A 136,454-nucleotide genomic window follows, 5' to 3' on the forward strand; every position below is an offset into this window, starting at 1 on the left:
CTGTAGCATTGCGTCTTGCGTTGAGAGGTTCCTCCTGAACCCTATCATTGTGGGTGGAAGCGCATCCCGGTCCTCTAGATAGGTAGTTATCCTCTCCAGAATCACGTGCTCCATGAGTTTCCCCACGCAAGATGTGAGAGATATGGGTCTCAAGTCGGCAATCTGCACTCGCTTGCCTGGCTTGGGTATTAACACGATTTTTGCCGTCTTCCATTGTTGCGGAATCTGTCCATCTTTCCATGATTTGTTAATGAATTCAGTTAACTTAGTTATGGACTCGTCATCCAAATTGCGTAGCGTTTGGTTAGTTATGCCATCTGGTCCAGGTGCTGATCTAGTATTGAGTTTTTGCAAGACGGCCCTCACTTCTGCCTCACCGATCTCGTTGTCTAAATCATCATTTGCTAGCCCTGTGTAATCAGGGTGTGTAACGGGAAGCGCTTGAGAGATGTATGTTTTCTTGATTTCATTCAGGAAATCCTGCTCTGTACCTTGATATCTTTGTATTAACCGATTAATATTGTGCCTTTCTGCCAACTTGTTTCCGTCTGGGTTTAACAAATGTGTAAGGATGGTCCACGTTTTCGCCATTCCTATCTGGTTGTCCATGTCATTGCACTTTTCCTCCCACTGTTGTCTGCACAGCTGCTGGGCGTATTGCTCTATATCTCTGTTCAATTTAGCTATCTTTCTACGAAGTGTCCGGTTGTGCCTTTGGTTTTTCCACCTCCGTTGTAAACCTTCCTTAGCTTCCCACATGTGGAGAAGCTTATTGTCTACATACTCTAGCTGCGCCTCCGGTGGCACCGTTTGCGGAGCGGCCTCCACGTCTCGTTTTAACTTTTCGGTCCATTCCTCAATACTCCGTATCATTTCGTCGGGCTCCTCTCTGATGTTTCGGAACTTGTCCCAATCGACAAGTTTAGGTTTTCTGCCTTTTGCCTTCCGCGGCCCTGCGCTCACCGTTATTTCAAGTATAAAATGATCGCTTCCCAAGTCATGTTGCGTATTGGTCCATTGCGTGTCCAGTATATTTTTGGTGAACGTCAAATCTGGCGTGGTATCCGCGCAAACGCTAGTACCTGTTCTTGTAGGAATAGATGGATCGGTCACGAGCGTCAGGCCCTCCTCCTGTGCGTCCAACCACAAGTTCCTGCCTTTCTGGGTTTCGATCCTGTATCCCCATGCACCGTGTGGGGCGTTGAAATCTCCTCCAATCACTAGCGCCCGGGTGCCCGTTATAGCGAGGGTTTTTCGAAACAGCGTGCGGAATTTGTGCTTTCTGCATTTAGGACTGCTGTAAATATTCAATACGAAAAGACTGTCCTCTGTTTTTCGCGTGGGTATGAGCTCTAGGAGAATGTGATTTATTGCCTTGATTTCCGTGTCATGTTGCACCACCGCGTGATTTCCCTTAACCAACGTTGCTAATACCTTTGTCTCCCCATCAGCACTGCCGAATGACTTATATCCCGACAGTTTGACCAGCCCGTGCGTTTCTTGCACCATTATAACATCCGGGGTGCTGGTGTCTTTAAGATGTTGTTGCAAAATGTATCGTTTTCGATTATATCCTCGACAATTTCATTGCCAAATCGTGTAGCTATTTTGTCTGTCCATGGCGGCGTTACAGGCTCTCTAATCTCTCGGTGGGCACCGAGGTCCTAGCGTACGGTTTAAAAGACGTCTTAACTGGGCCCCCACCACTTGACTGCGATCCCCATATTGCTAGCTTGGCGTCGAAATCAGCCACCAATTGCTGCACTTTCTGCAATATCGTCTTGCCTAGCTCCTCAATTTTGGCCTCTATGTTTGCCTCAAATCTAACTTCTTGTTGTTCGAGCTTAGTTTGCAATTTTTTTCAATTTGTTCTATTTTGGCTTCCGTGGTGTTTGCGAATTCCTCCTGTCTTTCTTGTGGCGTCGCCACTGCTTTTGGTTTCTTTACCACGCTTTTAATCGGAGCGTTCTCTGGTTTACGTTTAACAGGGGTGAGGGCTGCTACCTCTTCCTCCATTGCTGCGCCTTTTTCCTTCATTATAACATGTGAGGTTTCCTCGTTGCGTGTAACCCCTCCGTTTTTCAGAAAATCATTTTCTTCCCTGAGTTTTCTAATCTCATTCATAAATGCAACATTGTTCTGCCTGATCTGCGCCAATTCATTCTCTAGCGCCTTAATTCTACATTGAAAAGCAGCCTCTGCCTCCGCGCGCGCCCCGGAAGCTACATCAGCCCAGCTCACCTGGAAGGGTCCCGCGGTGCCACGGACGCCGCTCGGTCCTTTTGAGCTTTGGGATCCTCCTCCCTCCTTTGATCGGGGAGACCCTGTGTTGCCGGTCTTGGGTCTAGACCTCGATCTAGACCTCGATCTGGACCTCGATCTGGACCTCGATCTGGACCTCGATCTGGACCTCGATCTGGATCTAGACATAGATGTGGTGGTAGTAAACGTAGAGCGGTTTTTGTTTTGTGTTTGAAGCTTGGTGAAGGCTTCTGGTCCGGATGCGTCCCGCGTCCGATGTTCCGATCTTTGACCTGAGTTCCGATCTTTGACGACATATGTAAATAACATATCAAAACTTGATAATCACGACATGCATGTAATGTAACAATATTACTGCATGCCAGACTCATGATGCGCTCACGGCTGTTTCGCTAGCTTCGCATATGCCAAATTCGGCATTACGTGACGCCAATGAATGACGAATGTGTGTGTGACTGATGTAAACATGATAAGCATGAGATGCGTGTCATGTGAGAACATGACTACATGCCAGAATCAAGGCGCCAATACATTTCGACGTGACGCGGTGCGCGTTCTCGCCGGCGTTCATTTTGTCGCTTCACGCCAGCGTTGCGACGCCAGGCGCCGGTCTTACCACATACTCGCAGGCGCGCGCCGCGGTGCGTCCGGCGTCCCTTCGTCGCGAAAAGAGGGAGACGCAGTGTTGTCTGTGTAACGCCTTGGCGCGAAATGCAGCATGACGCATTTCGTGCCAATTGCCGTTGGGCCGCGCCGACGGACGCTGGTCGCGTCTGTCGTCAGACTATAGAGTGCTCGCGTTTTGCTAACGTAGCGTCTCTGTTCCCAGCTTGCGCATGCGTCAACGCTACATTGGAGTATACTGGGTTTTTCATGATGCGCTCACGGCCGTTTTGCTAGCTTCACATACACCAAACTTGGTGATACGGGACGTCAATTGATGACAAAATATATGACTGGTGCAAACACAATAATCTTGACACGCACGTTATGAAAGAACATTACAACGTACGATGTTCACAGCGTGCTCGTAGCCGTTTCGATAGCTCGACATATACTAAATTTGGTATCACGTAACGTGAATAGATGACGAAGGTAAACGACACGTTCAAACATGACAACCATAACACGGAAGTCATGTACAGCATCATTTAACTCCACTTCGTAACGTTGTGCTGATTTTAAAAGGACATATACACATTTATCATTCGTGCTACGCATTCATCAATTCCCACTGTACGTGGGATCTGCCACTTTTTAAATTCATCTAACTTTCTACGTGTTTTATGGCTACCGAGGTGCTTTATGGCAGGAACATACACGTGACAGGTGTTTGTTGGTATTTTATCTCAGGGATTACTTAAGTGTTTTGGCACGAACGTTTTACGATACGAGGCTGTACGTAATGGTTCATGTTTTCTCACGTGACTAGACGTTACTCAATGAGATGTGATTTCAATCACTTAACGAGTTGCTAATTTATCTTACGTCATTTCAGGGACAGGACTAGTTGTTACATGATTTTATTCTCGTGACTGTGTTTCATGTCGTTGCAGACTGAAAGATGTGTCGCGGCTAGTTATAAATTTTTGTTACGCGATATTTGCCCTGTCAGCAGTTATTACTTGGTTTATACCGGTGACATGAGACGTTATAAGCTGTTAGTTGATTGTTACGTTGGTGGCAGAGATGCCACCGGAGACATGAAATAGTCGGTGTCACCTGGCAGAAGACAGCGTTTATGGACCGATTGGAACCTAAAATATAAGAGAGGGGAAAGGGGCGGAGAGAGAACAAAGAGAGAGAGAAAGAGAGAGAGAATACGCATGCACGTGCTGTTCTGCGTCCACTTCGGCAATCGCTGGCGTTGCAACACTTCTTCCAACTTAGAGAGGCGCTCACGAGTGAGGAGGCGCCCACATTGAGCTCCTTCGTTTTGGGTGTCATTGTGTGAATTCTTCTGGTGCAACAACCAGAAATGTGCTTATCGTCTTCTTAAGGTGAAGGGGAACTCAACGACATCAATATTTCGGGCGTGGACGTCTGCACTTCTGAAAATTCACCGAAAGTAAACCGGCTGCAAGTGAGCACAACGTTTACCCACGGCCAAACTCGACGCTCCTTCCGCACGCTCCTTACGGCCTTCTCAATACCGGCGCCGCGCATATATTTTTTTCTGACGCGTAAAGGGCAGCACCACCTCACTGTAAGCTCCGCCGGCTCCCCGCGTCGCCGACTGCGACTTTTCTTGACTGCGTTCGATGACCTCGGGTAAACAATGCCTCAGACACGCTCAGGCATGCTAACTGCACTAGCGTAGCCATGGTTTATTGTTGCGTGCCGCTGTGTAAGTCACAGCAAGGGAAGACACCGGGTGTGTCGTACCACCAATTTCCTAGCGATGAGGAACTGTGTTCGAAGTGGAGGAAAAATGTTTCACGTGAAACCTCGTCATCAGTGACAAGTCCGCATCGACTGTAGGGCACAGCAAACACTTCACGGAAAATCACTGTTCCCGGATATCGTATCCGGAAACTGCGTCCAGGAGCCGTGCCCACGGTCTTCGATCAGTATTCTTCGTATATGGTCCCGGCTACGAAGAGGCCGCGTAAAGAACCTGCAGCGCGTGGCCCCTCGGCCACCTCGGCTCCTTCACAGCCGACGAAACGGAAAGCGGAGTCATCGCCGTCTACCTACGAGTTCTAGTCCACCTTACGACAAAATAAATATTGCTTTTTCTCTCTGAATTTTGTGCGCTGTAATGGATTACTGTTGCTTGTGACAACACGCGAGTGCGAAAATCTGGGAAAGCTGCCGGAATGGTTGCGACTGGGTAAGCGGTGCTCTCAGAGGTCGAATTTACCATTTTAACCTCATCACATGCAACGAACGAGCTGTATTGTGTGGATAAAACATTCATCTTCAAGAATTCAGGCGCCGCAGTTGGTTCTGTTCCTCGTACTCAGCGCTGTTATGATGGCCATAGCGCTGTGGCGCGCACACTGCGCCCGTGAACGCGCTTGGAGGCAACGGAGCAACAGTGGTCTAGCAGCGCCACCCCGAACTTGCGGCGGCAGGCAGCAAAACGCCCCAATGCGAAGGCCGTAAGGGGAGCGCCGGAGAAGGAGCGTCGAGTCCGGCCGTGACTTACCCTAGCATCGACGCCGGCGGCGTTGCGTTGACGAGGTGGATGAGCGGCAGCTCGCAACGACGCTGAAGGACGCCCTGAACCCTGTGACGACTAATTATGAACCAAAACTGACTTCGGAAACCACAAGTGCCAGTGGTGAGCATTTTTGAATCATTTACGTTCGCCCGCGAGCAGCCGTCAGGGAGCGCAAAGTGGCAGACGCCACGTTTGGAAGATTATGCAGTACGCTGTCGAAGGCATTGAACTAGATCTAGCAGAGCTCGAAGACGGCACCTGGGTCACATTAAAAACGACGCAGGGTGGCTTAGACCCCCTAGATCTACAGCACAAGTACAGAACGGCTGCGCCCAAGCCCTCAAAGGCAATGCCTGAACACGCCAGTACCCCGGCACTCGTCATGCAAACAGCGCCCCCACCGCAGCTGCCACGCCGGATGCCATTGCCGAGGCTGCCAAGCGAACATTGCAAAATTGTAATTCCACCCAGACACCCAATCAACCTGTCGAACATTGGCCTCGCTACGCTGACGAAAGCCATCCAAAACACTGCCAAAGTCGGCCCGGCCCGAACAGAAGAAGAAGACCAAATGAGAATTCACCCCATTAAAATACTCTTACAGTCAGTACACCCGACAGAATCAGGGCAGAAGCCTACCACTCACTGGAAGTGCCCAGAAGTCAGAGGTACAATATGAACTTGCTAGTGGTGATCTACGTACCAGCGCCAGACGACTCCATCCGTGGAGTAGTTTACAAGGCCTACACGGACGAAACAGACCACAATTTTCAAGCACCACTCATGAAGAAAAACCTTAACATCCCCATGGCAAATGCCAGGAGACTGGGCTCATCAAAACACCTGGTCATCGCCTTCGCCGGACACAAGCTTCCTGCCACGATCCGCTTCAGGTGTTTCACCTTAGAAGTGCACCCTTCAGGGACAGACCTGAGGCCTGCTTCAACTGCAGGAAGCTTGGGCACCGCACAGATGTGTGCCCGCAGCCCGGCCCTGGAATACGAAAATGCCGAAGATGCGGTGGAGAACATCCCCCACCGCCACTGAGAGAACATCCAAAATGTACACCACAGTGTGTAGTCTGTCTCGGCAAACATTTCACTTGCAGGAGGAGCTGCAAGCTACGCTTCACACCTGTCAAACCTAATAACAGCAAGAAGACATCGATGTCCTCCAGAAGCACCAATAAAGAAGGAAGATCAAAATCAGCAGGCCGTTGATCAAGGTTAAAGTCGCGAAAAAGAAGCAAGAGCAGGAACAGAAATTCTTCCATCTCTGCACAGAAGAGCTATAGTCCCAGTCAGGAGACATCCGCCTCTATGCCTGCAATACACAACAACAAGAACGCCTGGAGCAACGGCCCACCAACGAGCGTAAGTTGGAGTACTGACGATCCAGGGCAAACCACCAAAACGGAAACTACTCAGCCAGCATCCAACACCAAACAAGGGGGCAAGACCAGGAACCAGTCAACATCCCAAACTCGAGGCGGCCATTCCAGCTCCACTTCGAGATCAAGGACGCAGCCATCGGCCAGATCTCAAGACAATCAGGTGAGGGAACTGACAGAGCTGGTAAACTCTTTACAGCAACAGTTGGCTTCGGCCAACGAACAGATCAGGCAACTGAAAAACAATTCCAATTCGACCTTTAACCCACCCGCGGCTGAGGAACAAATGGCATGCGCACACAGTGAGGTAACTAACATGGAAACTGACAGAATTAGAGGAGAAGAGCGCAGAGCTTTTAACCCAGTGCGAGAACTTGCCACAGACGAAAAACTAGAAAAAGCAAAAAACTCGACACTCAGAATAGTCAAGCTAGAAACTGCAATAAACGCGCGCTTCAATGAGCTAGAAGCCAAACAGGATGAGTTTCAGGCATTTACTGAGGCTCGCCTCACCATAATCGAAGCTGCGATCGAAAACATGCTGACAGGTCTTAATCAGCTTAAAGTAGCTAACACAGGCGTACTGACACAGCAGCAGCAAGAGCACCAAAGCCCTGTTGCACAATTACCACTCCTAGTTAGAGGTGAGGGACCTAACAACAATACTAGCTTAGATCAACGACCCCCAGCGGGAGGCCCAATCAGAATACACAGACCACGTGCAGAATGTCCTAAGCATTCATGATGGTCAGCGACCAAATCTTGGTTTGGCAATGATATTGCAGAGGTTTCCGAGCTAAAAGACGTGATCTTGAATATAGGATACATCATTTTACCTTCAACGCTACAGTGGCGGAAGGCTTTAATCCCTCCACGGCACTCATGATACATAGAAACCTCACCGCTAACGCGATAGATCTCGCAATCGAGGATATAGCCTTCAACTTTGTAGAAATCTTCCCTAAGAAAAAACTTACCCCATAATGTAGATCCTAAACAAATATCATCCACCAAAGATTAGAGGCATCGTCGCTTCTAAGCTTATTGTAAAGGCGCAGAAACATGCCAGAAGCTCACCACTATTCATATTATGTGACTTCAATGCTCACCATCTGGCATAGGGCTATAAGTCTTGTGACGAAAAGGGGACCAGCCTATGGACAACCTCACTAGAGCTGGGCTTAACCCTCCTCACAGACCCCGAGCACCCCACCCGAGTAGGTAACAGCATCTGTCGAAACGCATCACCTGATCTAACGTTCATCAAAAACATTAAATTCGCCAAATGGGAAAACACAGAAACTAACGCAGGCAGCGATTATTACATCATAGCCACCACATTCCCACTCAGTAAAATGAAAAAAGGAAAATTCAGAGTCAAACATACTGATTGGGACACTTTCAGAGACATTAGAAATGAGAGAGAACCCACAGAACTCACAAACTGGAAGAATGAACATCCACTCTACTCCAGGACGCGAACAGGGCCACCACTGAAGCCGAGATCGAGGAGGATCACCCGGCCCCTGACTCACGGCTTATACACCTGTGGGAGGCTAGGGAATGTATTCAGAAGAGATGGATGTCACAAAAACACAACAGAACTTTACAACAGAAGATAGCTCAAATTGACAAAAAAGTAGAGAATAATACACAAGCGTTGAGTCGAGAACACTGGCACCAAATGTGTGACCAGCTCGATAGCCAATTAGCTAAGAAAAACTTCTGGTTTCTACTCAGACATCTGATAGATACCGAAAAAACAAAATCTAACGCAAGTAAGAACCTGCAGAAACTAATCCATTCCTATTCTGGGGAGGAGAATGACCTAATACGGGAACTGCAAAGCAAATACTTCAACACCAACACGGACATGCCCTCTCCGGCTAAATACGAAGGAGAAATCAATCCAGCTTTAGATAAGAATATAGACGAAGCTGAAGTTAGAGCAGTCCTCAACCAGATCAAAACCACTGCCGCAGTGGGAAAGACAAAATAACAAATAAAATGCTCCGAAATTTAGATGACCACTTGATCAGCCAGATCACTAAACTATTCAACACTTACTGGGCTGATGGAAAAGCTCCGCCTAGCTGGATACATGCTACTGTCATTTTATTCCGAAACCGGGCAAGAAGTTCGAACTGGGAAACCTTCGACCGATTTCTCTCACCTCCTGCTTAGGCAAGGTCATGGAGCATATCATATTAATCCGACTCAACAATTACATTGAATAAGAGCATCTGCTACCTCACACCCTAATCGGCCTCAGAAAGTGCCTATCAACACAAGATATTATGCTTCAACTGCAACAAGACATCGTTAACCTAGGCCCAGTACGAGCCACTCGGACCATACTGGGCCTGAACGTCAGTAAAGCTTTTGACAATGTCGCGCATCAGGCCATCTTTAATGGCTTATCACAATTGAACGTGACCGAAAGAGCGTTTGCCTGCATTTCCAACTTTCTCAGAGAAAGAACGGCCAACTTCCAACTAAGTGAAGTGCGCAGTCAAAAGTTTACGCTAGGCACAAGAGAAACCCTGCAAGGTGCCGTCCTCTCGCCCCTGCTCTTCAATATCACCATGATGAACTTACCACAACAGCTAAACAGGATACCACATATCAAACATGCCATATACGTGGACGATGGTACAATCTGGACGAACAGTGGCTCGGACGGTGCGATAAATGACGCGTTACAGGAGGCAGCCAACGTTGTGCAAGACTATGTTAGACACAACGGGTTAACATGCTCCCCCTCGAAATCCGAACTCCTAATCATTAAAAGTAAAGCCAAAAAGACGCCAGGCACGGACGCCCAACAACAAGCACCGATAAAAAGTAGGTTGGAAAGTGTCCCGGTTCCTCCGGTTCTGACCATTAGAGTGCTGGGTATGCTCATTTAACATAACACGCAAAATACCATGGCCCTCACAATAGTGTAGAACACCGCCAAACAAATTGGTGGACTGCTCAGGAGAGTGGCCAACAGACATAGAGGCATAAAGGAGATGGACTTGTGTAGACTCATTCAGGCCTTCCTAATCAGCCGCATAGTCTACTCTTTCACCTATTATCATTTCAGGAAATCAGACAAAGATAAAATTGAAGCTATAATTCTACAGGCGTATAAATGGGCCATAGGTTTGCCTGTTTATACCAGCACCGAGAAGGTCCTCCAACTTAGAATGCATAACACCCTAGAGGAGCTGATCGAAGCACACAAAACAGCACAAATAACACGGCTTTCAGACACGATGATGGGACTACATATCCTGCATAAACTGAATTTTCAGCCCATATACACCACAAGAGGCAGAGCAACACTACCTCCTGCGATCATTTATTACCTACAGATCAAACGAATACCCAAAAACAACCTGGCAGGCAGACACGATGCTAGGAGAAAAGCCAAAGCAGATAGGCTAAGTGAAAAGCACAAGGATGATCAAACCGTGGTTTTCGTAGATGCCGCCAACCAGGGACACAACACATACACCCTGAGTGCCGTGGACGGAGAACTTAAAATCGTAAATGTGGCTTCCACTAGAGCCGCATCAATCAAACAGGCTGAAGAAATGGCCATAGCGTTGGCCATCAGGCATCCAACCACTCACAATGTCCTCAGCGACTCCAAGAGCGCTATTCTCAGCTTTGTAAGGGGAACTGTGGCACAAAATACAGCCAAGGTCCTGAGAAACTTTAATCAGAGTGATAGAATCAAAATCAATCTCGTCTGGGTCCCCGCTCACTCGGGAAACCCTGGTAACGAGAAAGCGCATAAAGTGGCCCGATGTTTAGCAAACTGGGTCGCGCTTTCATTGGAAACGGGCTCCCCGATAGGAGAGGCAGTGACCTCCTATAACGAACATACAAATATATGTATAAAGATGACAGGAGATTATATCCCATACCGCACAGCAACCTCACGAGAGCGCAGGCCACTTTTCTTCGCCGAATTCGAACGAACAGCCAAACCACTCCTCACCACTTAACGATATTTACAGGTGGAGAGGTTGACTCAACATGCCAAAATTGCGACAAAAATGCCATAGCAAAGCAGAGTCACATCCTCTGGGAATGCGAGGGCCTTCCCCCACCCAGAGAGCTTCTGCCAGTTCCCTCCAAAACGACATGGGAGACCTTAATACGGTCCCCCGACGAACAACTGCAGAAAGCCGTCATTGCATGAGCACAAGACGTCACCGCAGACAAGCGGCCATCTCGAAACCCATGAAATCTCTTTAATTAAAGTTTTATCCTCCTCCACTTTAGTAACCATAATGATCTACCGGTTTTTAGGGGTGAAGCTTCTTATAGCGGCACCCGTTCGTCTTTCCTCTTTCGTACTCGTAGTGTGTAACAATTGTTTTATTTTAACCTTCAAGGTGGTGCCGAAGAGAGATTTCTTCTGTGCGTTGTTGAACAATAAAAAATAGTGCTCATTGTATATGCCAATGGCTGCTACTGGGGAATGAGATACACGAGCATTCGGCTTTTAGTTAACGCTCACACTGCGATCCCCATTAGCAGCCATTGGCATGTACATTGGCATGACAGGAGATTATATCCCATACCGCACAGTAACCTATCTGTCAAGAAAGGGCTGCTACGTTATACTCGCTGGGTGTAACCTCCTTAGTTTTAGAAAGGTTTAGAGAGCGTTGAGCCGCAGTGCCATGAGTAGAATGAACTAGTATATACCATGATCTCGAGGTGGTTAAAGGTGGGAAGTAGATACGAAGCGCAAGCCGTAAAAAGTGAAACCCAAATTCTACTGTCTCTCGCTTCCCATTAGCAGCCATTGGCATGTGCGTTGAGCACTATCTGACAGGAAAAGCTTGCTACGTTATACTCACTGGGTGTAACCTCCTTGGTTTTATAAAGGTTTAGCGAGCGTTGGGCCGCAGTGCCATAAATACAGTGAACTAGTATATACCATGAACTCAAGGTGGTTAAAGGTGGTAAGTAGACTCGAAGCACAAGCCGAAAGAAAGTGTGCGTGTTCCACCTCTCGTTTAGTCCTTGGAATGTCCGCTGGATGGCGGTGCTTCTATATGGGGATTATATGATGAAACGATGCGACATATTGGCACTTGCAGCGTTGAATAGCTGGACGAACGGACACACAGACAGATGCATGGATGGACGCATGAACGGACGCAGGGTCGGATGCATGTACGAACGCAGGGACGGACGCACGAACAGACACATGCACGGCGGGTGGATGGACGCATGGACGGTCACACAGACGGACGCATGGACGGACGGAAGCAAGAACTAATGGACGGACGAATGCTTCGCCCCACTCTCCAGGATTCACTCCGTGGATATGCTGCCAATATTTTTCTTGTCGTAACCCGTTGTATTGGTTGTGATACTGCAGATGCGTTCTTGGCGTCTTCGGCCGTCACTTCGTTGTCGGGTATCATCAATTCCCAAGTTAAATTGATCTCCAAAAGCAATTCCTTATGGCACTTTCGTACTTGGTCCGTATGGCGACGGGCGATCCCTGCCTGGGTCTCCGCTTCCAAAAGTCTAGCAACGGTCATGGCCTTGACCCTTTCCGGCGTCCATTTGTCACCCGTTCCGTAATTTCGCACATGGACGAATTGCCCTGGTGCGGAATTTCAATGAGTGTCTTCCATCGGCTTGGCCGAGACGCTGCGATGGTTCTTTGCCGGAAAAGATAAGTCCAGCCCTGTGCGCAGCCGGTAGCCCGAACGTCGGTACAGTGGAGCCAGTAGAGTCTACAAGTTCGGTAAGAATTTGTTGTAAAAAGTTAGCATCGTCAAAAATTATCGCAGCTCTGTAACATTCCGAGGGGCGGGAGCATGTCTAACGGCCTCCGCGTTTTTGTCTGTTGGGTTCAACCCGGCGGCGTCAATTTAGTGACCTAGATAAACCACCGAAGCCTCGTTAATCTGGCACTTGTCGGCGCGAAGTTTATTGGCGTTTTTCTGAATTGTTCGAAAATCTGTCGAAGCTTTATGCAGGGCTTTTCTGCAGTCTCCGCAATCAAAACATTGTCCAAGTACGCTTGCAATCCAGATATTTCTTGTAGTGTGGACTCGACTGTTCTCTGGAATATTGCCGGCGCTGAAGCGATTCCGAAGGGCAACCGGTTGTAGCAAAACAACCCTTTATGTGTGTTTATGACAGCCAGCTTTTGCGAGTTCTCGTCCAATGCAATCTGGTTGTAAGCGTCTCGCAGATCCAAGATACTGAATTTTTTTCGCCTCACAAATTCTCGAAGATGTCATCAATGACTCGCACAGGGTATCACTCTGTTTCACACACAGGGTGTATTGTTACCTTAAAATCGCCACAAATGCGCACAGCGTCGTTGCTCTTCACTACTGGTACTATTGGTGTCGCCCATTCTGTAAATGGTACCGGAGATATGCGAAATTCTACTAGTCTATCTATCTCAGCAGATACCTCATCTAGCAGCGCAAAAGGAACTTTTCTAGCCTCGCAAAATTTTGGGACTGCAGTGTCCTTTATGTAGAGTTTAGCTGGTGGGCCCTTGACTAACCCAATACCTTCCGTGAATATGTCTGCATATTCGGCAATTATGGCACCAGTTCCTGCTGCCTTCTGTTGGCTTGCCACGCTGGGTGGTGTAGAGACGTGCAGAACTGGCGTTCCTTTTGCTGCAAGCTTCTCCAAACAGTCTCGTCCACACAGGCTTGGACCTTCAAAATCTAACCCGGCAAGGTTACACTCAACCTCCGCCGACATATTATTTGCCTTCATTGCCAATGTGCCTAACACAGGTACTTTGCCCAGGTAACAAGAAAGCTTTAAATGGGTATTTTGAAGCTGGGGCCAATGAGTGCAATGTCTCCCATACGTTCATTTAGCAACTATGCAGACAGGAGAACCCGTGTCCACGTCCATTTTTGTGGTAACACTATTCCATGTGATAAACCGCCTTATGGGCGTAACCAGCTGCTCAGTACCAGTTACGGACCAGATTTACAATGCGCTAGAGTCACTGTCCTCCCTTTGGTCTGTATTTCCTGCAGTTAAAGCTAGCGTTCTCCCGGTGCCGTCTGTACTTGTACACATGCGATCCAGGTGCCCTTGCCTACCACAACTGTAGCATTGACAGTTCTTTTGAAAACATTTAACAGCTTTGTGACTGTACTTGCCGAAGCATTTGCATTTCCGCGGAGCGTTTCTTTGCTCCTTCGTTATGGTATCAGACGCGTGCCGTTGGCTAGCGTTCAACACCACCGAAACACCCATGTGCTTATCTATCTGCTGCAAACCATATTCTGCACATTCCGCAGCCAAAGAAAAGGCTTCTGCATCTTCATGAGTCAGTTCACGTTTCGCTAGCAACTGTTTCTGCGAAATTTTCGAGCGAACACCACATACGATTCCGTCTCTCAGCATTCGGTCTAACATGAACGAAAAATTGCTGTTGTGGGCAATCTTTCTAATTTCAAAAATGAACGCTTTCACAGAGTCTCCTACCTCTTGCTTATGGTGAAAAAACTTGAAGCTCTCGAATACCTCATTAGGCGTTGGGGCATAAAAGTCATTCAGCGTTGCTGCCACTACCCTGTAGCTGAGAGCGTTTGGCAGACGGGGCGCCACTCTTCCGCATTAGACTTATATCGTCTTTGACCCCAACGCAGCGACCAGCAATGCTCTCTTCTTAGCTTCGTCAGTAACTTCAGTCTTTAAAATACGCTTACAAGATAAGCGTTCGACTTATATGTTTCCTGATCAAACTCGAGGAGCCTGTGTGCGATGTTCGTCACTGGGTTCAGCGCAGAGAGAGAATAAACTTTATTACGCAGAGTCGGCGCTGCAGAGCTCCTGTCGTACAGTCAGCGCTGAAGGGCCAGCGACGCTGTGCTAGCGCCGGCATAAGCGTTTTCGGTAGGTCGCATAAACTCGTTGCACTACTGCGTTGGCGGCAGAGACGCCGCCGGAGACAAGAACTAGTCGGTGTCACCAGGCAGAAGACAGCGTTAATTGACCGCTGGGAACTTATATCATGAAAGAGGGGAAAGAGGCAGAGAGAGAACAAAGAGAGAGAGAGAGAAGATGAATGCACCTGCTGTTCTGCGTGCACTTCGGCAACCACTGGCTAATTTATCTTACGTCGATTCAGGGACGGGACTAGATGTTACATGATTTAAAGAGCAAACCTCATAAGCGCGAAAATACACCCGACAGCGACGAGCGATGCTATGAGGGACGAAACATGACGTTCGCGCGACGTGTCACGAGCTCGTTTTCGGGCGATCGCTCGGTTCTCCAGATTTGGAAACCGTCGCTCATCGCCCGGAAGTGCTGGGCTCAATCAGCCAATAGCAAAAAACTGGTGAACGTGACCCTGCCCGAGTCACGTATGCGCAACAAGAAATAACGCAATGTTTGTGCATGTGCATATAAAAAAAGTGCTGCAAGGCACTCATAAACACTTTCCGTTCCATTACACAACAATATATCTTATTTTTAAATTGTATATCGCTCGCACGCGGTTTTCTTTGTGTGAGTAGAAGGCCTCATGCCAGCAACAGTGGGATTCGCTCGCCAAAGCCGTCACGTGAATGAGGTTCGCCTGCGCTAGCGACTGATCGCGCGAAGACGATCTACGTCGCGTCGCTCGTCACTGTCGCGTGCATTTTCGCGTTTATGAGGTTTGGCCCTTATTTTCGTGACCGTGTTTCATGTCGTTGCAGACTGGAAGATGTGTCGTGGCTAGTTATAAGTTTTTTGTTATGCGATATTTGTCCTGTCAGCAGTTAGTACCTGGTTTATGGTGGTGACATGAGACGTTATGAGCTGTTGGGTGATGTTGCGTGATTTTAAAAACGTGCCTTATTGTTACGTGGTTTCGCATGGTTTAGTGACGTGAGAATTTGTTACGCAATATTACTCAGATATTGCCTAATTCACTGTCTTATGATGTGTAATTTTAGTCAGGTGAATAGTTTGGTGTGCTGCGACTTTTCGCTCAGACGATGCTACGTGATTTTAGTCATGTGACTAGTTGTGACGCTATGTTGCATGATTTAATTCACGTGACCAGTCTGTACATGATGCCACTTGATATTTGTCATAGTTCCAGATTTAATCAATCTTGTATTGCTTTCAGTCGGGTGACTATGTGGTTTCAGATAGGGCTTCTTGCCAAGCTAGGTCGTTCATTGCTTGAGAAAAAACTGGTATTGGCTGATGAGTACAATGAGAAAGCGAACAAGCTAATTAGAACATAAGGGCACCATTACACGAGTTCCCGTGTATGGCACGTATTGACCCTCTCCTCTTCCTTTTTGTGCCGTAGCAGTTTTTGGCGTAGTAGTTACGGCATATCACTTGACTTTTACTCAGGCAACAGACTCATTCATCGTAATTTTTCTATTGTATGGAGGACTTGTCAGCTCCCGTGTTGCGTAATAGAAGCATAAGATCAAAATACGAAGCTATCCCATCCAGTTCGTGATGAAGGTAAATTTTGCTGTTATTACCCAGTGCAATAAAAATCTTACGCAGATGAGCTCATGAAACGTTAGCTAGGATTACAGTTAGAAGCTATATAGCACTTGAAAAAAAATGACGCCTTAAGCTTGCTGTCGAACTAAGTGTTGTGCTGAACATGTTTAATGGCACCTTGAACCAACCAGCTGAGTCTACACTCTAAAAAAAGGAGCGAGTAAAAAGGGTGTCTTTTTTTCCCACAACAATAGTCATCATCTATACTGTGTTCCATCCTTGCGCTATTGTCCCGCGCCCGGTACATTCCGGTCACGATCAAGATGCCCATTATCAGGGTTACATTGCATTCTCGATAGGAAAGTGGCCAGCGCCGAGTTTTCAAGAGAGGAAGCGCACGCAAGCCTGATGATTATTGTTAAGGGACAAAAAAACACCCTTTTTACTCGATATTTTTCAGAGTGAACTCGAGACCACTACAGTGCTAAGTGCAAAAGGATAGAGAAACATTGGTGCATTCTTCACAACAAGCCTAATAGACATAATTTTTTGTGCTAATAAACATCTTGACAAACAAGTGAGGCGCCACGGTGCCAGCACTTGAGGAAGGATATTTTGTCGCTTCGATCTACTACCTGAGCTCACTTTGAGATCTCAGCTATCAATGTTTTCGAGTGCTTGACACCAAACAAGACTTCTAATTTTTACCCTCTCTCTTGCTTCTTCTCATCATTCTCACCCTCACTTTCTTTATTTCCTTCTTTCTTTTGAATACATGACTACGCTTTACATGGTTTTGCCTGTCAAACACCATATAATATAGTATGGTGTGTCATCTCTTTAGGCTATGTTATCAGCTATTTTGCTCGCGGGACGCTAATCGGGAACAACAAAAAAAGACAGCAAGTTCTATAATGCCTCGTCTCTCCCTCCTGTCCTCATTATTTTTTTTCCTCATGCTGACGTCGGTATTCAATAGCATCAACTCTCTCTGTCGGGCCTTCGCTATGCGTGGCAGTGCTAAACATGGCTATGCTATACGTGATGCTAGCGCTGCGTCGGCATGCCAGCTTTGCACGCGGCAGGGCCACCTTGACTGCTTGTTCGTGCGTATGCTTGGCTCGTACCCACTGCGGCGGATTTGTCAATAAACCGGCGGTTATTCTATTGAGAATAAAAATAGTTTCAAATTTGATACAAAAGAACGAATTAAACAGATATCTACAGCAATTTAAATTTAACAATCCTAGAGTCACGTACAATCGAAACAGATAACAAATTTTATTGAATTAATTAACTGAATTTAAAACAACAATAGACTTCCATTAAGGATAACCTAACCAAAATGTTCTCGTGTCTCTAAGGAATGCGCAGACTGCTGTGCAGACGGTCTTGTTGCTGTGTCCCAGATAAGAATCCCAAAAGGAAAGAATGTTTTCGCAATTATTTGATTGATATGCGGGGTTTAACGTCCCAAAGGCACCATATGATTATGAGAGACGCCGTAGTGGAGGACTCCGGAAATTTTGACTACCTGGGATTCTTTAACGTGCACCGAAATCTGAGCTCACGGACCTACAAGATTTTCGCCTCCATCGGAAAGGCAGTCGCCGCAGCCGGGATAAGAACCCGCGACCTGCGGGTCAGCAGCCGAGTACCTCAGCCACTAGACCACCGCGGCGGGGCTGTTTTCAGAATTAGCAGTGTTATTTATTTTCTGAGTAAACTTTCTGAATGTTACTCCTATCTCTCGTGAAACGTTGGCATGTAGGTAAAAATGATCAATGTTTTCAGTTTGCGGACAGTAAAAGCAGAGCGAAGATGGCACCTAACTAGTCCTATGTATATAAAACTTAAGAGGCGGACTTTGGCAAAGATATTTTGTGAAGCACGCTTCCAAATCGCGAGTGGGGACCCATTTATTATTTCAAAGAAAAGTAAAGTGACCGTACTCTTGAACTCGTAACCTGATTTTCATAGAATCCTGAAGCAAAGAACATCTACAAAATTGGCATTTAATAAAAAAAACGGTGTAATGCACAATTGACATTGCGGTGTCATCCCGGGACCACCGCGCCAGAGCTTCCGCCATCTCGTTTACATAGTAAGTCTTGGTGTTGTGGCACCCATACCAACCGCACGCTATTAGGTGTTAAGAGATGAAAGAGACAAACGCATTCCAAGCGGAAGACTGGAAACAAGAAGCTGAAGTTGTGGACCTGTATGAAGAGAGTGAATCAGTAACTATAACAATTGTCGAATCATTGGCTGAAAGTCTTCGAAGGGCTAAAAGATTTTTTAAAAACTCTTCTTCAAATAAGGGAGCCTAATACCTACTGAGATGACCAGAACAAATTTTTTGAGGACATGCCTACACCCACTTTCTCTTCACGCATAGGTACATAAATGGAAATGACATTACCATTTCACATTTGGAGTAGATAGTCTTCTAAAAAATTTGTTATATATAAATATTAGGGAGCAGTTTGGCATTAAACGAAAATATATCATCAAACTCAATTTTTATGTTGATCAATAACTAATTAGAAACAATGCTCCACCTTTAAACGTTTGAATGTTCTAACTGATCTTGAACAAAAAACTTGAGGCCTAGGTAGCCTACACCACGGCTCATTAAAAATGGTCTCGGTTCAGATGTGAATGCAAACTGTAATCGTCTAAGTGAGGAAGCGTAAATTTTTATGTATGCTTTGACAGTAAGCATGCGAAATCTACAACCTAGGCTGGCAGTTCGGGCTTCTTGATATAATACACTGTTGGCAGTATCTTTTGGAACCCCAAAACAACTTCACTCCAGGTCTACTCGTGCATTTGCAGACTTCACTGTTGTCACTGAGTCGGACAGTCTAGATTACGACACTGGTTTGCGAGTGTTCTACCAAGCTATACAAGACAACGACGGCATATGACACTATACGACAGAGCGAGCCCTTTAAGTACTCCACAATTCAATAGGATAGATTTTGAAACCCTAAATATTTGGGCAGCCCCACAGTGTTGGCACCAAAGTTGAGTCAGCACTGGCGCTGGGAGGCCTTTCTATGCCTATCTGCTAAAACTAGATTGGAGCTGGGCGCTTAAGCATAGGTATGGCCCTGCTAGGAGGGGGAAGGTCAGTTAAATTTTGCGATTCCAAGTTCAGCCTTCCTTTCTATTCATTTTCTCTGTGTTCATTTTTATGTCTTTTTGACTGTCAGTTTATTTTCTATTTTCATTCCTTCTCGCTCTATTTTGTCGTATACCTGTTTGTATGACTCTTTCTTTTCTTTTTGCTCCAAAACTCACTCATAATAGCATCACAATGTGGTTCCCGTGAATACTTGTTCCGTTATCTTGTGTCTATGACCAAGTAACTTCGACAGTCGCCTTTTCACTCTGTCTAATCAGAGTGAAAAGGTGACTTTAGATACAATTTTATTTCTAGTTTAGCACTTATCTCCCTCGTCGTTACTTTGAACTTTTTTCCTCCTTTTTGAACCCATTCACCGATTTGAGTGGGCTCAGCCATCCCTGCATTACAAAGAGTTATTTCATTCCACCCAAGGCATTCATGAACTTCCCACTACTCTAGGTCCTCCTCCTTCACTTTGATCTATCATCTTTACGACACTTGCCTTTCCTCGCCCCTGCTGAATGAGGTAGTTGGTATTCCTGTGGAACATCCGCGTCCGAGTTCTTGTTGAGATTACCCGTCGAAGTTCTTCCAAAGCAACTTCAGCGGTGTCAGTTAGCCTGCATTATGACTTTTTATTCAATATTTTAAGGACTAAGTCTGCTAGCCTCCACTGCAACCAATGCAACTGTCGAGCAAAGGCTGGCTGATACCCAGCGACTAGGTAGGTGGTCTGTGGAAGCAAAGAATAACAGGCACAACTGGTGTTATCCATAAATCAGGGTGACGTCATCGCTTCGCTGTAAAAAAAAAGATAACGCCCAGCCTGTGCAACGCACAGCACTGTCACATCGAGAGCTCAAAAAGCGGCCTTTCAGAGTTATTTCTTATCAATCTTTGAGTAACTTCTTCAACCACAGTTTCTGTGTACCCACTATGTATGCCATATCCAATATTTTGTGTTGTAGGCTGGTATTCACTGTGCTATCCCTAAACATTTTTGTGAGAAGCTTGATATCCGCAACGTACGTGCTGGGATTATTGTGCAATAATTTCATGCAGTGGCTGGGCACGGTGAAGATTTATGCCCAATGCACATATGCGCCACAGGTAATAGGTGAACAAATATCAACATTTGTAATTGTTTGGATCATTGGACGGCCCACTTTTTACGCAATTCGCAATGTGTGACGCCTGGTTGTTCTGTTGTAAACACTTTTTTTTACTTATAATAGCGCGATTCTTTTCCCGACATCAAGCCTAAGGTGAATTTTAAATTGAGTTTCAAGCGCTAGCGTGGCTTAGTTTTGAAATACTCGGCTGCAAGTACTAGGCCCAGGTTCAGATTTCATTGTGTCTTTAGTGTTTTTTTCATTTATTTAGGGTATTTTCCATTACTCAGGATACTCTGCATTTCCGACGGAGCTGTATATGTTGTAGGCCCGTGTGCTCAGAATCGGGTGCACGCTATAGAACCCCAGGTGGTGAAGTAATTTCTGAAGCCTTCCACTATGTCGTCTGTCATAATCATCGGTAGTTTTGGGGCGTTAAACACCACATATCAATCAATTACTCGGCAAACCAGTAACGAACGCCGGCGGTGGTGGTAGCGGTGGTACACACCTAGGGCACAGCACGTGACCCGTGTTTTGATCTCACAACACCTTTGGCTGTAAAACGAGGTGAGGGGCATGGAACCTTGTTGACTGCTAAAGGTACTCGTACTTGGTTGACGAAAAACGTCAGTAAGAATGCCGGCACTGCAAGAAGTTTTTCTCGTTTTATGAACTAGTTTGCGCACTGACTTTAGGGACGTCAGTGGCGGCTCACATACGCACACCACTGTTATTGTGATCTGATAACGGCTTCCACTGCAACATTTCGAAAAACACCTTCAAGTGAGCTATAACAAAATTTCATTAAAAGGTGGCGGTAACAAAAAAAACACTCTATTTGCCGAAATAAACCACTCGAGGTAGCAATATTCAAGCGAAAGGAAATGAAAAAACTGAACACGTGAGCGTATCGCGTCACTATTTCATCAGCTTACAGTCGGTTTGAATAAAACAAAAAAAAAAAACTTGAAATACACCCATGGATGAGCGTCGTTTTCATCTCAATTGTTTTTCAATTTCGGCCATGCTGACACCGGCCCGGGTCCGGCACGCGTGCCCCGACGTATTCGTGGTCGCAAAATGCAGTGTGTGCGAAAGTGAACTACCTATTCTTCGCCCCATCATGTGGGGAGGGTGTAACAGTGCTATGCACAGTGGGAACGGGAAGTGCCAGGATGCCACGTATCCCGAAGAGGTTAGAGCATGGATACGCTCCAAAGACCTGAAGATGCAACGAAGGGCTATCCAGCGGCTTGAGAAGGCATTGACGGAGCAACGGAGAAAAGGAGCTGACGACCCGCCTAACGGGCGCGGAGGCACCCGAGTAACTGTCGCCTAGTCGGAGAACAACATTCTCGAGGTCTAGGCTCTGAGATTATCAGACTCTAATGGCCGTAATCTTAAGATAGGGCCCTGCGAGGCCGGGGACTTCCTACACCGGATGTATAAATAAATGTTATTTTCTCGCAAACCACTTTCTCCAATGTCAAGGCAGACCTGCACAGCCTTTGAAGTTTTGGTAAGCATTCGATTTTAATCCAAAATTCTGATGATTGTGTACTATATCCTATTACCATTGCCACTATTGTAATTGGCGATTGGCGAGGCAGAATGCTTTTGTCTGAGTTTAGTCTCTTGATTTAAAGGTACAGTTAGACACAACGGAAGCAAGAAACATCCTGCCTACGAACAGCTATCGGTCCAACAGATGATATGCACAAATTATCCAGGCAATAGAAATTACCTAATTTCATGACCTCATTCACTATTTTTGTCTTACTTATCTATAAATAGGCATGCATTCGGCTCACTTGTACTACCAAAAAGAGCACTTTTCATCCGGGTTCATCAGTGTCCCTGCAGCACAACTAAATGCACGGGAAAATTCAGGCATGTTCTTCAGGGGTACCATACACCGTGCCCAGTATGGTAATTGCTGTTTCGTCGTACTGGCGTGCCAGGCGCACCATCCGACGCAATAGTTGATAAAGAATAGTTGATCAGGTGACGCGCTAAAGCCGGCAAGTTTAACTCTCTTATGTTCTTCGGGCAAGGAGACGTAGGCCGCATATGCAAGCTTGGCTCCCTCCAAATCAGCGAGGTTCTCCGCGTCTGACAGGTGCACAAACAGCTGCAAAAGCAATCACAATGTGGATTAGGTTACTTAGAAAAGCACTGCTCGGGATACGACTAAAACGACACACTATACATGATCAAAGTTATTTGCAGAAATGAATTCACCTTTATCCTGGGTTCATACTTGTAATCAGGAGAAGATGAAAAATTGATCGGGTATTTAATAAGTATTTAGCCGCAGCCACACGTGCATATTCGTGCCTGAGACGGATGTTGAAGCGCCATTTACACCTTTTCTGTATGATTGTGCTAACGAAATGTCCGCAACGTATCGTCACCACAAAAATAAAGAAACTTCGATACTCATTGTGATGTACAAATAACGTACCCCATAATCTTATCAGCTCCTTATCTAGAAAAATCATCTCACTTCTTGAAAACATTCCCACGTTCGAATATGCATTTCATGTTGTGGACAGACCTTCAAAGCATTCCAAAAGCCAGACACAAGATACTCTAGAGACGGCCCTGAAACGCAACGAATGCATCCAGATGGAGCAGTCGTGGCGTGTGTCTGCGTACCAGAGTCCGATTACCTTTCATTCAGATGAGCTGCGACAAAATGGGGGCCCAATCATTCAAGATTTTAAGGTAGTTTTGTAGAGATGTACACAGGGTTACGCATACCGCATACCTTCTGACTCAGGTGACAACAGAAATTACACACATGCCTCACCATATCGCCAATTATAAAAAAACTATCTGTCAGAAGGATCTCTTTCATTCAGTGGAAACTATCAGTAGTCAGCTCACCTTACACTTTTCTAATAATACTTTCTCTTGCTCAAACCAAAAATATTAAATCCTACTACGCATGCAGCTTAAGCTTGTTATCACCGTGCTTCCGCATGCATTAGCACAACAGCTTCGTCTACATGGGGTCCACAACGCCGTAAGTGTACTGCTCCAGGCCAAGAAAAAGTCAGCAGACCCATCAGGGCTGGGCTAATCTTTCTCGTCTTGACTAGTCCACTCCTAGAAAACCTACTAAGGCATCACGACATCAAGTTGTCCCTGCTCTTCAAGCTCTAATACTAGTGGCTGTGGTTGCCCACAAAATTAATCCCCAAAGCCAGGCTGGTCATCGACGTACCGAGTTCAGTTCATGACAAGCGTCTTGTTGATGGCACCATATGAGTGCAAGTCCTCTACGCGGAATTTCACGCTAACCATGAAAGCTAGTGACTTGCGTACAGGTGATAAATGGCACAGACATCTTTGTGACGTCTGCCATCATTCGCACGAAGGACAGAGATATCGAAAGAAGAGGTAGCTCTCGCTCTAGACATTGCTAACTCGAAAACATTGTCATATTACGCTCCTGTAACACTAATAATAGACTCGTGTGAGATAGGAGAGAACAAACTTTATTTTAATCTTATAGAGCATGGTTCAATCACGGGTGGTGCCTCTTGCATACACCCGCTGGCCGCGGTTTCCTGCTGGGCAAGGTCTAGGGTCACCAGTGTGCTCCCCAACGCCAGGTCGGAAAGCCATGCCCTCCTAACAGGCTGTGAGTGTTTCTGGTGAATACGCCAACCTACATACTGCATGAGCTGATCGCTCTGTACATTGGTAAATGATGTGTTAAAGTGTGGCTGTGTGGTCGCTACACCGGAGGCATATGCTTGAGTTGTATAACCGAGAAAAATCTGCTCGTAGTCTTGATATGTCTATAGGTATGAGTGTGTTCGTTTGGAGGCGGCGCTAATCCCTCGTTTCTGGCTGCTTATGTTTTGGTGCAGAGGGGCGTTCTTCCGTTTACTAGGCGTTGTTTTTCTCCATTCTTCTGGCATTTAAATGCGAAGCATTTCTTGGCTCACTTTCACGCCTTTGAGCGTGTCGATCTATCTATCTATCTATCTATCTATCTATCTATCTATCTATCTATCTATCTATCTATCTATCTATCTATCTATCGGTCTATCTGTCTATCCATCCATCCATCCATCCATCCATCCATCCATCAATCAGTCAATCAATCAATCCATCCATCCATCCATCCATCCATCAATCAATCAATCAATCAATCAATGAATCAATCAATCCATACATCCATCCATCCATCTATCTATCTATCTATCTATCTATCTATCTATCTATCTATCTATCTATCTATCCTCTATATTGCCGCCTGTGACATTTAGCTCTCCTAGCCATTTAGATTATGGTTGACACCAAACTTGGTATAGCATAACATGACTGTTATGACTGTCGTTCAAATGGCATGTTCCAAAACTAGTATGATATGGCATGATTCCACGGTGAAGACAAGCGACGACCCTAACATGAAAATCATGACATGCGTGTCATGTAACATGACTACATGGCATGCTTATGATGCGCTCGCGCCCATTTCGCTAGCGTCACATATACCAAATTTGGTTAAACGTCATGTGAATGGATGACGAAGGTATGTGACTGTTGTAATCATGATAATCGTGAGATGCGTGTCAAGGAACAACATGACTACAAGGCATGTTCATGATGCGCTGGCGGCCATTTTTCTTGCTTTGGTTATACCAAATATTTATTACGGGACGAGAACGAATGACGAAGGTATGAGACTAGTGCAAACATGATGAACATGAGACGCGTGTCATGCAACAACATGACTACACGTTACGCTCATGATGTGCTCGCAGCAGTTTTGATATGTTCACATGTACCATACTCAGTATTACGTGACGTGAACGGACGACAAAGTTAAACACCATACAAAAGAGATAATCACGACACGCGTGTCATGAACCAACATGACTACACGCCACACTCATGATGAGCTCGCGGTCGTTTCGCCAGCTTCACACATGCCAACCTTGGTATTACGTGACATCAATAAATGACGAAGGTACGTGACTGGTGCAAACATAATAATCAAGAGATGTGTGTAATGTGAGAACATGACTACATGCCACATTCAAGGTGCCAATATATTTCGACGTGACGCAGTGAGGGTGCTTGCTGGAGTTCATTTCGACGCGTCGCGCTGGCGTTCCGACGCAAGGCGCTGGTCCTGCCATATACTCGCAGGCACGTGCCACGCTGCGTTGCTTTGACGCATGCGCGTTTTAGTGTCCGGCGTCCCTCCATCACGAAAAGGGGAAGACGCAGTGTCGTCTGGGTAACGTATCGGCGCGACAGGCAGCATGTCGCATTTTGCACCGGTTGACGTTGGGCCGCGCCGACGGACGCTGGTCGCTCCTTGCGCAAGACTAGACAGTGCTCACGTTTTGCTAACGTAGCATCGTTGTGCTCAGCGTGCACGCACGTCAACTCAACATTGTATTATATTGGGCCCTTCATGATGTGCTCACGGCCGTTTCGCTATCTCCACATATACCAAATTCGGCCTTACGTGACGTCAATGAATAACGAAATATATGACTTGAGCAAACACGATAATCCTACACGTTGGTCATGTAAGAACATGACAGCATACCACGCTCATCTTGTACACGTGGCTGTTTCGCTAGCTCCACATACACTAATTTTGGCGTTACAGTAGGTGATCACATGACAAAGGTAAACGACACATCCAAACATGATAATCATGACACGGAAGTAATGTATGACATCATTTACCTCCACCTCGTAACGTTGTGCTGATTTTAAAATGACACACCAATCTTTCTCATTCGTGCTTCGCATATCATCGATTGCCACTGTATGTAGGATGTGCCAATTTTTTTTTGTATGTGGGTTGTGATAAACTTCACGGTGTGTTTAGCAATCTCTATTGCGGTCTTTACGGTGCTTTTTGTACATGTAGGCCCAGTATTTATGTTACTGACGTCCTGTTGATTACCTGTCTGACTATTGTCAGATACATAGCCGGAGCATGGTTGGAGTGGGTCCGTGGTGGTCTTAATTGAAAGTATTTTGTTTTTTCTTGACCGTATCCCGGTGCAACATCTCATGCATGCTGCAACGAGATAGCTTTGAATCGCGTCAATAGCGTTCTGCATCGTAGCTTGTCGTTCACCATAAAAGATCCTTTGTTGCCTATGGCGTAATCTCGCCTGCGTAAAAGCCGCACCCCAGGTTCGGCATAGTCTTCAGTTTTAGGACTATTTTTCGTTGGCTGATATTGAATCAAATAAAAGACAGGATCAAGCACTGAGGCATGTGTTTTCGTGGAGGTCATAGGGTGGTGAGTCGGCACCGGTAATTCCAATATGTGCCTTGTGATTTTCAAGAAAATCAGAGGCATATTAAACTAAGTGTGCTCCACATCATATGTGTGTAGTACCTTCTGTTATGGTAATGTGCTCAATATTTTCAAGTGCTTTTTTTCGATGGCGAGTGAAATGATAGAGATGTTGAAAATATGTGGAGCTCAATGAAATGCTTCCTTTTGATCAATAGAAAAATTCCGGAATAAGCAGCGCGTGCCTTAATTCGTACATGAATGAGGTAGCAGCTTCCATTATTCTGTGTATTGGTCAAGATTAATTATTATACCTTTTTCGAAGAGCTTCGCAATGCAGGAAGTTAGAGAAATCGGTTGTACTTTGCAAAGGATTCACCATTGTTGCGGTTTAGGTATGAGTAAAATTTGTGCTATAGTCAATCTTGCAGGTATCATTCCACGTTTGATCTGGACTTACAAATTAGAGTGGTCTATGGTGGCTTATAGTGTTTCGCTGCTGAGGTTCCCTATGATAGCTTTTGAAATGCAGTCCAATCTTGGCGCTGTCTTTTTTACCACTTTGGGCGGCTTCGTAAACTTGCGCATAGATTACGGCTGCGTCCAGCTCATGGTTTTCATCTCCAATGTATTCTTGACTACTACTACCCCGGCCGCGGGACCAGTCGGCAGTCGGTAAGTGAGCTCCTGTTTACTTGACAATTTTTATGTGAATTCGTGCCGATAACTAGACATAAATGGTGTCAGAAGATACGTGAAGTGTTCGCGATCAAGAATATTCTTAGTTTCGGCGGTTATTTTGTGGTTTTGTGTTAAAAATTGCGTTTTTCTAACGTAAACAAACCGAATATTCTATACAGGGGTTTTGGAAGTTCAAATTTTTTAAAATATTTCCTCAAAGATTTGAGCATTGCGCTTTCGCATTCCTCTCGTATTTTGTTGAGAGGAACACGCTCCGAAAATTTGCAAAATTCTAGGATCAATAGAAGTCGAGTTATTGTGGTTTTGGTCTCCTCATGTATTCCTTCCTTAGGAAGCACATGGCACGGTAGATAATCTTATCTACCATAATCAAAGAAATCTAAGTGCCATCGACGAAAACCGAGTTGATTACTAGATTCTACATCCTTGAATCTATAGAATAGTAGAAACTCAAAGTGTATTTTGCCGTAGTAACGCGGGAACAAGCGTTTGAAAATTCTACATAAACAGCGTCAAGGGGACAGCCATTTTGAATGGGAACGGCATCACAATTAAATCTGCGTTCATCGAGCTTGAAATGACGTAGTGAACAAAAATTTTCTAATAGCTTGGAAGAACGTGAAGGGCTTAGCAACTATCCAGCAGTATTTTCCGAATTACATTGTTAATTGAAGAGAAACTGGATCTTATTTCCCCCTTTAAACACATACTGCACGGAACTAAGCAGTCGAGTATTCACACTGCACGCAACTAGTGCAGAATTTGCTAAAAAGCACTTCTCGGTTAATTCAACAAGGTAGGAAACGTTAGATAGTCACGGGTTGGGGTTCAGGGAGTCCCCAACAATGACTGGAGAGACAAAAACAAAGAAAAGTTTCACAAAGGAACGGAGTAAGGGTGAGAAAATGAAAGAAAAGAACGAACCTCCTTCCAGCACCTCAATGCAGAGTGCGCTAGTCAGTGAGAAAACAAAAGTTGGTGATGACAAATACAAGGAAAGTCCAGAAGGGATTCATTTAAGAGCAAAGAGGCCAGCTAGCCCCGACTATTGGGACGACAGTACAGATCTGAGTCAACCATTCTCGGAGATTCGGCCATGTATGGCCAATCAGCCGAAGCAGCAGTTCCGTACAGAGACAGAGAAAGATGATATCAGTAGAGATAATGGGGGAGGTAAGATAGAGTCACCCAGTGAGGAGTGTGAGGGCCAAGGCCTACGAGACCTGAGAACGAGTGCAATCCTCCACTGCGATAAGGAGTTCATTGATCTGCTCATGGTTACTCAACATGAGGTCCCCCAAGCAAGTCAGCACCTGAGAGGCCTATTGGACGAGTTCCAGAAAGTTAAAGAGATTGCGCTGCAGGTGGTGGAGAAGAATGCCTACCTAGAGGGACGCGTGAGAGGACTAGCAAGGATTAAACCGGCTGAAACTAGGACCTTTGCGGAGGTAACGAGAACAAACCTGGCTAACAAAGGACGGGACGGTGAAAATAGAAGTACACCCAGTTAGAGGAAAGCAGCCTTCCTAGTGAGGGCTCCTGAAGACGAGGAAGAAACAAGCTGTAGAGAGGTGCGAGAAAAACGGGCCATAACGCTTGGCCTCAAGGACGTTGGCCTCAGGCCAATCAGAGGTGGCGTAGCAGTAACCACCACCTCCGCAACAGCAATCAAGAATTTGAAGGACAGAATTATGGAACATGAGCACACAAAAAAGTTCGAGACCAAAATAGTAGATGCAGCTGAACCGGAGATTAGGCTCATCTCGGTGGACAGACATGTAGACTCCAAAGACATCTCAAGGATACTTTTGGAGCAAAATGAGATAGAGGGAGCAGAGGAAGACATTAAGGTAGTCTGGAGGACAGACAGGAAATTCGGCTCTCATGTCACATTGCGCATTTCTAATATATGACTGGCCAAGGAAATAGTGCAGAAGCAAAGCGTCAATATTGGCTGCTCTAGGTGTAGAGTTATGGAAAACGTATACCTCCCCAAGTGCACGTACTGCACGAGACTGGGGCACAGAGAGGGAAACTGCTATGCCAAGAAGGCACGCTGTACGGAATTTGGAGGAAACCATTACTATAAAGATTGGAGGGAGGAAAGGAAAAGTTGTCCTCTCTGCGTAGATGCAGGGAAGCAAGCAGTGGACCACTCGATGTGGGATGGGCCTTGCCCCACATTCGAGGACGGATACCAAAGGAGGAGGCGAGAGCTTGGTTTCGCATAAAAACTTTCCCACCTAGGTATCAGTAGTTTATCTCTATAGGCAGTTGAATTAGGTAATTAACACTGCCTAGCCACAGTAGGAAAAATACAAGAAAAAAAATCGGAAGGAATGAACACACTGGTGTGTTTATAAATAAATTTAGGTCGCTCCTTTCGAGCGACAAGTAATTTGGACAACCTTCACTTAGAACAGAACCAGGATGTTTCATTCATACAAGAACCGTATCACTTAAAAAATAAGGTTATCGGGTTCCCCATTAGAACTAGAATTATACAAGCAGACGACAATCCAAAAACGGCAACAATGGTACATAACAAGAGGATTGGAATCTTTCCCTTAAAAATTAAACAAACATTAATAGTAGCGAGATTGACTTGGAACAACATCGAATTACTGACAATAAAATGTTATTTTTCACCACAATCAGATACATTACCTATATTACTGGAAATAGAAGAGATCCTCAACAAGTCCCAACCTACGGACAATATATTAATTATCGGGGACTTCAACGCGAAAAACATAATATGGGGAGGAGAAACAACAAATCAAAGAGGCATAGAAGTTTTAGAATTTTTTAATAGAGTTATTAGAAATAACCTAACTGTTATAAATGACCCACAGTCATTACCAACTTTTCAATCCTCGAATGGCAGAAGCTGGATAGACCTCTCTATAGGCTCGATTCTTTTGGGTGAAAACAATCATAATTGGGAGGTATTAGAGGAGGACAGCCTTAGCGACCATCGTTTCATTAAAATGGAACTTTTCAATGTCAAAACCAAGAAAGAAAAAAGATTAACGAAAATGGGGGAAAAGAAAATTATAGAGGAGCTACAAGAAGACAGATGGCTTTGACTCACGGCCCAGAGGACAATAGAAAATAGGAATCAGCTGGAAACCATAGTAAACCAATTCTACAGAAAGATTGAAGAGCTTGAAAAGAAACATTGAAAACTTGTTAGAAATGATGACAAGAAGCAGAAACCGTGGTGGAATGCAGAATTAAAACTAAAAAGAAAAAAAAGTAAGAGCATTACGGAGAAGGTAACAAAGGTGTACAAACGAGCTCAGAGGAGATTTCAAGAAAGCATACCAAGAAGGTCAAAAGAATTATCAGAATGACATAGATGAAGCCAAAACCAAATCGTGGAAAACATACTGTAGTAAGCAAGAAAAGAATCCATTTTCTCTACCGTATGAACTTGCGGCCAATAAAATAAAAAGGAAAGGTGTATTTCAAGGTTTAATCAAGGAGAATGGAGAGACAACCACTACCGAAGAAGAGACGATAAGATATATACCTAATAAGCTCTATGCAACGAATGAGGACATTGGAGAGATATATAGAGGAGATAGCGAACACAAAGAAAAAGATGATGAAGAGTATGAACACATATATTTAACGGAAACCGAAGTGGATTATGTTGTGAACAACATAAGAAAAAATATCAGCCCTGGGCCCGACAAAATAAAGACTGATTTTATACAGAGAGTGTACCACATGCATAAAAAGCTTTTCATTAATATCTTTATAGCAGCATTAAAACTTCGTCATTTCACATCAGCTTGGAAGATCTCAAAAGTAATTCTGATCCCAAAAAACAGGGATCAAGGACAGCAAAATGTGAACAATTAGAGGCCAATTGCCATTAACTTCATGCTCGAGAAAATGTTTGAAAAATTTATATATTATCGACTCTACCATTACTTTGACACTCGTGAACTATTTCCAGAAAATCAATTTGGATTTACGTATGGCAAGTCAGCGACTGGAGCATTATATAAGTTAAAACAGGACATGGTAGAAGCACTTCAAGACAATGAAAACCTAATAGTAATATCCCTAGATATAACCAATGCTTTGGGAAACATTAAATTTGAACGCGTTAGACAAAGATTCATCGAACTCAACATCCCAAAAGAAATGAGAGACCTAATTTTCCATATACTAAAAAACAGAACAATCATCTATGACTTGGAGATTCCCAATTTAGAACTTAAGTTATCCAAGGGAGTACCACAGGGTTCTCCACTTAGTCCGTTCCTATGGAACGTTATTGCTTCGGAGCTCCTAGCAATGGAGATGCCTGAGAACGTCAGTCTGCAAGCATTTGCTGAAGATTTGACAGTTTTAGTAAGAGGGAGAAGCAGAATGATCCTAGAACAGGGAGCAGCAAAAGCAATGGACATCATACATAATTGGAGCATTCAAAACGAGCTAACTTTCAACCATAACAAATGTGAGTTTATCAAATTGGGTAACGCATATAGGAACAGACCACCTGTCATTAGAATAAACGGTAACCCAATTAGAAGAGCACAACAAACCAAAATCTTTGGTTTAATATTCGATTGATTGATTGATATGTGGGGTTTAACGTCCCAAAACCATGGTGTAATATTCGATAATAAATTTTCATTCATTCCACATCTTAAAGCAGTAAAACAAAAGGTTCAGAAAATCACTACAGCATTAGGAAAATTCACGGGGACGGATTGGGGTATGACTCCCAAGCACTTAACGCAAATTTACTTTGGGAGCATAGAAAGAATGATAGTTTACAGAGCACAAATATATTTCCCCCCAACATGTAAACGTAACAAGAAGAATACGGAAAAGGTGAAGCAACTCAAAGCGATTCAGAGGATCCGTCTTTCAAAAATAGCTAAGGCATTCCACACTGTTTCCAATGCATCATTAAATATTATCTGCAACATTCCCCCTATACATCTCACGATAGAAAGAGAAAATAGATTATTTAATACCCTAAACGCAGATGGACAATTTGTCTTTGGGAATAAGGAATTCGGGAAGGAGGAAATAGCCACCAAAATTCGGAGTTGAAGAATACACCCAGCAAAGAAAAGAAAATATGACTACGTTAAGACAATTGGAGAAGCGCACTACAGCTTTTATACGGATGGGTCGCAACAGGAAAACAAAAGCGGAGCAGCAAGCGTTATTATTGACAGCGGTGGTAACGCCATAAAGTATAAGCAGATGAAACTGCCAGAATATTCCAACAACATTGAAGCTGAAACAGTCGCCATATTAGAGGCATTAAAAGAATTAAGTAGAATGGAACAACAAAATAAATATCAAATAGTAACGGATAGCTTATCAACATTGCAAGCGTTAAAGAACCTAAACAACACCAACCCATTTATCCACAAAATTAGATTACAAATAAATCGATTGGCAGAATTCAAAATAACATTGGTATATATGAATGCACACAAAGGAATCTCAAGAAACGAATTGGCGGATCAATTGGCCAAAGAAGCCACTAAAGAGGGTAGCGACTATGAGATCCCTATGTCAAAATGTTTCATTAAACAGGAATTACGCAGACAATGCTCAGAGCAATGGAACCAATATCGGAACCTGGAAGGGAAGCATTCATAAACATATCAGTGGATCGAAAACACCAAACTTATCCCCAAAACCTTCCCACTTGATTATTGGCTAACACAGGCTGTCACCGGACGTGGTAGGTTTCCTTTCTACTCCAAGAGGTTCAGAATAACCGGAAGCGACAGACGTATATGCGGAGAAGAGGCTCAAACAATTGACCATTACTTGGACTCATGTAAAACAGTTAAACAAGAGATGAACTCACTGAAGAAGAAATACACTAATCCAAACAAAGCCAAACCGGAGATCATTGGGGACTTAGAGGGCATAGAAATCATAAAGGACATAGTTAAAACTATCAACGAAAAAGTTCTACAGGCATAATTATAACAAGGGTACTCAATGAGATCAAAAGATAAACTACATCGGGAAACTTTAACACAATCAAATCCGTCATTCAATTTCGTCGCCGGGAGAGGTTAACGGTGCACCCGAACCACTGGACCAAGTCCACCTCACAGGTCCATCAGTCTAAAAGGATCAGACGAGTGCCGAGTCCACTTTCAGATATATTGGGCTGATAGTGGATCTGGACAAATCGTCCAACTATGATCCTAGACCTGAACCACCTTTTCTACAAAGCGAAGGTCGATGGTAGATCGAGGACCTTAGGTTCACCCTTTGATCCCAGACCTACGCAAACATCGAAGAAGTCACACAAAACCCAGGAACAATCAAAGGACATTCATTCTGAAATTTGGACATAAGGCACAGCCTCAGGCTACCGAATGCGAGGACCCCATAAAGCATGGCTAAGTTCCACGCAATGAGGGCTTCCCGATTCTTAATCCTAGACCTGAAACAATAACCACCCAGGAACAATGTAGTGGAGGATGCAGAGTCACCCCCGGCCGGCATGTTTGCGTGACGGATGAACACGACCAAAAATCAAAACAACACAATTGGCCAGGAAGATGCATTCGGACATCCCATACCCATTGAGTACCATCATCAAAACTAAAATAAGATTTAAGAAAGCATAATAAAAAACAATAACTAGAGTTATAGAATAAAGATGAGTCTAAGGAAGTGAAGCAGTAAGAAAGTAACTTTTCCAAATAGAATCCGAAATTAACATTGCTTTGGGTCCACCAAGATCCCCGGGTAAGCAAATATTATTACACAAGAGACGAGGGGAAAAGAATAAAAATAAAAAGGGAATGGGACAAGGGAAACATTGATAACATAAATACAGAAAGCAACGACGGAAAAGGTCTAGCTCAAAACCGCATGACAGTGACAGCTATCAGATAACAGGACAACGTATATAAAAAGCAAGTAAATTCCTCATTCACTACCCAACCAGACTCCAAAAGTTCCAAATAAATATCGAGGTTCACAGAAAACAAACAATGAAGAAGGCTTTAAACAGATAAATCAAGAAACCATACGACGAACAAACATGGTATCTCCAAAGAGTGAACAACATGTGACTAATAGTCTTTTCTCAAGCAGCAGGAATAATTGAGAACAAAGGTCAACCCGTGGAGCCGGTGAGAAGAAGGAGAAGGAAGATCCACACACAAGACCCGAGAAACCTAAGAAGAAGAAATGTTAGTCAAGATACGAGGCACAAGAACAAAATTATTGTAAAACCACATATCGTAATGAAAAATGAAAATAAATCCCGCAGATTGAGTCGGCCTGTTCCCGTGTCCGGGGTGGCGCTGGATAGTATTTTACTTTTTCCTTTTTTTTTCTTCATCCCCTTTTCCCCCTTCCCTTCCTCCCCTCTTATCTCCTTTCTATTCTCCAAATCAACCCTTTGGCGCAAGCCCTATTCATTTTATTTCCATTGAACTAAGCCTGTTATACCTCGGTGGTGCAGGCTGAGGCATTTAATTTATGTTGTTTTTTAAGCCCCAATATACGTTCTGTCCCTATCTGTATTCTCGACTAATTAGGGGGTTTACAGTTCGCTTGATTTATCCTGTATATCATCGTTTCAGCAGTTCTAGTATTTGATCCTGATCTTTACGAAATTGTCCAGCAACCCATCAGCATTTGATTCTATTCTCGTCGCTGTGGTGTCAAAGAGACTCCGTAAAACGTTCCAGGTCTTTATGTAATAATTGTGCCTTTTAAGAAATCGCAGAAGGTGCACCAGTTGTTATATAGCTCTTTCGCATTTGCTTTCTCCGTCATTTTCATTATTCATTCACAGCTTTCTGTTTAGATTCTGTTGGCGCCACCATTTCGTCAGGCCTCGGCGAGCTTCCCAAATGTGTGCCAAATGGTTGACAACGGCAGGTGCATCGTTAGTAGTTTGATATGATTTATTTGATGTGTCTTTAGCTCTTGTGCCTGGTTCCAGCCCGCTTACTTCCTGTTGTTGCTCTTATACTTGGTCCAGTTCGACAGTTGGGCTTGCCCCACTGGGCGTCCAAGTCGAGCAGTTTTGTACGTTATTTGAGCCATATTGTGATCACTGTCCAGAATGTCATGCGGTGCAATCAAGTGCACTACTGTGGCGCTTTTGGTTATGATGAAGTAGGATGTGGTGGGACAGTTGGCGCTGTTTCATATATGAGTCAGAGTTACCGGTGTCAAAAGGAGTGTACATTTATACCGCTGTATTGGCTCTAAAATCCTACAAACTTTAGGTGTATCTGCGCAATTATACTTGTGGTGCGCCAAGCTTTGAAGTCTCCAGTGACAATTAAGCGATCACGTGCCTGAAGTATAAAGTTCAGATAGACAAATATAATGCTGAAGTCGGCTTTTATGTCTTATGGGGGCTATATATTGCCACAAGGCAGTAGTGGGGTTTGGGAATAAAGTGGTAGAGAGTCTCTGCCTGAAAGAAAAGACTACGAAGTAAATAGAGACTGGTCCACAGCCCGCCAGTGTGCCAGCAATTGTCGTCGTGTGTAAACATCGTGAATATCCGCAAGTATACGTTTCCTTGTAGAATTATTGGTGGAGGTGCTGGGACGCCCACCTAGCTCTCCCGGCAAACCAACACGGAACTTTGGAGTAATCGCCACTTTCATTTTCCTGCAATGACTAAACTGGCCGACCCACAAGAGCAACAGCAGCTGCCGCAGCAGCAGCAGCTACCTCCTCTGATTCTCTTCCTCCAAGAGACCCCGGAACCTTCTCGGGCACAGACAAGGACAAGATGAATATCGAATATTGGGTTGCATTGTACGAGCGCGTGAGCAAGTACTATAGGTGGTACCCCATGTTGATTCTGGCCAACGTTGTATATTACTTGCGGGATACGGCACTCACCTGGTATGAGACGCATGAGTCGGAGTTGACCAGCTGCGGCATTTGCAAACTGAAGCTTGTCGAGTTGTTCAACAGGCCATTTGCGTGACAGCAGGCCGCGTGAAAAGAACTGGAATGTCGCGTGCAGACATCGACAGAATCATTTTTGTCTTACATTCAGAACATATTGGGCCTCTGTCAAAAGGTGGACGAGAACATGAACGAAACTGACAAAATCTCCCACATATTAAAGTGAATTGCCGACGACGCCTTTAATGTGTTGATGGTTAAAAATTGATCCACCTTCGAAGCAGTTGTGAAGAAATGTCAGCGCTTCCAGCATGCCAAGAAGCGTCGCATAACCCGCTAGTATGCGCGTATGCCTAATACTGCAGTCACTTCGATCTGCGAAGACTGCCCTAAGTTCCCGCAAGCTACTTCATCCAAAAATGTCACCCGAATTGTTCGCTGTGAACTCGAAGCAATGGCTCCTGCACCCATCGCTTGCGACAACGCTCTATATAACGCATCTACCGTCACCCTCGTCAAAGCGGTCGTTCGCCAAGAAATAGCAAATCTTGACATCGCACCTGTTTGCGGTGTTCGCACTACCGAGCATTCGGCTTCAGTTAACCAGATCCTGGTTTACCCTTCACGCTACCCGTTTGCTACCAGAATCCTGCTGAATGGAGGACGTCGTATGATCGACCGATCTGCTTTCACTGCTCTGGCGCCAGACACATTGCGTGCTACTGTCGCAATCGCTGGACGTCCAATTCATCCTGGAACACTGGCAAATGGCGTCGCTTTGAAGGCAACTCTCGCCGGTTTTCTACTCTGTACGATCCCCAGCCTGCTGTTACTAACGTGCAGGGGCGAAGGTTCAGCCAGTCACCATCACGCCAAGGCTACTGATCTCCCTAGCCGACGATTCCTCGATCTAGGTCCTCTCCATGACCTGGGCCCTGAACCTCGGAAAACTGGACCATGCAACTTCCGGAGGTGACACTGCATTAAGGACGCGGTCTGCAAATCCTTTGTTCACGATACCTACACGCTGCAATATTTTGGACCTTTTGGTGGATGAAGTAATCGTTACAGCCCTCATACACACTGGCGCACAAATTTTAGTCATGAGCGCTGCTCTCTGTATTAAACTGCGAAAAGTAATGACCCCTCCTCTTAAGTGTGGGATAATGCTTGACGACGGGAGCACATCTACCGTTCTTGGCATGTGCACCTCTCACGCGTGTGTTGCTGGACGTCAGACTGTCGTATTGTTCACCGTGCTTGAGCAGTGCCCACATGACGTGATTCTCGGTCTCGACTTTCTCTCAGCGACTCCGCCCTTTTCGACTGCTCGACGGGCATTCTTCAGCTGGAACTGCTTTTTGACGCCGCTGTTGCCCGAGATGCTTAAAGTCGCCTTTGTGCCACCGAGTTCCTGCATCTACCACTGGAAGCAGCGACTTACGTGCTGCTAATGTGTGATCCGCCTGTGCGCGATGGTGAATATGTCGTTTCACCCATTACCGACGTTGTGCTAAAGCATTCCATTGCTGTCCCGCACACCGTCGTGAGAGTATGCCACAACCAGACCTATTTGCCTCCTTTGAACTTTGGTTTCTCTGCACACGTGTTGTGTGCTGGTATTAAACTAGACGTCCTGTCGTCGTTGAAAGAGTGTGACATCTCTGAACTGTCAGCTGAGCAACCTACTCCGCACGTCAACTTGCTCACTGCACCCAACCTTTCAAGCACTGACCTTGCCAAAATGATAGCGCCAGACCTTTCGCCCTCCGATGCACAAGACCTCCGCCGTCTCTTGACATCATATGCGGATATATTTCATCTTGACAACTGCCCTTTAGGCCAGACATCAGTTGTGACCCATCACATCACCACCGGCACCGGCGATGCCAACCCAATACATCACCGCCCTTACCATGTTTCCGCTGCCGAACACTCCGTTATATAGCATTAGGTCGAGAAAATGCTTCCGAAAGGCGGCGTCGAACACTCATCCAGACTATGGGCATTTGCGGTCGTGCTTTTCAAGAAGTAGGACAACAGATTGCAGTTTTGCGTCGACTTTAGACATCTCCACAAGGTCACTAAGAAGGACGTTTACCCTTACCAAGTATATATGACGCCCTTGACTGCCTTCGTGACGCAAAGTTTTTCTTGTTCATTGACCTTCAATCTGGTTACTGACAGATCGCTGCAGACCCATGGGACCGAGAAACACAGCATTTGTAACCCCCGATGAGTTATATCATTTTAAAGAAAATTTGTTTAGGTTTTTTATTGCGCCAGTCACCTTGGAGCTCATGATGGATTCCCTTATGCGCGGCTTCGAATGGTCTACTTCCTTGTGCTACTTAGATGATATCTAATGTAAATGCAAGGTCAACAGTGGTATCAGCGTCTGTACAAAAGCAGCAAGAGCTGGCCGGGTCTACGGGCAGCGTCGCAGCAACAACCACGCAGTCTTAGCTCGTGTCTCGCGCCAACGTGTCGATGTCGCTTTAGTAGTGGGCATTCCTCTTCACTACACTTGGCCCCCCTCGGAAAAGGAGCCATCCTGGCGACTCACGGTGAATAGAGTACGAGCGGATCGTAATAAGGTTTCAACCGCTGTACGTGAACAGTTTCACGACCACGAAAGCGCTGGTCTGTGGATGGCGTAACGGGTTCGGCAATGTAGTTAACAGGCGAAGTCTGCGAGACAATGCGGTAGGGTCCCTGGTACTTTGAAACAAGCTTCGAGAAAAGGCCTGTAGGCAGAGCGGGAACACAAAGCCACACAAGAGTGCCCGGAACAAAGTTAGGGTATGGCTGGTTATCGTCACGTCGAGATTTTTGTCTCCATTGGTCGACAGTTGTAAATGACTGGGTGAGCTTACGGCAGCCTCGGCACGGCGGGCAGCTTCAGAGATAGGCGTATACTCGGAGGAATCTGGGTGGTAGAGTAGAATGGTATCTAGCATGATGGAAGGGTCTCGGCCATATAACAGGAAAAATGGCGAAAAGCCTGTAGTTGCTTGTGGAGCAGTGTTATATGCGTACGTCACAAACGGGAGAATGAAGTCCCAATCGGAGTGGTCTGAGGCAACATACTTTGATATCATGTCTCCTAGGGTACGGTTGAATCTTTCCGTCAAGCCATTCGTCTGCGGATGGTAGGCGGTGGTAGTCCGGTGAATGATACGGCATTCAACAAGGAGTGCGTTGATGACTTCAGGGAAGAATACACGTCCTCTATCACTGAAAAGTTCACGCGGTGCGCCGTAACGGAGAATGAAGTTCCGCAGGAGAAAAGAGGATACGTCACGTGCTGTGGCAGCAGGCAAAGCGGCTGTTTCTGCGTATCGCGTCAAATCGTCGACAGCGACAACAATCCAATGGTTTCCGGAAGCCGTGAATGGAAGAGGCCCGTAGAGATCGATCCCAATGCGGTCAAAAAGCCTGGCTGGGCAAGGGGTTGGCTGCATCGGACCAGAGGTATGATGAGACAGAGCTTTCCGTCGTTGGCACTGTGGGCATGACTGAATGTACTTGCGCAAAATGTGTACATGCCTCGCCAATAAAACCGGGAGGAAAGCCGAGCGTATGTTTTGAAGATGCCCGCATGTGCGCACTGAGGGTCAGCGTGAAAAGCTGAACGTATTGCAGCACGAAGATGGCGTGGAATGACGAGTAACCACTTTCGGCCGTCGGACTTGTAGTTCCTGCGATAAAGGAGGCCATCGCGGACCGCAAAGTGAGCCACTTGACGGCGCAACGTTCTAGAAGACGGAGAAGTTGACGGGTCCGAAAGTAATCGCAGAAGAGTGCTGATCCAGTCATCTTTACGTTGCTCAGACGCCATGTCGCAGTTTTCTCGGAACGCAATCATTTCGTCCACGGCAGATAGACATGCAGCGCTTTCGGAGGACACAGGTGAACGTGGTAGGGCGTCGGCATCAGTGTGACGTCGACCAGACCTGTAGACAACACGCATGTCGAACTCTTGTAACCGCAAAGCCCAGCGAGCTAAACGGCCGGAGGGGTCTTTCAATGTGGATAACCAGCAAAGCGCACGGCGATTGATGACTACGTTGAAGGTGTGACCATATAGGTATGGTCTAAATTTACCTAGAGCCCATATAGATGCCAGACACTCCGTTTTTGGCACAGAATAGTTCTTTTCCGCTTTGGTGAGGGTACGGCTTGCGTATGCGATTACGTACTCCTCGAATCCCGATTTGCGCTGCGCGAGCACTGCGCCGAACCCAACACCGCTGGCATCGGTGTGTACCTCAGTCGGAGCAGTCGCGTCAAAGTGACGCAAGATTGGCGGCGAGGTTAACAGGCGGCGCAACTTTTCGAAAGCATCGTCACAAGCGGGTGACCAAGCATAACTTTTCGAGTCACTGCGCAGAAGTTCAGTCAAGGGGGCGTTCATCATCGCAAAATTCCGAATAAAGCGGCGGAAATAGGAGCAGAGGCCAAGAAAGCTGCGCAGATCCTTCAGAGACGCAGGTTTAGGAAACTCTGCAACTGCCCGAAGCTTGGTGGTGTCAGGAAGAATACCGTCTTTAGAGATAACATGGCCGAGGATGGTGAACTGATTTGCGCCGAAGGGGCATTTCTTCAGGTTGAGCTGAAGGCCGGTGTCAGTTAGGCACTGCAGTACTTCATCTAGCCTGCGGAGATGCGTTGGAAAATCTGCGGAAAATATAACTACGTCATCCAAATAGCACAAGCATGTTTTCCACTTCAGGCCACGCAAAAGATTATCCATCATCCGCTCAAATGTTGCGGGCGCGTTGCAAAGACCAAAGGCATGACACAGAATTCTTAAAGGTCATCAGGGGTGATAAAGACCGTCTTAGGCTGATATTCAGGTGCCAGAGGAACTTGCCAGTAGTCACTTGGCAGGTCAATAGAAGAGAAGTACTCCGCACCTTGGAGGCAGTCAAGGGCATCATCGATTCTCGATAAGGGATAAACGTCTTTTTGAGTTATTTTGTTGAGACGATGGTAGTCAACACAGAAGCGAATTGACCCGTCCTTCTTCTTAACAAGAACGACTGGAGATGCCCAAGGGCTATTCGAAGGCTGGATGACGCCACGCTTGAGCATGTCAGCTACTTGGTCATCGACAATTTGGCGCTCGGCTGCGGACACGCGATAGGGTCTTAGACGCAATGGCGCATTGGTACCCGTATCGATGCGGTGACACATAGTGGACGTGCGGCCGAGGGGAGTATGATGGCAGTCAAAGGAAGAACGGAACTTCTTCAGTCGTCGTAGAAGCTGAGCACGTTGCGAAATGGTTAACGTGTCGGCGATGGAGCTGCTGAGTACGTCAGGCCTAGTAGTCTGTGGCGAAGAGGAACAAGTTATTCTGGCCACTTCGTGTTTGGCGGAAGGACCAGTCGACATGTCGAAAATTGCAGAAGGGTCGAGTCTGTAAACCGACTCGACGCACTCACCCCGAAGTAGAGTTACTGGACATGACAAGAGGTTCGAGATGAGCAGTCTGCTGACGCCAAACACTTCAAATTCTACCTCAGCGCGAGAGCAGTCGATGATGGCCTTGTTAGCGGAGAGAAAGTCCCAACCCAAAATGAGGTCATGGTAGCAGGAATCCAAAACTAGAAATTCAACGACATAGATGAGGCCATCAATCGCGATGCGAGCAGTACAGGCAGCGGCTGGCGTGACGTGCTCTGCGCTGGCTGTACGAAGTGATATACTTGCTACTGGCGTCATAACCTTTTTGAGCAAGCTGCAGAGTCTGGCACTGATCAATAAAACTGCGGCACCAGTGTCGACAAGAGCGAGCGCAGCGACGCCTTTCATATATACGTTAAGAATATTCGTTGAGGAAGAGACAGGCCTTGGTCTATTCGCGGGCGACGCAGTTCCTGGCTCTGGAACTGCGGCAATCAGTTTTCCCGCTCCGGCGATGAAGGACGATGACGCATCGGGGATAACGAGCGGCATCGAGGTGATGGCGAGTGACGGTTATCAGGAGGGCGGTGGTCGGCGTATGATGACATGTGGTCAGGAGGCTGAGATCCTGTGAACGAAGGGCGCGGTGGCACATATGGGGCAGGTTCGAAGCCCTGGTGGTAGCTCTGGTGGTAGACAGGGACCCGTCGACGGCAGTACCGCGCTATGTGGCCAGGTAGGCCACAGGCAAAGCATATGGGCCGATTGTCGACTGTACGCCATTGTCCACAACTCTGGGGGGACCATGGCTGAGCGAACCGAGCAGTAGTAGGTCGCGGTGGCACGGCTGATGGCAGTGACGTAAAAGTCTGAAGAGGTGGTCGAGCGGCCACTACAGCATAGCTTAGAGGTGCATTTACCTCGGCACAGGCAACGGGGGTCGGCAACGGTGAAGCGTCACGGGCAGATGGCAGAGCCGCGCAAACTTGCTCTTGGATGGCCTGGTGAAGGTTTGCTGGAAGAGGTGACTGTGGTTGGCCGACTGTAGATAGCAGCGATAGCTGACGAGCGACTTCAGCACGAACAAACTTCTTGATCTGCGATAGCAGGGACTCATGGTCAGATGTGGTGGTTAGGCTTGATAGCGTGTCATCCGTGACGTTAGGGCGTCGCGTGAGAAGACGCTGTCGTCGGAGCTCGTCGAAACTCTGACACAACTCGATGAGCTCAGAGACGGTGACAGGGTTCTTCGAGAGCAGCATTTGAAAGGCGTCGTCGGATATGCCTTTCATGATGTGTCGTACCTTGTCAGTTTCCGCCATCGTCGGGTCCACACGCCAGCAGATGTCGAGGATGTCCTCGATGTAGCTAGTGAATGTCTCGCCACTTTGTTGGGAGTGGCTTAGTAGACCTTGTTCTGCGCGAAGTTTGCGCACACCAGGGCGTCCAAAAACATATGTGATGCAGGCTTTGAAGGTCGTCCAGGTAGGGATATCCACCTCATAGTTTCTGTACCACAGCTTGGCAACATCCGTTAAATAAAACATCACTGTACCAAGCTTTGTGGGATCGTCCCATTTGTTAGTAGCGCTGGCTCGTTTATAAGATTCCAGCCAATCCTCAACGTCTTTCTCATCGGTGCAGCTGAAGATGTCGGGTTCTCGAAAGAGCTGGGCACCGGAACAGGTCCTGCGTGGCGAAGCTGGTGGGGGTGTGAAGACAGCGTCGTCAGGCATGACGGACGGCAGCTTTCGGCTACGCAGTTCCAGGACTGCGGAAGACCGCAGCACCCTTCACCAAAATATAGTGTAAATGCAAGGTCAACAGCGGTATCAGCGTCTGTACAAAAGCAGCAAGAGCTGGCCGGGTGGTCGGGCAGCGTCGCGGCAACAACCAGGCAGCTTTAGCTCGTGTCTCGCGCCAACGTGTCGATGTCGCTTTAGTAGTGGGCATTCCTCTTCACTACAGATATAATTGTTTTTTCACTGACGTTTGCGAGCCATCTTGAGTGGCTGTCCAGTATTCTCCAAGTATTCCACAACGCTGGTCTCTAGCTTAACTCCTCCAAATGCCATTTCGGCCGTTGCAAAATAACTGTACTTAATCACCTCGTTAACGCACCTGCGGTACAGCCCGATCCGGACAAAATTTGCACAGTGACTCAATTTCCTGTACCCTCTTCTCCTAAGGTTGTCCGGAGCTTTCTTGGTTTGTGCTCCTATTTTCTCCGCTTCATCCAGAATTTTGCTGATAATGCGCGGCCTCTCACCGAGCTTTTTAAAAAAGACGCCCCATTTACTAGGAATGCGCCTCAAAGTGCTGCGTTTTCGGCGCTCATTGCCGTCCTCACTACTGCGCCATATGGGCTCACTTCGATAAGACCACACCGACAGAAGTTCGTACTGACGCGAGTGACTAGGAATTGGTGCTGATTTAGCTGAGCGTCAGCATGGACGTGACTGCGTCATCGCCTACGTAAGCTGCCTTTTGTCCCCTGCCGAGAACTATTTCATCACCGAAAGAGAGTGTCTTGCTCTTGTTTGGGCTGTCGTTAAGTTTCACCCATACCTGTTCGGCCGCAGTTTTACTGTTGTAACTGATCATCATGTGCTCTGCTGGCTGTTAAATACCACATGTCGTTAAGTACCACATATTAATTAAATATCAAATGTCGTTAAGTACCACATATTAATTACGGAACGTCTCGGTCGTTGGTCTCTCCGCCTCCAAGAATACACCTTCCCAGTCGTGTATAAATCTGGTCACCTCTATCAGGATGGCGACTGCCTGTCACGGTATCTAGTGGATCCGCCAGACACCGTAGAGAGAGCTACTGAGGCTTGCGTCTTATCGATATCAGACTTTTTTGAAACCGCTTCTGATCAACGCCGCGACCCGGATTTACTTTCCATTATAGCAAGCCTGAGTGCCGCTACTCCACCCACTTCTCTGAATTTGTATTTCCTTCATGAAAGGATTCTACACCGCCGCAACATGTGCCCTAACAGTCCTAACCGCCTTCTCGCCGTGCCTTCTCATTTGTGTGTAGATGTTCTCCGACAGCTTCACGATGAACCTGCCGATGGTCACCTGGGAGTCACCCGCACTTATGATCGCGTCCAGTGCCATTTTCTCTGGCCACGCCTATATTGCTCTGTGCAAAAGTATGCTGTAAGCTGTGACCTTGGTCAATGTCGAAAATGACCAGCATTGCTTCCATCTGGCCTCCTTCACCCTGTTGATATCGCTGCTGAACCAATAAACCGCGTAGGGCTAGACCTTTCCAGGCCATTGCCCACTTCTGCATGCGAGAACAAATGGGCTGCCGTGGCGACCGACTACGCGACACGTTACGCGATTACCCGTGCTCTCCCAACCAGCTGCTTCACCGATATCACCGACTTTCTAATCCACGACATCATTTTGTATCATGGTACTCCTCGACAGCTCGTTACTGACCAAGGCTAATACTTTTTGTCTCACGTCGTCCAGGATATCGTACGTTACAGTTCCACAAACCACAAGTTCACAACGGTGTATCATCCATAAACTAATGGACTTACAGAGAGCCTGAATCGCACTATCACCGACGTGTTGTCGATGTATGTTTCTCCAGACCACCGCGACTGCGACGCAACGTAATCCTACATCACCTTCGCTTACAACTCCTCCAGACATCACACCACCGGCTACTCCCCGTTCTACCTTCTTTATGAACGTGATCCCTCTCTACCTCTTGATACACTCCTTCCCACTGGTTCAAGCTCCCCTGTCACATACGTCCGTGATGCCATCGAAAGAACTGACGCGGCACGAAAGATTGCCCGAGAATCACTCATACTTTCTCAAGCCTCTCAGAAATATCGGTACGATCGTCACCACCGTGAAGTTTCGGATGCACCCGGTTCTCTAGTACCCTTGCAGACCCCGTTTCGTCATATCGGCCTCTCAGAAAAGCTCTTATTTCGCTATGACGGACCATGCAAAGTTCTACGCAAGGTCACTGACCTCACCTAGGAGATACAGTGAGCCGACGATGAAGCGCACTCAACGCCACCACCATCTACTGTTGTGTACGTCGTAAGACTGAAGCCTTATCTGTCACCCAGCACTCCGCTTTCGTGACGTGCGCCGGGTAGGCGCTTTAACGCCGCGGGGTAATGCGACAAGGCAGCAGGGGGATTCGGGCATAAAGCGGTAGAGGGTCTCTGCCTGGAAGAAAAGACTACGAAGTGGATAGAGACTGATCCCAGCCCGCCAGTGTGCCAGTCATGGTCGTTTTGTGTAAACATCGTAAATATCCGCAAAGATACGTTTCTTTGTAAGATATGTTGCATTTAACCGAACTCGAGTGTTCTTTTTCAGTTGGCCTAAGCAATACGATAAGGTGTTGTGTCTCTTTGTGTGCAATCGTTGTTAGTGTAGCTGCTATTTCTTTCTGGAGGAGTGTCGCAACTCAAAGATTGTTTGGGTGTATGTGCAATCTGACAATGGCAGCCGTCTTAGTACTGGCTCCCACATCTTGTAAGCCGACTATGTCTCGAGGGAGCCCCACTGCCTTTATGAATACAGCAATTGTAACACATCTTTTGCAGGGAACTATAGCTGCAGGAACATGCAGTGCAATTTGATTTGGCACTTTGTCGTTTAATTGCCATGATGAAAAGAGATAGTTGTGGTATTAGCATCAGAATAAGCATGCTTTGAGTGATTGATATGATGTGGGGTTTAACATACCAAAACAACCATATTATTATGAAAGACGTCGTAGTGGAGGGCTCCAGAAATTTCGACTACCTGGGGTTATTTATATTGCACTTAAATCTGAGCACACGGGCCTACAGCATTTCCAGCTCTATCGAGAATGCAGCCACTAGAGCCGGGATTCGATCTCGCGACCTGCGGGTCAGCAGCCGAGTACTTTCGCCACTACACGACCATGGTGGGGCTAAGCATGCTTGTTTCATTGGACTACTGACACCAATAATGGCTATACTTACGTCAACGCTTCAATTATTTGTTGATTTTTTTGTTGAAGTAAAACTTGAGTATACTGTTTTATTGTACTGCTGTTTGCTGCGGTATCTTCTGTTGTATTTGCTGCAATTTGTTGTTGTAGAGTTAGGCTTGTTGATAGTTGTTGTCCTTCTGTACAGAAAGCACAAACACCAAATGATCTTTTTAGTGGTGTCAATTGTGGTAAGTTTTGCCAATTGAGTTGTGGCTTTTCTCGTTTGCTTGTAAGATTTTGCCAAGCCTGTGTTGCAGGTTTTGGGGAGGGTACTATCGATTGCGCCGGCTAACCACACTGCTCTGTTCTTGTGTTTTTCTGGGCATTGTTTAACTTTCTTGTTTACTGTGATTACTGCTCATTGTGTTTGTTTTGTGTTATTGGGGGTGTACGTGCAGATTTGGGTGTCATGGCTTCCACCAAGTTTGCCAGAATGAGGCCTTTTGTGTGTGTCTGTAATTCCCGCCACTGCTCTTCACGCTTTCTCCAAATAGACTGGGGTAGACGTTCTGCTGACTCGATGCTGGTCTGCTTCTATTGGGTGGCGAGCTTGACTTTTTGCCCGAAGCGGCGAGTGCGACTACGGCCAGTGCTTGTCAACGGCCAATTTGGGGGCGTCTTCTTCCTTTTCAGAGCAGAACCAGACGAAGGTTTTGGTCCTTGATGGGTTGTTGGTGTTACCGTGTTGCATCTTATCACTGTGGGCTCTTTGTGTTTGAGGCTGTTTATGTTTCAGTGGCTTAACTCTGTGTTTCCAAGTTGAATCGTCTATGAGATGATCCTCTCTTCATAACGCGCAACTGATAGAACACGTGTGTTCATCCGTTGGATCGGTCAGTCTACTCAGTGTGCAAAGAAGATGGCCAATACTGAGGCAAACGTCCGTGTGGTGTATTTTTTCTTGACATATCTTGCAGACTTGAATCGTAGATCGAAAGGGGTTGTTGCAGAGCTCAACTTTGTTGTGGTAAATGGTATGAAGCAGTGCTGGGCTGAAAAAAAGTAATGGCGGTGTTTTCCTTTGTGGCTATTATTTATTTATTTATCACATACTGCGGACCAAGTATGGTCCATGCAGGAGAGGGCAATACAGTTCAAAATTCTTCAACATACATACACTTCCGCTGCAGTATACATTCACTGCAGAACAAAATTCATGTACATTAAAAATTTGTGAAAAACAAGGGACAAATACAGGCAAAGAAGCAGACTTAAGCGACAAGAAAAGGGAATGGTTTCATCTCGGCGTGTCGAGCATAGGGGAATCATGGGGCAGTGAATCAAGGGGAATCATTCTGGCAGTGATCATCTGTACACCGCGCGTTCTTAAACGTATGTGGCCCTTCAGTGTTTTCATAGAGGTGTATACCGTGAATCGCCCCACTCAGAGCGTCGTATCTTTTTGCAGCGTAGGCACCAATGGCATTAGCCCTGCCATTCAGCACAAGGAACCGTTTGAGACGTGCTTTGTCCGCAACTGCCTCATATTTGGTTGATGGTATTGCTACGTTGAACCCTTAATTGATTCTAAGGATGAACTGGTTAGCTCTGAAGGTAGCCTATATGCCTTGAAGATTGCTCGTACAAGCGTCGGAGTCGGAATGTTTCAAGTGTGAAGACCTGGTTTGGACGAATGATGATCTTGTTCTGATCATTCAGCTATGATAGTAGTTTTGTAAATTTCTTGAATGCTGATGTGATGGCCCTAAATTTGTTCTGGAGCCCTGCCATACAGTGCCTGTGGTCCACTGCCTCTTACTTGCCTTGTTTGGCTGAGTTACCTGCCTGTCAGCTAAATTTCTCTTGTGCATGGGACAGGTAACCAGTAGCATCTCGGCGTCCTTTGTCATTGTAACTCATGGACTTGCTCCATTTAGTCATCAGCTGTACCATTCTGTTTTAGGTGGCAGTATTCGTGGTCGGTAACCACGACGACAGATTTGCCTAGACGAAGCTTCCATGCTGGAATCACCAAAGTCAGTGCAGCTATAGGACACTCCCACGATCACCGTTTGGGGAGCGTCAAAAGCGGTGATGAGGTTTCGACTATTTTGGTGTCTCTGAATAGCAGGAAACTTATTTTGGTGGAGTAAAGAAGTTCTTCAGAACTTTTGAGGATAAAGATAACGCTTTCAGGTGGTTTCAGACGGATATAGCCACTGAAGAACTATGAAAATTCAGAGCGCCAAGTGAGCACGTCTGCACTACTTCGAGCCTCCTGGCAGTCTCACAAGATGCTTATTGTCCATCTCTCAGACTTGTGGCTGCAAATACATGAAGGATTCTGTCTTGATTCACCTTCCACGTTTGTCGATTACGTATACTCCGCATTCCTGCATGTGCCTTTTTCCATGACAATAATCGCGTTTGTTCGGCTGCCTGAGGTGTAATCCTGATGCAACCATGGAAAGGGAAATCCTCCTCACAAAACGCACCAACAGATACAGAAACAGAAAGTTTAACTTATATAGGCCTAAAAATCTTCGTCATCAGGTGAAGCCTGTGGGATGTCACTGCAGTGGTTCGTGTCACACCACGTGCCCGCTGGATAGACGACATTGCTCAAGTGGCTTCGGTGCATTATCCCTAGAGGAACGTGAGCATGGGGAAACAGAACGGAAGTCCAGTGGTTGTCAACATTTTTTATAGGAGTGATCCACCGTGGGCTTCGCTCCAGGATAGCCACAGTATGGGTAGATAATGAATTAGTAGTAGGGTTTACCGTAGAAAGAATATTTTATTCTGCATCCCAATAATGAGCATGGGACGGCGTCAGGCAAGGGGAAGCGGAAAATAAATTGAAAATCAGAACAAAGATAGTAGTAATTGAAGGATTACAGCCGGGTATCAATCATTCAAGGAGGACGTGAAAAAGGAAGTCGCTGTCTAGTAAGTGGCGAGCACCTAACGGCAGAATATAATTCAAGCTATCTAACGGTAGAATATAATTCAAGCTATCTCCAGGAGCTTCAACAGGCTGCGGAGAGTCTTGAGGTTAGGATGTGAAGGGAACGGGAAGTTGTTGAATTTGGTCGTGTGAACACCTGCCTGTAGAAAGTCGTCAGCCCTGTGCGTTCTTGCGACAACACTGAGCATGCACAGAAAACGCGCTCAAGTGTCTCAGAGTTGTCGGAATATTTGTAGGCTGTTGAGGGGAGGCACCACTTGGCGTGCAAAAGCACCGCTTGCACACAACCGGTGTGCAGGCGAAAGATAGAGGCGTGCTCCCGCTTAGTAATGCCGCAGTCTAGGAGAGGCTTGAGACGCTTGCTTGGTTGAACAGTGTGACCAGTTGCTTCAACCACTTTTTCGAAAACTATGAGGTAGTAACTGCTCGTGTAGGCGGCAATTCCAATGTGTGCCACCATCTACATAAACGAAATGGAAACTCAGTCAGCACACAATGCTGATAACTTGTATCTCACCCAAAACGGCATAAGCCCAAATGATCAATACTTCAAGAGGCTCTGAAACACTGGCTTGGAGTCGGTGAGAACCACCCCTGGTTGCTCAGGAAAGTCCCCACGCCAGAACGTCAGCGGCTAGACCAAAACATGTCAGCTGTGGTGCGGAAGAGCTCGCCGCCACCGGAAGCAGCAATTGCCGGCTCTGTGGCCTATGCGAGATGGTACAGGTTGCAGCCCTGTAGCCGTCAGTCCATACTGGCTCATGAGTAAACACCAGGACCTTTTCTTTCTGGTAATCATAAAGCTTGCAATAAGCAGCTTTCTGCAGCGCAGCAGCCGGTTTCTGTGATTGTGTTGAACTAAACAGCAACTGATGCAAGTCGAGTGCACGGTGGTGTGGCGGAGACATGGCGACTACCACAGGTGGGTCCGTAATATTTCCATACAGCTGACGAAAACCACCCACCCGTGAGGATGATTGGCTGGGCAGTCTGGTCAGCAGGGTCTTACATCCGGAGCACGGTCAAGGCGGTGGATGTTCCTCAAGGTCAGTTCGAGCATGCTCAGAGAAATCGGCCATTCTCTGGCTGCCACCAGGGTTTGCCGAGAGCAGTTAGTGCGTTAGAAGTTTTAGGATACCACAGATAGCGCCTTTGTAAAAAAATGTCCCGCTGCTTCCTCCTGATTGCTGTGAGAGTGACAAGTGGTAGGGCATACAGTAGTATGGATGTAGATGCAGCAGAGTAGAGCCGATACGCCCACTTTGTAGAGCAGCCACGACCACGATAGTAAAGCTTTCTCACTGCTTCCCTGCACTCGACGCGCCTTTGAAGTGGCTACATTCACCACAGATCCCCACTAGAGCTGCTCGCCAATGTTGAGTCCTAGGTACCACATTTTACCAAGGTATAGAACGTACGGCGACATACAGCTGCTTGTTGTAGAGCAGAGCACATGTCAGTGGTTGATCTACATTGCATCGTTCTTGGCTACGAACAGGGTGAGGCCTATGTTGCCAAGAAAAAGTACCGCTGCGTCCAGCGTCCTTTTCAGCGAGCACCGAATGGAAGGCATGGACTTCAGGGAAGGCATGAACCTTGTTGTTGTCTGTATTGTCCTTTGTCTGCATTGTTGTGGGAGCTCACAACACAGAAATACTTGGTACCTCGCCGACACTTCCGTGGGGTTGCTTCTTTCATAACGCAAAGGAAATTTTGTGCAGTGATCGTCACGTTGTAGTGCGCCAAGCGGACGGCACAACACCGAAGTTCACCGTGCCGACTTCAGAACGAAATCTGCACGTGTCATGCGTGCTCCCACTTTGTTGGAACACACTGAATCACCTGCGCCATCTACCATACCTATCATTAATTTCCCCAGAGCTTGCCGCTGGATCCAGGTGCGGCGTTGTCGTCGCTTCACAAACTAGAGCTTTGGCTCCCTATAGGCCCCAGCCAAAGATGCTTCTTATATAAAATAGTTGTAGCTCTTCCAGTACCCAGTCAAGTCAAGCAAGATGACACCCGTAACCCAAAAAGCAACACAATTTCTTCAAATAGAGGCTAGTTCACCTTATTTCATGGTCTTTTCTCGATGCAATAGTTTATTTATTTTGCTTTCACTTATTTTTTTATTGCACACCACATATTGGTTTGTGCCCTTTTATTTATGTTTCTTTAGTATAGCCCCGGTATACTCGCGTTACGCGATGTGTTTTTTTTCGGTTCACTTTTGCTTACTTATATATATATATACATATACATGTATATATATATATATATATACATATACATATATATATATGTGTATATATATATATATATATATGTATATATATATATATATATATATATATATATATGTATATATATATATATAGTGATGCAACAGTGAAAGCGACCCAGAAGACACGATGAAGCGACCAGACCCGAATCACACAACCCAAGCAAGCCCAGTTCCCACGCCAGATGAACACGACGACCACTCATGATGAACATGTGTGAAGAAAGTAGAAGATGTGCTTAACACTAACTCCCCCCCTTCCCATCAAAGTGGTTATTCTGACCACAGTTCTTGGAATCTGTTTAAAGCGAAGAGGAACGCCATGTGAAAGGCTTCATACGGGGTGCATGAACTATTTCTGCTGCCTGGCTGTGGTGATCCATTGGAAAAAGAACGGGTGTCACGCGATAATTGAAAGCCGACGTTTGCTTCGAGACAGGGTAAGGCCAATGAAGCGTAATTTAAATTTGTCGCACAGGGGACGAGTGCGAATAGGTGTAAGAAGGAGGACTTTGTCGTGAGAGATTAAGGACACGGCACGATGAGAGGCATCATATTCAAGCTTGCAATCCAGCTGCTTGGCTTCAGTGTTGACGCGGGCCAGCTGGCGGCAATGAAGCTGACGATACACGTATTCTTCCCTTGAGGATGAACATGGTTTAATAGGCGCAAAGGAGGACGAAGTGCCGAGAAAAGAAGAGGGGGAGCAACTGTGGACGAGGTAGAACGGTAACCGGTCGTGCGCTGTACAGAGGTAATATAGCTGAAAGGGACAAATGGCAAAATGGTGCTCCAGTTTCTGTGATTTCGTTCGATATACATGGCTATCATATCTGACAGTGTGCGATGAAAGTGGCCAGTCAGCCTGTTCGTGTGAAGATGGTAACTGGAGCTGGTTTTGTGTGTAGTGGCAGATGCCTTGAGCACTTCTTCGACAAGTTTTGAAAGAAATACTCTTCCACGGTCACTCAGGAATACGTGAGGAGCAACGTGACGAAGGATTATTGCTCGAAGGATAAAGTCAGCAACTTCCGAAGTGGAGGCTTGAGAAGTACTCGGCACCCTGCAGTGAATCCAAAGCATCGTCTATACACGGCACGGGGTAAACATCCTTGCGGGTAAATGTATTAAGTGCCTTGTAGTCCATGCAAAATCACACGTAGCCACCTTTCTTTCTTCAATAAACAACGGGAGATGACCAAGGACTCGCGGAAGGACGTATAATGTTCCGTTGCAGCATGCCGGTAACGTTTTGCCTAAGGACCACGGGCTCAGATGAATATTCGCGATATGGTCGATGGCTACAAGGGAAAAGCCATCAGTCTCGATACGATGTGTGATAATCAACGTCTGTCCCAGAGATGAGGATTGGGCATCAAACAATCTCTTATGGTTATGTAGCATGGCAAGCAACTCTGTGAAGAGGTCAACTCTGGACTAATGGTCGCATCAAAAGCAGGAATGCACGATGAACGTCTAATAGCTTGAAAGTCGGAATAACCTGGCATAAGCGGGACAACACAGACAGGTTGGGATTCGGTAACGCAAGCTATTGTGGGGCCTTTAGTAATGAGAATTTTCTGAGACGTCTGGTTTGTAGGCATAAATGTCCAGAGCCATTGTCACAAGACCTGAACCAAAGGCAATACCTGTTTTGAGACAGAGCGCATACGGTTGGACAAACACGTCAGCAGAGTGGATGATGTTAGAAGCGATGGTAACTACTCGCTGATGACCAAGTGGTTGCTCGGTATCTTCCGCAGTGAGCACGTGAACGTGCTTGTCATCCGCATAGATAGTCAGTTTCCATCATATGAACATTTTCTCGACAGCAGATGGAAGCGTTTGCCGTAGACCTAAAATTGGCTCCGTATCTACACGTTACACTACAAATATCGAAATACGATATTCTTGCATCTGGACAGAGTGAACAAAACGTTTATTTGATGTTCTGTGCAAGAAAATTGGATAATTGTGTTCTTAAAGTACTGCGTTAGAGTGCCTCGAGCATGGAGCGGAGGCGAACGAGCGCATCAAGTCGCGTCACACGTCAGACATGAGCGCTATCTGGCAGTTATCCTGAAAATTGAAGCGCGCGGCGCGTAAATCCGTGTCTGAGGTGATAAGGTGTCGAACGCAAGATGACGGGTAGGTGTCACCACTATGTCCTCTTAGCAAAGCGTTGGAAACACTTGATTTTTCGTGCAAGCGTCGCATGGTCAGCGCAGCGTGATAAACGCTACGGCTCTTAGAAATACTTATGTGTGCCTTTGCTGCCCCGCCGCGGTGGTCTAGTGGCTAAGGTACTCGGCTGCTGACCCGCAGGGCGCGGGTTCGAATCCCGGCTGCGGCGGCTGCATTTCCGATGGAGGCGGAAATGTTGTAGGCCCGTGTGCTCAGATTTGGGTGCACGTTAAAGAACCCCAGGTGGTCTAAATTTCCGGAGCCCTCCACTACGGCGTCTCTCATAATCATATAGTGGTTTTGGGACGTTAAACCCCACATATCAATCAATCAAATCAATCATGTGTGCCTTTGCTAGTAAAAAATACACATACATAATATTGGCGTGTTGTTAAGGTGCTTCAGATATCCCCAATTATTACTTTTTAATTGACAATTGCACAAGTATGAACACTGAACCTTGAGCATTATTGGTGGGTGCTGCGGACGGGGTCGGCCGCTTGGAGAATCGTTTGGCCACTTTGGTGCCGTTTAGGGTACCGTTAAAGGCGGATAAACAGACAAGTGTACAAACAGACAGACAGACGGGCGGATCAAAATTTTCGCGTCGAAGGTTTCCAAAAAAGACTACCGTCCTTAAAAAATACCAGCCTGTTATATGCTGGTGGGCACAGGCACTGAGCACGAACAATTGTACAAAATGGAAAAGACCAGCAATGAAAATTCGAGTGGTGCATAGATAGGCAGGTAGGTCTAATACCATACCATGAAGCAGCAAGCAGTGTAGGCCCATCAGAAGAGGCGGCGACTTTTTGCAGACGTGAGCACAAGGAACGATCAATCACAGACAAGCAAGCACCAGTGTCTACTGAAGTGCCCACGTACACATCTTCTATTAAAACAGATATCGTAGTATACGGACGCACTGAAGAAATTTGTCTTTTCGTTCGCTGCAGCTTTTCCTTCAAAAGCTGCAGAGGTGACTTTTCTGGGCGTTGGTTGGTGAATTTCGAGACAGGTCGCAATGGAGACGTAGAGTGGCGGAAAAGTGATGGTGAGTGGCATATAGTAGAGCAATAAGGTGGAATTGTCTCGGATGTCACAGTTGGCGACGGGGAGTGCCGTAGCAGCGGGTCATAAGTAGGCGTTGGAAAGTGACACCGCCTGTCCCATCATCCTGCTCGTAGGGGCCAAATCCACGGCGCTCGTCCTGCTGACGCTTCCGACAGAAGCATGCAATTGGACCCGATAGTTGCAGTAATAACAGATCAGGCAAGGTGGCCGCTATGATGGGTGAAAGGGCTGGCTAGGCGCAATCGGAGTCATCGAAGCCAGGGGGACAGGCGTCGAGTGTGCAGGCATCGGTTGTACGACGGGTGGTGAACCAGCGAGGACTTTCGCGTACGTCGGCTGGAGTCGAGGTACCGGAGAGTCTACATGTGCTGGCCTGGTCATGGACGCCAACTCCCTTTTGATAACGTCGCGCAAAAAAGTGTTGGAGGGTGGAAACTGAGAAGCCGAAAGATTCGACCTCTTTTCGTATAATTGCCAGGATCATAGCATGCAATGAGGATTCAGTCGTGGTGGTGTTTTCAGGTCTGTCCAGCGGTAACCATCGGGACTCAAGTTCCTCGCAGAGTTGACACATGCCAACAAAGTAAGTGACTGTGGTCGGGTTTTGTATGACCGAGGCATCGAACCCGACCACGCCGATCCTTTTCGATAGATGACGGACGCTCTCTGATTCGGGCGTGAATGGACTGAAAGGTGACAGAGAGCAAATACATCTTCTATTTACGAGGTTAAGACTCATCGCGTTGTTGCTTGCGAGCACCCAGTGCCTTCTTCGCGAGGGCTAAACGAACCGCCAGAGTGCCGAAGATTTGGTGAAGCTGTTGCTTGAAATGTTTCCGCTGCGTGATGTGCGTTGCATGAAAAAACAACCACGTTTATGCTACGCTTGTCAGATAGAATTAAACATGGCGAGGCTTGGCAGAAACATCCCAGATGTTAGTGCGACTCGCTCGATTGAACTGTTCCAACGAATCCTCTACATCTTCACTTCGAAGTCCGGTGAACGTAGTCATATCACGCTGGTGTGCAGTGATAATTCACGATGGATAGCCCGTCGTAGCCGGGGCCATGAAGGCAGATTCAGGAGCGCCGATTGGCTCGTCCTGAGGCATGTTACTGGACACCTGGTACAGACGACCGCCTGAGCAGAGGTACAGGAGGTACAGTGTGCTGGAAGGGGACAGAAGATCGCTGAGCACAGTGCACCACTTGTGACGCAACGGTGAAGGCAACCCTTATTAGGCACAAAAGACACGATGAAGTGACCACACTTAAGGCACAGAACCCAGACAAGCCAAATTCCCACACCAGGTGAAGACGACGACCACTCATGATGATAAACTTGTGTGAGGAAAATAAATGTGCCTAATCAATACCCACACTATATATAATATAAACGTTTGAGAGACCCCTGGCTGAGTTTAATCTCGTGTCAGCAGCAGCTTCAAAGTGTGGGTGGCGTTCTTCCAGACCAACATATATCTTTAATCCTGCGTACATAAAACAACACCTGGATAGAATCACTGCCCTGCCCACATCACGAGTAGTCCTATTCATGCGTCACGTAAGAGTTGCGTTATTAATCTTAGGTAGCACCTTCTGTAACGCTAAATGGAATGGAGTATATAAAATAAATAATATAGTTAAATATGCGCGTTTTGAAAACAACACAGACATATACTTTTGACATGGCTGTATGTGCCTCATTGACATTATCACAATATAGTGACTATTCGTGAAGATACAATCAACACGGTGCCTGATTACTTAAAAGCTTTAACGAAAACTATGAAGTGGATTTCTAATGCACAGGGAATAACATCGCCACCCGGTGTTCTAGGCCGCCAAGCCTTGGCCAGCCAAAACAGGCGAAGAAGGCAAGAACAAGGAGTGTCAGTCTTTCGATGACAGTAGACATTCACGTCTTACTGTCTCACTGTTCTTGTTTTCTTGTCTCTGTGGCCTCTAGTGCGTGACAGTAGGTGCCAGATCAGCTTGGCCTATTTCCGTTCCTATGTTTTTCAAGAAAGTTTTGTGCGATAGCTGGCACACCATACTTGTGTGCATAATTGTGCTGAAAACAACAGAAAAAGGTAGCAATACTTACAATTGATCTGTATGATCTCCTCAAGCAGAGCATCCTCTTAGTGTATTCTTTTTTCACATCTTTAGCTTTCCAAAACTCGCTTCCCAAATGTGCGTCATCGAATCCCTGCATCAGCGTGCGGCCTATTTTCTGAAATGAAAACGCGTGATAGGTAATATACAACGCAGTTTATGCCAGTGTATCAGCAATTTAGAGCATTAGCAATTCATCAGTCACTATTGAAAATGTCTGTGGAGGCATAAATCTTTTGAAGTTCAATATTATTCGAGTGTTTGCTAGGTTGAACAGCACACTGTGCGCATAAAGAAAACAAAATGGTCATTTCAAAATTCATGACACCAGGGACGAGTCTCGAGAATGCTAACGTTACTAACAGAGCGCGTAGAAGCAAAAAAAAGACGTCTTTTCACGTAGTGGTTCCTAGCGACTGCACAAACTTCAGCATTGCGTGAAAGCGGCAAAAAAACATTGGCCCCGAATCTTCATCTTACACCGCAAATGTCGCTGAAAAACGATAGTCTTGCGTCTGGAGAGAGTGGAAAAAACTTTCATTCGATGTTCTGCGCAAAAAAAAAATGGTGAATGGTATTCTAGAGGCGTTGCGTTAGAGTGCCTCGAGCGTTTAGCGGAGACAAACGAGCGCATCGAAGCACGTTAAACACGAGTGCCATCTGGCAGTTCTCTTCAAAAACGAAGGCGTGTGCGTCCGCGGAGAAATATGGCTCCTGTCTTGTAGGTGACAAGATGTAGAACGCAAAGCGACGGGCAAGTGCCCCCACCGTGTCGTCGTAGCAAAGCGTTCGAAACAACTTTTTGAGCATCACGTTGCACTGTCAGCGCAGCGCGATTAACGCTACAGTCCTTAGAGTTACTTGTGTGTGCCTCTTTTAGTATGAAGGCAGACATACAAAACATCGACGTGTTATTGTGGCGCCTCACATATGAGCAATAATTGCTTTTTAATTGACAATCGCACAACTATGCACGCTAAACTTTGAGCAATATGGGTGGGTGCTGTGGATGGGGTCAGCCGTTTGGTGCCATTTGAAGTATGGTTAAGGAAGGACAAACAGACAATAGTACAGACAGACAGACCAAAAGACAGACCAAAATTTTTCTGTCGAAGGCCCCCAAAAAGACTATCGTCTTTAATATACTCGTATGACGGCTCAGGCAACCACTCTGTAGTATACGCATGGTGCTACTGTTTGCTGAAGCCCTGGTATTGTTGAATATTACTTAGAATACAAATCATGCGGGATCATTTACGCCGGCTGTCGTACAAAGGAAACCCCTTCTCTCAGAATGCTCACATGATCTGGCACGATAATTATAAGACAAATGCACGTTCATAGAAAAAATACAAGCTCTTCACCTGTGCGGCTCTCTCCTCACCCCCTCAATTTTCTGGGTGACCAAGTTCACCTTCTCACCACTTCCTGTGTTCGTCTTGGTGACGTGCTATAATTCATGCCCCCAACGTATTCTTCAGCTCGCTGTATGCAGAGCGTGACTTAATCCTCTTGTGTACAAGATTGGGGTACAGACTAGGGTCGTGATGCCATGAGTTTCAATGAGGTAATATTTCGCTATTACAAAAGAAAAACCTGCCACGTGTAACAACATAACGAGATTAGTATTTGAAGGAACTTCAAACTAGATGTTTGGGCATCTTTGCGTACAATAAACACTTTTGATGTTCTTATGAATGAAGATTTTCATTAGATGCTGATGATTATTGAAAAGTACACCTTCCCCATACCCTGCCCCCCCCCCAACACACACTGCACGTTGCGTGTATATGTCAATAAAAGTGTGATGGTGCTGTGTGGAACACTTTCTACCGAAAACCATGATTTGACATAAAGTAAAACCATAGAAAGAAAGTGCTTCGTGTGGTTCACGCCATCAAAAATAGAGAAAAGCCATGTCATACATGCCACGTTTTTCGTAATTACAGTGCATAAAACGTGTCCAAGCTGTCGCCTTTCTTCGCTTGAATAAATACCTAAAAGAGCGCATCCAAAGGTATCCTAGATGAAGCAGCAAAGGTGGTGGTGGGCAGAAAGGCGATCTCCTATTTGGAATGTTCGCGTGCTCTATGTTTTCATAACCAATAAGCGCAGAGATGAATCACCAAAGAAGACTTAACAATACGAGTGGTTACAACTGGCTGTATGCGTGCACACGAACTTCCAGTAAAAGGCACGAGACAGTGATGACGCCAACTGAATGTGCTGTGGTATACCACTAAAGAAGTGTGAAGTGAGGGTCATGATGGCCGGGTTCTTTATGGGTTTCTATTTGATGCCCCTTTAAAAGTTGACGAGCCTAAAGAAAGAATTATGCATTCTGCAATGGTCACCTGCACACACTGAAGCACATTTCGAGAGAAGACGCAGTGATATCCCTCATATTACGCGGCTGCGTTTCGGCGCTGTTCGTATGCGCTCTGCGACCGGAGGCCGTGGATAGCCGTAGCCGCTACGGTCAAACAGTGGCCGGTGGCGACGACGCCTCCTCTTTTAGTATTCAACGTTTCTTAGTGTATCTCACGTGTCTAGATAAGCGTTAGGGCGCATTCACACTTGGACTCGAAGAGAGTGAGAGCACCCAAACGCTCCACAAACTGGCTCGTTTAGCAGGCCAAGCGGCCCGAAAACCATGCCACGCGGCCAGCACGCAAGAATTGGTCCGAGACCAACTTTCCGCCATGCAAAAGCGGGTCTGGTTTCCGCTTCACGGCTTTGACTGCGCTAGATAAAAGCACGTGATCTAACCAGCCTGCCGCAGATTCAACATAGCAGCAAAGGCATCGGAGGTGGCTCGAATTGGCTCCAACTGCAAACTACCCTTGCAGCTTGGCGGAGCTTTACAGCCTCAACGAGGGCACGTTCATCAAGAGCCTAGTTTAGATTACCATAGCCGAGAACTCTGAAAAGACGGTGCAGCAGCAGCGAGTCGGCATGCCCTAACGTGACTCACGTTTATGTACAACCATCTTATATCTGCCACCGCCGCAGCCGGTGCATTCGCTCGTGTTGTTTCTGCCGGCCTATCTCCGAAAACAAAGTTTGAAAAGGTGCGAGCTATGAATAACTAGAACTCTGTGCAAACTTTGGTGCTTCTAAAGCAGAAAAAATCGAATCGATTTTCAAGATAGCGACGTCAGTAGCGGCGGGACGGGCCAGAATGAATGTGAACATCTTCGACTCGCTCGGTCGTGGTTTTCTTGCCACTCTGGCGTTTTCATTTTCACTGTTGTTAATTGTGAACGCGCGCTCAGAGAAAGCGTGCATCTTCGGTTGCGGTCGCCTAATGTTGTGCGTGGTGGTTTCGTTCCTGAAGAGGAAGTTGGTATTATGCTGTGAAACACGGAAAACGTACACCATTTAACGGTGGGTGTACTGTAGCTTTTATACAGCTTCATCTGCAGGGTCGTCTCTCGCAGCTCTACAAAGGTTCAGCCACTTCCTATGGTATACTGCGTCCGCAGGGCTGTTGTACATGCCCAACCTGAACTGCGCATTACCGAGTTCAGTTACCGTATTACCGAGTTCAACAATTATGTAACATTGTTGTACAAGCTACCGTAATATGATTGATGTAGTCGCTTATCGCGACTATCATTCGCCGATCGCAACTTGCCCGGGTACTAATGAAGATACAAGTTACGTGTTGAAGTTGCGCTTTCGTCTAAGTCTTCATTATTTAAAGGTAAGCGTACTCCATGCAGACCTCTCTGGCCGGGTGAAAACTAAAACGAAAACGCAAACATTCGAGCTCCTTTTATATCAGTTTCTAGCGTTAAAATCAAACACTTTAAACTGACCCGATGCTTTCGCGACCAATTTCGTCTCTTCCTCAGGGGTGACTGCTCGAACGGCTCTCAAGCTAGCGCCTTTTCTACGCAGTGTCTCCTTCTCTGCCGTCCTTTTTTCCGCCGTTCTTGTAGCTGTGGTATTTTCTCCACTGGAGCCGTGGACTGTGTTCGCGGACCTTCGGTACAATTCGAGCACTCGCACTCGCACTGACACGCATTTACCGGAATCTCAAAGGATTATTTTCATCACTAAATGGCGTGGTCAATTATTGCTCGCAGCCCGTTCCTGACTGCGGGAAGAAGCAGTTCGATGTGAGAATACATCAGCGCAAAGCGGGGTTTATTCTCGGAGCAACTTCTTTTTGAGCTGTTTTTCAGAAAGAAAGTGCTTTCATTTTTGTGACTTTCTTCTTTTGTATGTAAACACCCGCACATGGTTTACTACAGCAGTACGACAGCACTTGTGAATACAGTGAGGAAAACAGGCACGAAGTTCAGCATGCTTGATGTCTTATGCAAAACTAAATAAGTGCTTACCGTTCCTATTCCCCCATATTTAAGTGCGGATGGTCCGTACTCGTAAAAGAATGGACGAAGAAGTTGTGCTGTAGGTATTACTGCGGTATTCAACCCCATGACAAAGGCAGTGACTCTCTCCTCGTCGTAAAACTTAGTTTTCTGGTCTTTCCAGCGATAGTGAGTGTTTAGACGACGACCTTGTATCCATGAGGGGAAGAGTCGGTTGAATGGCACGTCAGGAAGGGCTTCTGCGCAAGCAATTGAACACATATGAGTATGTGAAACTTACATTGCATAGAAGATACACAAGAACACCTGCGTGTTGTTTCTGTTGAAAAGATTATTGCAGCATCAGAACTTTCGTTGGATGTGCACAAGTTTCGCTATCTAACGATGAATAATGAAGACCTGCGGCGGCATCATCAGTATGACGAATGGGACAATGGCTGAAGAAAAAGATTTAGAAGGCAATCAATGCCTAGTAGTTTTTTTTTACTTTCAGAGAAGTGACATTATTTTACAATGTCAGCTTGGTGCTTGCCCCGGAACCTAATAAAATACCACTGAATAGCACCTAATGAAATAAAAAACAGCTGCCTTTCATTGAGTTCTGAGCATTTGTTCCGTATTAGTATAAAAAATATGTCTGAGCTCGAACTCTCCCGTGATTTGGTGTATATTTTTACAACAGGCTTTGAGCTCACATGCACTCGCACTTTGCGACACCCAAGTACTTACGTCTCAATATTTTGAAAAGTTCCCAGACCAAAACTGCCTACTTTGTATTCTTGACGTCGAGTGTGAATGGACGGAAAATCAGCTAATGCATGTGACAGAATGTTCAACCACATGTTTAGTCAAATATACACAACAAATTGTACTTCTAAAAACATCTTGAGCCAGATTTGTGTAGCTAAAAATTTTGACCTAATATAAGAGTTTAAGACACCACATCATTCTTTAATTGTGAAGACAAAGCGTCTTCAGGCTCTTTCACTAGTGAAGATACACGATTAGGTGAGAAATTTCAAAGAGCGGAATAACGCAAAGTACAACTTCACTAGTGAGCACCCGCGATGCTCACTTCCGAGCTGAAAAAATCATCTCGGGAGGAGCTGCTGAATTCACTGTCATCTGTTTCTTTGTTTCCGCACACAAGATAAACATTTGTATGCAAATCATCCAGAATAGAAGAAGATGGCGAAAGCCAAAAACTTCTTTATCTTGGGTTGGCGCCACTGAATGTCATCGTTCCATACAAAAACCGCATTCCTTGTGTAGCAAAAAACTAAAATACACAATAAATCAGTAAGTCTTGTCATTTAGTGAACTGCATAAAATTTAATCTGCTGTAAGCGATCTCTCCTCGTCCAAAGCGATTCGGGCCAGTTTGGGCCTTTTGATATTTGTTTTACAGGAAGCGCACTGCAGGTTATCATTGCCGTATCACATTGAGATAAAAACTGTGGATCTATATTGTGCACTGGATAGAAAGGAAACACCGATTGCACGGCTGTATTTCACTTTAGTAGCGAAACCTCTTAGCAGATGATTATTCTGCGTTCAAAACAGTTCGCTAGTTGAAGATTCCGAAATAATCATGCTGTTACTAAAAACATGTGTTAGCATTACGATCAAACTGGATCCCCAAATCAAGGTGAGCAGTATATTTGTGTGAATATTGTCAAAGAAAAGCAACTTTCATGAACTATCTGCAGTCCGATGCTGCGCTACTTGAAGGAGCCGTTTTTATTGTCTAAAACGGCAAATTGCCTATTTTATTTGAGCGTGCATTAGCTTGTGAAATAGATGTAAAGCAATTCAAATGTACAGTATAGCAATAGTTGGCGATAGTAATAACATATTTCGTGCGCTTGCATCGGTGCCGTACTTCGTCGCAGGGGTGTAATGAAGATTACTAGTTTTTGAAGTTCGAGTTGCCCCTCCTGGCAGAAAACGTACTCGTCTGAACTGTGATCAATGTTTTCCCTTTCTTGACATCTATTGAAGACCTTGAAAAGTGTTCCAGTTCATTTTACGCCACGCCGTTTCGGACTGCTTTTTTCTTCTTTAGAGAATAGTTAGGTGCCCAATATCTCCAATTCATGTGTATTTTATTTCAAGTACCGTGTTGGAGCGAACAGAGGACATGATACTGTAGTGCTAAACTAATAGAAAGTCACTAAGAGGCAAAAAGGAGGAAGAAAGTGCACCTATTTTATTTTAGAATAGAGTTTTTTCAGTGAATCTGTCACTCGTTCTTGATTGAAAACTGCCTTTTTGAGTTGATGCAATACACAATAGCCTGGTTTTGATTAGAACAGTTCTAGAAGTTGAAGATACCTAGGCGTACTTTACTTTTTCATGGAATTTAGCCTAGCTTTTGGCTCTGCGTGTGTTTTTTTTAATTGTAGAAGCCTGCAATATTCCGCCGCTTATACCCAAACAGTTGTTTCGAAGTCAAATGGGATGAAGTTGATGATGGCACAGAAGTGATTCAGGTCTCTAGCCATAGTTGATGGAAGGATTTCAAAAATACGAGCTTGGTTAATTCTGAACACATGACTGAAACAGGTTTCTACCGTTATCAGATAGAAGAGAAACATGAGGCATTGGCATGAAACAGCATGTTTCCAATCATCGCCTCATGAGTTTTGAATAATAAGCCACTGTTCTGTTCTTCTATTCTGGACTAGATCATACATTTGCTATCGCGAGCCGTATGGAGTAGAAAAGCACATTCAGTTTATTCAGCTACTGATTTTAATGCCCTGCCATGAATGTGGCACGCAGAATGACCAAAAACAACTTTCCACTAGTGTATTTAGTGCCACGAACAATTTCGCCTTGCCAACTGCGTTTAACTGTTTTGTTCTTCAAATAGCAATTTCTATATTATGTCACGTTATCTTCACGAGGAATAAATAATTTTAATTGCTGATCCTTAATGTCTCCGGCGCTGCCGCCTAAACGTACAGTACTGACCATAAAAACGTTTGACGAACTTGGGTTCCAATTGATCTCCTGGGCTTCCTACTAAGACATCGATTTGCTTCAACTTCTGAAATAATCGTGTTCGAACACTGGGAAGGAGCCAGCTTGAAGATTGCACGGCTTCAAAGAATACATCCTTGATTCGAAACGCCAGTTGCCTCACCTCTTCTACCATCTGAGGTATAACCACTGTTGTAAAAAAAATATGTAAAAAACATGTTAGCTGAATCTGCAGGTATATTACCCGCCCAAACATCAAACACATTAGTTCAATGAGAATAGAACAAATAGTGATCAAGAAAACGTTAACAATGTACACTGACGATATTCACTAGGTATTTAATACAAAGTCTTTTCTTTAGAATTGACCTAACAGATTGACCTTCAAATTTCTTGAAATATACTCAGGTTCAAATTGACTTCAGTGAAACGTCCAGAAAGCAGGAGGACTTATTGGCTCACCCAATACTTTCATGTGCAATGAGAAGAAATAACAAATAAGAAAGAACGAAACACCCTAATGTTCTACAAAAAGAGCTGGCTATTGCCTATCAGACGTTCTGAAGAAATGTATTGTAGAACATCAAGCTTCGAAGCAAAACTGCACGCTTGATGCTGTAATTGTACTTCATGTTTCAAATTTTTTACAAATACGGCTTTTTAGCCTATGAGATGTCCACGATTCATCGTCATAGGTCCAGTGCTTTTGAAAACTCCGTAAGAAGAACTTGAGGGGTATTGATCTGGTCGCTTCAGGAGCCTCTAGAATAGAAAGACGCGAAATGCCGTTATTTGCACTATTTCTTTGTTATTGTTTGCCTAATATCATATAAAAATATGCTGGGCTGATATACCTTAGGCTTTCTCTAGTGTTTTGGCCAAAATCTAATCAAAGTGTGAAAAATTAGAACAAAAGTGCTGCCCGATGATTGAGCTCGGTTCTGAAAGATTCAACTTTACTGCCGAAGCAGCGGCTATATGATTTAGGATCCGCTTCCAATGCGACTTGCACTGAAATAAATGACCAGCGACCAACCATTTTTGCTAGTGAGTAAAGGTGCACCTCGACTTGGCACTCACTTCTTTCTTGGTACTCATTTTGAAAGTCACCCCGTAATTTTTTGTAAAAAAGTGATGGTGCACCTGAACCCAAAATAGCCTTGATGAAACAATCGAGCATCCAACACTGCTCTGAGAAGCACAAAATTGCTACCACCGGGTACCTACCAGCAAAAAAAAAAAAGATTGGGGGCATTAATCGCCTGGTGCTTGGTGGAAAGTAGTACATAATCACATCGAACGGCAACCGCTGTGTGGGGAATTGGTGGTGTGGGACCACTGGAGACAGAAATAGGGTAATCACTTTTTTTCTTGATAGTGTGCCTATAACAACGCACTGAAGAATGAGAGACAGAAAATAAAAGACGTAATGTTAGCAGGGATGACTTCAGTTTATGCTTTACTGAAGATAAACCTTATAGTTGGATATCAATTACAGCAATTTGCAGTCGCTCGCTCGCTCGCTAATGCGCACTGCTTCTAAGGCACTCCCGCTCGGGATCATTGAAATGACACGTTAGGTCAGCTACCGATATATAGTGCTACTAACATAAAATACTCGTTTTCAAGTTCTGGAGAGCGCATGTCCTATATCCTGTCGAAACTTCTGTTCGGTGCCATGCATTCATTGTCAGTGAAACTCCTCAACATTGAAATCACTGAGTAAGCGTCGCCTCGCGAAAGATCTATGAACGCTCGCGCAGGGATTCTGCCGTTGCTGTCATCTCCAGGATACCCATATATATTGTTACGGGGAGACAAAAAAAAAAGACTGGTTAATTTACAATATTTACAGCAACAAAGTGATCGAAACTTGAACAGCCAAGATGGCGCAAACAGTAGACAACCCCCGTCCTCCTCTTCTCCGACCTCTAGGTATGCGGCCCAAATAGTACACAATACCCTCCGGCGGCGAAGGCCCCGACTCGGTGCATCCAAAAAAAAAAAAAGGCTGTAGCGAGAATGGGCATTATACACATGCATCGCTTAGGTTCGATGTGCGAAGGCTCCAGGCGCACAACGTGAACGATTTCGGTGCTGGGATGAGCCGACGGGAACGAAGACAGCGGTTCAATCACATACGTCACCATCACGTCACTCATTTTCCTCTACTTCTTCGACCCCCAAGGGAGTGGCGCACTATATATATATATATATATATATATATATATATATATATATATATATATATATATATATATATATATATATATAGCAATGAATGTAGGAAGTTAAAAAACAAATGTAATGTAAATAGGAAGAAAGAAAAGGGGGTGAAAAAATAACCAGCCTTGAGCAGGAACGCCACCGTCGTTAACGAGAAATCTCGCAGGCTAGCTACGTGCTCTCACTTTGTCGAAAAAGCGCTGTTATGCATCGTGCGAGCGACGTTCCAATCATTCGAAGACGAGATTGATGGCTATTGTCTGTCACGAGTCACGTATACTTTATGCCTGTGTTGCTTTAATCGGCCGCGCTATGCCATTCGTTTTTATACTTCGTTAATAAGTGACAATAAATACACTGCAAGAAATGTTTTTCGTCACATTTTGAGAAAAGGATGTTTTATGAAGTAAGATTGCTCAGTAATTTAAACTTGATGACGGCTGAAATCTCTCGGCGGAGTTTTCTAACGTAGCGCGCTACAAAGATCAATATATATATATATATATATATATATATATATATATATATATATATATATATATATATATATATATATATATATATATATATAACCAGCGACTCATCTTTGTAGCGTGCTACGTCAGAAAACTCCGCCGAGAGATTTCAGCCGTCATCAAGTTTAAATTACTGAGCAATCTTACTTCATAAAACATCCTTTTCTCAAAATGTGACGAAAAACATTTCTTGCAGTGTATTTATTGTCACTTATAAACGAAGTATAAAAACGAATGGCATAGCGCGGCCGATGAAAGCAACACAGGCATAAAGTATACGTGACTCGTGACAGACAATAGCCATCAATCTCGTTTTCGAATGATTGGAACGTCACTGGCATGATGCATACGAGCGCTTTTCCGACAAAGTCAGTGCACATCGCTAGCCTGCACGATTTCTCGTTAACGACGTTGCGAGATTCGTACACAATAAAAGCACTGGAGAAGGCTCTATGCAAAAAAAAACAAAATAATTTTTGAACTGGAAAGGTAGGGTGACAATGTTTACCTAACCCACGTGGATACATAAACTTGGCGAAGCTGATAGGGCTAGGCTATCTTTCATAGGTTTCATAGGATAGGTTATCTTTAAAAGCACCACTTGACAAGTTGTCCATGCATACATGTTTAGTCGCGTGATCACGCTCGTATCAAACGACTCAACACGGTTCAAAACAAGAGTAGGAACACTCGAATGTTTGTTAAATTGAAGAAAGATGGTATTATGTTATATCATTGGCAGAAATAGTCAAGAAGTAATCGAACTATCCTAATACTGCCCAAATGTTTTGCAAAGCTGAGGTTGATTTCAGCGGTGCGCAGTAAGGAGTACCACTATCTCGTAGAGGGAAAAAATAACCCTCCCCTGGCGCCGTTTCTTTTTCGCTGCTGACTCGCTAAGTGCCAACGTCTGATGGAGAACAAAACTTGACGAAACTCGAATGTGAAAGAGGCGCATCTAGACTGCCTTAGCATGCAGGAAGTCGATAAGGCACAGCAAAAAGTAGCCCACATGATGTACGATAAGCTTGTGAATCTTTCAAACGAGATCGTTCTCGTAATGAGCAAACCCTTCATGCCTTCCTCAAACATTAGAAACATTGACGCTTAGGTAAGAACAGTGCTGGGTACTTCCCCAATAAGAGTCATTGTATTCTCGTGCAACATTTTCTCAGGTGTCATAGCACTGAAGCTGCTATACGTTTTTTTAGTGGAAGCGACATGAATGCCTTGCGTCAAAAAAAGCCCGGAGTGTTCACCAATAAAGGAAACATGCAAAGTCGCAGTATTTCTTTCATGCAGACAGCATAATAATTGCAGAGATGAAGAAGGTAACAGCGGCCAGCACTGCCAGCCTGTGGTCCGTGATCCCCTTCATTGGGGTTCGATTAACACACGCTTGGCGTCTTGACACTCTACGCACATTCCGAGTTGCACGTGTTCCATCTGACTGAACCCCTCATTATTTGGAGCGATGAACACTAGTTGAGATAATCAAGAAGGTACCGTGTCGCTGCAAATATTGTATTTGCTGCTTGTCACCTCGGCACAATTCCAAAATAATGATGGCAATTGTTTCGAAGATGTGCAGTGAATGTACTTACCCAACTCGAAAAACTTGCTAAGGATCGCTAAATTCATGACGTCCTTGACGTGCACGAAGCAAGCTTCATCGGCCTTCTTTCCGTCGCGGAATCTGTACGGCTCAGTGAACTCGACCAACTGCCTATAGATGCTCCAAGCAACCAGGTATTGCAGGCCAGTTTTGCCCACGTATTGGTTATCAAAGAGCTCCTTAATGACACTGGTACTGCGTAGGAATGTCCAGATTGGGTGCGACGCCTTGTAGGTACCCTCGGTATACTTGTAAAACAAGTTTTCCCAATCCTCTGGAAAAACAAGGACAAATATGGTAATAGACTGTATTCTCACATCATTAATTTATCGACAGGTTGATTGCTGTATATCAGCTTTGAGTCGCACATACTAATTGCCCCTTTAGCCTTTTTTGATAGTGTTGCTACCAACTGAATATTCGACAGCCCGTCGCTAAAATATCGCGAAATTTGGTAAAGAACTATATGACACCGAAAATTAATGGTGAATCTGAACTGATAAGTTACCAAACATTTATTTTGGATTCCACGAATGGCGATAAGACGAGGAGGAAAATGCAGATCGTATGCAACAGAAACCGCATATATTCTTTGCGAACTACCTTGCGTGTGGTGAAAATCGTAATAATTGTTGTTAAGAGAAAGTTATTAAGTCCTGATTGGACGGTACAGGAAATGGTCTCAACTGTACGAATTATCGAATGTATGTAAACAACACAACACACAAGGCAATTAGGAAACTCCATCCAAAAATTGTATTCTAAACTCGAAGTTCTGAAATCAGACGGGCTTATCCCTCGGGGGCGAGAAAGCCAGAGATGTGCAGCGCTTATATATGCTTGCTCGCCTTCCGTAGGGGTTTGCCGTGACCCGTCCCGAACCCTGGCAGTAGAGGCAGGGCAAAGACCCCGTGGAGTGGTTGATGTTCTCTGCTGTCTGCTTAATGGGCCATGATTGAAGGAGGAGTCACTGGCAGGTGTTAATTTTTTGTACTATAATCCAGGCGCCGTCTGGGTAAATGAGGTGGTCAAACCATTCGAAGTGTTCCGCTACTTTGCTTGGTTGGATTTTCATTCGAAGGAGGTCGTTCTTGTGCTCTCGCATCATTTCGCAAAAGTTGTTTGTTTCCCTAATAAAGGAAGCTGGATAGTCGGCGCACAGGATCTGGTATACGCCATCCTAAGATATTTCCGCAGGCGCGTGATCGTTGAGAGAGGAATGAAGCTGGCGATGCTGGTGGGTGTTTTGTCTGCGACGTTGAACCCTGCCTTTTTCAGTGTATGGGCAACTGTTCCGCTGGCACAGGCGATTTTGTGTAGCTGTTGGTGCCGACGTAACTGATGATTTGATCGCTTTCCCCTTTCCGCAGCTGTGGTTATTATTTCGGCCCTCGCACCACAGAAAGCTTAAGGAGTGGGTGGTAGTTCGCGCTGCAGTGGAGGTAGCGTGATGTATGGGTGGGTTTCCTGAGCACCGAAAAGGACAAATTATATTGTTGCCTTCTCACTAGTACGTCTAAAAAGGGAGAACCGATTGGTCCTCTCTTTCCACTGTGGACTGTACTTCAGGCTTAACATAGTTCAAGCATGCGAACAAGTTGTCGACCTGGCCGGACTTCACCACACAGAATCAATTGCCCCCGTAGTGCACAATTATCTTGGGTGTGGAGTCAAATACAGAAAGCGCCCTCTTTTCAATGTTTTTTCGCACATGCATGTTACATCCATAAACTTTCAATATTTACCATATACGAAAGTCCTGTCTGGTTTTACATAAGTGCAGTATAAAAGCGTCAGTTTTCATCACTTCGTTCAGCATGTGACCGTACTACAAGACTCCCGCTTTTATTTACCACAACAGGTGCCATGTACCACTCGCTTAGTGTCTACCTTCCCTAACACGACACCATAGGAAACTTCTTTCACACTTCAACTGGCCTGCAAGCGATAGCGACTTCATTACATGTAAAAATGAGGTATGCCAGTACGCTCTTCCTCTTCAACAACTCCCACAATGGTCGAGTGTTCTTATATTGCAGGCCAATTTTAGTAAGTGAAAGTGAGGGTACTGTAAATGCGCATCGCGACTAGTTAATGGAATCTACAGCGCATTGGAAACATGCTAATAGATGTCGTATTATTGCGTCACGACGCATGAACTACGTGTTTTGCATGTCGGGTTAGCGTTACAGCAGTCCGGACATTATCTACAGTTAAAGCCGAATGCATGAGCGGAAATGCGTTCTTCTGCAGGGTATGATCAGCTGGGACGTGCATCTGTAGTCTAAGAAAAGCTCCCTACCTGATTTTAATGCCAATATTGGTAACCTAATAGCCAGAATGTATTGCAAGGCCATTGATTAACTTGAAAGGGAAATAAAGAACGGTTGATGGGTAATACACATCAATACCCCAAAGTGACTCCAAGTGTGACAGACGCCATATAAGAACCGGCATTTTTCGTGGATAGTTATGCATGGCTCATATTAAGTTTGATTGCCCAAACCCTTGCTTCTACAGCAGGTTACCTATTCTTGCTTAAATGAGGTGTTTAGCACAAGATTGTATTGTGATAGAATCCATGCAAAAATAACAAATATGAATTTTGGCGGGTTGCTATAGTGTGACATGGCATATATTAAGCTTCTCTCTACATTTACTAACGGCACACGACTCTACTGTTGGCTATACCTGAATGATCAACAATGTGGAAAGACTACTCTAGAACAGAACTACATATATTTATTCCAGATGAATGTCACTACTACAAATCACGTCTCAACCGTGCAATTCTCTCGACTTAGATCCACGACCACATGATGCAAAAGTAAACCAGAGGACAAAAGTGCTGAACACGCATCTAAAATAGAAGGGCTGGTTTAAGTTAAAGCTTAGATTATAATATTTATTCGGGTTTATCGACCCGAAGGAGCGACGCAGATAGGACAGACACATAGCGTAGGCTAACTTAATTTGTAGCTCCTGGAATTATCAAATGTGCCACCTTAATGGAAGTAGACAGGCCTCTATTAGTTTTTCCACCATAGTAAAGGCGGCCGGTACGCTGGAATCGAATTTGCACACCGGAGCAAAGGCAGCCCGCACGCTGGTGTCATGGGTCCCGTTAATTATGGAGGCGATCGCCGGGCTAACTCCAAGAGCCGAAGTATCGGCCCCCCGAACCGCACCACGAAAGCGTGGACAATTTAGAAGTGGTCCTATTTGGCGCGCCAGCGGACGCCGGCTGTGACAAATAACAAGTCACAGCCGAGAGTTGATAAACAAAACAAAATTATATTCTCAGTTATGGCAGATCAAAATGATACACAAGTATCCACACTCGACAATAGTTGAATACAACGTGTCACCAATCAAACAATGTACTACACAGTACAATCAGCCACACTCGAAACAACGTACACAGACAACAATACTCACTACAATGAAGTCGCATGCATCGAACAGCCAAGACACTTAAAGACTAAAGAGTTAGAAAACTTATAGAAAAATTATTCAGTCCAAAGTTCTTGGAACAAAAGTCTGAATGATGCTCTTCCGAGAATCACTCACTCAAAGTCCAGTGTTGTTGTCGCTCCGCTGCCTCCGAAGTTTCTCTTCCAGGAAACCTCGCGTCTTCATTTGGCCGCTCTCCAAGCACCATACTTCTTCGCCGGAAACACGTCGGCTTCACACACGCAGCTGTTGCCACTTGTTTTCACTCGATAGTGGTAGACACACACTCTTGCCTGAACCTCGAGTCTTCACCCCTCAGGTGGAAATCCTCTTCTTCTCCTCCTTTGTCACGGAAGACAAAAGGCTTCGCCCACAAGGCGGAACACCCTACGCACTCTGGCGCATCCTTTCTTCTTCTCCTGCTTTGTCACTAAGGACAAAACCTTCACCGACAGACGCGGCGGAATACCTCACGCCCACTGGCGCTAACTTTCTTCTTCTCCTGATCTCCCATCTCTGCTGCTCGGTTAAATACTTTCCGCTCGACATTCCAGAAAGTTCTCATCATTTCGTCGGTGCGATACGCAGCGAAAGCTGGGGAAAGGGCGAGACGGTACGAGGGCCGTCTGCGACGGATGACGCAATCCTGCATCACCACGCCCCTTTCCATCGAGAACGTTCCAGGGCTTGCTGGGTCGCTGATGAGAGGAGGTTCGTCGGCGAACCCACGCTTCCGAGGGGAGAGGAACGCGCGCTGGGGGAGTCTTTGGATGCTTGTTTTCTTTTTTTATTGTTGACCTCGAGGCATCCTTCCGGCGCTTTATCGCGAAAATTTGGCGGCGCGCCCTTTTTGAGCGCTCGTTTTCTGACAGCTGGTACTTCAATGTGTGCACTGAAGTAGAAACACACTTGTTGTTATGTGCAATGCACCAACACGACTGATTGGCTGTGAGAGAGCTCATACCCCGGGACATAAGGTCTGGTTGGCAACTGATAGCAACGGAGTCCGTATTTTCCGCATGGCACCAGTTGGCGAAAGTCGTCAAGCCAGCATCGCACTGACGGTGAGAGCAGTGGGCGACAGCACTTTTTAGTTCGTGGAGTATCTGGTGAGTATCTGGTCAACAGCCAGAAAAACCTCCTGTACATCACGCTACATTTTTAAAATTGTTCCTACAGTACCTGAAACACTGCTCTTTGTGATGGCCCGACGCGATTGACCCACAAGACATTCTGCAGGAGCCTCTTCGTGGTAAGCGTCAGTGTCACTTGGGAGCAGTCAAAGTGATAGGCTAGAGAGCACCGAAGCTTGAGTGCCGTAGGCGACTAGGACAGCGAATGGGGTACCTCCAAGGAGCTACATAAACATCCGAGCCTGATTCACTGAAATTGATAGAGCTAACCGTGGAGCCTAGAGTAATTGGAAATGGACTAACATGCCAGGCCAGATTTAAGACATACTTTTTTTGTGCCCGTGAGTACGATGCCAATAGGGCTAGTTGCCACGAATTTTACGTACTTCACACAATAAAGGATGTATATATATTTCAGTACATCATTTATTAGATGGTTGGTGTAAATTGCTTGCTTGTTAGCTTTTAATTTGATGTTTGTTTTAGTCAATAAATAATGTTTTGTTTCAGCGGAACTGTTTTACACTTGTCCTTTTACATAGTGCACGTGGTGTATTCACTCGAGACAGCTTAGGAGACAAGGTGAGCCATATACCCACCATTGATTTTAGGCAAAGTTTATGTGCCTTTTTCTCTATAACATGAAAAGCCACAGCAAATATTTTACGGTCATTTTGATTATATGTCATTCTCTTTCTTACTAATACCAATTCAGGACTGAAAATTGTCGTTCTTGTTTTTGGTATTTTTTTGCTCCAAGTACCTACTTATAACTCGCTAATAGCAATTAGTTGCGTTGAAAAAGAGCCGTTCTTCACACAACAATATGTCTTCTTCAGCATCTTCCTTAGCACCTCCTCGAAGTACTGTCCGGAATTCACGTTTCTAGATTTAGTATTTGGTGAGATAAAGGAACAAAAGTACAAAAAGCTTGCTTTGAGAAGAAAGCTTTCTAATTTGTAAATGTTCATTGCATCAAAAAATACAACATTATAACACCCAATTCACAGACCCGTTCAAAAGGCACCAGTCAGACACTCAACTTCATTACCATTGTTTTTGTTGTTGTTGTTGAAACGTCTCGCCTGGCAAACTTCCTCGGGCGCCTGCTGTGCAGCCCTGTCAGAAAAGTACCTTTGAGGTAGGTCAAGGGTGCGTAGGCCTTAAACTGTGCATGTCACTGGCTTAACTAAGAAGTTCTGCGCATCGGCGTGGGTTATATTTTTGTTATAAAAGTAAGCACATTATGAAGAGTGAATATTTATTTCCTTCAATGTCCGAGGAAAGCGTTTTAAGTGCGTAATCTTGCACGGAAGTTCATAGGCTCATTAGCCTTTTGGGTTTCCTCATGGAGACATTTAGAAAGTAATTCCCGATGCTGTTCTTTATCCACGTATAGCTCACTATTCAACTGCCTTGGTAGAGTTTCAGCGTCTTTCGGGCAAAGGCCATGTGACTGATAGGCATCTTTGAATTCCGTGCCAACGTGTGTGGCCCGGGTGGCCTTCCACTTGTACTCCAAGCTGGCCCTATTTCTTTGAATGGTTAAACGATAATACTTTTTATTGTTGCGAATAAGACACCACTAAGACGTTCCCGACCATATATATAATTTCCTATCATAAAGCTTGATGATCCTGCTGTATTTAGGAGCCAATATTTTTCTGGAAGTACAAATGCACTGCAACCTTCCCATATGCTTATAGCCCTTGAACTGCAACGAATATCTTGCTACTTAAAAATAGGGTAATAGCAGGCTTCTGCACAATTTTCAAATATTTCATTTAAAAGAACAATTCCTAAAAGACATATAAACGATTTATCGTGGTGCAGCACCGGCCGCATATTTGAAATAGTACGCAAGAAAAACCATTTTTACAAATTCTTATTGCTTATCCTGTCTCTTACGCGGCCAGTTCTGCTGGCTGTGTGTAGTCCTGTAAACTAGTGTAGGGTCAGTGGGCGTCCTATGCGTGACACGCACGGTATCTCCTAAGGCGCTAAAGGATACAACATAGATGCTACTAGAGACTGCCACTACAAGACTTTTGAATAAGTTGTCAGAGTCGCCTTGAGACACTTTTCAATGCCATGTTCGCATGATACGTGTGAATTTTCACCTTACAACTTGGAGGATTCCTTTGAAAATTCACCAAAGACAACTCGAAAGTGTAGATAATCTTATCTGGCTATTTTGGAGTGTTCTTTATATTACATGACCACGTCTCTCAACTTCATTATGTAAACCAAGCGCACGAATGGGGAGGTCGACGGGTGCCTGGCGCATTGACAAGATAGTTTCTGTACCTCACGAACTCGCTTTAAACTTATACATCCGATTCTTCGCCTCAACTATGTAGTATACATATAAGCTCATATTTATGATTCACTGGGCGATGTATAAAAAATGAGTCATAAAGCTTGAGACATCCCAAATATTCCCCCTTATGTGCACTTCCTATTTGGTTGGTTTGTGATTTCTCGACAATGTAGCATTCAAGTACTGAAATGACACCTGAAATAGCGTGTTGCAATAGTTGTTGTTATAGCTGGCCATTATACACACCATATCAATTACATCTACGTTATACAAAAGGACGATCACAATAAAGATACTAGCTTACACTAAGAATGGTTTCCCGACAGAAAAACAACGTGTTCGGTTGGTACAGCGAAATGATTTCAGTATTTTCACCTACTTCCAGTGACGTGTGGAGCCGTGTGTTCGCCGAGATCGTAAATGCCAATGAACTGCTTCTGAGTCACGTTGATTGTGTCTTTCTCGATCTGTCGTACTACAGAAAGAAGAGAAGAAGAATTAGTGATGCTCACATAGAGCGCATCAGGGAACTTTTGGTGCGAAAACTATTATATAATTTTTAGCGCGCTGTGGGGAAGGACTCAGAGAATGTAGGCCACCTGGAGTGATTTCCCATGCGCGTAAGTGAAAGTACACGGGTCCCTAGTTTAACGCCTTCATTAAACGCCACTTCCACGGCCAAGTTGCAGCGCGCGGGTTTTCGGTAACCAGCTGCGCATTGTAGTTCGTGCAAAGCAGCCGTGGGGCAAGAGATAAAGTTACTTCAGTGCTTCCAGTTCTGAACAGGTTTTACGTCATATTTCGCAATTTTCAGGGTGACACGCGTTTTTATCTACGCGTGCATCATGCATACATATTATGCATGACATAAAGCACGCGGCTTTTTGGAGGTGTCCGCCGCATATGCTTGCCTAGACAATAGGCTTTGTGGCTAAATTGATGGGTTTGTGCGTGGCAAAATGTCAAGGTGTTCATGAAGTATATAACCAGTAGGGATGTAGAGCTTTTGGTAGTGATTCAGCTATCGATACTTCTAATAGCTGAATCACTACTGTACTATTGGTGGTAAGAATAAGCAATAGATCGTGCTATCAAGAGTTTATTTGAGAAAACTACCAATAGCAAAAAGGAACCACGTGAATGCATTGAAGTTCCCCAGCACATGCTGTATGGTGGAGAATGAGAAGAGGGCTGAATTGGAAGAATGTTGATGCTCTGGTGTTTCTTCGCTACGTTACTGGGCTCAAAGATCTTCGAGATGAAATGTTCATTATTGCGGGAAGCTTTTATATTAGGCCGAACTGCACGACATCAAATATTTAGTAAATTGTATGATTCGAAAAAAAATTATAAGTATTTATTCTAGTTATTTCAAAAGATTTTCTGGTTGCTTTTTAAATCTGATCCTTTAGTATATATATATATATATATATATATATATATATATATATTCAGTTTTACTGAAGAAATAATTTGTGTGGCGAACGATTGCTCATGAATGAAGCAAATTGTGTGTTGCTATTAGTAGGCTCTTGAAAAAGTATTTGCAATACTGACGACCAAAAATGATATTACTAGTTGCACTTAATTGGACAAATCACGCTTGTAATACTACCAATGGCCCGTCTGATTGCCCTTCTCATTTTGTATTGATATCTGCACAATCGATAGTTTTTTAATCAATGAGTGCCTCAAAAATAATGCCAAAGCTAGCGATAATCAGCTTTCAATAGCTTTGCAACATTCATGAGGCATCGTGTCATGATCGCGTGATCTCACATGAATAACGTGAAAAATGTAGTGCATAGCCTGGCATGAATGAAGCGCACAAATGAAAACATTTCATTGCACCTATTATTCGATTGTGGTGTCTCGAGGCACACGACATCCCAAAAGGTGTATTTCATGTCATGAGCAGCATTTACTTGTATACAATCAACAGCCCTTTTCCTGTTTGATATTTTTGTGCTTAGAGTTTGGCTTGAGTTACGTACCTCCAGACAGTCAAAATGTGCATAGCATTCCACTCCAGCAATCTTTATTGCCGCTAATTGCGCAGTAGGCGTCCTTACGCTGATTGCGTAAGGATGCCTACTGACTGAAAACTGTTGTTTAGCAGTGGATATACCTGACTAAATCATGGCTAATGGTGGCTTGTGGATGCTAGATTAGGATAGTGGCTGAGACAAGTGACTAATGCTGCTAAGCGCTCAGTCATTTGGTCTAACTTTGAGGCAGTTTCTGCGAATGCTTGCTTCTGCTAGTATGTTCTGCACTACCGGCTCACGTTTGTCGGCGAATTCAAGCTATTTAATTTGGATGCTTGGGCTTGTTAGTACGACATAGATGATAAAAAAAAAACTGGAGTTTGGTACACGCTATAATTTATCCGCCATGTCATACCAACGTGTGAAAGCGTGCACTTTACTTAGTAATATATCTGGTACAATGGGTCATATGGTTGCTTTAATGTTCAGACATATGCCATCATTACCTTTTGCGCCAATGCTCTTTTTAATTGAATATTCTGCAGGCTCTTCAGAGCCCACGTAAAAGTGGGGACAAGAAAATACACACTGAACACATAAAATCGTACATTCACAAATAACAAGAAAGAAGATACAATTTATGAAGCTCATAATTCAAATTGGACAGACTTTACTAAGTTCAAAAATAATTTGTAATACGTTCATAATATTAAGTTCATAATTGACTGTATTAAGTTTAAAAATGTTTTAATGCACACAGATTTTCCTCTCACGTCCGGCACAAGCAACTTCACACAACGCTGTTGTTTTGGCCCTCGTTTTTTTGCGCTACTTCTTTTGAGGTGTTTCAGTTTAACGCTACAGCATAACATTGCTCATCGGTGGGCAGTATAGCCTATAGTAGGTTGACGTTGTCTGCCATGTATAGTTGACAAACGTTGTCTTTGGGCGTTGTTCAGCACTTCCTAACGTTTATTGCCAGCTCTTTGAACTGCCCATAGTTTGTACATAGTCCGATCTGGTTGATGTTCGCTACAGTGGTGCTTCTACTGACTCTAATCTCAGGAAAATGATTAATCCACAAGTATTGACAATGTACTGCCTTTATAGTGGCTGTTCAACACAAGTTGGTGCAACCGAATGATATATCTTGCGCTTGAATGTGAGTGCTGACACAACGTGTGGCTGTAACTTACAACTCACTCTTCAGAGTGTCCCTGACGTGTCCTGGAAGCTTATGTAGGGTTCCTAACTTCGCAATAAGCAGAATGGAATGTGCTCGCCTTGTACCATTGGCCAAAGACAAACAGGGAGCCAGAACTTGTTATTCGCAGAATCATTTGCGTAATACTTTTTTGCTTAGCCCATGAGACCTGCGAAAATATTTTTCTCCAGATATTTTTGGGACTTCATCGATTACCTCATACTGCAATATTAAACCTACGAGATGTTCAAGCAAATTGTAAGATTCACAAGTAAAACAAAGCTACCTAAATATTTCCAACGGAGAACATTGAAAAATAAACCCAAGTGAAGCCTCCCTCGCAGTTGCGTGCACACTTGTTTCAAATATATGCATTGCCGAAAATGTATAAAACTTGCCAACTCACGTTGTTCCTCGTAGGCGAGTATTTTCGTAGCGTAGCGTAACTGATCTTCATCATGCCTTACTCCATATAAACGGAAAAGCCGGGCGTAGTCGTTCTCATTCGTATATTTTGGTTTACTGCTCCTTCGCAGTAGCCAGGCTTCTTGTTCGCTGCTGTAGCTCATCTGCGAATAAATGCAAAAAGAATGGTCGTGTATCTGTCGTTCTTTGTGGTGTTGAAGAGGGCGCCACTACTAAAGAGAGTCGTGGTGCGAATTACAAGAGACAAATCTCACGATAAAACGAATTTGCATAGTGCGCAGAAAACAACTTTTTTTTTTCACAATTTGGCGGTCAGATAACAGACTCAGGCTCACAAGAGGCACGCAGTTCTCAACAGAGTGGCCTATAAGACCTGAACAGCCACGCCTAAAACATGACATTAAAAAGATCTTGGACTTGATTCGATGCTTTGTATATATATACAACGGAACAAACAATGCAAACACGCTAAAAGGAGCAAAAATATTGTGACCGCTATATCTCTAGTTGATACTCTCCTTATTTTTGCTGTAGATGCGCTGTGATAGTGCGCAGCTGGTAGAGCTGCCACGCCCTCTACTTCATATCATTTTCTTTACGACGTCGACGGCCATGCGATTGATGCATCGTCATTGAAGGCCAGTATGCAAGTCCGGATTTATTGTTACATTAGCCTTACCATTTCACATTAGCAAGCCGACAAAGCTACATCTTGCGAGAGTTTAAAATATGCTGACGCTTTATGTGACACCTCGACGAAAGGTATGTCACGTATGTTGCATGAAGTACCAGCGTTATCGCATTCTGCTTTATTCGGTAATTATTTATTCGCATGTAATGAACCTTTGACACAGCAAGGCTGGACAAAAAATAGCACTAATACACTGTTGATCTTGATTGATTGATTGATATGTGGGGTTTAACGTCCCAAAACCACCATATGATAATGAGAGGCGCCGTAGTGGAGAGCTCCGGAAATTTCGACCACTTGGGGTTCTTTAACGTGCGCCCAAATCTGAGCACACGGGCCTACAACGTTTCCGCCTCCATCGGAAATGCAGCCGCCGCAGCCGGGATTTGATCCCGCGACCTGTGGGTCAGCAGACGAGTACCTTAGCCACAAGACTACTGCGGCGGGGCACTGTTGATCGTTGGCAAAAGCGCCATTTTGGCACTTTCGGCATTCACATTTCCAGAGTATGAGCGTTTTCCCGCGCACTAAAGATACTCGCGAAAGGTAGGAAAAATATATCAGGTAGCATGTCTGATTGATTGCCCTGAGTGCAACGGTTGAATACGTTTCATCTACAAGATATATGTTTCTCTCATCAGGGTTGACGACAGCGATAATAAAACGCAGTGGCAACAATTATTAGATGGATGGTCACATTTACCAGGTGATATCATCGCATAGCCACCACCCTCTGCGGAGCCCTGTAGCATCTAGGCGGCCACTCTCTCCGCCCTACCCCTTTTAGCAAAGTACTGTGCAGGATCGATAATCAGTCATTGATGACCGGCTTCAGAATCGAACGTTTCGGACGTTATCCTAGTAATCACAGGTATTAGCTTAAAGCAAATATCAACCAGACAACTACCGGCCTAATCCCTAACATGCATTTTCTGTAAAATGGTGAAGCGCATAACTGCATCACATATCTACAGACACCTGGAAACTAATAATTTTGTTTTTCATTATTGAACATCAATTTCGTAAACATCCGTCATGTGATACAAAGCTGCTCGTGTTTACCACCGACTTGCACTTTAGCATGAACAAATGTTTACAAAGCGATACCATTTTCTTATACTTTTAAAGTTTTTAACAAGGTGGCCTGTCTTGGTTGTTTTCAAATAAATTTAATTGGTTTGAACACTTCTAGCTTATTATAGTATCAAAAGTTTTTTATCATCTCGACATCAATTTATTGTGAATAAGAATTGTGCTTTTCCCTTTGGTGATGTGACATCCGGAGCCCTCAAGGCAGCGTTCTAGATCTTCACTCTTCTATATTTACAGTACAGGTTGCAAAGTAATACTTCCTCAAGTATAGGACTATTTGCTGTTGAATTTAGAAAATTAACATTTCCTTATGATCACGACATCTTGCAAAGTGACCTAACCTCGGAAAAAATGCGGTGTAAAAAATGGTTCATGGTGTTGTACTCTGGAAAATTTATACTCATTTCTATTTCTTGCAAACTATTGAGCTATGACTTCCCCTACCTTATTAACAACTCTGACTTCAAAACAACTCTGACATAGTGTTAAACCATGTAACACGCTTAGAAACACTTCTTGCAACGGAACCTAGTCTGCTTGAACTGTTACTCATTAATGACAATAAAAAGGAACTGGCTACAGACAGTGTACCTTATATATTCCTAAAAATATATGCAGATCGTTTAGCCAAATACCTATGCTGATAAATGATTATCAACCTGTACTATACCACAAGATTGAAAAACCGCGAAAACTAATGCAGTACGTAAGTCTGGTCACAAAGCTGAAGTCTCCAATTATAGACCCATCTCCCTGACCAGCTCAGTCAGTAAACTTCTTGCACACATAGTGGTTAAAAGCATAACCACATACCTTGGAAAAGAAGCCATCATTTCACCTGATCAACAAGGCTTCCCAAAAGTTGTACTTAGTGTCACCTAGCTTGTTGAGCTAATCCACGACATTTCAGTTAACATCAATGAAGGAAAACAAATGGACCTTTTTTTCGCTAGATTTATCAAAAACTTTCTATCGGGTCTCGCATAGTAAACACATGACGAAAAGTGAATCAACTTTAGGAAACGAACTTATCATGTCTTGGATTCAATATTATCATACCAACCGTTTGCAGTTTGCAGAAATTCACTAACAGTCATCCACTCTTTCACGCGTCCCATCTGGAGTGCCTCGGTTCTTTTCAAACTTTTATCAAATGATTTACATTCTAACGCAGCTGTTAAAATCAGACTGTTCGCTGACGATTGAATACATTATCACAAAATTAACTCTTTCGGGAATCACATATCATTAAACGAAGCACTGCCCTCAGTTTCTAACTGGTGTATAACAGACGCTAAGGGCGCAGCGTTGTCAGTGCATTTTTGAGAGGACGCACCAATTAGCACAGCCCAAGGAGGGTTATGGCGGCGCCCAGGGAGGCGTTCATGAAAAGGTGAATATACTCCTACGTAACGTTGACGTGCGCGCACGCTGGGCGCATTGACCCTACGCTAGCTAATTGATTGATATGTGGGATTTAAATCGCAAAACCACCATAAGATTATGAGAGACGCCGTAGTGGAGGGCTCTGGAAATTTCGACCACCGGGGGTTCTTTAACGTGCACCCAAATCTGAGCACGCGGGCCTACATTTCCGCCTCCTTCGGAAATGCCGCCGCCGCCGCTGGGATTTGAGCCCGCCACCTGCGGGTCAGCAGCCGAGTACCTTAGCCACTAGACCACCGCGGCGGGGCCACCCTACGCAAGCAGAACGCGAGCAGCCTCTAGTCTGTCGCCAGACGAGACCGGCGCGGCCCGGCGGTAACCGGCACGAAATGCGACATGCATTTAGCGCCGACTACGTTACCTAAACTGCACTGCGTCTACTTCTCTTCGTGATGGACGGACGCTGGGCGCTCTAAAACGCGCAAGCGTCAAAGCAAGGCGGCACGCGCCTGCGAGTATATGGCAGACAAAGCGGCGCCTGGCGTGGCATCGCCGTCGTGACGTGACAAAATGAGCGCTGGTGCGGGCGCGCACCGGGTCACTTCAAATTGTATCAGTGCCTTGAGTGTGGCATGTAGTCACGTTCTCACATGACATGCATCTCATAATTATCATGTGTGCACCAGTCACATACCTTCACCATTCATTCCCGTCCCGTAATACCAAACTTGGTATATGTAAGCTAGCGAAACGGCCGCGAGCGCATCATGAGTGTGGCATGTAGTCATTTTGTTACATGACACGCATGTCATGATTTTTATTTGAGTGGCTGTCGCTTGTGTTTTCCACGCAGTCATGTCATACCATACCGGTTTTGCAACATGTCATGAGAACGGAACTACCGCAAGAGCAGCATCACCATGAAATGCTAATCATGACATTCATGGCACATATGCCATGACTTTCATGTCATGACGAGTCACTCATGCTCGTATTACAGTCATGTTATGCCATACCAAGTTTGGTATTGGTACGATTATCAAAACGGCCGGGAGAGCTGAAAGGCGTAGGCGCATAGATAGATAGATAAATATATATATATATATATATATATATATATAGATAGATAGATAGATAGATAGATAGATAGATAGATAGATAGATAGATAGATAGATAGATAGATAGATAGATAGATAGATACGCTCACAGTCGCTGAAGTTCGCTTAAAAATGCGTCGCATTTTTTATAAAACTTCGGACTCACCAACTCACTTTCTGAAAAAAGGGTAGCCTTCTTAGCCATGAATACAGATTCGAACTAACTAGATTAAATTTCATGCATCAACCAAGTAAACATTGATACCACTACATATATTTCGGTAACCTCATGTAGGCCTACACGTTACACACGCTCCGTGACACCAACTGAATATACACACAATTCTAACTGCTTTAAATATTCTTCCTTCCCGAGAGCCGTGAGAGACTGGAATGAACTAGATCCATCAACTGCTAACACTCACTAACTAGACAGGTTCACTATGACAATAAAGTAAGCTTAACTAACTCAGAACGGTAAATTTATGATATTATCTGATTTATTTGTGAACACCTCTATTTGTATGTACGGTCTTCTCTTCTGTCACTTTTTCTGGAGGAATTATGTTTATATTGTATAAGCTGTAGTTGTCTTATGTTGAAATTTATGTATTTTTAGCGCATCGTTGTCCAACCTAATGTACTTTTTCACTTCTGATTACAATAAAACATGAAGTAGGGTTCAGTCATTCAAGTATCTAGGGACAAACCTAACGGACAATCTTTCATGCAGACTTCACAGTACTGCTATTTGTGCTGAAGCATCGCAAACGTTTGAGTACACTTACTGCAATCTGCATTAATTGTCACCTAACAATCGCAAGGTAGAGTACCTGACGTTCACCTGCCTGCATGCAGAATTCGCTTCATCTATTTGGCTTTCACATCAAATCTATTCATTGCTAACTTAGAGCTTCTCTCGTTTTATTACTGAGATAACGAGCGCCAGTCCTGTGTTACAAAAATTTGCTGCACCCGTTACTGCACCCTTGTCAGAAATGCCGCTGCTTTTTCTTTTTGTGTCTGCTTTACTCATATATCCACAACACCAGGTGCCTTTCACTCATTTCGAAAACTCCCATTGCGCATCTCCGCGCACCTTCATAGTCCAGACAGATTCAAGCGCATCATTAGTAAGACAAGGGCGATTATTATTATTTGAGGCCACATGCCTTCAAACTTTTGAACGATCTCTCTGGCGATACCACTTTGATCACAAATCGCAAACCTCGCTCGGCCACCCACTCAAAGATTTCGTCCTTATATAGTCATTTCTATTTCTATTCAATAGAAGTGTTACCTCGTACATTGTGTGAATACTGTGTAACGATCCATATATTGCTTGGTAGTATTGTAATTGTTGCAAAAATACTCGGCTGCGGCGGCTGCATTTCCGATGGAGGCGGAAATGTTGATGGCCGTGTGCTCTTATTTGGGTGCACGTTAAAAAACTCCAGGTGGTCAAAATTTATGGAGCTATCCACTACGGCATCTCTCATAATTATATGGTGGTTTTAGGACGTCAAAAGATACATATCAATCAATTGTTGCAAAAATGTCCTGTGTTTTTAATCACCAACTGGCAATGTTTATTGAGTCCACATTTCTTGTCGCTTCACGCATGATTTTTCTTTATTTATTTATGTTCTTATACGTGAATGTTACTCTTCTTTTCCTGGCTCTTTATAACATCGCCGTATTGTAATTCATGTTTGGGAATGTTTAGCTTATATTGGATATTGTTTTGTATTTTATAACATGTCACATCTAACCATTTATTGGCCTCCTTACTTATTGCTCCGATAAGAAGCCTGTAAGGTATTTTGAATAAATGAATAAATAAAAACTATGGACTCTCTGCCAGAAGGAAACCCTGATAGGATGCGAATTAGCAGCGGTGCGCTTGGGGTTGACCCGGTCGAAACGGGCGCCGATGTGCGTGTTTGAGAAACTGCTTGAAGCGAAGCTCGGTATTGCGTTTACACGAGTAAACGTTTTTTCAAAATGCAAGGGCATGAGAGCCAGATTAAGTTTGTCGTGTAAGTTTAATCGCAGCTAAACGAGCCGAAAGAGTGTTTCCACTTGATGTGTGGTCAAGGATTGCAGGCAGTGGAGAGGGTGAAGCGAAAGAGAAGTATGTTGTGACTGGTTGGAGGAACTGGCCGCTGCGGGCACTGCAACGATCGTGCTGCTGGTGAGGGAGACAGTGACGTCAGCACGCACCTGCTAGAGAGACGTGAGAAGGGAGCGTGACATCAACGCGCAGCTGTCGCGTCATCTATTTGGCACCACTCCAACACTTGCGGCGGGGGCAACGCTATGCGGTGCGTTCTTACGAACGCACGTACCTTCGGTATCACACACGTGATTCAGAGCTGCTCTGAATCTAATAAATTGTTTCTTCATATACTTTACAATACATTTGGCATCACCCATGCAACTTACATAAATGCACCGTTTTACTTTTCTGAATGTAACGACCATGAACTTGAAATTTATGCATACCGGTCCAGGAGAAATATGTTCACACCTCAATTTTTTTCTAAGTGTAGCCGAATGAAACAAGCTCTCTCAACAACAAGCATTTTGTCAAAATAAAGGAAAATGAATTGTTACGTTGAAACTTTTTAATTGGTGTACCACCCAAGGAAGATGAGGTTTGATTATTGAATAAAAATGCAGAAATAGCCAGAAGTCTAATGATTTTTTCTCTAAAGATGAAATCATTATTTGTCATTTTGTAGAGACTCGTTTAAATTTACCGCCTTTTGACATGTTGATTAAGGCAGTCATTCAAAATTATGGTTGCCTAAAATAAATTAGCAAATTTTATGTGCCTGTACTGCTAGGACATTAACGCTTTTGGAGATAGCACACCTGAACAACAATCTTTTCTTCAATATACTTCAGTATTTCTGATGCAAAGCATTGCTTTCTGAACTATTTCGCGATGCTTTCGAATTTCTCGCGGAGAAACCTGGAACGAGTGTCTCCCATAGGAGATATTGTTCCCTGTATCCACTTTGCTATAGGGATACCTGGCTGTACGGACATACCCGGGGATCTCAAGATACCTGTTTAGAGATACCTTGTTGGCAACTGAAATGTCACTGTAAAGAAGAAGACAAGATTCTTTGCATCAAATTTTAAAATTTTTGAACTGTTTCTCCAAAAACGGTGCACGTGGTCTTATAATTACAAAGTGTGCCCAACTTCCTTGTTAACTGACCAATAAGTGAGGCTGTTCCTGTTTTAAAACAATATCCTGTAGATACTAAAACGTACATAAACCATTATCATTACAGAACCATTAGAGAAAGCACTCCACGTAGATTGGCCACGAACTAAATTCAACGATTTCATAACCTCCAGCCACGCTGTTCAACAGTTCACTGCAACAAAGCCGAAGCTCCCACACCGCGTTCAATCATTTCGCTATACACCTGTATCACTACTGTTGCAACGCGAATAAATGAACGCACGCTACGAACCAGATCCTGTTCATATTAGAGCTTGAGAACCGTCATGGACGTTAATCGTTTAGGTGACCTCTTTATCTGAGCTCATTGAAAGCGAAAAATCAGTGCAGTACCTCAATAACTCTCTTCCCGTGGTCAAATCGTGTGTCTTGGGGATCAAAGGAAATGATGACACCCACTCCGAAGTCAAGAGAGCCACGCACCATGATCTCAACCGGATCGACACTTTGAAGAATTTTCATGTTCAAAAAGTCGAGGTTCATCGTGTTCATCCATCTCACCAGCTCCATGGTCTGTAATGAAGGTGCGTTAAAATTGTGTGAAATACAACACACTATCGCAATTTTAAATATGGCACTACGTTACAGTGCTTTACAATATTCAATACAATTCAATGAGTAGTGGAAAAAGGTAACGTACCTTCGCACTAGTGGTAAACAAACGTGCCGCGTGGACTTATCGTGGTGTGTGGTGCCGAGAGTAAATCATGTCAAGCTGACGCTATGTGGTGAGTGATTCTAACACGTCATTGCTTTCGCGCGGAATTTCTCTTTTTTCGCCGCTCTCTAGAATAATAAATCATTCGCCCCTTACAATTTCATTCACTGTTTCCAGTTATTAGGATCACCGTAGATGTAATTACTAGTGCGTATATACAAAATCATCAGTTGATAGAAATGTCAAAGTAGGATTGAAACCACTTGATATCAACAAATGTCGGAAATTGTGAAGACTTCGCAGCCAACAATGCCGAAATAAATTGAACAGGGAAGAAGTTAGGAAAAAATAAAGGCGTGAGAGGGAAGCTCATCGAAGGCACCAAGCCGCACCAAGCACGGAAAGGCAGAGGCTTGAATGCGCGCGTCTTTTTGTTTCTTTTTAAATCTAAATAAGCTAAGACAACAATCAAAGCATATCTACGGAGTGAATGATGATGAGTGGGGTAAAGCACTGGAGAATTTCATCGCTAAACTGTGAACCATCCGTGAATTTGCATTTGTTCAGCGGTGGTGGTGGCGGGCGGACGCTCGGGAGACTGATTTCTTCTATCTTGCAGGAAACTACACGGACCTCCCACGCTTCGTGCAGACCCCGAGCTGTCCCAAAAGGAACAGGCCAACCTGGAAACATCGTTTTTTCATCTCTGAGGAGAGGCAACTCAGGGTTTCCGAGTTCTTCGGATTTGACAGCTCTGGAACTTTGACAGTGCTGACATTACGTGGGCCTCGCAATCTTCGTGACGTCATCGAGCTGTGTAAAAGAACGAAGCGCATCAGATACCATCGCATTTGTTCAGCGGTGGTGGTGGCGGGCGGACGCTCGGGAGACTGATTTCTTCTATCTTGCAGGAAACTACACGGACCTCCCACGCTTCGTGCAGACCCCGAGCTGTCCCAAAAGGAACAGGCCAACCTGGAAACATCGTTTTTTCATCTCTGAGGAGAGGCAACTCAGGGTTTCCGAGTTCTTCGGATTTGACAGCTCTGGAACTTTGACAGTGCTGACATTACGTGGGCCTCGCAATCTTCGTGACGTCATCGAGCTGTGTAAAAGAACGAAGCGCATCAGATACCATCGCATTTGTTCAGCGGTGGTGGTGGTGGGCGGACGCTCGGGAGACTGATTTCTTCTATCTTGCAGGTTAGTTACAAAGCCTTAACATTTCTTCTCTGTTGTGCCGCCTACCACCACCACAAAATCGCTTCTTCGTTTTGTCGTCGTTTTGCTTTGCTTGTGGGAGCTGCGTGATTTGAAGTGTTGTACATTTCGGGTGTGTACTGAGAATGGCAGCTTCTGCCTTGTGTTTAGTGTGCAAAGAGGCACTTCCCGATCCCGGTAGTTGCCCAATGTGCTCCGAATGTAGCTACGGTTATCACATTGGACCATGCTCAGGAGTAACAAAGTCTGCTTTTAAGACAGGCGACGAGGCAGTAAAAAAAGCATGGAAATGTCAAGCATGTGTTATTCTGGCTGCACGTGCGAACGCCGGCAGCGGGAAGTTGCAGCTGCAGCAGACATCTGACACTGGAAAAATACTGGCTGAAATAAATCGCAAGTTGTCGGAGATACCCACCATTAAAAGCAGAATAGATCAACTAATGCAACTGAAGGACACAGTCCAAAATATGGAACAATCTGTTAAACACTTGTCAGAGCAGTATGACGATGTACTCATCGAGATGAGGAAGCAATCATGTGAAATAGCTGCTCTAAAGAAAAGAGTTGAAAAGGCTGAAGCAGCCAATGACCCTCTGGAAATTCAGAAGCTGCGACAGCATCTCAACTACTTAGAGCAATATAGCCGCCGTCAAAATTTGGAAATTCATGGTATCCCCCATAGCCAAGGCGAACAGTTGCTCGGTAAACTGAATAACCTGGCGAAACAGTTAAACCTTGCCGAGCTTACGCCAGCTAATATTGACGGCTTGCACAGGCTTCCGCCCAAGCCAGGTAAAGAACCAGCGGTGCTCGTTCGCTTTGTATCGTGCGCTACACGGAATGAATGGATGGCAAAGAAAGGCTATTTGAAGTCTTCAAAATCGGATGTCTATTTCTTGGATAATCTGACGGCAGAAAACAGGAAGCTTTTGTGGCTAATGAGGGCTAGGGCGCAAGAAAAGCACTATCAGTTTGTTTGGCAGAAAGAAGGAAAGATGTTTGTGCGTAAGGCACAGGGCGAGCGAGCGATCCGCATTGAATGTCAAACCGACTTAGATAAGATACAATAAGCTACTGATCAGTTTGTGACGTGTCTTTCTGTGTTCGCGTACTTTTTTTTTTCTTTTTTTCTATGATGAAAGAATCATCTAGCATAAGCTATTATAACAGCTCTATTTTCAATTCTACCTTGCGGAGTCATTCTTTAAAGCCGAGTGATCATTTGTCTATTTTTCATGTAAATAGCAGAAGCTTGAGTGGTAAGGTCATGGAAGTAGAAACAGCTCTGGAAGCACTAGACCATAAATTTGACATTCTGGCATTTACAGAGACGTGGTTTTCGTCGGTTTCTGATGTCAATTTTCTTGATGGATACAAGTGTGAAAGTGTCTACAGGAAAGGTCGTCGAGGAGGCGGTTGTTCACTTTATATCAGAAATAACCTGAACTACTTTGTTCTCGCTGAATTTTCAGCCGTTAACGATGATTATGAGTCAATTGCTGTCAAATGTTGTAGTACCGTGATTGCGGCTATCTATCGCCCCCCTTCTGGTGATTTTCATGAATTTAGTTTGTCTGTTAGCAAGATTCTTGAGTACGCTACCATGACAGGTCTGTCGGTTGTTCTGATTGGTGATTTTAATATAAATTTATTATTATCCAATTCTCAAACACAACGTTTTAATGATGTCATAGAGTCATTTCATTGTTCTAACACTATAAACCGGGCTACTAGAATAACACCAGATACAGAAAGCTTAATTGACTTGTGCATAACAAATCATGATAGCGCTGATGTATTTTCAGGAATTCTCACTTTCGATATTAGTGATCATCTGCCAATCTTTGTTTTCGTTCCGCGCCCCAAAAGTAAAAACTGTCATGCACGCAGTGCTCCATTTTTTAGAAGAAATTTTAATAATGGGGCACTGAGTGCATTTGGGTCATTGGTCGAAAATATTGATTGGACAGATGTATACAACGAGAAAGATCCGAATTTATCCTACAATTTATTTTTGCAGAAAGTTAAGCACTCGTATGACTCTGCTTTTCCACTACATTCAGTTAAAGGTAATCGAAAATCTAGAAAACCATGGGTTACTCGTGAGTTATACCATAGAATTAGAATGAGGGACAGATTATTTGACACTTTCATTCGTGTAAAAGACGAAACAATTCTCCGGGAATATAAAAAGCTCAGGAACAAGCTCAATTCGGATCTTCGGAAAGCTCGCACTCAATATTACCAAGATGTGTTTGCGTCGATATCAGGTGACCCCAAAAAAATATGGGCTACAATTCGTAAACTCAAAGGCAGCTCAAATATTATGATCCCTAGCACACTTATGTTTGATGATGTGGAATATACCAGTACTCCACTGGTGAACAAATTTAATGATCACTTTTTGCATGCTGGTATTGCAAATAATCCTGGTACTAACAATCTTACAAATGATCTATGTGGATATATATCATCTCACAGTACCAACTCCATATTTCTGTCTCCGTGCACTGCAGATGAAATTTGTAAATTAATCAAATCTTTGAAAACAGATAGCGCAGCCGGATATGATGAAATCAAAGCGAGACCAATTATTCATGTTGCTGATATACTATGTGCCCCGCTTTGTCATATATGTAATAGCGCGCTATCTACCGGGATCTTTCCTGCTAGTATGAAAATAGCCAAAGTTGTAGTCTTGCATAAAGGTGGATCCTTGAATGATCTGAATAACTACAGGCCCATATCTGTGCTACCTCTTTTTTCTAAAGTATTAGAATTAGTTGTAAAGTTTAGGTTAACCCAATTCTTGGATGAAAAGCGGGCACTTGTTGACAATCAATTTGGCTTTCGCAAGAATAAATCAACCGAGGAGGCACTGCTGAGTGTTAAAGAAGAAATAATTGAAAATTTTGAAAACAGGTTATTTACTGTTGGAGTTTTTCTTGACTTCAGGAAAGCTTTCGACTCTATAAAGCATCACATTTTGTTTCAAAAACTTCCCGAATATGGAATTAGAGGCGTTACCTTAGAACTGATAAAGAGTTATTTTTCAGATAGATTTCAATTTGTAAGTCTTAATAACATAAGCTCAGAGATGAAGCAAATAATGTGCGGCGTACCTCAGGGGTCCATTTTGGGTCCTCTATTTTTTATAATTTATATCAACGACATTGTGAATATACCACTTACGCCTAAAATGGTTCTCTACGCCGATGATACCAGTTTATTTTTCTCTGGTCATAATTTAGCTGACTTGGCAATAGTAACAAACAATTGGTTGCACCAGCTGCTGATTTGGTTGTCCCTCAACCAGCTCCAGTTAAATGTTACTAAAACGAAATTCATTGTTTTTAAACCTAAGAATAAACCCGATGTCACTGACATTTCTCTTCGTTTTGATGCTTGCGCTATTGAACGGGTATCTGTATTTAAGTTTCTGGGAGTATTGTTCGAAGAACATTTGAGCTGGACTCATCACGTAAACAAATTACATACTAGCATTTCCAGGTCCAATCGAGTGTTTTACAATATCCGGCATCTGGTTCCGACTTGGCTAAAACGTCAGCTGTACTATACACTCATACATTCTCAACTATACTACTGCCTCTTAGTCTGGGGTACTACAAGCAAAACAAACTTAATCAGGCTGACACTCCTCCAAAAACAAGCTGTTCGACACATAGAAAACCTTGCTTATCTTGACCATACAGCACCGTTTTTTTTAAAAAATGAGATATTAAAAGTGGATCAGCTATACTCCCTCAAACTTGCTACATACATACACAGTAAAATGCGTCAAAATGAATCTATGTTTACACACATGTACTTGACTAACCGCAATCCATATATTTTGCGACACAGCCACCTCGAAGTTCCGTTTTGCAGAACAAAATATGGTACTAAACAGCTAAAATACATGATCCCTAGTTTCCTAAACCAGCATCCACAATTACTTAGCAATGTGTATGAAGGTTCATCAAAATCCCTGTTTAAGCGTGTTGTTAAATTATATTTGCTGTCTCGCGTGCCCTTCATAGTATGAGTAGACCTCTAACAACATGTGGCTTAAGACCTGTTATATTAAAGAACTCAATTCTACTATTCCTATATGTATGTCGTCGTCCCTTGCAAGTAGCGCTATGTCATGTTTTTTTTTTTTTTTTCCGTGCTGAGCTTTCGCTTTCTAATGTATAATTTCTTACTGATAGCCACAACCCTGTTGGACAGTGCTTGGGTGGTAGGGCCATTGTCAGGCAGTTAATTCTGCCTTTAGCCATACCATCCCTCGACATGTATTATGTTGAAAATAAACAATTCAATTCAATTCAATTCAATCTTGCTCACTATGTCTTCAAAGATGTGAAAACACTCTATATATTTATACAAGAAATATTACTATTGGTAGGTGGTAGCTACACGTTCATCCCATTCCCCCTTCATTATAACGGCTTTATGGTAGGTGAAGTGATGGATCGGTGATGGGGCGTAGCGGGGTGTTTGCGAGGACGAAGTAGTGGGCAGTTTGCAAAGGTGAAACTATAGGTGGTCATGTAAAAACAAGGGATGCACACAGTGTAAAAATCTATGGTTCTTTAACGTGCACCTGGATACAAGTACACGACCATCTTGCATTTCATATTAGCCACTTCTTAACAGTGTTGGCTTTATGGTCGCTGAAGTGGTGGATCGGTGATGGGGTGTAGTGGGATGTTTGCAAGGTGGCTACATACATCAACGGAGAAAGGACAGAGCCACACCCCAGGGAGCTTTGCCCCTTAAAGACAGGCAAGCAAAGAGCCATGTGAAGTTGAGAGCTGATAGTCTATCAGGTGGTATTCTACAGTGCTATGAAAGTGCAAAACAATCTCCTACTTAGAGATAGCGCTGCAACCTAGCATGGAATGACGAAATTTGGTGCGACTGCACATGCTGGACCATTCCCAATTGTATATTTACTTAAAACGCGCAATGAAAGAATAGTTAAAAAAGAAGAAAGTAAAATGAAAGAAATGGTGTGTGGTGGAGCCTCGCTGGCGACCACCTGCTCGTAATGCAAGTCCTCACCAGAGCAGCATTGACCATCTTGGTGGAGTACTTGACCAATACGTCCCTTAGGAAAGTAACAATTAACCCTGCACCCTGAGTACCCAGAGGCTGCTAAGCAACTGTCCAAGGTGGCGCTCAGACCTGCGACACATTGAAATGTGCAAGAATCTCTAGGTCTGGAAAGGCTGCCATGGTAATCTGAACTTGGCTACGGCCAACGCTCGAACGCTATCTAGTAAGGCTAGTCTAGCTGTGCTATTCGAGCAATTAGAGGGTTTTTAATGGGATCTAATAAGGCTCAGTTAAGTTAGGACGATAAACGAGGCTCATACAGGGCTGAAGAATGAACATGTCCTGTATTACCGAGGATTAGTTGACAGAGAACTGGGAGCGTGGTTTCTTGTAGGAAAAAGTATATCTATCAACATGGAAGAATACTGTAGCAAGAGTGAGAGGGTGGCAAGTATCTTATTCAGTTTGAAGAAAAGGCACGAAATGAAGGTGGTACAGGCCTAAGCGCCTACATCAAGCCATAATGATCATTTTGTTGAATGCTTCTATGAAGACGTGGAGTAAGATATTGATAAAGTAAAGACACAGTATATTTTTCTAAGGCGCAGCTTCAATTCCAAAGTATACAAGAAACAGGCCGGAGACTATGCAGTAGGGGAATATGGCATCGACTCTAGCAAGGCCCCAGAGAAGTTATTGGTAGAGTTCGGAGAACGTAGTAATTGACAAATCTTGAATACCATCTTCAGAAAACGGGTAGCGAAACTAAAAATGATATAGTCTTGATTCTGTGTGCACACCCAGACATTGTACACGATGTGTACAGACATTGTACACGAGTTGGAAAAATCTGATGCAGTGTTCGTAGAATGGTAACAACTCGTATTCACATAAAAAAGCAAAGGCAGAAACTGATACGCAGGAAGGGAATAATGAGGTAGCGGTGAGGAGGGAAGTACTAAAATTCAGACTTTAGCACCAGAACAAATTTGAGGCTCTAAACGAGGTACCAGAAGTTAGTTTTGACACACTAAACAATTATCTTACTAGTATCTTCAAAGTTTGTGCAATCGAAGTCGGAGGTACAGTCACTAGACATGTTAATGGCAAATAATCTGAGGAGACAGAGATCTCTTCAAGAGAAGATAAACCATTAAGAGAAGAGAAAATGTATGTATGTATGCATGTATGTATGTATGTATGTATGTATGTATGTATGTATGTATGTATGTATGTATGTATGTATGTATGTATTCACGTAGCCACTTGTGGCACATACCCGCTCAAGAGTGGGTATGTGCCACAAGGGTTGCACAGATAGACTAGCAGACGGACGGTGGATGGATGGACGTGCTCACGTACGAATGAATGGACGCACGAATGAACGGAGAGACGGATAGACGGACTCACGGACGGGTGCATGGACAGACACAGGGACACATGGACGGACGCATCGATTGACGCACGGATGGTCGCACGGACGGACGGAAGCAAGAACGAACGAATGGACAGAAGCACGGACGGGCTGACGGATGCTTCGCCCCACTCATCATCATTCACTCCGTGGATATGCTGTGATGTTTGTACCGTCCCCATTTTCGGGTGTCTTTTCAATCTCGAGATTTCCGCATGGTAATGAAATATTCTTTAACTACGCCTAGCCTGGTTTCAGAACCTGTCTTCAGTAAAGGAGAGGCACGAGGCGCGTGCCGTACATGTAAGCGTGGTGACGGTCCGCGAAGAGAGGAGTCACCTGAGTTCACGCGCAGCAGCCACGAGAAAGAAGTGATTGATCGGAGAAAAGCTTGTAGCACGTGACCTGAGCCGGGAGGAAAAGTACCAGAAGATGAGCACATACACTGCCTTGGGACGCCTAGCTACGAAGACATGGGAAACGAGAGTCGCTACCGCGACGGGAGCAGGATGACCCATATAAAACTTCTAGGCGCGTAAAACTTCAGACAACTAACATAAGAGACAAGGACGAGCGCAGGATGACCACCGGGTTTTGAGGATGTCAGCGTGAGAGGCCCTGAAAGTGGCCGTAGACCTCGGAGGTTCCGAGTGGGGCTGCCCGGACTTGCCACACCCTTTCGCAGCACTTCCCGGTCGACGTGCATCTCTTCAACTTAGCGGCAGTACGGCACAGCCCACACCTATGAGCAGAGCGAACTTGCAATCAAAAGAGTCCATCACGACGCTAAGACTATTTCAGTGAGGCCGAAGAAGACTACGACGTCCTCGCCGCCGGCGAGAACGACGAGAGGCTCGTTGGGCCGGACCGACCAATGGCGACAGTGGGAGGTTCAAGAGAAAGTCAACGACGTACGTGATAAACCTCGTCATGGCATCGGAGAGAAGTGACGTGAACCGTAAGATCGTTCGATGATTGAAACGCCATATTAAATTCGGAGCAGTGCTAGCGCTAAGAACGGATTTACACTGGTTTGCAGACTGTTTTGCTTGTACTGTTGTTAAGCAAGTCTTTTGTCCGCGAGTGTTGGTTTTCTTCTCGCTTTCGATTTTACGCCTTTTAATTTTGCGTTATAAAGTGTTTGTTGATTGTGCCACGCCCACCTCCTGACTCGCTTAATTCCATCAGATAGAAGCGCTCCCGAGATAGGTTTGTGTCAGTGTCGTGTGTTAGGTTCGTCACATAGCAAGGCGTGTGACGCGAGGAAAATGGGGACAGTGAGGAAAACAAACGGGAGTTATATTGGATGAACAAAAAAAACTATTGCGCGTACAGTACTGTAAGTCGTACACGCGCGTGGTTCACACACAAAAGAAAAGAGTAACCAGTCTCACAGTCTGTGCCGTAGCCCGATGCCTTGGAGTGGGACCCGTTGCGTGCTCGGATGCAGTCGTCGCTTGGGTGCCAGGTCAGCATACCACTGTCTATATCACCAGGTCTAGGTGTAGCCGCACACTGTCAGCGACGTCGGCTCGGTAGACGTGGTCAGCAGCTCCGGTCTTTCGAGGGCGCTCGCCGTACCGGAGATGTCCACAGGACCACTCACCGAGAACTCGTGCTGGCCACGCCGACACGCCGTGCCCCGAGGACGTCAATGGCTCGAGGACAGGAACCCGGCCTTTCGAACCTCGCGCGTAGTTGCGGGTTCGCCCTAGGCTCCCTTGCGTCGTCTTGCCGGCGTCCGAACGGCTTCGTTCTCCGCGAGCGTCTCCTCTTCTTTTTTCAATGGGCGCGCTGCAATGCCTCTTCATTCTTCTTATCTTCTAGGTGATGTGGCGCTGTCGTCTGCTGATGCTCGCGTTTTTTTAAGCTACTACATCACATCACCCCCCACTTAAGAAAGTTTTTCCGGTAGAAGAACTTGAGGGCACTGGGGACACGTTGGTTCGCTGTCGGAAACACACACGTAAGCACCACTGCACATTATAGCAGTTCCGCGCCCCGCATACTCGGCACATTCGGTCACAAAAGTACACACCAGAAAAAAAAGACACAAGTGACAGAACTAAAGCGTCATGATACTTGTATTGCGCTGTCAGGTTTACATCTAAAGCTTTTAATACCACTCAGCATCGATTCTTTATGCAGACGTTGCTCACAGAGTTGGCAAACGGACCACGTAATCTAAGCACTTCCATAAAGATGAGGCTCCACCGTAACGCGCAGCTGTTCACATGCTTGGCTGACGTGATGTACACAAGCGGTTTGTGGCCCTATGTAGAATGAATGTGGGTCCGAATAAGAAGATATGAAGTTTCCGGACCGACCACGTAAAAGACAGAGCCGCTCGCTTCACTGTAGAGTAAGCAGCTTCGCATGGTTGCAGTATACGGCTTGCGCATGAGACTGGGAGCAGTATTCCTTTCGTTGGAATGGAACGCATGGTAGCTCGTCGCTTTCGGTGTCATCCGCCCGGCAAACTGCTGATGCTTCATGCGGTGGTGCAACCGGCCATTCCTCATACTTCTTCAGTAGGTTTATATGGAATAGCGTGGTTCTGGTACCGAGGTCAATTAAATAGTCGACATCGTTTCTCTTCTCAAGGACATTAAAGGGTCCCTTCCACGTCAGAACCAATTTGTTGGTATCCGATGGAAGCAGAAGCAGAACCTTGTCTCCAGGGGATAATTGACGTGGTCTGGTCTTTCGGTCACAATGCTTCTTCTGTATCATTTTCACTTTCTGTAGCTCCTCTTTGGCTAATCGGCAGGTGTCTTCAAGACGATTCCGCAGTTCGACTAAGTACCGATAGGATGTTTTAACATCATCATCAAGATGATCAGCGGCCCATAATTCTTTCAATATCGCCAGGGGACCTCTGACGTAACGGCCGTAGAGCAAGTCGAACGGGGAGAAGCCTAAGCTCGACTGGGGAACTTCGCGATAAGCGAAGAGTAAGGGCGCCAGGTACCGGTCCCATTTCTTCGGACACTCCTGACACATTCTTCTTATCATTTGTTTCAGGGTACCGTTGAACCTCTCTACAAGGCCATTAGCCATGGGATGATGTGGGGTTGTTGGCAATTGTTTGAAGGAGAGAAGTCGGCTTAGCTCCTTCATTAGGCGTGACGAAAATGACGTGCCTCTGTCACTGATTATCTCCCGTGGGACACCTACACGAGAAAACATCTCCAGAAGTGCCTCAGCGACTTTCTCCGTCTCAATGCTCGGCAGTGCTACAGCATCGGGATAACGCGTTGCCATGTCCACCATTGTCAGTACGTACTTGTTTCCGCCCTCTGACATCGGTGATAATGGACCCACAATATCAATGGCTACTCTCTTGAAAGGGGTGTCAATTATAGGAGTGTTGCCGAGAGGTACACGACCCACCAAATGCTTGGGAATAGTTCTTTGACATATATCACACGATTTAACAAATCGTGTGATGTCTGACTGAACCCCTGGCCAGTAGAACTCTTCGAGTACCCGGTCGGTAGTTCGTTTAATTCCCTGATGGCCCGAAAGGATGCCTTCGTGGGCCATTTTCATAACAAATTGTCGGAGGCACCTTGGTACCACAAGCTGATTCACCTACCTCTTAGAGTGCAGGGTGTACTTGCGATAGAGGATACCATTCTTCGTGAAGAACAATATTTTAGCAAACCTGGTCTTGACCTCTTTGTTGACGGCTTCGAAGCATTTCCGCAGGCTGCTGTCTTCCTCCTGTTTGGTTTTAAAGTCCTGTGGGCTGATGTCTAAGGGGTTTATAACTGGAGCCGGAAGTAGATGTGGATTTCCTGCCTTTCGGTTTACTGCAGCAACTTTTGTCTTGCAACGTGTTTTCTTTGCAGCCGATGTTGAAGTCTTTGCATACAAGGGTCCGTGTGCAGAACCGAATTTTTTTGCGCCAGAGTACTCTTCTGCAGTGTTCTGGGTGTAAGGACGGTTCTTCCAATCGTTATCAGGATTGTGAGCATCTCGAACGCCTTCCACATTTCCCAAGACAACATCATATAAAGGAGTATCCATACAAAGGGCTCGAGTTTTGCCAGTGAAGAACGGTGAAAAAATTTCCACGTGTGCTTCAGGCAGCTTCATCAACCGTCCGTCCAGGAGGTAAATCGAGGAAATCTTTCCAGTCAGCTTGCTATCCGCCACAAGAGACCTTTTGACAATGATTGAATCGCATCCGGTATCTCTCAGTACTGTTGCGGGATATCCTTCGAGTACACCTTCGCCCGTGGGCATCGATTTTTCCTTCAGCTTGGCTGGGCGCGTTTCTGCGCACTCCAGACTATAAGGAACACAAAGGGAAGCCTGCGACTCTGAATTAATTATCTTGGCTCCATCTCTTTGTTGAAAAGAGCATGAGGCCTTCTCAACGCTGTTGGCCCTTTTGGAGCAGTCAGCTGTTTTATGCCCAGTGCGGCGGCCTTTTCCACAAAAGGGTGGCTTTGTACCTGGGCCCCTTGTGTTGGTCCAGCAATCAGCTGCTCTGTGACCCTTTTTGTTGCAAAGGAAACACTGCGGTCTCTCTTTGTCATCTTGCCGCTCAGACGTTGGAGTTTGACCTGGAGGCTTGCTCAGGATATCGCCTTTACATTTGCCAAGGTTAATCAACCCCTGGGCCTCCAAGTAGTGGTCTGTAGCCTCCGCAAGTTTTTCAAGGCTTTCACAGTTTCTTTCCTTAAGAAACACAGCGAGTTTCTCATGGCATTGCGCGAGAAACTGCTCCGAGACAATTTTGTCTCGCAGAGCATCGTAGGTCCGGTCTGTCTTGGCCATTTCTTGCCAATGGTCAAAATAACCTAATAGACGCCCGGCAAACTGCGTGCCCGTTTCAGAATTATCTGGTTTTGCTGATCGAAATTTTGTCCGATAGCCTTCTTCTGTGAATCTAAAGCGTTGTAGTAGCGTTTTCTTCAACGTTACGTAGTCCATGGCATGTTCTGGTGCCATCCTACCAACTACACTCAAGGCCTCTCCGGTCAAGCAAAGGCTTAGTGATATGGCCCATTTTTCTTGCGGCCAGTCTTGACTAGTAGCGACGCGCTCAAATCGCTGTATATATGCGTCCAGCTCATCGCGTTTCTCGTTAAAGGCTGGGATGAGTTTATGTGGACTTCGGTAGCTCTGCGTGGTGCCTACGGGCGCACCCTCGGTAAGCTGCCCAGTAGTTGTGCTACCTGCTGTCGCACCTAACTGATGCAACCTTAACTTGAGCTCAAGAACTTCTTTCTCTGCTTGTAATCTAGCGACTGCCTCTGCCTCGGCTTCTTTCGCGGCATTTCGTTCAGCCAGACGAGCGTCACGTGCCTCTTTTTCGCGTGCGCGTTCTTGGTCCATCCATTATTTTAGTGCTGATCCACTTAACCCCAATTCCTTTCCGATCGCCGTCAGCTTATCTGCCTTCATCATCGACCGTCACACACGCATATGCGATGTGATACTCTCCTTAGATGTAACAAGAGTAGTCCTGTCTCGCGGACGCCAGATATGTCGTGTGTTAGGTTCGTCACATAGCAAGGCGTGTGACGCGAGGAAGATGGAGACAGTGAGGAAAACAAACGGGAGTTATATTGGATGAACAAAAAAAACTATTGCGCGTACAGTACTGTAAGTCGTACACGCGCGTGGTTCACACACAAAAGAAAAGAGTAACCAGTCTCACAGTCTGTGCCGTAGCCCGATGCCTTGGAGTGGGACCCGTTGCGTGCTCGGATGCAGTCGTCGCTTGGGTGCCAGGTCAGCATACCACTGTCTATATCACCAGGTCTAGGCGTAGCCGCACACTGTCAGCGATGTCGGCTCGGTAGACGTGGTCAGCAGCTCCGGTCTTTCGAGGGCGCTCGCCGTACCGGAGATGTCCACAGGACCACTCACCGAGAACTCGTGCTGGCCACGCCGACACGCCGTGCCCCGAGGACGTCAATGACTTGAGGACAGGAACCCGGCCTTTCGAACCTCGCGCGTAGTTGCGGGTTCGCCCTAAGCTCCCTTGCGTCGTCTTGCCGGCGTCCGAACGGCTTCGTTCTCCGCGAGCGTCTCCTCTTCTTTTTTCAATGGGCGCGCTGCAATGCCTCTTCATTCTTCTTATCTTCTATTTGATGTGGCGCTGTCGTCTGCTGATGCTCGCGTTTTTTTAAGCTACTACATCACAGTCAGTAACACTTTTTTTTCTTTTCTTCATGTTAGGCAACCGTCTCTTAGATGCCACCGCACAAGAATAATGCTAGATTGATGGTGTGCCACTGTAAATACGATTGCCATGTACTTTACTTTATTTGCCCAATTCAATCGAAAGGTATTGGTCGAATCAGGCGATACCATCTGAACACGATAGTATATATCACATGCAAAAAGGCGGACTTCTCGAAGGGAGCCATTTCACGAGAAATTAGCTGATATTATTTGTTACCTCTGGTTGGTTTGATGAGGCGAAGGACACACAGGCTTTATACATCGCAGATGCTTTCTCAAACGCACTTTGATTATTTTGTGGTGGCTCCACGAATTTGAGGTTCAGATATGCTTCCACTCGTATAGCTTCTTGAATCTGTAAAGCAGACAAACATGACTTGGCATGTGCACAGCACTCAAGAATCCGCGACACGATTTTTTTTACAATAACGTGTTCGCACAACCGCTTGAGCTAAGGACGCCATCTCCTGACGACTATTAATTGTAATGATGTTTTCTGCTATCTACGTGTTCGCACTGATATTACGCCGAGATGACTCGAAGTCGAGATGGTAGAAACAAAAATGTGTTCGTTACTTAGTCCTGAATTGTCCTATTTCTAGCTGTAGGTACTGCACATGATTTTCCATCACCTTTAAGCCATATACACTGCACCGAGGGCAAGCTGCGATTTTTTTTTTGTGAGAACACTTTATTGCTTAGGTACGTGAAAATACCCTTCGCACGTTCACAGCAGTTCATCCGGGATTACAACATATGGTTCTCACATAGCAATTATCGAATAGAGAATAATTGAAAAAAATTGAGCGGCAATTTTGTGTCAGAAGTTGCGTACTTTTGGCAACTTCAAAAAAAGTTTCATAATGAGTCATAGTACACACAACCGAGAACGACGGATGCCGTCATCAACAGAGCACCGAGATAACAGCCTGTGTGACTGGCAATGAGAGATCACAGCGCTATGCAGGGCGTTGATATACTTACCGAGATAATTTTATCCAAGCAGATTCTTTGCAGTCAGGTATTCGCAGAGCTTGAACTCCTATGTCGACATTTACATTCCTCTTTCTTAGTAAAAAGGCACACAGTAGAAAGTAAAGACTTCCCTCAAGAGCTCAGCCAAGCTATACCATACAAAAGCGGAGCACGAAGTGGTCCCTTCCACAAGCGCCTTCTCACAATACAGATGATCAGGCGCTCTTTTCTGAGGGCTGTCTTCTACCAATTCCCTCGGTTCGCTAACAGCTGGCGTCAACCATAAGTGTTGTCTCAATCAGAGGCCCTCCTTGTGGCGAGCGTTGTTCACGTAATTGGTGTCACACTCTATAGTGTGTTAAAGTACTCAGTAGCAACGCCAACTCACACCAAAAAACACAGGGTGAGCGGGGTCAAGTTTCGTTTTGTACACTCGACGTATCAATCATTGCCTGTTACATACCTGCCTGTGAAGATTCTGTGTAGCTTTTTGGGACAAAAATGGTAATAGTTGTCCAGTCTCTACTCCGCGGATGAATTGCCGGCAGGTGCATCGATACGATGAAAGGAGAAGCAGCCCACAACAACCACACCAACGTGTTTTACGATGAATTCATTTGGGCCAATTCACAGGCAACTCGACCTATACGTACACAATAAAGCAATTGAGTTCTGCGGACATCCGCAACGTGGTGGGAGGGATAAAAAATTGAACTTAACAGCGACCCATTTATGGCACGAAGTCATAAAAAATCCGAACAGAATTCCTTGTGCGAGCAGTTTTCGTCCTAAATTGAGAAGAAGCTATTCTTACTCACCTGTTCTGTAATGCTCGTTCCCCTGTACTTCCCGCACACGTACTTGTAAAAGTTATTGCATGGTTCAACAACATAGTCAAAGTTGGCGCGCAGTGTCATTGCCACATATCGACAAAGAAGTCCGACGCATTCGTTTCCCTCAAGGAGGGAAGATGGAACAAGGTGTCTCTGTTCAGGTGGCGTAGTCACTGAGGTATTTCTAGGTACCGTTGGAGGCTCTTTTGTTGTCCATGTTGGCTTTGTCGCCCGAGATCTAGGTACATATAGGGCCGATAATGTGTCCACCTGGTTGCACGGCGCAAAAGAAAGTAGTTTATAGGGAAGCAAAGGCTGCATTGAGCTATTATGCAGTTCGCTTCAAAACTAAAAAAAAAAAACACGTCAGCATGAGAACTGCCGCACGAGAACACACGCAGCTGCCATCAACAAGCACATTACGCAATTAAAGACACAATACCAAGCAAAGTCTCAGAGTGCAGACACCTCGTGGTGAATTTTACTGCGAAACTTCAATGAAGCGTACATATACAACACACAATACCTAACCAAATATAATATTATTCTTTAAACGTAGAAATTTCAAATAAGCGTCGAACGATATGGAAGAAACACTGTACTTTCTACGCATTAGATTTTTCTTAGGTTACGCCTCCATGATTTCGGACCCTTACCAGGAATCTTGGAAACAAGCAATAGAAAAGCTTACAAATCAGGCTGCACGAATCGTCTTTAGTAAACCACGATACTGTTTGAAGTGTCACTGAAATGAAAACGTTACTTGGCTGGGAAAGTTTAGCATATAGAAAAAAAACTTGTGACTCATATTATTGCACTGAATTTTTATAATCAAATAGACATTGACAGTCAGACCTACCTGGTAAAACCATCTTATGTTTCAGCTAGACATATCCTTTTGAAGAATGTACACGCGTTTACTCACAACATAAATGTTTTTTCATTCCTTCTCCCTCCCCCAGCTGTACAAAATTGAAACATATTACTGGAAAACTATGTTTCGATGTATCATATACATAATTTTTATTCGCGAATTTGTTTAAAATTATGCATATTTTTCCTAGTTTTTTTCTTTCAAGTTTCTGCTAATTTTAACAAGCTAATCTACTTTTTACTTCGATGATGACCTTGTTTCCAATCTTTTTGTCTTCTCACTGCAAAATAGGTAGACTGTGATGCTGTATTCCATGCGATAAGGCCTTCAAGGCAAAGCAGGTGTCCTCTGAATAAATAAATAAACAAATAAATAAATAAATATTTCCAGAACAGCCAAACGATACGTGGTTGAAGTTGCCTGCGAGAACGCGGTGAAATGGTGTTTGCAGTTACCAGCATTGACAATTTCAGTTTTGGCCACCTGTTCACCTTCTTATTTCGCTTAAGATTAGGCGCTTATCTCTAGATTGTGTCGGTTTCGTAACATATTCTGGTTTTCAGTTTATTTGAAGTTGCATTTCCTGAACATATGACAGAAAAAAAGAAAAACAGTGTCCAATCGAAAGGCTGTAAAGCGTGACGGAAGCTTTTGCTCTGAAATACAATCTCGTACAAAGAAAACATCTAATAGAGATATTAGACGCAAAAAAATAAACAAAATTTTATGCAGAATCACAATCAGCTAAGTCTGATCGCTTAATGCACATCTCAAATTTGAAAAAGAACAGAACAGTATATACTTAAAAAATACCCTCAAAAACATAATTATCGCAATGTGTAGCATAAGTGAAGTGAAGGACGCATTTGCAGACGCGTACCTTTTTAGCAAAAAACAAAAAAACAAAAACAATAAAACAGACAGGCTTGAAACTCTACTATACAATACAGACACAGAGTTATAACTGATCCAAATACCTGTATAAATCGTATTTGACGCAATTTTAAAGACTAAATTTGTCAAAGGTATGTTTGAAGTTTTTTTTATTTATCTCGACAGCGTTCTCCAGTTTCTTGGGGAGACTCGGTATATGATAGTCGGCATGATGCTTATCATAGGTGCTCCCAGTTGAGTTTTTTATCCTTGATGGAAGAAGGCAGCAATCAACACATCGATAAAAATCATACATGGGATATATTTTGTTACTTTGCGTTGACAAGAATAACTTATGTATTAAATACGGTTTGCTTGTAATATGAAATATTTCGAGAGTAACGGGCGTTTGCTAAGATCTTGTGGCTGACCGCTGTATCCCTCGAACAATCGCAGTACCTTTTTTGGTAACATAATAATTGTCTTATGGTTTTTTGCTGTCGTTGCTCCCGATGACAAGACATTGACTTATCCTGAAGCAGACCAGCAGACATACCGCTGTTTCTAACGCCAGCGTTAATAAAGTACATAGTTTGTACATGCACCTAATGCTTTTACTTGGGTCTTCTGCTTACAAAACCGTTACTCACATTGTGCAAATAGTCAACCTCTTCACATTTATATGAAGTTATTAGAATTTTTAAGAAGGTATATGTAATATTACGTTCATTTCTTGCTTCACAACAAACATATTTTGATGGTACATGAAGAATACATTATATTTAGTAAGAAGTTGCGATTAACACTATCATGACGGCAAGACGTCTACGAATGGTTAATAAAAAAAGAGCTAACATACGTGGTATACTATATATATATATATATATATATATATATATATATATTGTGTTTATATACAGATGAGGTGAAATGGCGTTGGGACAAAGCAGCATACTTTTGGGAGAGGCCTAGTTCGGCTCACCCAACCACGCAGTTCTAGCACCGCTCCACTACCCTTATTCTTCTTCTGCGCCCCATGGGCTCGCGCATCTCTGTTGCGTTTCCCCCGGCGGCAGACGAAGCTCGCCGAACTAGTTAAATAAGCCTATGATGGTACTGTTTGAGGCGGGCTACGTGAACAATTTCCGTAGTGCGAGAACGCCGGTTATTGGCTGTGACTTGGTCGACAACGTGATTCTCGTCATTGAGACGAGTGACTATCACGAATGAGCCGAGATAGTTTGCTAGAAACTTCCGGTACAATCCTTTTCCTCGGACAAGAGTCCACAGCCAAACGTACTACCCAGGAGAAAATTCTGCGGGGATATGCTTGGCATCGTAGCAACTCTTGCTGTGTTCTTGAGAAAACAATATTCGAAGGCGCGCAGGTTTATGTGCTTCTTCAGCACGACACAACGTCTGAGCGATGGACAGATCTTCTTGATGCGATAAAGATAATAGAGCGTCCAGAAAACTCCGTGGATTTTATGCGTGAAGCAAAAAGAAGGGCGAATGTCCAGTAACTTCATGCTTTGCGGTGTTATACGCGTAAGTAACAAACGGTAAGACAGTGTCCCAGTTCCTGTGGTCAGCATCAACGTACATCGATAGCATATTCGTAAGAATTCGATTTCTTCTCGCAGTAAGACCATTAGTTTGTTTGATGGTAAGGGGGGAGTGGCGATAAGAAGAGCCACAGAGGCGCAACATTTTTCAACCACATCGGCGATAAATTGCCGTCCAGAGTCACTGATGACAACCCGTGGAGCACCGTGACGCAGTATGACCCGTTGTAACAGAAAAGAAGAAACAGCGGCTGCTGTGGCCGATGTCAGTGCGTCCGTTTCCGTATAATCAGCTTAATAATCCACACCCACCATAACATATCGGTGGCCGGATGGGGTCTTAGGAAGGTGTCCGAGCAGGTCGATGCCGACTTTTTCAAAAGGGGATGTTGGTGGAGGGATGGGCTGTAAATAACTTGCCGGGGCAGTGGTGGATCGCTTGTGGCACTGACATATAGCGCAGCTCGTGACGTACCGATTTGTGGTCTTACACATTTTCGGTCAGTAGAACTTCTCACGTAGTCGATGTAACGTACGTGTAAAACCTAGATGACCGGATGGTATGTTATTGTGCATAGAACGAAGGACGACCTGGCGCAGTCTTTCCTGCACCACTAAAAGCAAAGGGAGGCCGTCGGCTGAATAGTTTCTTTTATACAGCAAGCCATTTGAATTTGTAAAGTCCTTGTCGGCAGAGTTATGTGCAGCTTCGATCAAGGGTTTCAGGGTAGAGTCGCGCTGTTGCTCACGTTTGAAGATGCTGGTACCTGGGAAGTCGGACGAGACAGAAACTAAACGGTCATCAATGTCATCGTCGTCAGCATTAGTGTGTACAAAAGGAAGGCGGGATAAGCAGTCGGCATCTGTGTGACATCGTCCGCTCTTATAGGTCACAGAAAAGCTGTACTCTTGGAGGCGCAACCCCAACGAGCCAGCCGGCTAGATGGGTTGTGAAGTCCCACAAGCCAGCATAGGGAGTCATGATCGGTCACTATTGTGGACGCGTGGCCATGTAGATATGGTCAGAACTTCTGAATGGCAAAGACGACTGCTAAGCACTCTAGCTCGGTGACGGTGTAGTTCTTCTCTGCTCTGGTCAGTGTTTATCATCCCACAAGTACGGTGTGTCTTTATGAATGAGGGACGTCAGTGGGGAGGCAAGTTGTGCGAAGTTCTTAATAAATCGGCAGAAGTATGAGCACAGACCCAGAAAACTTCACAGGTTCTTCACTGTTTGTGGCTGTTAAAAGTTGCGAACCACTGCGGTCTTCTGTGGGTCTGGTCGTACGCCTTCTTTATCCATGAGAAAGCCTTTTACGAGGGCCTGACGTTATCCAAAATGGCACTACTTCGAGTTTAAAACAAGGCCAGCTTCGCGTAAGCAATCAAACACAAGTGACAAGCGGTGGTTATGCTGTCGAAAAGTTTTGCCGTAGATAATCACGTCATCTGAATAGCACATGCAAATTTCCCATTTCATTCCATGGAGTACTGTATCCATAAATATCTCGAATGTCACTGGACCATAGCACAAACCAGAGGGCATAACGTTAAACTCAAAAATTCCCAAGCATTTCCCCGAGGGTGAACATGGTTAAGTGCGAATGCACGGGGTGATGCTATGAGGGGTATTTATTATTTCGCCCTATTATATTTATTAATCACACTATGGTGCCTTTATGGTGTAATGGTTCTTTGGAATCGCAATATGATCACACGGGGGAGTTTACGTTAACTCACTGGCGAATGCCAACAGATTTTAACTTTACTCCCCCTTGTAGCATCACCCCGTGCATTTGCGCTTAACCATGTTCACCCTCGGGAAATGCTTGGGAGTTTTATTACTGATGATGATGATTAAAGTGTAATTAATGAATTTAGGTGTTGTTTGTCAAGAAGCATTTGTACACAGATACATTATATACGAAGTATTATTTATTTACACTTCACGACGCGTCCGGACGAGCAATATCCAGGGCTCGCACCCTCTCCCGCGCGGCACGTTCACTGGCTGGAACGGCTTCGGGAACGTCCACTCGCCGTTGACGATTGCGAGCGGCGTCTTGACGCCGGCCTTCATCGCCCTTCTCCGCCTGACGCTTGCGTTGTCGTTCCGCTTCTTGGGCCGCGTTCGCGGCTCGATGCTGACGCCTCATCTCGGCCTCGCGAGCGCGCAGTTTACCATCCTCTGCACGCTTCGCCCGCTTGTCCTCGGTCTCGCGAGCACGCAGTTCGGCATCCGCTGCACGCTTCGCCCGCTTGCACTCGACCTCGCGAGCACGCAGTTCGGCATCCGCTGCACGCTTCGCCCGCTTACGTTTGGTCTCACGAGCCCTTCGCAGCGCTGTCTTGTCTTCCAACGTCGGCGAAACCACCGCGGTACCGTCACCTCCAACGACGGGTGCAGTGCTGGCATTCGGTTGTACTGCATTCGTTGTTGATGGTAGCGTTGCCTCCGGGACATCCATCGCACGACCCGCTCTCGACGGGAGACTGAGAGAGAAGGCGGGCACGCGAGAGAGAGGGGTGCGCGCGCAGCTGCAGCGAGCGAGGAGAGCGGAGGAGCGAGCGAAGGGGGAGGGGGTATAAGGCACGTTACTGACACCGATATCAGCGTCGCGTCCGTGGCTTATTCGGTAGAGCGTCGCGCTGCGGCCCGCCAAGTCCTCTTTTTTTTAAATATAGAGAGAAGACTGCGGACGCCGCCGACGGCGGTGGATGGTTTGGGGTCGCTTATAAAGTGTATTCACACTTAAAACACCGTCTGGTGTTACGAAGGCCATCTTCGCTTTATCTGAAGAATGCATAGGAAGCTGCTAATACCCAGAACGCAAGTCCACAGAAGAAAAACTGGTGCGTCCGCCAGGAACCTGCAGCGAAACTTACGTAAAGGGACTGCTTCGAGAGCGCGAGGCGGTATCGGGGCTTTCAGAGCTTCAAACGTCTCTTAGGTTTCGCTTCTGAAGTGGAAAGGTGGCGGTTACGCCGAGTGTTCCGATCACAGCTCCAACTGCCCTGAATAGCTTGAAAACTTCTTCACTACTGTGGCACGCCAAATTCAGGAGGTACAGTTCAAGTTTGTTATTAACGCACTTTTCGGGCAGGATAAAAAAATCGGCTTCTTTGGGAAGCCTTCACAGACTGCAATGAGGCGAAGGTATAGCGTAAGCATAGCTGCACATAAAGCGTGGTGTGGGTATTACAACTATTATGAAGCACTGTCGAATTGTTCTTCTTGACCTTGTAATTTAACTTGCGTAATTTCAATTGTTCGATTAACGGACACATTATTCGACTGCAATAAAAATCTCTATATCTGACGAAAAGCTTCGCACGACATCCCTCTCTTGGGGCAGCGACTGCTTCGCCCTATATTCCCTAACCGAAACCATCACAAACTTTTGTTACCTAGCGCAAGCATTCAGGGACGCAGCTGGTGCACAGATGCCCTTCCTTTGTGTTGCCATGGTGAAGCGAGTAATGTAACTAGCATTGCAAGACGTCAACATAACTTAGCGGTTATTGATGGTATACACCGCTTTAAAGGTGCTGTATAAAGCTAAGACTTTCTATCACTAGGCACGTCAGTATACAGAGTGGCGACTTCTTTGGAGAAATTCGAAAGGAAATGATGACGTTTGCCGAATTTTCGCTCATCCTTTAGGAAGTGTTTCTCAAGATCAGTAGCAAACATGGAGACTACCCGCAAAGAGCTTAATCAGAAAAATGCGCTTCGTTTCATTTCCAGTAAATATGGCAGGAACCTGTCTATATCAGCGCTTTAAATTTCTATTTGTCTTTGTCCTTTCAAATCACGGCTAAAGTTGCACAGTCTCCTGATTATTCCAACATTTTTAACAAATAAAATTGACTAGATTATCACGCACGCGTGAAATTTAACAGGTCATGATCTACCCTGTCGAAGCTCAAATCTAAACGCAAAACAAATGCTTACAAGGATTCCACTTCTGTATGTGCTTTGATATTCAAATTTGATATTCCAAATTAGTAAGTTAAAGTTTACTGCTCCTTTATTATGCTTTTTGGTATTTCTGTATTTTTGTATGATGTACTTCTAAAGTGACTTTACCTTGTAGGAAATATACCCTCAGTGCAGCACTGTAAACACTCATATCTTGGCGGCCAAGGTGCTGCAGGCAGCAATGAGTAGACACAGTAATAAAAAATTGGCGACCCCACGTACAGTGGGAATCGATGATATGCGATGCACGAATGAGAAAGGTTGATATGTCAATTTAAAATCAGCACAACTTTACGAGGTGGAGGTAAATGATGCGGTGCAGGACTTTCGTGTCATGGTTATCACGTTTACTTTCGTCATCTATTCACGTCACGACATACCAAATTTAGTATATGTGAAGCTAGCGAAACGACCGTGAGCACGCTATGTGCGTGGTATGATGCCATGTTCTTACATGACATGCGTGTTAGTATTATCATGTTTGCACCAGTCATATAATGCGTCATCTATCGACGTCACGTAACACCAAATTCGGCGTATGTGGAGCTAGCAAAACAGCCGCGAGTGCATCTTGAAAGGCCCTATACACTCCAATGTAGCGTTGAAGCGTGCGCACGCTTGGCACAGCGAGCCTACGTTAGCAAAACGCGAGAACTCTATACAGTCTGCCTCCCGGAGCGACTAGCGTCCGTCTGCGCGGGCCGACGGTAACCTGCGTGAAATGCGACATGCTCCATTTCCGCCGTTGCGTTAGCCGAACAACACTGCGCCCTCTTTTTTTGACGGAGGGACACCGGACGCGCTGAAACGCGCATGCGTCAGAGCAACGTAGCATGGCACGCGCCGGCGAGTATATGACAGGACCGGCGCCTGGCATGGCAACGCCAGCGTGACGCGACGAAATGAACGCCAGCGATCACGCGCACCGTGTCACGTCGAAATGTATTGGTGCCTTGACTGTGGCATCTAGTCATGTTCTCACACGACACACATTTCATGATTATCATGTTCGCACCAGTCTCATACCTTCGTCATCCATTGGCGTCACGTAATACCAAATTTGGGATATGTGAAGCTAGCGAAATGGCGGCGAGTGCATCATCAGTATGGCGTGTAGACATGTTCTTACATGACACACCTGTCTTGATTATCACGTTTGGACGTGTCATTTATTTATGTCGTTCATTCGCGTCACGTAGTACCAAGTTTGCTACTTGTGAAGTTGGCGAAACGGCTGCGAGCGCATCATGAGTGTAGCATGTAGTCATGTTGTTACATGACACGCATCTCATGTTTATCATGTTTGCATCAGTAACATGCCTTCGTCATCCATTCACTCTCCGTAATACCAACTTTGGTATAAGTGAAGCTAGCGAAAGAGGGCCAGTGAATCATGAGCGTGGAAAGTAGTCATGTGTTACATGACTACTTGATTCATGATTATCATGTTTGCACCAGCCCCATACCCTCGTCATCCATTCACGTACCTTTATACCAAATTCGGTATATGTCACGCTAGAGAAACGGCGGTGAGCGCATCATGAGCGTGGCATGTAGTCATGTCGTTACATGACACGCATGTCATGATTTTGATGTTAGGGTCTGTAGCTTGTGTTTTCCATGCAATCATGTCATATCACACCAGTTTTGCAACATGTTATGTGAACGAAACCACCGCAAGAGCTGCAGGAGCAGAAAATGTATATCATGACATTTATGACATACACGTCATGAGTTTCTTGATATGACAAGTTCTTTATACAGTCATGTAATGCCATACCAAGTTTGATATTGATACCATTTTTGAATCGGCCAGGAGAGCTAAATGTCGTAGGCGGCTAGATAGAGAGATAGATACTCTCGCCGAAGTTCGCTAAGAAATGCTTCGCATCAAAAAAGTCTCGTTGAACGATTTTTTTTATAAATGAGACTACCTGACATTCCAAACCTATCTGTTTTGCAGTTTAAGAAACGTCAATTCATTAAGCTCATAATATGGGTGTCACTAGCAAGGACGTATAGCTTCTTCAAGAACCGTATTGTTACAGACGTCATTTTTCCCCGTCTCCACACCTACATCAATCAGGATGACTACGTCGCTGAAGCTGATCGCACACTGAATGCCTAATAACAAAAAGTCAATAGTGAGGCACTTTTTCACTTGTTCCACGGCTGGATGACAACGTTAACGCAGTAAAAACACCACGAAAGGCTTGGCTCAGTTGGTACAGACCAAATTAGCGGGAAACAATGCGCTGAAATAGAACGAATTGCCGGTCCAGTGGTGTTGCCCGTCGGCTGAAAATAAATTGAATTATCTGCTCAGTGGTGTCTATATGTCTTTTTCTTCTGTCTCCCATCGCAGTGCGCCTTTCGAGTTTTTGCCTACTTTTTGTGCGAACTCCAAAGACTGGAAAAAAATGAGTGTATAGTTCAAGGAACGTCATTGAAGAAAAAATATGACGAGGACCGAAAAGACATAACGACGGCTGCCGAATATAGTTTACTACGTGAACGCTATAAGGAACATAGTTTCCGTTAGTATACTACCTGCACCTTAAGTTCTAGAGTCCTCACCGTCATGTCTTCTTTAACTGCTGGCTGCTCGGAGACAAGGTATGCGAGAAGAAATATACAGCTCAGCAGTCCAACCAGCAGAACAATCAAGGTCGTTAGGAATATGGTGGTCTGACGGCGTATATCATTCACTCCAGTGTCAACCTGCGGAAGTCAGCAATGTTTGAGGAAATGATCCTTTGACGCCTCAGCATTCATGTAGATATCAAAAAGTGGGGTATTAGGAGGTGCGGCAAACGTTTTAGTTGTACTCAGTCACTTTATTCATCACGTAGTGCACGGTCGAAAAATTTTCCGAGCCTAATTGTGTAACACATAGCGGGCTTTATTCGGCTGCCTATTCATTTCGTTTGTGTGTTCGAAAAATAAAAACACCTGTGATCTATCTATCTATCCATTTCAGCATATATATATATATATATATATATATATATATATATATATATATATATATATATATATATATATATATATATATATATATATATATATATATATATGCTCTAGGCGACACAATAAATTGCCATTAAGAGGGGAAATGGAGCGAAAAAATGTGGCGTATGAGACAAGGCACATCGCTCAATCACAGCGTCACAAAAGTCGACAGGCAGTCGCTCACCACTTTCACATCATTCACAAGATCATCGATGAGACGTCTTGCCTGAACATCGACACAGAAGGCGATCCTAGCTATATTCAGTTTCTGGCATCATGACTGGCCCTTAGACACACCTCGCCGTCCCCTAATACGCAGGATCAGCGGATGACGAAATTGTCCAAGACTTCTTCGACCTCTTTGAAATTCTGGCTACCATCGCAATATGATTGTAAAAGGACATTGCGTCGAACCCATAGCACTTCAACCAGATTCTTCTTCTTGCTTCTTCATCTTCTTTCTTCTCGGCTTTTACTCACAATCATCGCCTTCCCAAGTCACAGAATTCTACCTTTCCGCGAAAGAATTCATGGTATTTCAAGATAACAAAACGGTTGCGTAAACCCCGACAAAAACTGCACACTATAGTGCAGCCACCTGGAACCATCTTAGAGAGCTTTGACAGACAAGGCTGGTTGTTTCATTCTGGACAAGGTAAGCACGCGTCGAACAAGGACACTGACGATGAGACAGCTGTTATTCTTCTTTGAAGTGAACGAGGTTTGAACGCCTCGTACGGGTCACGCACAAGCTTATGTTTCCAATCACGCATTTAGTTATCCCTGATCAATGCTCAACTGTAGGAGTTCTACAGAAATGAACGTCAAAACTACGCAAAAAAAGGTTGATTTGATTGATATGTGCGGTTTAAGATCCCAAAACCACCATATAATTATGAGAGACGCCGTATTGGAGGGCTCCGGAAATTTAGACCACCTGGGGTTCTTTAACATGCACCCAAATCGAGTACACGGGCCTACAACATTTCCGCCTCCATCAGAAATACAGCCGCCGCAGCCGGGATTCGATCCCGCGACCTGCGGGTCAGCAGCCGAGTACCTTAGCCACTACACCACCGCAGCGGGGCACAAAAAAAAAAGGATACAAATACTCCAAATCATGAAGAGCTCGGATGGTAAATTTCTTATTTTGGCTGCAAATTAGCTTTGCAGAAGCCCGCGAGGTAGCGGATATGTTAGGAAAAGGAAAGAAGACAACTGATTGTTCGTATCATGAAGCCGAATTGCAATCCATGTGAATTTTTTATTAAGAAAATTCTCTTAATTACCAAAAAATACCGCAACTAAGTAATCTAGGTTATCCTAATTCACCCATTTATTGATAAAATTTAATAGGAGAGAGAGATCTCATGTATGTATTAAGACACGTCGTAAACGACGGGAGAAACGGTGTTGACCACTACTCCAATTCTTTCCCCCTTAACCATCGGCCAAAATCCGGTGGCACTCGGCGGCGCTCAGGGCGTCACCTACGACGCTGTGGTGTTCTTCAGGTTCGTGATTGAGTAATATTTTCTGCCACAAGTCTACATTTCTACTTGGATCATTGTAGGAAGACGTATATACCATATCTGTTCCCGAAATATCCAGCTCAATATTTACACTCGGCTTTTTTAATTATGGCATTGTTTTTGTTTCGCTAAATATATTACTCGTAACTGCTCTTCCAGGCACGCTACTTATAGTAACCAAATAAAAAATACTGAAATTAAACTGACGTCTTTCATACGACCTTCGCTTGCTGCGCTTGCTTTTAGATCACCATAACTTCATAAATTAAGTAAAAAAGGCAATGCACATCACCATGTTTGAACGGAGCATGCTAGGACGTTCCAGGAACAGAGGCGGTGATCGTTTGCTTCGAAGAACGAGGTCGTTTTCACTCCTCGATTAAGCAGAGTATTCAGCTGCCGACATAGGACTGGCAGTGATGCGTTCGCAAGGTAGCACGTGCACGTGCGTCGACGATAGAGATGCTTTCTGTGCTCCTGGGGCGTACCCTCTACGAAGGGTAGGTGGAGAATTGAGTGGTAGAGTGAAATAACACCTTGGCTACCATGAATTAAAGTAATTATTAATTTTTGCCAAGTTTTTTTTTATTCCCCCGCCGAGCTCTGAAGAGCCTAAATGCTGGCACACTTCAGTTGAAAAAGAAAATCAGTGATCAGTGAGGTGATCAGTGAACCACCTTTTGCTTTGAACTGGATTGACTCTAACACCTAAAGAGAAATCTCCAAAACAAGTAGACAGTTTGCACTAAAGTCGGAAGGCCGTAAGCAAATGCGGAACTAACGTTCAATCTAGGCAAATCTCGCAGTATAATGAGCATTTTTCTGAGATGATAAATTTTTACTGGTATATTACCAACTTTCGCTAGGCTTGGTTTATATGCTTTCAATTTCAATTAGCCCGTGCCACGTAGTCTCAGCAGGCACTTTTCACCGGACAGGAAATAGGACCTTACTTTAGTCACGGGACTGGTGGAGTGCCGATGTTGCTTGGTTTAGTCGCGTGAGTTGTTATGCTTTTGGCACCAAGGTTTCCTGTGTCTAGTTGTTTGGCTAAGTAATGTTATTTTAGTTACCTCACTAGCAATATCTTTTACGGCAGCCTACGTGGTTATTGGCGGAAACATGCACATGACAGGCGTTCGTTGATATTTTATTGAAATGGTCAATTAGGCGCTTTGGGGGAACATTCTATATGACACCAGGCTGTTTTTTATGGTTAGTGACTTCTCGCGTGAATTGCTGGTACTTTATGAGGTATGATTTCAATCCCCTGAGTAGCTGTTACTTTATCTTTGTGGTTTCGGGAACCTAACTAAATGTTATGTGATTTTGTTCTTGTACGTTCACGTTATTTCTGGCTAGAAGATGTATTGTGATAAGCTATAACGTTTTGTTATGTCAAAAGTTTCAAATCAGTAGTTATCTGGTTCATGGTAGTGACATGCTACGTGACTAGCTTTCAGGCGATGTTGCGTCAATTTAGGCACGTGCCTCGCTGTTGCATGATTTCGCATGACTTTAATGTTGAGAGAGGTTTCTACGTGAAATTACAGTGACATTACACACCAGATTTGTCTTCAGATGATGTTATGACATTTTAGTCAGCGTAATGAGTATTCCATTTTTAGGTTCTATAATCAATTACGATATGCTCCGTGATTTTAGTCATTTTGACTAGTTGTTACACCACGCTGCGTGATTTCATTCACGTGAATAGTCGTTACGTCATGTCACATATTATTGGTCATAATTACAGGTTATATCCAATCTTAGATTTCTTGCAGTCGCGTGACGCTGTTGCGTGGCTCCAGCCAGGACTTGTTTCTGAGCTATATGGCTGATTTCTTGAGTAAACGCTGCCATTGATAATTATCTTCTAACTTCCGGCTTTGGAAAATTAGTACTTTATTGGACATCGTAACACAACCAACCACAGCTTTCAAAGCGCTTGCCTGCTCCCGCAGAGTGTTTGTGTTTTCTTGGCTACTAGTAAGACCCGTGATGCCATCTAGTGAATATGGTCAAAGTCGGTGCGTTCCCCGCCTCTGATGAGCACTAGAAGTAGCGAGATTAGACGCGTGCACAAACACACACACACACACACACACACACACACACACGCACACACACACACACACACACCACACACACGCACGCACACACACACACACACACACACACACACACACACACACAGAGAGATACAGACAGACAGACAGAGAGACAGACAGACAGACAGACAGACAGACAGACAGACAGACAGACAGACGGACAGACAGAGACTATATTAGACCCTGAGCAGCTTTTGCATGAACCGTTATCGGGAACCCGATCCAAGTCGAGGCTGGGACACCGTGATGTTCCGCCCTTTCTTGGGCCCTTTAGATAGCCTGAAGTTGTGTATAGAGCACTGAGTTCGGAGGGATTCTTCCCAGTCGACTTCATTCGATGAAGAGCCCTAAAAATAACGTGGGGCATTGCCAAAGCATGTGCGCTAAAGAACGGTTAGTTTCGTTGCAGTCCGGACAGCTTGACCTAAATTCTGTTCAGATACGACAGAGAAAGCCCTGCGAGGGGAATGATCCTTTCTGAAGCAGTCTAAGTGTGACTGACTGAGATCTATCTAACTTCGGGTGAGGAAGAAAATAGGTCCTTCTACTAAAACGATAGTGAGAGGTGATTTCATTGAAAGTAAGGAGGGGGTCATCAAACTGGATTTCATTCTGTCCCCATGAGGCCTCCATGCCGCCGCGGCACGTGAGATCTCGCGCGCGGTCATTGTCAAGCTCGTTGAGGTTAGGCATGGTCCGATAGACGTGTGCACTCATATGAGTGGGAAACCAAGATATGAAGTGAGTGCCAGGGTTTGTTCTTTTTTCCACAATGGAGGCAGCCTTTCGCGCTAGATCTGCCCCCTTAGGCGTCTGCCTGATGTACCCCCATGCATTTTGTGGGGTGTTGAAGTCTCCCGCGATTATTAATAGTGACTGTCTAGCAACTGTAGCGGCTTTCATAAGCAGGGAGTGAAAACACTGCCTTTGATCAAATGGTGGGCTGTAAACATTAGAAATGAACACACTCTGTTGAATCAACCTGTCAGGGATAACCTCCACAAGAAGCGCCTCCATTCTGCTGCGTCCTGGGGGAATGTCATGCATAACGCAAGCGAGTTTTAAATGCGAAGCATTTCTTAGCAAACTTCGGTGACTTTGAGCGTATCTATCTATCTATCTATCTATCTATCTATCTATCTATCTATCTATCTATCTATCTATCTATCTATCTATCTATCTATCTATCTATCTATCTATCTATCTATCTATCTATCTATCTATCTATCTATCTATCTATCTATCTATCTATCTATCTATCTATCTATCTATCTATCTATCTATCTATCTATCTAGCCGCTTACGTTTGGGTGCTGTCGTGGCCCCCTCTTAACTTGGCGTGAACCGAAATTAGCATGGGAGGGTAAAAAGGTTTGACGAACATGACGCGCTAGTCACGACACGAATATTGTCACAATCCCATCGCGTATGTCGTCAAACACTTCCGGTAAGGCACTAGAACATTCCTAAGGGCGCGTATGCGCCACTGCTATGCGGGTATGTGCCACAACTGATTGACACTTAGTATCTACTCAGGAACGACGAGAACACACATGGGTGATTTTAACGCGTGAGCGTTAAGAAATACCCGACATTGGTAGCGACGACCCACCGAATGCAAAGAATAAATGCCATGGTCCCAGCTGGAATCAAACCTAAGCATTCTGCGTGGCAGTGAAGCATCTTACCACAGGGCTACGCTATGTCTCGGAACTTCTTTTCAAATAGACGCTAATCTTCGTGAAACGTCAATAGTGGCTGCAGTGCTGCCTACCCACTTTTATAAACATTACATGTGTACTCTTTTGATACAGCCGTAACGTCGGGTTAACGTCAATTGTAGTTAGTTGCCTTGCGCTTAAGTTGATTTATGTAGCAGTGTCCTGGGCCAGCATCCTCGCTAGCATCAGCGCTTCATATCAGCTTCTGGTGTTGCTAATACGCTTGTCCCAGTTGGTGACGTTGCGCAAGTGCAAACAACTGATTATATAAAGATCTGCAACTGTTCAGCATATGTCTGTGCATGCAACATGTGTACATATAATAGCGTTATTTATGGCGTGTAGCTCAATAAAAAAATTGCAATACGATCACCTTCCCTCCACGAGCTTCGCATGAGGTCAATTCCCAGGTACGTGGTTTCCATTTTTTTGCTCACTAGCATAGCTATGCCTCTCTTGGGCTCGACCCCTGCCGCCACCGATTGGTACCAGTGAGGCTGAGAGTGTCGCATAATGTTTCCTGCAACAAAATCATCTGGGGCCTATCCACCTGAGCCGTAATGTATCGTCGCAGTGAGGCCTTGTGCCATTCGAAGCTAGTACAATTCCACTGACAAATTACTAGAAACTCCTCAGTGCCCGCCCTTTTGATAATTTACGTTTTACTGACCCTGCGGGTTCCCCCCCCCCGTATCATCGTTAGCTGCAGCTTGTGTACCAATCTTTGGCTTGCCTTAATAGTCATCTTATTGTCGCGAAGGCATTGTCTCGTGGAAAGCTTTTCACTTTTTCGGCTACAGCTGGAGTTTTTTCTTTGCCGGATGCTCTTGATAGAGGCGTTATTTAACGACTTTTTTCGAAGTGGAAGCATCAAGAAAGAATGAGAGCCTGAGGAGAAAAAGCTGCATCCGGTTGACCACTGTGCACCCCAGGCCCCAAACCAGGCACTGCGCCGTGCTCACGACCAGGCTGCAGAACTTAGGTGCCTTTCTCCTCTTCTAACCACTACCACCACCACCCCAAACGAGCGATTTGCCGCATGGGTCCTCCGGGGCAATCGGGGACCGAAACATGAGCACTTGTTTGCGCGTCAAGGCTGTTTTAGAGAATGTGCTCTTTTCAAGAAGCTGCTACAGTTTTCTTGCGTAATAGGATCCACTCGACCATGGAAACTCGTGTTGGGATTGGTTATCCTCGGTTTGCCTGATTGGTTCGTATAAGCTGTTCTCCAATTGGTACAAAACAGTGGTCTTCCGCGTGGTCCGCGCACCCGTGGATGCTGGAAAACCCTATTTAGGCAGCGACTCGAGCCCTTTTTGGGGAGAGTGGACTCGGGGTCAACAGCAGCGGATCTCACCACTGGAGACCATTCATGCAAACCGAGGGGTATGTCATCATTTTCTATGTTTTGTCTTTGTGACTTAGTGCATTGTGTAAATTTAAGTTGTGTTAGATAAATTAAGCCCCGATGAGTACTCCCCTAAATCATCATGTCGACTTGTCGTCGCTCGCCTATGCGGAATCACTTCGACACTTCTTCGTCTCGATGGTCTTCAGGTGTGTCTATCTCAGTCAACCCTGAGGTGAAGTTTCGCTACACTATGCTCAAAAGCAACCACGATATACTCTATAGGTTCTACTTTGCTCTCAAGTGATGCGATGCGTAGCGCTAGCTGAATAATGGTTTACTGATTGTGTTTAGAAATCATAAGTAACTCTTCTAGAATTTTGTTCAGCGAGCTTTTCTCGGCAGACATATCCGAGTCGCTCTCATCCTCCATTGGAGGAGGTGGAGGGGGGGGGGGGCTCCATTTGGGCTTGCTAACCTCGACTTTCGTTTCCTGCGTGCTTTTATGCACGACGTTATTCCCCACACTCGTGCTCTCAACCCTGCCGGAAATCACCTGTGTGGCTTTTTTTTTCTTTGAGACTAGCTTTGAGACTAGAAATCTCCTGACGTAGCTGCTCAATTTCACTTTTTTCATTATGCGCTAGCGGTGCCGACCATGTTACCTCTTTGGTTTTGACTTCTTATTGACCCAATCAGCCCATGTGAGCTCCTCCTGGAATCTCGTACGAGATGCCGAACGCCAACTGGAACGCAAGTGGTTCCTCATGGCGTTGCGCCCCTGCAAAGCTGGTGCGACAGCGGCGTCTCCCATAGGTGCCAAAGACGCTAGAAGAGACACTCGAGTCTCGGGACAGCGTTTCTCGGGCCACCTCCGTCCTCTCGGAGCACCGCTGGCGTTGAAGTTGTCTCCGTTGGTCGATGTAGAGGATTCAAATTCTTCCTCTGCATGCTCTGTCTGCTGTGGGATGTGGACCTCCGCATAGCGAACATTTTGGACCACACTGATGTTCCTCCGTTGGCGATTTCCGTCCACACGTGCGGCACCACTTGCTGTCTGGGTTAGGGCAAACGTCAGCACGATGTCCTAAACCTCCGCAGCCGTTTCCAACCTCCATTCGCCTCCAGTACAGCGTGAAGCGAAACATGGTCGTGCCACAAAAGACGTAATTGGGCACCATCATACCCTTGAGCAGTACTACTACAGCCGTGGTTTTCTTGATTCTTTCAGCCTCGATCGCTCCTGGATTGCGGTGGTTGACGTTTCTTGATCGGAGCTTAACCTCGCTGATATCCACGTTGACACCCCTTATGACACCTTTGCATGTGTCATCAGATACCCGGAGGTGCGGTACGTGCGTTTGCTAAGCCGGACTTGCCACACTTTTATGTAGGCGCATGCATTCTTCTCGTGATGAGTACACACCACAAATATGTTTTGGGTGCCGTTGGGACAAATGGTGTCCTCTTCAATGTCAGCTGGAGTCAGGGCGGCATCCATAGCTAGGGGTCTATCAATAGCCCGGGCTTGCTCGAATCGTATTTGACCGACCTTGGTCACATTCAGGCTGTCCTGCGGTCTGGCTATGATGCGATGCGTGTCTCTCGGGAGCTGAGGAAGCCTTGAGGTGGCGACGATGTGCTGGTGCGTGTTCCGGGCGGGTGTGCGGCCACCGTCCTTAAGTACGTCGCACGTTGGACTGCGTTCGTGGGTGGTGGTCGACGCTCTCATTACCGTGCTGTTCTTGCAGCCATATGCCATCATCCAGCCGGGTGTGCTTCATTCCACTTAAGGGATTTTTTCTCTCTCCACGATATTCACCTCGGGCTAAAGCACCCGCAAACGCAGGGCTACGTCTAGGCCTACCCGCGCTGCCTCGCCGGGGTGAGGCTTACCGCGATAGGATTAGCTGTGCGTTGTCGTGGTCCGAACTTCACACACACTCGTACAACGTGAACAATTCACCCACCGTGGAAAGTTCAGTGAATATGATCAAAATCGGTGCGTTTCCCACCTTGCAGGAGCACTCTAAATAGCAGATTTAGGCACGAATAACTTTTACTGCTAACCCCTAGACACTAAACGAAAATAACCTGGAAAAACCTTAAAGCCGGGGTAAACCACTTGTCCTCTAGCGAAATACCTTTTACGGGGGTTTTTCTTTTACCCCCTACCAGTCGAAGTAACCATTTACTCTCGTGCTGATTTTTTGATTGCAGGAAGGATAGTAATTATTTACCCCACTGAGGTTTTGAGCGAGTATAGAGAGAGTACATTTTTACTGCCTCCAATTTCGCATGTGATTTCTCGGAGTTATTTAAGGTGGTAAAAAATTTAAGCTGACGGGTGCATTCACCAAAAGAGTCGACAAGTTTATCAATTATCAAATGACGGCAGAATTCATGACACAGAGATTAGCATACAGACAAACACACACATACAACAAATGCAAAATATAGAACCACTTCAACAGACTGCACGGGTTACTCGACTGTACTTCGACCATCCGGTATATGTAGGCATGCTTTTTTGACCTGCCGTGTAAAGCCGGTAGAAGAGCTGTTTTTTGATTGGATTATCAATAAAGGCTAAACGTGCAAGCATACACTTCTGGTGGGCTGCAGGTCGCTAGGAGTCACACCGACCTATTATTACAAACCCACCCAATCTCACTTTTTTGAATATCTAATTATTAGCTCGCACACCGCCCTATAGGCCCCACCCGTGTTAAAACTGCTGATGCACAAGTCCATAAAATATACCTATGTACACACAAACCACGGCAGCTTAATGGTTTTCATTGAGTGGTGGTGCACAAACACAGTAGTAGCACGTATTCATGACAACGGGCGTAAAATAGCGGTGCACGCCTGTATAAAAGCTTGTTACCGACGGCATACTATGCCTTTTCGAGGAGCACGGCTATGCGATGAACGACAGCTGGCGAACACAGAATACATCTCTTATCCGAATTTCGTCGTCATTTCGAGCTGCACGATTCGGGTTGCACTGCACTCCAGCAGACATCGTCTTCTGTGGAACATAACATATGCGATGCTTCTTTTACCTGCCCCGGTGACCCACTCACACTGGCAGGCTTCATGTCGACGGCGTAGTGAAGCCTTTCACTTATCGCTTCGGTAACTGGTAATTCAAGAATCAATCACCGACAATGACACCAGCTTGATTTTTTTACCGCTGGCAGCTCTTCGCGTATCAGCACGAAAGCGACGTATCCACGACGTACAGGTTCGGAGGCTCGCGCTCCGTAGCTAACGGTCGCTCGATGATGCAAGAAACACGTGAGATTCATCAGCTCAACCAGACACACAGGTCCCGAGCTTCTTCCAACGCCTGTCTCCAGGGCCGCCGCACAGCAAAAGTCAACGATTTGCGAAAACGTGCAGGACAACTTTCCATAAGGCTTTTTTTTTTTCTTGGAGTGCCAGCCGCACCCTTTTTTTCGTTCACAGAATGCTTTCGTCGCTCGTCGTGCTCATGCTGCTCCCAGTTTCAGTGAAAGTGCGTTGACTCGCTGTCAGTCATTAGGCGCAACAATGCCGTACCAAACTTAAAAAAAAAACATCTGTGGTCCTAGCGTACATTCACGATTCAGTGAGAGCGTCAGTCAGGAGGTTTGGGCCAAAAGGCGCCGAAGCAGCAGCAGCTTGCCGTCCCGTGGTAATAAACTCTGAAACGTAGGTTACAAATCACGTGATAAAAAAGTCCCCACGAGGTGAAACTGGATTTTGACATCCTTTAACTACGCACCTCAGAGCTGGTGGTAAAACTATGTCATGTACCACCTTTTACTCCAACATGAGGTAGTAATTTTAAACGCGACAGAGTTTTCAGAGGTCATGAGTCATGAAAACCCCCAAATCGGATAGTTTTTGCTTACAGCATATACATAAGTTAGTTTTATATTATTTTTATGTCCCAAAGTGTATTTAGGCACTAAGTTGTGTTCGTAAACGTTTGAAGCCCACAGATAATTTATAAATGAGCGTAAATTGTGGTAACTTTTTTATATGCGTTGGCACTTTGACAATGTTCTATATAATATACATTGGGTCACAATGACCACAAGTACGCGACAGTGCCCTTGTGCGCTCCTTTATTGCTCTACAAGGAGTAATATGTTTTTCTGTTGCTGGAGTATAAATTTTACGTCTTGCTGCATATAAATTTTACGTTTTCTTTTTATTTTTCGGTAACTAGCCCTGAGAGAGTATTGCCACGGCTCAAAAAATTTGCCGATTCTTTTTCATTGCCTTTATGAGTTCAAGGTGACAGAGATATGCGGTCTCCAGTGCATTCTCTGAAATGAATAGTGTGATTTAAACCACAAGTTATTTTACATGTGAATTGTTTTCGAACTTGCTATGCACCCTCTATGAGGTCTTCAGAAAATAAACACCATAATATTTGTCCCTCTTGTAGTGGGGTCAGCTTTAAACCAGGAGGTAGTTATTATCACTTGTTTTGACGACCGATGGCGATGTATGCTTGTACCAAGCAATATTACTGCAGTTATAAATGTTATATCTTGAAGCCTTTACACATGACGCCTGTGTTCGAAAATCGTGGAGATTATGTTCGCTGTATTTCTCAACAGAGGGATTTCTTTTCACTGTATTTTCAAGAAGACACCTAATCGTTCTTTTGTGTGTGTTTGCCACATGAACGGCCCACTTGCCACGCAAACAGAACGGGTTTGATCCTCACTTGGACCAGAAAATTTTATCGTTTGTCTTGCTTAGACCTTTTTCGAATTTCGTTGATAGACAGGATGCTTTTACGATCACAACCAATAACGCCGACGTCTAATTGTATTATAAACAAGCTCTTTACGCTAATATACCTATTATAATTGTATTCTTGGTTTTAAAACACTATATAAAAGAATATTTGTCCTGCAATGATTCGAAATAGGTCCTGCGTGTACGCCGCAGGGCTTCGTCGTGTCGCCTATGTTTTTTAAACTCGTGCTCCTTGGCCTACCCGATAAATTAGCTACAATATAGGTTACGTATGACAGAGTTTACGCGAACATCACCCTCTGGGTCTCCGGAGGAGGATGTAAGGACCACGAAGAGCGAACGCTGCAGATGAGCATGGACGCGGTGCAGGTATTCTTGAGAGGTATAGGCCTCGAATGTTCGGTGAAGTCCGAACTATTGATATACAGACCCACCAGAAGTGGCCGCAAAACCGTTCTTTCCGGTGGAGGGAGATCAGAAATCGGAGTAATAACGGCGGACGGCATTCCCACAGCGAGCGCAGAGAACATAAAGATATGGGGACTGCATCTACAGGCCACAATGGTGAGACAATTCCAAGACTTAAATGTTCGGTAAACGACACGATTCGACTTTTACGCCACATAACGAACAGGCGCAGCGGTATGCGGAAAAGATGTTAGATCCGCGTTGTACAGGCGTACGCGATGAGTCGCATAACGTTCGTCGCCCCTTATCTAAAATGGCTGGCATCCGAACGGAACAAGGTCAACTGCATGATTCGCTAGGCGTTCAAGAGAGCGGTTGGAATACATGTCAACACGAGCACCGACATGTTCTTCGAGCTGGGCCTGCACAACACCCTGGACGAACTGATAGAAGCGCACAGCTTTGCGCAAAACAAGCGATTGTCCAAGTCCCAGATGGGTAGGCGCATCCTCGAATCTCTAGGTATAGCATACCACGCGCATTGCGGGGAGAAGACTCTGGTTCCTATCGCGGTCAGCGACCATCTCATCGTCTCACTGCTCCCCAGGAACATGCACCCGACACACCACGTCGGGTAACGCAACGAAAGAGTGAGTGACCTTGAAAGAATTTATGGCAACGGCGACGAAGCGGTGTACGTGGACGCCGCGCTACACCCAGAGGAAAGGCGTGCTCACGTTATCGCCGTTGTGAATCCCACAGGCGAATGCCTCGCGAGCGCCATGGTTCGTAGGCAACACACAGAGACGGCCGAAGAGGCAGCGATTGCTCTTGCACGGGTCGCAGCACCGGAGGCTGCGGTCGTGATCAGCGACTCGCAAGCTGCCGTCCGTGCCTTCGCACGTGGTCGCATCGTGTATCTGGCGGCCCGGATACTACAATCAAGTAATGGCAACAAGGACGGTGGCGAGCTTCGAGGAGCAATGGCTTCAGCGTCGTCGTCCTGGTATCTCAAAACTGAAAGTGCGAATGTCTTCCTTCTGCGGACCCCGGCTCACACAAGCTTCCTGCTCGCAGGTAACCAGGCGGGCCACAATGCGGCTCAAGATCCCATTCACCGAGCTGCGGCCGATTCGGTGGCCGCCTTCACCTCCGAAAGCGGGGCGATGGCACTATCCACACAACAACAACAACATGAATGGTCATGGGGTGATCGCCTGACCACCATCGATGACATTACGTAAAATGATAGACCAAACAGACGCAAATACCCACCACTACACAACAAATTGGACAAAAAACAGGCTGTAACTCTGAGGTTAATACAAACAAATACGTACCCCAGCCCGGTGATCCTACGCCTGTGTTATCCTCACCTATACCCGACGGACGCGCGTAAAGCGTGCGGGGAAATGACCACGCTTAAGCATTTGCTTTGGGAGAGTGCTGAAAAAGTAAACGTCACTGCCGCTGCTACCTTCGCGACGCATGTTAGGCAGGGACAAAATCCGAGGCCAATTGCTGCTGCCACCACCACGCGAGGGCAGGGGCCGGCATCCGCTGCGTCTGCGGTCACTGTTGCCGATCGGCGGCGTCAGCTGCGCTGCCGCCGGGAGGCGGCACTCACAAGCGACGAGCTGGCCGGCCAGCTTTGGGCCGTTCGGCAAGCCGACGATGCCGCCCGAGTGCAAGGATTCGAGCGGTCACCTGAGGTACCGCCATCATAATCAACGGAGAGTGAGAAAGGAAAAGGGGTTTATCCCCTTCCCCCATTTCTCCCGGTAAAACACTCGGACTTTAAATAAAGTCTATTAATTTATTCATTTCTGAAAAATGTCGTTTTTGGTCACTGGGCTAAACTACGCCCTGCTTTCTGTTCCCCGAAAAGTCCCTCTAAAATGCCAATATCTAATATATTGGAAGGCGTGCTGCGGCTGAGTAGCATCATATATTAAAACTGCGTGGCACTTTTTACCTTTTCCTCAGAAGAAGCGGCTGTGAAAGTTGACAAAGATCCATGACCCTAAATTCACTCTGCGTCTTTCGAGCTTAAAGGAGACGAGAAGAAAGCGAAGACGCCAATCGACACACAAAGGCGCCGTGACATGTGTTCCTTCCCACTTATGTCCCTTCATAGCTTCGTTCCGTCTTTATTTTCTTTGCGTCATAGAAGTTTTTCGTATAGTAGGTAAGATGTTCCGTGAGCTTTTCTCGCGCAACACTTACCCATCATACTTGCTGTATTGTATGCAGTGCATGCAGAACCCCAGCATTCATTGAAACACTGCGCAATGAGCGCATCGAGGAAGGATAGATAAACATGCTAGAAGAAATCTACAGAGGATCAACTGCCACCAGAGCGCTCCATAAAGAAATCGACAAAATATCCATAAAGAAGGGTGTAAAACAATCCGAAACGATCTCTCAAGTGCCTTTACAGTGTGCTTACAGAAGTTTTTTCAGAGGCCTAAAACTAGAAGACTTAGTAATAAGAGTTAATGGAGAGCACATAAGTAACCTGCGCTTCACCGATGGCTTTGCATGGCTGAGTACCTCAGGGAAGGAATCGCAATTCACTATTACTGAATTAGACAAGGAGAGCAGAAACGCAGGTCCTGAAATTATTTTGCAGAACACGAAAGTAATGTACACCGACCTCAGAAAAGAACACCGCTTTGAGATCGGTGCCAGTGCACTTATGACTGGTATTAACCATGGAGCCGGACCACGAGATTGAAGTAACTAGAATGGAAAGAATAGAGTGGATCAAACTCTGCAAGCATTCTCATATCATGACTGGAAGATTACAACTATCTCTGCAGAGGGAGAAATAGAACAGCTGCATCTTGCTTGTACTCACCCTACGGAGCAGAAACCTGGAGGCTTACAAAGAGTGGTCATTGTAAATAGAAGACGACGCCGAGAGCAATGGAAAGGAAAGTGGTCGGCGTAACCTTGAAAGATAAGAAGAGAGCATAGTCGGTCAGGGCATATCATATTGAAATGTACAAACATAAATGGACATGGGCCGGGCACGTAGCGCGTAGGCAGGATCACTGCTCGTCAATAAGGGTCACTGACTCGAGTGCCAGAGAAGTCAAGCGGGTGAGGGGAGAGAGAAAGTTGGGTGGGCAGATGAGAATAGAAAGTTTGCGGGTTTATAGTGGCAGCAGCAGGCACAGGACCGACTTTACTTGTGGGACATGGAGAGTGGCAGGACATGGAGTTCTGCAGTGGGCGCAGTCAGGCTGATGATGGTGAGGATGATGATGATGCAAGACAAACCGCCCGTCGTGTAGCGAAACCGAAGCACAAGGGGAAGAAATCGAAGCTATCCCGCACGGGTTCACGATGAGCATAATTTCTGTTGTCAATAAGTTGCACAACGAAATGTTTACACAGATCCTCTTTTACATTTTCAGATAACATTGCTAAGAAACAATATTTCACTTGTAAAAACGAAGCGTTTTCGTTTCCATCAGGATACAGTGGTTCATAAGCCCTCGGCTCATGAGATATCGTTCACGAGACCTAGCATATACCGATACACTCTACTCGAGACCGCTGTCATGCTATTGTAGAAGGGCCAGGGAAAGATTCGTGCATTCTTCACAGCATGCCCGACATGTCTATTATTGCTTACTAACAAGCAGCTCGACAAGCAAATCAGTCACTGCTATGCTGGTCCTCAAACAAGAGATTTTTTCTCATGGCGACCCGCCACTTCAGCCCAGTTTGAGACCTCAGCTATCAAAAATTTTGCGTGCCTGACGCTAAACATGACAGAGTAGTGCTTTATTAACTCCTTAGCTTTTTTCACCATCATCATTCTCATCATCATTCTCTTACCATCACTCGCCTTTCATGCCCTCTAACTTGTCATCGCTATAATTTCCATGGTGATGCCAGCATAACTCCCAATAATATGCTACGTTTTGCCTGTCTTTCCTCTTTTGAAGACTGTATTAAACAATTATTTTTTGTGCCTGACCCTAAATGGTAACATAAATGTTACATAAAAGGACAGCATGTTCTCTACCTCCACCTTTCTCCCTTCTATCCTCCCTTTTTTACTCATACTGAGATCGGTCGTTCAGGGCCTCAGTTCTATCTTTCTGCTTCTCGCTATACGTGGCAGTGCTGCACATGGCTATGCTATACATGTCGTTCCTTCTTCAGCATGTCAGCACACGGCAGGGCTGTACTAGGACCTCTGCACACCTCATTATCGTCGCTGCGTCCGGCAGTATAAATCGCGACACTGGTTTTGCTTGTGTTGCACGAAGTTGCACCAGGTTAAAAAGGCCTATTTGTGAATGAAATGGCGGACGCGCTAGCAAAGACATCTTTCAATGGCCCGGTTACTTATGTCTTGAAGGCGTCATTATTAATGGTCACATTACAATTACCGCACCTCAGACACCAGTGGAACAGCAAATTTTGTCAACCAAGAAGTCTTGAACTTGCAATCACTATACTGCGTCGTCAGACTCCATATCCTAACCTTTATATCCACAGAGATGGTCTGGCGGCTTCTATTAACTGTTATTATTCCGGCGTACATGAGACAACGGAACAGCATCAAATTTCCTGCAAAAGATGTTCTTCGTTGCGTAATAATACTTTACGTACCATTTGCCAACTCTCTAGACAAGATGTTAAAATACCGAATGTGCTTTAGTTTTGTGCCTTGTCCCTGGGCCACAGTGACGGGAAGGTTGCCGATGCCTTGGCGGAGTTTATAAATGTTCAAAGAGAGTTATATTGTTGGGCAAACTCACTCTATTTTCTAAATTGCGTTTATTCTGCTTATTCTATTCTGCTTACTTATTATTTATTCTGCTTAATTATATTACAAATTTCTGCTTATTATGGTAGTATTTTTCATTTTGTTTCAATGTTATTACTTTCATCTTTTACTGGACGATATTTAATCAAATACTTGAGAATTTTTTATCAAAAGTACCCGGTTCTTGGCCAATCCCACAGCGTGGGTGTGTGCTACTGTCCAACTTTCTACTCTTGTCTAAATGCCACTTTACAAGTGGTGGAGAATGCTACTCGGTCTCCTTGTCCTTTTTCTCCAGTAATTCTTCGTCAGCCACAACTACAAGTGATTCCTGAAACTTCAATAGGGTCACCATCTAAACAATCAACCCACGGTCATGTCCCAAGACGAGCACAACAACACGTCTCCACCCACGCCGCCTGCTCCCGTGGTCAAAACTTCTTGCACTGTCACCACCCCTCAAAAAGATCCCCCTACGTTCACCGGCCTTCGCGGTGAAGACGATAGAGACTTGTTGGAGGAGTACAACGACATGAGTTCACCTAATGATTGACATGATTCTGTGAAACTTTCGCGCATGCCGCTCCATCTGACAGGGGTTGCCAAGACTGTTTTTCAACCATCAGCTGGATTCCGCTGCTCCAACGGATCTTTGTGAACCCTTCTGTTTGCGCGAATAGCAAAACTGAAGCTTGCTTAGCGGGTCCAGCATTCCGGCGAGTCCTACGTTTCATACATTGAAGATGTCTTTGCCCTACGCTGCTGCGTCGACCACTCGATGGTGAAGCATGACCACGTTCACATCCGGCTTAAGGGCATATTAGGCGCGATAGTATTCAACGCTCTAGGGGAGAATCATTGCACCATGGTCGCGCATATCACCAGTATGTGTCAACGACTCAATAGCCGTCAGCCTAATTGTTTGTAACCTGACGCAGCTAATCTCAGCCCAAAGCATGACAGTAAGCTGTGTGCGTTTACATGGTTCATTATCCGCGAGAAGCTGCATCTACCAGCTACCTCGTCTTATTTTGAGCGCCTTCCCACGCCTTCTGCAGGTACAATCCGCAACAATATGAGGAAGGAACTAGCATACATGATCTGTGAGCAAGTCCTGAGCCGTCATACCATTCCAGTGCCCACGTACTCTCAGGTTGCTGCACCAGCATCATCTTCACAGCTATCACCGCTGCATTGGTCAACAATGCAGCCTTCACTGAATGTTCTTGCCCCCTGGGCAACGCCTCTCTCTTTAAATGCCTGGCGTTCACCTTGACTGATTTGCTAATACTGCCGAATTCGTGGCCCCAATTCAAGAGTATGCCATCAACGCCAACAATATGAAAGGCGCAGCTATATTGTGTTTGGCTGTGTTCCATAACATAGCTGTTCATACTAAGTTTACCAGCGTCACTCACTATATCCACAGCATTTCGATGCAGTTGGTACTTTCCGTTCTTCGCGCAGTGACTTCATATTGTCTATGTGCCATTCCTCGTTGCCCAGTGTGGCTTCAGAAGGAAAGCTTCATTTTCCGGACTGCATCAAACTTCTCCGTAACGCCCACCAATCTACTTTCGCCGTGCTAATGCGGTTTTTGTGCTGGCATCTTGTGTTTTCACCACATGAGTCCTTATTGAGGGCCTACTTCACCACATACAGTTCCTCGTTCTGTCTTTGTGTACTAATGCACTCATTTTAAGATGGAACATTCACGCCTCAGCTTCAGCCATGAATTATTGCCGTTAAAGGGTCATTAAATGGCCGATACGGTGCATTTGTCTGATAACATTGTTCATAGCCAGCGCATCATCACTGCTGATGACTGTTTTATTCCATCAGGAAATGACAATACTTTGACCCTGACATCGGGCAAGATAATTACTGGTGATATGTTCCTAGGACCGTATAGAAGCTACATCTATGGAGGAATTACTTTCCTTCTAGCCCGGTGCACTTTCATGAGGACAATATTAGTTACGGCCGTTCGTTGTCTATACAGATACCAAACCACTTTTTTGGTGCCCTTTAACACAGACTCGCCATCTTCCTTTAAAAGTAATCATGACTATGCTGAAATGGCTGCTTTAACAGGCGCGAAATCAAAATCTCAAATATGCGCAAAAGCAAAAACACTTGGGTATACTTAAAGAACACAGCGCTTCATTTCGCTTCATTTCATGTCAATTCCAGGCTTCTGGGCCATAGTTCTCTCACTGTGCATCGCATTGAAAGTTAAGGCAATACAACTGTGTGCCGTCACCCATATCGACTGTCTTCACTAACGTTGTCATTGACAACGTCAGTGATATGTTGAAATGAGATGTTATCCGGCCTTTGTTCAGCTCGTGGTTATCACCAATAGTGCTGGTCCGGAAGAAGGACTGTTCAATGCGATTCTGCGTTAATTATTCAGCACTTACTGCCACACACTAAGACGTGTACCCGATTCCACGAATCGCCGACGCACTTGCCTCTCTACAAGGCGCTGAATTTCAGGGGCCAAACTCTTTATGTCGTGTGTCAAACGTCCCATGTCGTCATAGAAGCCACCTGTCGTTTAGTCTTTAGAGTGTCCTCTGGATGACGGTGCTTGTATATGATGAATATGTGATGAAAAGATACGAGATGGCAGTACATGAAGTATTCACTAGATTGACGGATGGACAGACAGATGGACAATTGGACGGACGGAAAGGCAGACAGACGCATGAACGGACGGCTGCATGGATGGACAGATGACTGGACGCATAGACGCACGCACGCACGGCCGGCCGGCCGGACGGATGGATGAAAACAAGGATGGACGCAATGACGCTTCGCTCCACACATCATCCTTCACTCTGTGGATATGCTGGGATTTTTTCCCTAATTTTAACTTACAGTCTGGTTATTCGCAAATACGAAGCGGACAAAAAAAAGAGTTACTTGTGAGTGCCTTTTCTAGCATAAAGGCAGACATAGATAACATCGAAGCGTTGTTGTGGCACCTCAGGTAGGCGCAAGAATTGCGTTTTTAATTTACAATCGCACAACTATGAACGCTAAACTTTGAGCAATTTTGGTGGGCGCTGCGAATGGGGTTGGCCATTGGTGCCATTTGAGGTATTGTTATGGCGGACAAACAGGCAAATGTACAGACAGAGAGACAGACAGACAGACAGACAGACCAAAATTTTTCTGTCGAAGGTCCCCAAGAAACACTATCGTCTTTAATACTTCCTTTGCAACATCAGATGAGCCGTATGAATTTAACGTCATATCGTTTGGTTTATGTAATGCTCCTACCACGTTTGAACTCATAATAGGCACAGTTCTAGATGGCCTTAAGTGACAAAGATGGCTCTGTTATCTAGATGACATCGTTATTTTCTCCTCTTCTGTTCTTCGGCATCTCGATGGTTTGCACAAAGTTATGACGTGCAACGCAGGAATCCAGCTAAACACAAATAAATACCATTTTGCCCACAAGCACTTGAAGATGCTGCGCTATCTTTTCAGAAAAAATGGCTTTTGGTCGGATCCTGACAAGCTTGCTTCCGTGATGTGCTTCCCTTGAGCAGATAATCGGAAACACGAAGTTTTCTGGGCTTGGGCACTACCTCCACCGCTTCATCAGCCATTTTGCTGCCATGGCGTCGCTACTGCACAAGCTTCTGACATCCGGATGTTTCTCCGCTTCAACGACGGCTGCGAGGATGCCTTTAAAGCACTGAAGCATGTTTTAAAATATCCCACCCTGTTTTGTGTCACTTCGCCGAGAACGCATTGACATGTCTGCACACCTACGCGAGGGGCCATGAAATAGGTGCAGTTCTTCCACAACGCGATGCCACTTCACGAGAGAGAGTTATTGCGTACGCAAGTCATGTTCTCACTGCTGCTAAACAAAACTACTCGATAACTGAGCAGAAGTGTCTCGCTGCGTTTCGGGTCATACAGCAACTTCAACCATATCTGTACGGACGCCACAGCACAATTGTAACCGACCATCACGCCTTATGCTTGCTAGCATCGCTGAAAAACTTAGGCTGGTTGCCTGAGTCATTGGGTGCTCCCTCTGAAAGAGTAATATTTTGATGTCATAAAAATGGTGAAATACACCAAGATGCAGGCGCTCTTTCTCGCTGCCTCCCTACCACTCTATTGCCGAGTACCTCTGGTGATTGCTCGTCACGATGGCAGGGCACTTTATCACCCCACACATTATCCCACCTAGCGGCTACTGATGCATTGTATTGATGATGGTTGTATTGTGACTGCTTTCGATCACCTCACAAAGTACTTAGAAACTGCTCCACTACGCACACGTTCTGCTTCAGGCGCAGCCAGTTTTTAGCCAATGTCATTGTATTGCAACACGGTGCACCTCGCGTCCTCCTGAGTGATCGTGGCAAGACGTTCCTGTCCAACGTTATCGAAAACCTGCTCACAACCTATCCCACAGTACGTAGTACGCCGACATCCTACCACCTTCTATATAATGGCATGACTCAGATACTTAATTGTACACTAACAGACATGCTTTTGATGTATATCGCACCGAACAACTGGCATTCAATATTGCCTTTAGTGGTGTTTGTCCATAGCATCGCTGTTCAAGAAATTACAGGCAACTCTTTTTTCTAACTCGTGATGGCCGTTCCACGACAATCACCATCGACGTCTCAATCTTGAATGTTCCAACTGATATCTCGGCAGCCATATCAGATCACTTCATATCAGGGCTTGAGGAATGTCGGCAACGAGCTCGCCTTATTACAGAAGTCAATAAGGAAGATCGCAAGCAAGGCTATGACGATTCTCATCGCGATGTATCCTTCAAGCTTTGGGATGAACTGTTGCCCATTCGTAAGAATTATCATCATCATCATTTATTGTTCTGTAAGGGCCCTGGGTCGGGCATTACATAAGGGGGGGAGCATCGAAATATGCATACAAGGTCACATTTACAAAGGAAACAGGCATGTTAGCACTGTGCACTGCTACAAAACTGAAAATAAAAACAAAAATGACCCATGCTACGCGTTTCCGCATGCGTTTGCAAAGTATTTGCATTGCAGTTTGACATGCACAAAACAAAGGAAAAAAGAAAACTAATAAGAAACAAATAAACAAACAAACCTCATAGTACGTGTTCACAAAATGATAGATGGACTGATTTTGTAAGCAGAATCTACAATAAGGAATGGTTTCGTTATACATTGTTACGGAGTCGAGGACAGTGGTATTATATAACTTTAGCGGTACAATATTTACGAAAGAATAAAGAATAAAAAATGTACAGCACAAAATGTTTAATATACACTTGGAAGAAGCAGCACCTTAAAAGTAAGCTTCCACTTTCTTGTGTGAGTCGGTGGAGTACAGGTGTCTGTTGTCGGTCAAATTCATTTTGCTAAATGGGCTGATACTAACTGCCTGAATTTCGAATTGTCACGTTGATGTACTATTCATTCGGGAAGCGAGTTCCATTCCTCTATGGCCAAAGGCAAGAAAGACTTGCTGAATGCGGTTGTAGAGCCAGTTATACGCTGCACACTCATGGAATTGAAAAGTCGACATGATGTTCACACAGGTGCTATTAAAGTGGAGGTTTGAAGGTCAGGACGATTATGATACAGGTTGTGAAACAGTGCCAGACGCAGTGTCTTTCTTCGTTGGGCTAAGGAGTCGAGACTGATGGATGATTTGATGTCACTAATGCTGACCCAACTACTATACTCAGAACTGATGAAGTGAGCGGCCCTATTCCGGGCGCTTTCTAATAATTCAATTAGGTAGTTTTGATGTGGACTCCATATAGCGCAGGCATGCTCTAGTTTAGGTCTGACGTATACCTCATAGGCAAGTTTTCGGATGTTACTCGGAGACAAAGAAAGGGAGCCTTTAATGAAGCCAAGAGTTTTCGATGTATCTGCAACTAATTTCGTGATGTGTTTGGACCAACCGAGCTTGTCAGTGATAAGGACACCTAGATAA

The 136,454-nt window shown here is 45.1% G+C and overlaps 1 protein-coding gene across 1 annotated transcript; it reads right to left on the minus strand.

Moving 5' to 3' along the window:
• Positions 1-17,026: 17,026 nt before the first annotated feature.
• On the minus strand, positions 17,027-113,731 carry LOC119159960 (neprilysin-2). Its single transcript, XM_037412745.2, has 11 exons — positions 113,365-113,731; positions 103,479-103,763; positions 101,903-102,040; positions 87,461-87,640; positions 79,582-79,744; positions 76,363-76,458; positions 69,067-69,351; positions 64,713-64,910; positions 61,746-61,975; positions 57,386-57,514; positions 17,027-22,659 (listed from the first exon to the last, which is right to left on the minus strand). The coding sequence occupies exons 1-11, from the start codon at positions 113,368-113,370 to the stop codon at positions 22,345-22,347; spliced, it is 2,025 nt and encodes a 674-aa protein (XP_037268642.2). The 5' UTR covers positions 113,371-113,731; the 3' UTR covers positions 17,027-22,344.
• Between the last annotated feature and the right edge of the window lie 22,723 nt (positions 113,732-136,454).

The sequence above is a fragment of the Rhipicephalus microplus genome, chromosome 3 (assembly GCF_043290135.1).
Source record: "Rhipicephalus microplus isolate Deutch F79 chromosome 3, USDA_Rmic, whole genome shotgun sequence".
Taxonomy (NCBI): Eukaryota; Metazoa; Arthropoda; class Arachnida; order Ixodida; family Ixodidae; genus Rhipicephalus; species Rhipicephalus microplus.

What these genes read in the sequence shown, in the direction of transcription:
- LOC119159960 (XM_037412745.2), bottom strand. An exon ending in GAACGAGCATTACAGAACAG is followed by an intron (nt 102,041 to 103,478) that starts GTGAGTAAGAAT and finishes TCTGCTTTACAG; the next exon opens with ATTCAAGAAGCTATACGAGT. An exon ending in ACGGGAAGAGAGTTATTGAG is followed by an intron (nt 79,745 to 87,460) that starts GTACTGCACTGA and finishes ATTTATTCGCAG; the next exon opens with ATGAGCTACAGCAGCGAACA.